We start from the raw sequence: 144,179 nt of genomic DNA on the forward strand, positions 1-144,179 counted from the left end.
TTGTGTATATATATATTAAACGAGTTATAAGCGTGATCAAATTCCTAAATAAGTTAGTTGTTTGTTGCTCAAGTTTTCGCTGGAATGTTACAAGTTGTAAACTTGCTCAAACTCAAATTCTTAAATTTCATATTTTATTCAAAACACTCATCCGTTGATGTTATTATTATTATTATTAATTATACCATTTACAGTTTAAAATAATATTTATATTAAAATTATGGTTATTCGTTTGTTATCTAATACAAAAGTTTGGGTTATTATATGTAATCTTTCTGTCCTTTTCTTCTTAATAAGAAAGAGTCGAACAAAGTTGTTCAACGATCGGTGTGTTTTGGTTCTTGATATTTGCTTGCCAATTTAACAAGTGGTATCAGAGCCTTGTCGATCAAGACTCGGTTCTCGTAGTACTCCCATCTTGTTCGCAGATTGATCCCGGTCTAAGGCAAAAGATTTCCGATCGTAGAAAGTAACCGAACGAGATGGCAGAGATGCAATTAATTGGTGGAGTAAAGAAACTGAACAACCAGAATTATAATGTCTGGCCTAAGTGCATGATGTCCTATATGCATGGACAAGACCTTTGGGAAGTCACAAACGGGACAGACGTAAACGAGCCAAGAATCGACACCAACGGTGCCATTCACAAGTGGCGGGTTAAGGTAGGTCGGGCTATGTTCCTTCTCAAAACAACGATCGAGGAGGAACTGCTCGATCATATCCGGGACCTAGCGACCCCCAAACAAGCTTGGGATACACTCGCGTCATTATTCTCCAAAAGAAACGACACGAAGCTCCAGTTGCTAGAAAACGAGCTTTTATCGATAAGTCAAAAAGAACTCGGTATACCGCAATACTTTCACAAAGTGAAAACATTGTGCAGAGAGATAGGAGAACTAGATCCGCAGGCCCGAATCGGTGATGCCAGAATGAAGCGAATAATCATTCACGGGCTAAGGCCGGAATTTCAAAGTTTTGTGGCGGCTGTACAAGGGTGGCCAGCCCCGCCATCGTTAACCGAACTCAAGAACCTTCTTGCTGGTCAAGAAGCTTTGTCTAAACAGTTAAGTACTGTCACAATCAAAGCCGATGAAGAAAAGGCTCTATATGCCGGGAAATCCAAGAAGGGGCGATACAACAAAGGCGGTTTTAAAACCCAGGGGAAATATTGGAAGAAACAAGATTACAAGAAGAACCGAGATAACCGGGATGTCCGAGATAACCCAAGAGGCGAGGCAGCGAGTGGTAAGAAGTGTAAGTTTAACAAATGGTTCCCTTTTGAATGTCATAATTGCGGTCGTACAGGTCACATGGCGAAGGATTGTCGCCAACCCAAAGAAGAAGGGAATGTAGCCGAGGCAAGGGAAGATGAAACGTGGGATGTTGAGGCCCAGATCGCCGAAGTTCGGGAAGAGTACGCCCTTTCGGCAACAACCGAATCAAAACGTGGTGATTTCGGGGAGTGGGTTGTGGACTCCGGTTGTTCGAACCATATGACCGGAGAAAAAGAGCAACTTCTACAACCAACTAAATATAAGGGAAGTCGTGTGGTTGTAATTGCCGATGACTCGAAACACCAAATTTCACATGTAGGGACTGTGAAGTTTCCCACCAGAAACAATCAAAGGGAGTTTATCATGGAAGACGTGTTTCATGTACCCGGTATGAAAAATAATTTGTTCTCTGTACCGCAGGTCACAGCTACCGGAAAGTATGTGTTGTTCGGCCCAAATGATGTTCAAATATTCGATAAGTTTGAAACAAAATCGACACAGGTAATTCGAGGAAAACGAACAGATACGGTGTATGTATTGTCGGCTGAAGCGGCGTATGTGGAACGAACTAACAAAACCCAGAACGCCGATTTGTGGCATAATCGGCTAGGTCATGTGGGTTATGATAAACTCGATATTATGATGAAGAAACAACTTGCAATCAATCTACCACAACTGGAAGTAAATAAAGAAATCGTTTGCGCCGGATGCCAATATGGGAAGGCTAAAGAACAACCATTTGAAGATTCTAAATTTAAGTCTAACGAACCGTTGGAGTTAATACATTCAGATGTTTTTGGTCCTGTAAAACAACCCTCAAATACAGGTTTGCGGTTTATGATAACCTTTATTGATGATTATTCACGTTTTGTTTGGGTTGATTTTATGAAGGAGAAAAGCCAAGCATTCGAAAAATTTAAAATTTTCAAAACGAATGCTGAGATGATTACCGGGCGAAGCGTGAAGTGTCTTAGGTCAGATAACGGAGGAGAGTATCTAGCTCACGAGTTTGCACAGTTCTTGAAAGAACACAAAAAGACAACTTACATGTTCTAATACACCTCAACAAAACGGTGTATCAGAACGAAAGAACCGAGACTTAGCTGAAACGTGTCGAAGTATTATGCATGATAAAAACGTACCCGTTAGGTTCTGGGCGGAAGGGATGAATACAGCTTCGTATTTAATTAACCAACTACCCCAACAAAACCAAGAATTTGTGTCTCCATACGAGAAGCTTTTCAATGTGAAACCGAATGTTGGTCACCTAAAGGTGTTCGGATGTGTTTGTTACGTGTTTATACCGAACCAACTCCGAACCAAGATGGAAAAGAAAGCAATACGTTGCATCTTTCTAGGGTATGACCAAGAGAAAAAGGGTTGGCGGTGTTATGACCCGACAACCGGGAAGTGCCATGTATCGAGACACGTGGTGTTCGATGAGAATTCTTCTTGGTGGTCGAATGAAAAGGAAAGTTTACCTGACTCAAAACAACTCCTTGAAGATCTCGAGACTACAAAAGTGCAGTTGGGTTTTGATGAGGAAAAGGAACTAGAAACTGAGGTTGAACCACAAACGAACACAAATCAAACGCCGTGGCAGACCGGAATTCACCAACCGGAACCGAATAATAATGTTGAACAAAGAAGATCTACACGAGATAGAAGGCCGAATCCAAAGTATGCTGCAAACGTTGCAATTGTTGAAGACAATAACTTAGAACCAGACACGTATGAGGAAGCAAGTCAAGATGAAAACTGGGTTCGAGCTATGGAAGACGAGATGAAAGCCTTATACCAAAACGAAACCTGGGAACTTGTCCCAAAACCGAATGAAGTGAGGGCTGTTACAAATAAGTGGGTATTTAAGCTTAAGAGAAAAGCGGATGGGACTGTTTATCGGTTCAAAGCGAGGCTAGTCGCTCGCGGTTTCTCGCAACAAGTCGGAATCGACTATGATGATACCTTTAGCCCGGTAGCAAAGTTAAGCACAGTGCGAGTAATTCTTGCCATAGCAGCATGTAAATCTTGGAACCTATGGCAAATGGATGTTAGTAACGCCTTCTTGTACGGTGATTTGGACCATGTGATTCACATGGAGCAACCAAGAGGGTTCGAGAGCAAAGAACATCCAAACTACGTGTGTAAACTAAAGAAGGCTCTATACGGGTTAAAGCAGTCGCCAAGGGCGTGGTTCGGAAAAATAAGCGAGTTTCTTGTTCATAATGGTTTTGAGATGACATCTGCTGATGCGAGTCTATTTGTTAAGCCAACTGGAACCAAAGTCGTTGTCGTCCTCGTGTATATCGACGATTTAATTATAACCGGAGATGATGAAGATATAATAAATCAGTTGAAAAGAAATTTGTGTACTCAATTTAATATGAAAAATCTTGGTAAACTAAGCCACTTTCTTGGTTTGGAAATTGAGTACAAGACAAATGAATTTGTTCTTAGCCAAAACCGTTATTGCTATGACTTGCTAGTCAAGTTTGGAATGATTGATTGCAAACCATCAAGTACTCCCCTGGATACCAATATTAAATTGTGTGCAGACAAGGGCAGTGAACTAAAAGATGCTACCATGTACCGAAAAATAGTCGGAAGCTTGATTTATCTTACCTTGACAAGGCCGGATCTAGCTTTTGCAGTTGGTGTTTTAAGTCGGTATATGCAGAATCCTAGAAAGCTACACATAGAAGCCGCACGACGAGTTTTGAGGTATGTAAAAACAACTATAAATTATGGTATTAGTTTTAAGAAACACTCGAAGCTAGAACTTGTTGGGTATTGTGACGCGGATTACGCTGGGGATCTAGATACAAGGAGATCAACAACCGGCTATGTGTTTACGCTGGGTGGAAGTGCTATAGTTTGGTGCAGTAAACGGCAACCGACGGTGTCATTATCGACTACTGAAGCGGAGTATCGAGCAGCCGCAATGGCTACTCAAGAATTGGTGTGTCTAAGATTATCAATGAAGAATCTTAACCAAGAGTTGGAGAATGATGAAGTAATTTTATTATGTGATAACATGTCTTCCATTAAACTGGCTGAGAATCCAACCTTTCACGCGAGAACAAAACACATCGAGGTTCATTACCACTTTGTGAGAGAGAAAGTGTTGCAAAAAGAAGTGAACATGAAGTATGTTAATACTCAAGATCAAGTAGCGGACATGTTTACTAAAAGTTTACCGGGACCAAAGTTAATCGAGTTCTGCAGGAAAGTAAAAATGGAAGTTGATGTTGAGAGGGAGTGATAAAAATTACAACATCAAAGGGCGGTTCGGTTGATCTCGAAGGGGTGGTTTGGAGGAGATCTAATACTCAAGGGTTAAGTTTGTTTAATTAGTTTTATTTTATTGTTTAAAATAAAGATAATGTTTAATTTGAAATTTGAGTCGGTAGATGTGTTTGAAAAGGATTAGGACGTGGGGTATTATATAAACCCATTTAGTTGTTTCTTTGTTTTATATATGTAATCTTTCTGTCCTTTTCTTCTTAATAAGAAAGAGTCGAACAAAGTTGTTCAACGATCGGTGTGTTTTGGTTCTTGATATTTGCTTGCCAATTTAACACTTGCATCTTCCCCTTTCCTTAAAAAGATTGTTATCAGTCCCAGGTGGTCGGACATTCCCATTGCATAGGATGAAAAGTTGAGGTTTGCTAAGAAGTTGTTGAAGTTCCATCGAGCTTCCCCCATAGCTGAAATCGATCTATCTTAATTTTAGTTGTTTAAACTTGTCTCAAATTTCCTGCATATTCGTATGAATTAAAGTTACTTTGAGCCTGGGTGCCGCCGAACTCTCCATAGACTGGTTTTAGTATTATGAAGTTTCATATGAATTAAGGTTTGTTGCCCAGATTATGAACGCTAATTGAGAATCAAAGAGAAATAAGATGAATAAATTGCAAGATCAAATTGAATAATGTTGTGTCTGATGTTTTACACATCGATACACATATATAGAGATATACAAGTTATAGGGATATACAAGTTTAACCCTTCTACTTTATACATAAAACACTTAAACTATAAGTATTTACTATTTACGCTAATGACCCGCTAAGTATGGATGATCGGGGATTAGTCCTTCAATCACCCCCTTAATCACGATCGTATTTGTTGCAGATCTTGAACACCGAGCAACTTCCTCATTGTGATGAACTTGTCTCTTCCTAGTGCTTTTGTCAGGATGTCTGCCTTTTGTAGTTCTCCACTAATGTGTTCCACATTGATATGATTGTTCTCCACACATTCCCTTATGAAGTGATAACGAGTATCAATGTGCTTGCTTCTTCCATGAAATACTGGATACTTCATTAGAGCAATAGCTGATTTATTGTCCACTAGTAATGTGATCTTTTCTTCTTTCCATCCAATCATTGCAGCGAGTAATCTCTTTAGCCATAATGCTTGGCATGTTGCTGCAGTTGCTGCCATGAATTCAGATTCACAGGATGATAGGGCAACAGTTTGTTGTTTCTGAGTGCACCAAGTTATTGGAGAGTTTCCAAAATAGAAGACTATTCCCGTGGTGCCTTTTCCTTCATCCGTATTTACTCCATAACTGCTATCACTATAGCCCGTTATTTTACAACCACAAACATTATAGTATGTTATACCAAGGTTTTGTGTTCCTTTGATATAACGTAGCACTTTCTTAATAGCCTTTTGGTGATGTTCTTTAGGTTCTTGCATGTACCTACTAAGTAAACCAACAGAATAACAGAGATCTGGCCTTATATGCAACAAGTATCTCAAACAACCGATTAAGCTTCTGTATTCTGTTGCATTGACTGAATTTCCCCCTTCAGTTTTTGTTAACTTAGTTCCTGGGTCCATTAGTATCTGGTGTCATTGCTATCCAACATTCTTGCATCTTTGAGAATTTTTGTTATATAACCGGATTGTTTAATAGAGATTTCACCCCCTGTTTGGGTGACTTCTATACCAAGATAGTAAGCCAATAACCCTAGATCACTTATTTCAAATTTCTCTTCCATTTGAGATTTGAAGTGATCAATTTCTTTCCTTGGATATCCAGTCACTATTAGATCATCAACATAGACTCCGATTAGTAAAGTTGAAGTCTCATTTCTTTTAGTGTAGACTGCTTGTTCCAAAGAGCACTTTTGAAATCCAAGGGATTTTAAGGTATGATCTAACTTTACATTCCATGCACGTGGAGCTTGTCTTAGTCCATATAGTGCCTTTGAAAGTTTATAAACCTTCCCTTCGTTTTCTGGTTTCACAAAACCTTCTGGTTGCAAAACATATACTTCTTCTTTGAGTTCGCCATGCAGGAAAGCAGATTTTACATCCAAATGATGTACTTCCCAATCATTATAGGCTGCCAAAGCCAAAATCAGACGAACTGTCTCTATACGTGCTACGGGAGCAAAGACTTCATCAAAGTCTATCCCATGTGTTGCACATAACCTTTTGCAACTAAACGTGCCTTGTGTTTGATGATCTTTCCACTTGCATCTCGTTTAGTCTTAAACACCCATTTCAGGCCAATTGCCTTTTGATTGTTAGGTAAAGCGGTCAACTTCCACGTTTTGTTTTTGTTGATTGAATCTATTTCCACTTTCATAGCTTCAATCCACTTTTCATCTTCCGATGCTTCTTTATAATTTCTAGGTTCATCTTCGGTCAATAGTAACTCATTCGTCTCAACCTCTGGTGCTCTTTCTTATATTTCTGTTAAAGTATGAAAGCCTCGTACAGGTGTGTGATCAAATGAGTTAGATGAACTTGCTGAAGCTGATGTATATTCAATGGATCCTTGTGAATTTTGAATCATGGGCGTATGGTGATGGAGTGTAAAGTGAATTTGGCGATAGAGGGTCTTCATCCTCATTTTCATTGCCATTTGTGTTATCAAATTCACTATTTTCAACTTGAGTTTCATTCACAACCGGTGGATTAGTAACTTGAATATCTTCAATAGTGAAGTTTGTCCACTCAGGTTCCTCATGGTTGAAATCTTCAAAGTATTTACTCCAATCCCATGTTTCATTTTCCATGAATTTGACATCGCGACTGATGCAAACTTTCTTTGAAACAGGATCAAATAATCTATACGCCTTTGATCCTGGTTCGCTGCCTAAGTACACCATTTTTGTACTTCTATCATCTAATTTCTTTAGATGTGGCAAGGCAACTTTTGCATAAGCTATGCAACCAAAGATTCTAAGATGATCAAGCTTTGGTTTTCTTCCTTTCAAAGCTTCATATGGGGTGCAGTTTATTAGTGCCTTGGTGGGCACCCGATTCAAAACATAAATCGCATGTCTAACTGCTTCTCCCCAAAAGTTCCGAGGCATATTTGATGCTTTCAACATACTCCTAGTAGTCGACATTATAGTTCTATTTCGTCGTTCGACTACTCCGTTTTGTTGTGGGGAGTATGGTGCTGTAAGTTGCCTAGAGATGCCATTATTTTTGCAATATTGTGAGAATTCATTTGATGTGAATTCTCCACCTCTATCAGTTCTAAACATTTTTAACTTGGTTCCAACCTCGTTTTCAACCATCAATTTAAACTCTTTGAAAATCTCAAAGGCTTGATCCTTAGAGTTAAGAAAGTAGGCCCACATGTATCTAGTACAATCATCTACTAGAAGAAACATGTATTTCTTTCCTGCATGAGTTAATGGTGATATAGGACCACATAGATCTCAATATATTAGGTCCAATGGTTCCAAAGACTTGAACTTGGACTGTTTTGGAAATGGAGTTCTACTATGTTTACCTATTAAACATGCATCACAATTTGACTCTCATGATTTATACGAGGAATTCCCTGAACCAAATGTTTCTGGGTCATGGTTTTGATTGCGTCAAAATTTAAGTGACCCAACCGAGCATGCCATAACCATGCTTGGTCTTCTAAGTTTGCCAACAAGCAAACGGGTGTACCAATATTCAACTTGATGTGGTATAATCTGTTAGTTGAACGTATAACCTTCATTAGGAGTTTTTTATTTTGATCATATACCATCAATAGGTTATCCTCCATTACCACTTTGCACCCAGTTTCTGTTAATTGTCCCAAACTTAGGATATTACTTTTGAGACTTGGAATGTAGTAAACTTGCGAGATAATCTTTTGATCCCCATTCTTACATTCCAACAAGATGGAGCCTTTACCTTTAATATGTACCCGTGAATCATCTCCAAAACGGACATTTTCGCTAGCAGTTTCATCTAGATCGGTGAAATGTGTTCGTGTACTGGTCATATGGTTACTTGCACCATTATCTAAGTACCACATGCTCTCATGGGTAGTTATGACCTTTTCAGATTCAGTTTCTTTTTTGTTTAGGAAAACTTCTTGATGGATCTCATTATTATCAGTAATTGCCATCAAGAGGGTTGGCTCATTATCTTCTTGCACTAGATTTGACTGATCTTGTGCATTTTCATTTTTAGGGCAATAATTTGAATAATGCTTTGTAACATTTTACATTGCTTGTATCCTTCATAGCCTTTTCTTCTTTGCTATGATTGGATTTCCAAGAGGATTTTTCCTTTCTTCCAGATTGTCTAGACTTACCACCACGCCATTTATTGTGTGATGGTTCAAACTTCTTTTGTCCATGGTTACCAAACCGTTTTTCACGACTAAATTTGTTGTCGTGATTTGTGAACAGAAGTTTATCATTGCTATCGGTATGACTTCCCTTTTTAGACTTGATTCTTTCTTCAAAAGTCTTAAGTCTGCCGATGGTCTCATCTAGTGAGATCGTGTCTAGATCATTATTTTGTTCTAAGGATGCAACCATATGGATAAACCTTTCGGGCACGGAATTTAGTAACTTTCGTACCAACGTAGGCTGATCAAATGTTGATCCTAGACTGGTTGCCTTAGTAACAATATTGTTTAACTTGGCAGTGAACGAATCAATAGATTCTTCTTCTTTCATATGCAACATATCAAACTCAGACTTGAGTGTTTGCATTCGTGCCTTTTGCACTATGTCTATACCAACATGTCTAGTTTTTAATGCCTCCCATACCTCTTTTGCACTTTTGCAATTAGCAACTTGCAATATGAGATCTTCGGGTAAGGCTTGAAACAAGTATGCAATCGCAGTTTTGTCTTTCTTGACATCTGGTTGCGTATCTACACTTGGTTCAATCATTCCCCATAATCCGTTTGCCTCAAGTATAGTCTTGATACGGATAGCCCAAATTATATAATTTGTGGACTTCAAAGTGGGACATTGGAAATGATTTAACGAACCACTTTCCTTTTGCATAACAATTATTTCTTTACTGCCACTATTTTCACCCATGTTCTTAATGGGGACCAGTAAACAATCTTAACAAACTTGAATGAGAATTTGTTAAGTAATGACAATTTTAACAAGGAATTAAACTAATTCCAAACAGTGACTTATTCTAATGGGATTCCAATAAGATTAGGACTTGAAAAAAATCATAGGAAATTCTTAATCCGGATTGAACAACTAATCTTTAGACAAAATATCAAAATTTAGTAACAATAGACTGTTAATATGATTGGAATTAAAATTTCTTTTAATTCACGTTTGGAATCAAAACCCAATAAAGTAAATGATAAAAAAAATGATTTCAGAACAATTGCAATTTGTATTCTGAAATTTTATGATCAATAAATAAAACACAAAAGGCCAACGATCAATATCCGAATTAATATGCTACTTAATCTGAAATTTACGATCAATATAATACACAAAAACAGATTTAATTACAACCTGGACTTTTTGTGCAGACCTTGAAGCGAGATTCTGATTAAACAAGAGTTCGTTCTTGTTCAGTAATCTGCTAGTATCAATTGCGTCTTCGAAAACACGAAAACGATTTGTGCGATCAGTTGACACAAAAGAACAACCAACGTTCTTTCTTGATCGGATAAGCAAACAAAACCGAGATCAAACGTGAACGATCTTCGTGAGACTTGATAACCCTATACAACACCTTCGACTCGTGTCTGGGTTTCAAACGCGAAGAACACTTGATCACAATATGTGATTGTATGTCACAGAAATTGATTTGACTGTTTGTGTAGATTCGAATGATCGAGCAAATAATTGATTCTTGAGAGCGAGAGAGCCTGATGCTCTGATACCAATTTGTTGCCCAGATTATGAACGCTAATTGAGAATCAAAGAGAAATAAGATGAATAAATTGCAAGATCAAATTGAATAATGTTGTGTCTGATGTTTTACACATCGATACATATATATAGAGATATACAAGTTATAAGGATATACAAGTTTAATCCTTCTACTTTATACATAAAACCCTTCTACTTTATACATAAAACACTTAAACTATAAGTATTTACTATTTACGCTAGTGACCCGCTAAGTATGGATGATCGGGATTAGTCCTTCAAGGTTTCAGTGTTTTTTATAAGTAATTGCAAATCCGTAGAAATCTGTTTGTATTAATATATTTCTTGTTAGAATAATGGAGAGCTGATTCACTGGACACATGCATTCAGGTTTGTACCAGATGATGTTATCAGCAGCATGTCAAATAATGTGATTGCTGATATTCTAGATCGATTGCCATTATATGTTTTGTATTTTAAATTTAAACGTGAAGATTAATATAAACGAATAATAAAGATAAATAAATGAATAGATAAACATGAAAGGGCTAAATTAGTATTTAAGCCATATTCTAAATACCATCTGGTCTAAATATCCAAATGTAGTTAGGTTGGTGTTAAATGTTAATAAAAAGAATTAATCATCATAACCACTCATATATAAACAAACTCTCTCTAAACATCATTTGTTTATGATTTATGCCATAACCGAAGAACTAGATCAATTATTAGTCTGATTATATTTAGCAAGAATATATTTTGTATTTATGGGAAAGTTTCTTATAGTTTACCGTGTATATATTCTATTTGTTAATGATATCCGTGTGCCCGTCTTAACCAAATTGAACCACTGCAAACCGAACCGACCAAACCATAACTCTGATTACAGCCCTTATGTTACATTCCTTATGAATGTGCTTGTGAATTCCTGAAATTATTTTTTTAACGGAACATACGTATTAATTATGTACAGATCTTGTTGTAAATATGTTAAGAGTTTTGATGTAAAAAAATCTTTTCAAATCCGATCATAAATGAGTTGATTAGGAGTTGCCCGAATTTGCAGACTCTTGACATCACAGCAAGTTACTGGGTATGCATCATACTGCTCGTTTTATATAATCTAATATATTTGCATTTGAAGTGTGATGTTTGAATATTTGAAAGGTTCAGATAGTGAAGTATGTTTGTTAAAGTATTTACCGGCGTGTTCCCCTTTCCTTAAAAAGATTGTTATTTATCCCTACGGTCCGATTACGCCAGATGAAAAGTTGAAATTTGCTATGAAGTTGCTGAAGCTCCATCGAGCCTTTGATGTTGATGTCGATCTATATTAGTTTCAGAGCCTTTGAACTTGTCTTTTTTTATTTTCCGTATGAATTTATGGCCTCGATGTGTAAGGAGAAATGAACATGTGCTTGTTAGTCTAGTATGAATTAACGCGATGTTTGGTATCTTATTTTGGAATGAATCACAATGGATATGAGATTGATTTGAAAGGTTTCAGTCAGGCGAACGGGTGGGCTGCACTCTGGGCTATTTCTTCTTTTTATTTTCCTTTCTATAACAACGGAAAATAATACACATTTTGTTTTGTTTTTCATTTTGTAAATTCCCAACTAACTTATGGCGCCCCATATGTAACAAACCAGAAGCGTTTTTGACACGCTGATAGAACGTATGTTCCTAGAAATGCAAAACTTATAAACCCTGACCCGTTAACCCTTCTGGTCTTTTTGTTCTCTCAATTACAAGATTATTGACCAACAAGAAGAATTAACCTGTAACACACCCGTATATACGAGTTAAGTTGTTACTTTTTAGTTAACAAAATAAAGAACGGTATTCATTTTTTTCGAAGGATCTAATTTGATTATTACTGGCAAGGCTTAAAACTAAACTAAAATTATAATAGTAATTGTTAAGACTAAAAATATATCTATTGTTAAGATATATTGTTAAGTTTATTGTTAAGTTTGATTTAGGTTTTTTTAACGAATTAACTAATAAAGTCTAGCTATCCGTTAAACTAAAAATATATCTTTCGTCAAAAATTTTATTATATTTTAAAAGATATGTAACTAGGTTAAGTTATTGACATACATAACAAATTTATTGTTTAGTTTTAGTTGGTGTTTATTCACTATTCAGTTTATACTAATAAGTTATATAACACTTTTTATAATTTAGGCTTTTTACGTATATAAAATACATCAAATTTGTTTTAGTCGCTGGTTATTTAATAGTGTTCGTCCATCTATGTTAAGTTATATATGTTCATTTCTGTTCGTAAATCACTCGTTTATACTATTAACGAATGGGGATAGACGAAAACGGACACTTTGTTTCCCTAATGAACGAACACAAACTAAAAAACACATGCCTTGTTCGTGTTTGTTTACAAGCCTAATTACGACCACCCGATTGACAAGTTCTAGTTCCGCCACTGTTGAGGGGCACAAGTTTAGATTATGAAATGTACTTATAGATTGAATATTATTTATACATAAGAATTAAAAACAAGGTTATTCCAATATTACTTAGGGGTTGTTTGTATTAATTAAATGGGCCACTTTCAACCCATTACACACATAATTTCCTTTTTTTTTCACTATTATTTGTCCCATTGCACTGGCATATATGTTTTATTATTCTTCATTTAATAATAAACGTATAAAAAGTATGTGGAGTGAAGTTAACGTCCTTTTTCTTCGCCAGAGATAAAGATGTGTGTTCAAATTAATTCCACCTGAGTAATAATCGAAGACATCTTCTGCGTTGTTTCTTTCAAGGTTAGAACAAGAGTTGCTTCTTGTGAAATTTATTTCAAGGTAAATTAAGCATTCTAGGGTTTGTAATAATATTGTTACTGCAAAATTTCATTTACGGATTTAAATAAGTTGTTTGCTTAGTTATCTGTTGATTCACAGTAGCAATCTAAACAAATCAAGCCATGTTTGTTAACTTTTCACGATCAACATTTTTTGCATACCTAAACCCTAATTTTGTGCAAATATGGAATCTAAGTATTTTTCTTTCTGAATTGAGTTTTAAGTTTACTTTTGTAACATATCCTTTAAAAAATAGAATCTGGCTAATTGTTCATTCTATTTGTGATATGATGATTAGTATGTGTCGTTTTCTTAGAATAATGGAGCCGACTCAACCAAGACATAATACGTTCCAGTTTGCACCAGGAGATTTTATTAGCCGCATGCCAGATAACGTGGGTAACAAGTATTCTTGATCGATTGCCATTACAAGAAGCAGTGAGGACTGATGTCTTATCAAAAGCATGGAGGTTTAAGTGGAATATGCTTACGCAACTCGTATTCGATGAGGACTTCTTCGAATATTTAACACAAACAGAAGATCAAAATAATCAAGTGAGGGTTTTAGTTAGTAGGCTTCTTCATCTTACAGGGCCTATTACAAAGTGTGTCATCGAAGTATATGCCGGATTGGATGTTGACGATGAAGATATCAGTCATTGGATTATATTGTTGTCAAGAAAAGGAGTTAAGGAACTCACTCTTAAGAGTAGAGATTATTGTTTCAATCTTCCACCTAATTTTCATGGTTTTCCAAACCTGTTGAGCTTAGAGTTGTACGTGAGTGGAAAAAACAATGAACTTGGGGAGTTTATCACTCGGTGTCCCTTACTTGAGAATTTGAAGTTATCTTCTTCTTCAAACAAAGTAAAAGTAGTTGAGATTGCAAAACTTGAAAATCTCAAAAGACTATCTTTATATTTGTGTAATGTTGACACTATGAAGGATTTTCATAGTTCCAGTACAATCTTTGAGCTTCTTGGTTCTCTTCCGAAACTTGAAGAGTTTGAGTTGAATTTTATAAATTCCATGGTAATTAATATTGCTAACTTGTTTGTGTCTTTGAAGTTTACTTTTCGTACAGAAACATAAGACTCGTATATTTCTAAGTATGTGTAATGGCTTTTCTTGTAGTTGGAGAATGATGATGCGCAACAGAGGTTCTCTGCCTCTTTTCCCAGCCTCAAGGTTCTTAAATTATCAGATATACTTTTAAACTATGATGTGCAGTTATCATGTGCTGTTGAATTGATTAGGAGCTGCCCGAATCTGCGGACTCTTGAAATCAAAGCAAGAAACGCGGTATGTAGACACCATATTGCTTGTTTTATAACATAAAATATACGTGTATATAGCTTAAGATTTGAATATATACTAGTGATTCTTGCAGCCTTTTCTCCCGTCCCCACCGGTAGAATACAGCACGACAGAGCAGCTGCAGCTTCGAAGTGTGATGTATGAATATGTGGGATTTTTAGAGAATGATGTGTGTTTGTTAAAGTATGTACTTGCATCTTCCCCTTTCCTTAAAAAGATTGTTATCAGTCCCAGGTGGTCGGACATTCCCATTGCATCGGATGAAAAGTTGAGGTTTGCTAAGAAGTTGTTGAAGTTCCATCGAGCTTCCCCCATAGCTGAAATCGATCTATCTTAATTTTAGTTGTTTAAACTTGTCTCAAATTTCCTGCATATTCGTATGAATTAAAGTTACTTTGAGCCTGGGTGCCGCCGAACTCTCCATAGACTGGTTTTAGTATTATGAAGTTTCATATGAATTAAGGTTTGTTGCCCAGATTATGAACGCTAATTGAGAATCAAAGAGAAATAAGATGAATAAATTGCAAGATCAAATTGAATAATGTTGTGTCTGATGTTTTACACATCGATACACATATATAGAGATATACAAGTTATAGGGATATACAAGTTTAACCCTTCTACTTTATACATAAAACACTTAAACTATAAGTATTTACTATTTACGCTAATGACCCGCTAAGTATGGATGATCGGGGATTAGTCCTTCAATCACCCCCTTAATCACGATCGTATTTGTTGCAGATCTTGAACACCGAGCAACTTCCTCATTGTGATGAACTTGTCTCTTCCTAGTGCTTTTGTCAGGATGTCTGCCTTTTGTAGTTCTCCACTAATGTGTTCCACATTGATATGATTGTTCTCCACACATTCCCTTATGAAGTGATAACGAGTATCAATGTGCTTGCTTCTTCCATGAAATACTGGATACTTCATTAGAGCAATAGCTGATTTATTGTCCACTAGTAATGTGATCTTTTCTTCTTTCCATCCAATCATTGCAGCGAGTAATCTCTTTAGCCATAATGCTTGGCATGTTGCTGCAGTTGCTGCCATGAATTCAGATTCACAGGATGATAGGGCAACAGTTTGTTGTTTCTGAGTGCACCAAGTTATTGGAGAGTTTCCAAAATAGAAGACTATTCCCGTGGTGCCTTTTCCTTCATCCGTATTTACTCCATAACTGCTATCACTATAGCCCGTTATTTTACAACCACAAACATTATAGTATGTTATACCAAGGTTTTGTGTTCCTTTGATATAACGTAGCACTTTCTTAATAGCCTTTTGGTGATGTTCTTTAGGTTCTTGCATGTACCTACTAAGTAAACCAACAGAATAACAGAGATCTGGCCTTATATGCAACAAGTATCTCAAACAACCGATTAAGCTTCTGTATTCTGTTGCATTGACTGAATTTCCCCCTTCAGTTTTTGTTAACTTAGTTCCTGGGTCCATTAGTATCTGGTGTCATTGCTATCCAACATTCTTGCATCTTTGAGAATTTTTGTTATATAACCGGATTGTTTAATAGAGATTTCACCCCCTGTTTGGGTGACTTCTATACCAAGATAGTAAGCCAATAACCCTAGATCACTTATTTCAAATTTCTCTTCCATTTGAGATTTGAAGTGATCAATTTCTTTCCTTGGATATCCAGTCACTATTAGATCATCAACATAGACTCCGATTAGTAAAGTTGAAGTCTCATTTCTTTTAGTGTAGACTGCTTGTTCCAAAGAGCACTTTTGAAATCCAAGGGATTTTAAGGTATGATCTAACTTTACATTCCATGCACGTGGAGCTTGTCTTAGTCCATATAGTGCCTTTGAAAGTTTATAAACCTTCCCTTCGTTTTCTGGTTTCACAAAACCTTCTGGTTGCAAAACATATACTTCTTCTTTGAGTTCGCCATGCAGGAAAGCAGATTTTACATCCAAATGATGTACTTCCCAATCATTATAGGCTGCCAAAGCCAAAATCAGACGAACTGTCTCTATACGTGCTACGGGAGCAAAGACTTCATCAAAGTCTATCCCATGTTGTTGCACATAACCTTTTGCAACTAAACGTGCCTTGTGTTTGATGATCTTTCCACTTGCATCTCGTTTAGTCTTAAACACCCATTTCAGGCCAATTGCCTTTTGATTGTTAGGTAAAGCGGTCAACTTCCACGTTTTGTTTTTGTTGATTGAATCTATTTCCACTTTCATAGCTTCAATCCACTTTTCATCTTCCGATGCTTCTTTATAATTTCTAGGTTCATCTTCGGTCAATAGTAACTCATTCGTCTCAACCTCTGGTGCTCTTTCTTATATTTCTGTTAAAGTATGAAAGCCTCGTACAGGTGTGTGATCAAATGAGTTAGATGAACTTGCTGAAGCTGATGTATATTCAATGGATCCTTGTGAATTTTGAATCATGGGCGTATGGTGATGGAGTGTAAAGTGAATTTGGCGATAGAGGGTCTTCATCCTCATTTTCATTGCCATTTGTGTTATCAAATTCACTATTTTCAACTTGAGTTTCATTCACAACCGGTGGATTAGTAACTTGAATATCTTCAATAGTGAAGTTTGTCCACTCAGGTTCCTCATGGTTGAAATCTTCAAAGTATTTACTCCAATCCCATGTTTCATTTTCCATGAATTTGACATCGCGACTGATGCAAACTTTCTTTGAAACAGGATCAAATAATCTATACGCCTTTGATCCTGGTTCGCTGCCTAAGTACACCATTTTTGTACTTCTATCATCTAATTTCTTTAGATGTGGCAAGGCAACTTTTGCATAAGCTATGCAACCAAAGATTCTAAGATGATCAAGCTTTGGTTTTCTTCCTTTCAAAGCTTCATATGGGGTGCAGTTTATTAGTGCCTTGGTGGGCACCCGATTCAAAACATAAATCGCATGTCTAACTGCTTCTCCCCAAAAGTTCCGAGGCATATTTGATGCTTTCAACATACTCCTAGTAGTCGACATTATAGTTCTATTTCGTCGTTCGACTACTCCGTTTTGTTGTGGGGAGTATGGTGCTGTAAGTTGCCTAGAGATGCCATTATTTTTGCAATATTGTGAGAATTCATTTGATGTGAATTCTCCACCTCTATCAGTTCTAAACATTTTTAACTTGGTTCCAACCTCGTTTTCAACCATCAATTTAAACTCTTTGAAAATCTCAAAGGCTTGATCCTTAGAGTTAAGAAAGTAGGCCCACATGTATCTAGTACAATCATCTACTAGAAGAAACATGTATTTCTTTCCTGCATGAGTTAATGGTGATATAGGACCACATAGATCTCAATATATTAGGTCCAATGGTTCCAAAGACTTGAACTTGGACTGTTTTGGAAATGGAGTTCTACTATGTTTACCTATTAAACATGCATCACAATTTGACTCTCATGATTTATACGAGGAATTCCCTGAACCAAATGTTTCTGGGTCATGGTTTTGATTGCGTCAAAATTTAAGTGACCCAACCGAGCATGCCATAACCATGCTTGGTCTTCTAAGTTTGCCAACAAGCAAACGGGTGTACCAATATTCAACTTGATGTGGTATAATCTGTTAGTTGAACGTATAACCTTCATTAGGAGTTTTTTATTTTGATCATATACCATCAATAGGTTATCCTCCATTACCACTTTGCACCCAGTTTCTGTTAATTGTCCCAAACTTAGGATATTACTTTTGAGACTTGGAATGTAGTAAACTTGCGAGATAATCTTTTGATCCCCATTCTTACATTCCAACAAGATGGAGCCTTTACCTTTAATATGTACCCGTGAATCATCTCCAAAACGGACATTTCCGCTAGCAGTTTCATCTAGATCGGTGAAATGTGTTCGTGTACTGGTCATATGGTTACTTGCACCATTATCTAAGTACCACATGCTCTCATGGGTAGTTATGACCTTTTCAGATTCAGTTTCTTTTTTGTTTAGGAAAACTTCTTGATGGATCTCATTATTATCAGTAATTGCCATCAAGAGGGTTGGCTCATTATCTTCTTGCACTAGATTTGACTGATCTTGTGCATTTTCATTTTTAGGGCAATAATTTGAATAATGCTTTGTAACATTTTACATTGCTTGTATCCTTCATAGCCTTTTCTTCTTTGCTATGATTGGATTTCCAAGAGGATTTTTCCTTTCTTCCAGATTGTCTAGACTTACCACCACGCCATTTATTGTGTGATGGTTCAAACTTCTTTTGTCCATGGTTACCAAACCGTTTTTCACGACTAAATTTGTTGTCGTGATTTGTGAACAGAAGTTTATCATTGCTATCGGTATGACTTCCCTTTTTAGACTTGATTCTTTCTTCAAAAGTCTTAAGTCTGCCGATGGTCTCATCTAGTGAGATCGTGTCTAGATCATTATTTTGTTCTAAGGATGCAACCATATGGATAAACCTTTCGGGCACGGAATTTAGTAACTTTCGTACCAACGTAGGCTGATCAAATGTTGATCCTAGACTGGTTGCCTTAGTAACAATATTGTTTAACTTGGCAGTGAACGAATCAATAGATTCTTCTTCTTTCATATGCAACATATCAAACTCAGACTTGAGTGTTTGCATTCGTGCCTTTTGCACTATGTCTATACCAACATGTCTAGTTTTTAATGCCTCCCATACCTCTTTTGCACTTTTGCAATTAGCAACTTGCAATATGAGATCTTCGGGTAAGGCTTGAAACAAGTATGCAATCGCAGTTTTGTCTTTCTTGACATCTGGTTGCGTATCTACACTTGGTTCAATCATTCCCCATAATCCGTTTGCCTCAAGTATAGTCTTGATACGGATAGCCCAAATTATATAATTTGTGGACTTCAAAGTGGGACATTGGAAATGATTTAACGAACCACTTTCCTTTTGCATAACAATTATTTCTTTACTGCCACTATTTTCACCCATGTTCTTAATGGGGACCAGTAAACAATCTTAACAAACTTGAATGAGAATTTGTTAAGTAATGACAATTTTAACAAGGAATTAAACTAATTCCAAACAGTGACTTATTCTAATGGGATTCCAATAAGATTAGGACTTGAAAAAAATCATAGGAAATTCTTAATCCGGATTGAACAACTAATCTTTAGACAAAATATCAAAATTTAGTAACAATAGACTGTTAATATGATTGGAATTAAAATTTCTTTTAATTCACGTTTGGAATCAAAACCCAATAAAGTCAATGATAAAAAAAATGATTTCAGAACAATTGCAATTTGTATTCTGAAATTTTATGATCAATAAATAAAACACAAAAGGCCAACGATCAATATCCGAATTAATATGCTACTTAATCTGAAATTTACGATCAATATAATACACAAAAACAGATTTAATTACAACCTGGACTTTTTGTGCAGACCTTGAAGCGAGATTCTGATTAAACAAGAGTTCGTTCTTGTTCAGTAATCTGCTAGTATCAATTGCGTCTTCGAAAACACGAAAACGATTTGTGCGATCAGTTGACACAAAAGAACAACCAACGTTCTTTCTTGATCGGATAAGCAAACAAAACCGAGATCAAACGTGAACGATCTTCGTGAGACTTGATAACCCTATACAACACCTTCGACTCGTGTCTGGGTTTCAAACGCGAAGAACACTTGATCACAATATGTGATTGTATGTCACAGAAATTGATTTGACTGTTTGTGTAGATTCGAATGATCGAGCAAATAATTGATTCTTGAGAGCGAGAGAGCCTGATGCTCTGATACCAATTTGTTGCCCAGATTATGAACGCTAATTGAGAATCAAAGAGAAATAAGATGAATAAATTGCAAGATCAAATTGAATAATGTTGTGTCTGATGTTTTACACATCGATACATATATATAGAGATATACAAGTTATAAGGATATACAAGTTTAATCCTTCTACTTTATACATAAAACCCTTCTACTTTATACATAAAACACTTAAACTATAAGTATTTACTATTTACGCTAGTGACCCGCTAAGTATGGATGATCGGGATTAGTCCTTCAAGGTTTCAGTGTTTTTTATAAGTAATTGCAAATCCGTAGAAATCTGTTTGTATTAATATATTTCTTGTTAGAATAATGGAGAGCTGATTCACTGGACACATGCATTCAGGTTTGTACCAGATGATGTTATCAGCAGCATGTCAAATAATGTGATTGCTGATATTCTAGATCGATTGCCATTATATGTTTTGTATTTTAAATTTAAACGTGAAGATTAATATAAACGAATAATAAAGATAAATAAATGAATAGATAAACATGAAAGGGCTAAATTAGTATTTAAGCCATATTCTAAATACCATCTGGTCTAAATATCCAAATGTAGTTAGGTTGGTGTTAAATGTTAATAAAAAGAATTAATCATCATAACCACTCATATATAAACAAACTCTCTCTAAACATCATTTGTTTATGATTTATGCCATAACCGAAGAACTAGATCAATTATTAGTCTGATTATATTTAGCAAGAATATATTTTGTATTTATGGGAAAGTTTCTTATAGTTTACCGTGTATATATTCTATTTGTTAATGATATCCGTGTGCCCGTCTTAACCAAATTGAACCACTGCAAACCGAACCGACCAAACCATAACTCTGATTACAGCCCTTATGTTACATTCCTTATGAATGTGCTTGTGAATTCCTGAAATTATTTTTTTAACGGAACATACGTATTAATTATGTACAGATCTTGTTGTAAATATGTTAAGAGTTTTGATGTAAAAAAATCTTTTCAAATCCGATCATAAATGAGTTGATTAGGAGTTGCCCGAATTTGCAGACTCTTGACATCACAGCAAGTTACTGGGTATGCATCATACTGCTCGTTTTATATAATCTAATATATTTGCATTTGAAGTGTGATGTTTGAATATTTGAAAGGTTCAGATAGTGAAGTATGTTTGTTAAAGTATTTACCGGCGTGTTCCCCTTTCCTTAAAAAGATTGTTATTTATCCCTACGGTCCGATTACGCCAGATGAAAAGTTGAAATTTGCTATGAAGTTGCTGAAGCTCCATCGAGCCTTTGATGTTGATGTCGATCTATATTAGTTTCAGAGCCTTTGAACTTGTCTTTTTTTATTTTCCGTATGAATTTATGGCCTCGATGTGTAAGGAGAAATGAACATGTGCTTGTTAGTCTAGTATGAATTAACGCGATGTTTGGTATGTTATTTTGGAATGAATCACAATGGATATGAGATTGATTTGAAAGGTTTCAGTCAGGCGAACGGGTGGGCTGCACTCTGGGCTATTTCTTCTTTTTATTTTCCTTTCTATAACAACGGAAAATAATACACATTTTGTTTTGTTTTTCATTTTGTAAATTCCCAACTAACTTATGGCGCCCCATATGTAACAAACCAGAAGCGTTTTTGACACGCTGATAGAACGTATGTTCCTAGAAATGCAAAACTTATAAACCCTGACCCGTTAACCCTTCTGGTCTTTTTGTTCTCTCAATTACAAGATTATTGACCAACAAGAAGAATTAACCTGTAACACACCCGTATATACGAGTTAAGTTGTTACTTTTTAGTTAACAAAATAAAGAACGGTATTCATTTTTTTCGAAGGATCTAATTTGATTATTACTGGCAAGGCTTAAAACTAAACTAAAATTATAATAGTAATTGTTAAGACTAAAAATATATCTATTGTTAAGATATATTGTTAAGTTTATTGTTAAGTTTGATTTAGGTTTTTTTAACGAATTAACTAATAAAGTCTAGCTATCCGTTAAACTAAAAATATATCTTTCGTCAAAAATTTTATTATATTTTAAAAGATATGTAACTAGGTTAAGTTATTGACATACATAACAAATTTATTGTTTAGTTTTAGTTGGTGTTTATTCACTATTCAGTTTATACTAATAAGTTATATAACACTTTTTATAATTTAGGCTTTTTACGTATATAAAATACATCAAATTTGTTTTAGTCGCTGGTTATTTAATAGTGTTCGTCCATCTATGTTAAGTTATATATGTTCATTTCTGTTCGTAAATCACTCGTTTATACTATTAACGAATGGGGATAGACGAAAACGGACACTTTGTTTCCCTAATGAACGAACACAAACTAAAAAACACATGCCTTGTTCGTGTTTGTTTACAAGCCTAATTACGACCACCCGATTGACAAGTTCTAGTTCCGCCACTATTGAGGGGCACAAGTTTAGATTAGGAAATGTACTTATAGATTGAATATTATTTATACATAAGAATTAAAAACAAGGTTATTCCAATATTACTTAGGGGTTGTTTGTATTAATTAAATGGGCCACTTTCAACCCATTACACACATAATTTCCTTTTTTTTTCACTATTATTTGTCCCATTGCACTGGCATATATGTTTTATTATTCTTCATTTAATAATAAACGTATAAAAAGTATGTGGAGTGAAGTTAACGTCCTTTTTCTTCGCCAGAGATAAAGATGTGTGTTCAAATTAATTCCACCTGAGTAATAATCGAAGACATCTTCTGCGTTGTTTCTTTCAAGGTTAGAACAAGAGTTGCTTCTTGTGAAATTTATTTCAAGGTAAATTAAGCATTCTAGGGTTTGTAATAATATTGTTACTGCAAAATTTCATTTACGGATTTAAATAAGTTGTTTGCTTAGTTATCTGTTGATTCACAGTAGCAATCTAAACAAATCAAGCCATGTTTGTTAACTTTTCACGATCAACATTTTTTGCATACCTAAACCCTAATTTTGTGCAAATATGGAATCTAAGTATTTTTCTTTCTGAATTGAGTTTTAAGTTTACTTTTGTAACATATCCTTTAAAAAATAGAATCTGGCTAATTGTTCATTCTATTTGTGATATGATGATTAGTATGTGTCGTTTTCTTAGAATAATGGAGCCGACTCAACCAAGACATAATACGTTCCAGTTTGCACCAGGAGATTTTATTAGCCGCATGCCAGATAACGTGGTAACAAGTATTCTTGATCGATTGCCATTACAAGAAGCAGTGAGGACTGATGTCTTATCAAAAGCATGGAGGTTTAAGTGGAATATGCTTACGCAACTCATATTCGATGAGGACTTCTTCGAATATTTAACACAAACAGAAGATCAAAATAATCAAGTGAGGGTTTTAGTTAGTAGGCTTCTTCATCTTACAGGGCCTATTACAAAGTGTGTCATCGAAGTATATGCCGGATTGGATGTTGACGATGAAGATATCAGTCATTGGATTATATTGTTGTCAAGAAAAGGAGTTAAGGAACTCACTCTTAAGAGTAGAGATTATTGTTTCAATCTTCCACCTAATTTTCATGGTTTTCCAAACCTGTTGAGCTTAGAGTTGTACGTGAGTGGAAAAAACAATGAACTTGGGGAGTTTATCACTCGGTGTCCCTTACTTGAGAATTTGAAGTTATCTTCTTCTTCAAACAAAGTAAAAGTAGTTGAGATTGCAAAACTTGAAAATCTCAAAAGACTATCTTTATATTTGTGTAATGTTGACACTATGAAGGATTTTCATAGTTCCAGTACAATCTTTGAGCTTCTTGGTTCTCTTCCGAAACTTGAAGAGTTTGAGTTGAATTTTATAAATTCCATGGTAATTAATATTGCTAACTTGTTTGTGTCTTTGAAGTTTACTTTTCGTACAGAAACATAAGACTCGTATATTTCTAAGTATGTGTAATGGCTTTTCTTGTAGTTGGAGAATGATGATGCGCAACAGAGGTTCTCTGCCTCTTTTCCCAGCCTCAAGGTTCTTAAATTATCAGATATACTTTTAAACTATGATGTGCAGTTATCATGTGCTGTTGAATTGATTAGGAGCTGCCCGAATCTGCGGACTCTTGAAATCAAAGCAAGAAACGCGGTATGTAGACACCATATTGCTTGTTTTATAACATAAAATATACGTGTATATAGCTTAAGATTTGAATATATACTAGTGATTCTTGCAGCCTTTTCTCCCGTCCCCACCGGTAGAATACAGCACGACAGAGCAGCTGCAGCTTCGAAGTGTGATGTATGAATATGTGGGATTTTTAGAGAATGATGTGTGTTTGTTAAAGTATGTACTTGCATCTTCCCCTTTCCTTAAAAAGATTGTTATCAGTCCCAGGTGGTCGGACATTCCCATTGCATCGGATGAAAAGTTGAGGTTTGCTAAGAAGTTGTTGAAGTTCCATCGAGCTTCCCCCATAGCTGAAATCGATCTATCTTAATTTTAGTTGTTTAAACTTGTCTCAAATTTCCTGCATATTCGTATGAATTAAAGTTACTTTGAGCCTGGGTGCCGCCGAACTCTCCATAGACTGGTTTTAGTATTATGAAGTTTCATATGAATTAAGGTTTGTTGCCCAGATTATGAACGCTAATTGAGAATCAAAGAGAAATAAGATGAATAAATTGCAAGATCAAATTGAATAATGTTGTGTCTGATGTTTTACACATCGATACACATATATAGAGATATACAAGTTATAGGGATATACAAGTTTAACCCTTCTACTTTATACATAAAACACTTAAACTATAAGTATTTACTATTTACGCTAATGACCCGCTAAGTATGGATGATCGGGGATTAGTCCTTCAATCACCCCCTTAATCACGATCGTATTTGTTGCAGATCTTGAACACCGAGCAACTTCCTCATTGTGATGAACTTGTCTCTTCCTAGTGCTTTTGTCAGGATGTCTGCCTTTTGTAGTTCTCCACTAATGTGTTCCACATTGATATGATTGTTTTCCACACATTCCCTTATGAAGTGATAACGAGTATCAATGTGCTTGCTTCTTCCATGAAATACTGGATACTTCATTAGAGCAATAGCTGATTTATTGTCCACTAGTAATGTGATCTTTTCTTCTTTCCATCCAATCATTGCAGCGAGTAATCTCTTTAGCCATAATGCTTGGCATGTTGCTGCAGTTGCTGCCATGAATTCAGATTCACAGGATGATAGGGCAACAGTTTGTTGTTTCTGAGTGCACCAAGTTATTGGAGAGTTTCCAAAATAGAAGACTATTCCCGTGGTGCCTTTTCCTTCATCCGTATTTACTCCATAACTGCTATCACTATAGCCCGTTATTTTACAACCACAAACATTATAGTATGTTATACCAAGGTTTTGTGTTCCTTTGATATAACGTAGCACTTTCTTAATAGCCTTTTGGTGATGTTCTTTAGGTTCTTGCATGTACCTACTAAGTAAACCAACAGAATAACAGAGATCTGGCCTTATATGCAACAAGTATCTCAAACAACCGATTAAGCTTCTGTATTCTGTTGCATTGACTGAATTTCCCCCTTCAGTTTTTGTTAACTTAGTTCCTGGGTCCATTAGTATCTGGTGTCATTGCTATCCAACATTCTTGCATCTTTGAGAATTTTTGTTATATAACCGGATTGTTTAATAGAGATTTCACCCCCTGTTTGGGTGACTTCTATACCAAGATAGTAAGCCAATAACCCTAGATCACTTATTTCAAATTTCTCTTCCATTTGAGATTTGAAGTGATCAATTTCTTTCCTTGGATATCCAGTCACTATTAGATCATCAACATAGACTCCGATTAGTAAAGTTGAAGTCTCATTTCTTTTAGTGTAGACTGCTTGTTCCAAAGAGCACTTTTGAAATCCAAGGGATTTTAAGGTATGATCTAACTTTACATTCCATGCACGTGGAGCTTGTCTTAGTCCATATAGTGCCTTTGAAAGTTTATATACCTTCCCTTCGTTTTCTGGTTTCACAAAACCTTCTGGTTGCAAAACATATACTTCTTCTTTGAGTTCGCCATGCAGGAAAGCAGATTTTACATCCAAATGATGTACTTCCCAATCATTATAGGCTGCCAAAGCCAAAATCAAACAAACTGTCTCTATACGTGCTACGGGAGCAAAGACTTCATCAAAGTCTATCCCATGTTGTTGCACATAACCTTTTGCAACTAAACGTGCCTTGTGTTTGATGATCTTTCCACTTGCATCTCGTTTAGTCTTAAACACCCATTTCAGGCCAATTGCCTTTTGATTGTTAGGTAAAGCGGTCAACTTCCACGTTTTGTTTTTGTTGATTGAATCTATTTCCACTTTCATAGCTTCAATCCACTTTTCATCTTCCGATGCTTCTTTATAATTTCTAGGTTCATCTTCGGTCAATATTAACTCATTCGTCTCAACCTCTGGTGCTCTTTCTTATATTTCTGTTAAAGTATGAAAGCCTCGTACAGGTGTGTGATCAAATGAGTTAGATGAACTTGCTGAAGCTGATGTATATTCAATGGATCCTTGTGAATTTTGAATCATGGGCGTATGGTGATGGAGTGTAAAGTGAATTTGGCGATAGAGGGTCTTCATCCTCATTTTCATTGCCATTTGTGTTATCAAATTCACTATTTTCAACTTGAGTTTCATTCACAACCGGTGGATTAGTAACTTGAATATCTTCAATAGTGAAGTTTGTCCACTCAGGTTCCTCATGGTTGAAATCTTCAAAGTATTTACTCCAATCCCATGTTTCATTTTCCATGAATTTGACATCGCGACTGATGCAAACTTTCTTTGAAACAGGATCAAATAATCTATACGCCTTTGATCCTGGTTCGCTGCCTAAGTACACCATTTTTGTACTTCTATCATCTAATTTCTTTAGATGTGGCAAGGCAACTTTTGCATAAGCTATGCAACCAAAGATTCTAAGATGATCAAGCTTTGGTTTTCTTCCTTTCAAAGCTTCATATGGGGTGCAGTTTATTAGTGCCTTGGTGGGCACCCGATTCAAAACATAAATCGCATGTCTAACTGCTTCTCCCCAAAAGTTCCGAGGCATATTTGATGCTTTCAACATACTCCTAGTAGTCGACATTATAGTTCTATTTCGTCGTTCGACTACTCCGTTTTGTTGTGGGGAGTATGGTGCTGTAAGTTGCCTAGAGATGCCATTATTTTTGCAATATTGTGAGAATTCATTTGATGTGAATTCTCCACCTCTATCAGTTCTAAACATTTTTAACTTGGTTCCAACCTCGTTTTCAACCATCAATTTAAACTCTTTGAAAATCTCAAAGGCTTGATCCTTAGAGTTAAGAAAGTAGGCCCACATGTATCTAGTACAATCATCTACTAGAAGAAACATGTATTTCTTTCCTGCATGAGTTAATGGTGATATAGGACCACATAGATCTCAATATATTAGGTCCAATGGTTCCAAAGACTTGAACTTGGACTGTTTTGGAAATGGAGTTCTACTATGTTTACCTATTAAACATGCATCACAATTTGACTCTCATGATTTATACGAGGAATTCCCTGAACCAAATGTTTCTGGGTCATGGTTTTGATTGCGTCAAAATTTAAGTGACCCAACCGAGCATGCCATAACCATGCTTGGTCTTCTAAGTTTGCCAACAAGCAAACGGGTGTACCAATATTCAACTTGATGTGGTATAATCTGTTAGTTGAACGTATAACCTTCATTAGGAGTTTTTTATTTTGATCATATACCATCAATAGGTTATCCTCCATTACCACTTTGCACCCAGTTTCTGTTAATTGTCCCAAACTTAGGATATTACTTTTGAGACTTGGAATGTAGTAAACTTGCGAGATAATCTTTTGATCCCCATTCTTACATTCCAACAAGATGGAGCCTTTACCTTTAATATGTACCCGTGAATCATCTCCAAAACGGACATTTCCGCTAGCAGTTTCATCTAGATCGGTGAAATGTGTTCGTGTACTGGTCATATGGTTACTTGCACCATTATCTAAGTACCACATGCTCTCATGGGTAGTTATGACCTTTTCAGATTCAGTTTCTTTTTTGTTTAGGAAAACTTCTTGATGGATCTCATTATTATCAGTAATTGCCATCAAGAGGGTTGGCTCATTATCTTCTTGCACTAGATTTGCTGATCTTGTGCATTTTCATTTTTAGGGCAATAATTTGAATAATGCTTTGTAACATTTTACATTGCTTGTATCCTTCATAGCCTTTTCTTCTTTGCTATGATTGGATTTCCAAGAGGATTTTTCCTTTCTTCCAGATTGTCTAGACTTACCACCACGCCATTTATTGTGTGATGGTTCAAACTTCTTTTGTCCATGGTTACCAAACCGTTTTTCACGACTAAATTTGTTGTCGTGATTTGTGAACAGAAGTTTATCATTGCTATCGGTATGACTTCCCTTTTTAGACTTGATTCTTTCTTCAAAAGTCTTAAGTCTGCCGATGGTCTCATCTAGTGAGATCGTGTCTAGATCATTATTTTGTTCTAAGGATGCAACCATATGGATAAACCTTTCGGGCACGGAATTTAGTAACTTTCGTACCAACGTAGGCTGATCAAATGTTGATCCTAGACTGGTTGCCTTAGTAACAATATTGTTTAACTTGGCAGTGAACGAATCAATAGATTCTTCTTCTTTCATATGCAACATATCAAACTCAGACTTGAGTGTTTGCATTCGTGCCTTTTGCACTATGTCTATACCAACATGTCTAGTTTTTAATGCCTCCCATACCTCTTTTGCACTTTTGCAATTAGCAACTTGCAATATGAGATCTTCGGGTAAGGCTTGAAACAAGTATGCAATCGCAGTTTTGTCTTTCTTGACATCTGGTTGCGTATCTACACTTGGTTCAATCATTCCCCATAATCCGTTTGCCTCAAGTATAGTCTTGATACGGATAGCCCAAATTATATAATTTGTGGACTTCAAAGTGGGACATTGGAAATGATTTAACGAACCACTTTCCTTTTGCATAACAATTATTTCTTTACTGCCACTATTTTCACCCATGTTCTTAATGGGGACCAGTAAACAATCTTAACAAACTTGAATGAGAATTTGTTAAGTAATGACAATTTTAACAAGGAATTAAACTAATTCCAAACAGTGACTTATTCTAATGGGATTCCAATAAGATTAGGACTTGAAAAAAATCATAGGAAATTCTTAATCCGGATTGAACAACTAATCTTTAGACAAAATATCAAAATTTAGTAACAATAGACTGTTAATATGATTGGAATTAAAATTTCTTTTAATTCACGTTTGGAATCAAAACCCAATAAAGTCAATGATAAAAAAAATGATTTCAGAACAATTGCAATTTGTATTCTGAAATTTTATGATCAATAAATAAAACACAAAAGGCCAACGATCAATATCCGAATTAATATGCTACTTAATCTGAAATTTACGATCAATATAATACACAAAAACAGATTTAATTACAACCTGGACTTTTTGTGCAGACCTTGAAGCGAGATTCTGATTAAACAAGAGTTCGTTCTTGTTCAGTAATCTGCTAGTATCAATTGCGTCTTCGAAAACACGAAAACGATTTGTGCGATCAGTTGACACAAAAGAACAACCAACGTTCTTTCTTGATCGGATAAGCAAACAAAACCGAGATCAAACGTGAACGATCTTCGTGAGACTTGATAACCCTATACAACACCTTCGACTCGTGTCTGGGTTTCAAACGCGAAGAACACTTGATCACAATATGTGATTGTATGTCACAGAAATTGATTTGACTGTTTGTGTAGATTCGAATGATCGAGCAAATAATTGATTCTTGAGAGCGAGAGAGCCTGATGCTCTGATACCAATTTGTTGCCCAGATTATGAACGCTAATTGAGAATCAAAGAGAAATAAGATGAATAAATTGCAAGATCAAATTGAATAATGTTGTGTCTGATGTTTTACACATCGATACATATATATAGAGATATACAAGTTATAAGGATATACAAGTTTAATCCTTCTACTTTATACATAAAACCCTTCTACTTTATACATAAAACACTTAAACTATAAGTATTTACTATTTACGCTAGTGACCCGCTAAGTATGGATGATCGGGATTAGTCCTTCAAGGTTTCAGTGTTTTTTATAAGTAATTGCAAATCCGTAGAAATCTGTTTGTATTAATATATTTCTTGTTAGAATAATGGAGAGCTGATTCACTGGACACATGCATTCAGGTTTGTACCAGATGATGTTATCAGCAGCATGTCAAATAATGTGATTGCTGATATTCTAGATCGATTGCCATTATATGTTTTGTATTTTAAATTTAAACGTGAAGATTAATATAAACGAATAATAAAGATAAATAAATGAATAGATAAACATGAAAGGGCTAAATTAGTATTTAAGCCATATTCTAAATACCATCTGGTCTAAATATCCAAATGTAGTTAGGTTGGTGTTAAATGTTAATAAAAAGAATTAATCATCATAACCACTCATATATAAACAAACTCTCTCTAAACATCATTTGTTTATGATTTATGCCATAACCGAAGAACTAGATCAATTATTAGTCTGATTATATTTAGCAAGAATATATTTTGTATTTATGGGAAAGTTTCTTATAGTTTACCGTGTATATATTCTATTTGTTAATGATATCCGTGTGCCCGTCTTAACCAAATTGAACCACTGCAAACCGAACCGACCAAACCATAACTCTGATTACAGCCCTTATGTTACATTCCTTATGAATGTGCTTGTGAATTCCTGAAATTATTTTTTTAACGGAACATACGTATTAATTATGTACAGATCTTGTTGTAAATATGTTAAGAGTTTTGATGTAAAAAAATCTTTTCAAATCCGATCATAAATGAGTTGATTAGGAGTTGCCCGAATTTGCAGACTCTTGACATCACAGCAAGTTACTGGGTATGCATCATACTGCTCGTTTTATATAATCTAATATATTTGCATTTGAAGTGTGATGTTTGAATATTTGAAAGGTTCAGATAGTGAAGTATGTTTGTTAAAGTATTTACCGGCGTGTTCCCCTTTCCTTAAAAAGATTGTTATTTATCCCTACGGTCCGATTACGCCAGATGAAAAGTTGAAATTTGCTATGAAGTTGCTGAAGCTCCATCGAGCCTTTGATGTTGATGTCGATCTATATTAGTTTCAGAGCCTTTGAACTTGTCTTTTTTTATTTTCCGTATGAATTTATGGCCTCGATGTGTAAGGAGAAATGAACATGTGCTTGTTAGTCTAGTATGAATTAACGCGATGTTTGGTATCTTATTTTGGAATGAATCACAATGGATATGAGATTGATTTGAAAGGTTTCAGTCAGGCGAACGGGTGGGCTGCACTCTGGGCTATTTCTTCTTTTTATTTTCCTTTCTATAACAACGGAAAATAATACACATTTTGTTTTGTTTTTCATTTTGTAAATTCCCAACTAACTTATGGCGCCCCATATGTAACAAACCAGAAGCGTTTTTGACACGCTGATAGAACGTATGTTCCTAGAAATGCAAAACTTATAAACCCTGACCCGTTAACCCTTCTGGTCTTTTTGTTCTCTCAATTACAAGATTATTGACCAACAAGAAGAATTAACCTGTAACACACCCGTATATACGAGTTAAGTTGTTACTTTTTAGTTAACAAAATAAAGAACGGTATTCATTTTTTTCGAAGGATCTAATTTGATTATTACTGGCAAGGCTTAAAACTAAACTAAAATTATAATAGTAATTGTTAAGACTAAAAATATATCTATTGTTAAGATATATTGTTAAGTTTATTGTTAAGTTTGATTTAGGTTTTTTTAACGAATTAACTAATAAAGTCTAGCTATCCGTTAAACTAAAAATATATCTTTCGTCAAAAATTTTATTATATTTTAAAAGATATGTAACTAGGTTAAGTTATTGACATACATAACAAATTTATTGTTTAGTTTTAGTTGGTGTTTATTCACTATTCAGTTTATACTAATAAGTTATATAACACTTTTTATAATTTAGGCTTTTTACGTATATAAAATACATCAAATTTGTTTTAGTCGCTGGTTATTTAATAGTGTTCGTCCATCTATGTTAAGTTATATATGTTCATTTCTGTTCGTAAATCACTCGTTTATACTATTAACGAATGGGGATAGACGAAAACGGACACTTTGTTTCCCTAATGAACGAACACAAACTAAAAAACACATGCCTTGTTCGTGTTTGTTTACAAGCCTAATTACGACCACCCGATTGACAAGTTCTAGTTCCGCCACTGTTGAGGGGCACAAGTTTAGATTATGAAATGTACTTATAGATTGAATATTATTTATACATAAGAATTAAAAACAAGGTTATTCCAATATTACTTAGGGGTTGTTTGTATTAATTAAATGGGCCACTTTCAACCCATTACACACATAATTTCCTTTTTTTTTCACTATTATTTGTCCCATTGCACTGGCATATATGTTTTATTATTCTTCATTTAATAATAAACGTATAAAAAGTATGTGGAGTGAAGTTAACGTCCTTTTTCTTCGCCAGAGATAAAGATGTGTGTTCAAATTAATTCCACCTGAGTAATAATCGAAGACATCTTCTGCGTTGTTTCTTTCAAGGTTAGAACAAGAGTTGCTTCTTGTGAAATTTATTTCAAGGTAAATTAAGCATTCTAGGGTTTGTAATAATATTGTTACTGCAAAATTTCATTTACGGATTTAAATAAGTTGTTTGCTTAGTTATCTGTTGATTCACAGTAGCAATCTAAACAAATCAAGCCATGTTTGTTAACTTTTCACGATCAACATTTTTTGCATACCTAAACCCTAATTTTGTGCAAATATGGAATCTAAGTATTTTTCTTTCTGAATTGAGTTTTAAGTTTACTTTTGTAACATATCCTTTAAAAAATAGAATCTGGCTAATTGTTCATTCTATTTGTGATATGATGATTAGTATGTGTCGTTTTCTTAGAATAATGGAGCCGACTCAACCAAGACATAATACGTTCCAGTTTGCACCAGGAGATTTTATTAGCCGCATGCCAGATAACGTGGTAACAAGTATTCTTGATCGATTGCCATTACAAGAAGCAGTGAGGACTGATGTCTTATCAAAAGCATGGAGGTTTAAGTGGAATATGCTTACGCAACTCGTATTCGATGAGGACTTCTTCGAATATTTAACACAAACAGAAGATCAAAATAATCAAGTGAGGGTTTTAGTTAGTAGGCTTCTTCATCTTACAGGGCCTATTACAAAGTGTGTCATCGAAGTATATGCCGGATTGGATGTTGACGATGAAGATATCAGTCATTGGATTATATTGTTGTCAAGAAAAGGAGTTAAGGAACTCACTCTTAAGAGTAGAGATTATTGTTTCAATCTTCCACCTAATTTTCATGGTTTTCCAAACCTGTTGAGCTTAGAGTTGTACGTGAGTGGAAAAAACAATGAACTTGGGGAGTTTATCACTCGGTGTCCCTTACTTGAGAATTTGAAGTTATCTTCTTCTTCAAACAAAGTAAAAGTAGTTGAGATTGCAAAACTTGAAAATCTCAAAAGACTATCTTTATATTTGTGTAATGTTGACACTATGAAGGATTTTCATAGTTCCAGTACAATCTTTGAGCTTCTTGGTTCTCTTCCGAAACTTGAAGAGTTTGAGTTGAATTTTATAAATTCCATGGTAATTAATATTGCTAACTTGTTTGTGTCTTTGAAGTTTACTTTTCGTACAGAAACATAAGACTCGTATATTTCTAAGTATGTGTAATGGCTTTTCTTGTAGTTGGAGAATGATGATGCGCAACAGAGGTTCTCTGCCTCTTTTCCCAGCCTCAAGGTTCTTAAATTATCAGATATACTTTTAAACTATGATGTGCAGTTATCATGTGCTGTTGAATTGATTAGGAGCTGCCCGAATCTGCGGACTCTTGAAATCAAAGCAAGAAACGCGGTATGTAGACACCATATTGCTTGTTTTATAACATAAAATATACGTGTATATAGCTTAAGATTTGAATATATACTAGTGATTCTTGCAGCCTTTTCTCCCGTCCCCACCGGTAGAATACAGCACGACAGAGCAGCTGCAGCTTCGAAGTGTGATGTATGAATATGTGGGATTTTTAGAGAATGATGTGTGTTTGTTAAAGTATGTACTTGCATCTTCCCCTTTCCTTAAAAAGATTGTTATCAGTCCCAGGTGGTCGGACATTCCCATTGCATCGGATGAAAAGTTGAGGTTTGCTAAGAAGTTGTTGAAGTTCCATCGAGCTTCCCCCATAGCTGAAATCGATCTATCTTAATTTTAGTTGTTTAAACTTGTCTCAAATTTCCTGCATATTCGTATGAATTAAAGTTACTTTGAGCCTGGGTGCCGCCGAACTCTCCATAGACTGGTTTTAGTATTATGAAGTTTCATATGAATTAAGGTTTGTTGCCCAGATTATGAACGCTAATTGAGAATCAAAGAGAAATAAGATGAATAAATTGCAAGATCAAATTGAATAATGTTGTGTCTGATGTTTTACACATCGATACACATATATAGAGATATACAAGTTATAGGGATATACAAGTTTAACCCTTCTACTTTATACATAAAACACTTAAACTATAAGTATTTACTATTTACGCTAATGACCCGCTAAGTATGGATGATCGGGGATTAGTCCTTCAATCACCCCCTTAATCACGATCGTATTTGTTGCAGATCTTGAACACCGAGCAACTTCCTCATTGTGATGAACTTGTCTCTTCCTAGTGCTTTTGTCAGGATGTCTGCCTTTTGTAGTTCTCCACTAATGTGTTCCACATTGATATGATTGTTCTCCACACATTCCCTTATGAAGTGATAACGAGTATCAATGTGCTTGCTTCTTCCATGAAATACTGGATACTTCATTAGAGCAATAGCTGATTTATTGTCCACTAGTAATGTGATCTTTTCTTCTTTCCATCCAATCATTGCAGCGAGTAATCTCTTTAGCCATAATGCTTGGCATGTTGCTGCAGTTGCTGCCATGAATTCAGATTCACAGGATGATAGGGCAACAGTTTGTTGTTTCTGAGTGCACCAAGTTATTGGAGAGTTTCCAAAATAGAAGACTATTCCCGTGGTGCCTTTTCCTTCATCCGTATTTACTCCATAACTGCTATCACTATAGCCCGTTATTTTACAACCACAAACATTATAGTATGTTATACCAAGGTTTTGTGTTCCTTTGATATAACGTAGCACTTTCTTAATAGCCTTTTGGTGATGTTCTTTAGGTTCTTGCATGTACCTACTAAGTAAACCAACAGAATAACAGAGATCTGGCCTTATATGCAACAAGTATCTCAAACAACCGATTAAGCTTCTGTATTCTGTTGCATTGACTGAATTTCCCCCTTCAGTTTTTGTTAACTTAGTTCCTGGGTCCATTAGTATCTGGTGTCATTGCTATCCAACATTCTTGCATCTTTGAGAATTTTTGTTATATAACCGGATTGTTTAATAGAGATTTCACCCCCTGTTTGGGTGACTTCTATACCAAGATAGTAAGCCAATAACCCTAGATCACTTATTTCAAATTTCTCTTCCATTTGAGATTTGAAGTGATCAATTTCTTTCCTTGGATATCCAGTCACTATTAGATCATCAACATAGACTCCGATTAGTAAAGTTGAAGTCTCATTTCTTTTAGTGTAGACTGCTTGTTCCAAAGAGCACTTTTGAAATCCAAGGGATTTTAAGGTATGATCTAACTTTACATTCCATGCACGTGGAGCTTGTCTTAGTCCATATAGTGCCTATGAAAGTTTATAAACCTTCCCTTCGTTTTCTGGTTTCACAAAACCTTCTGGTTGCAAAACATATACTTCTTCTTTGAGTTCGCCATGCAGGAAAGCAGATTTTACATCCAAATGATGTACTTCCCAATCATTATAGGCTGCCAAAGCCAAAATCAGACGAACTGTCTCTATACGTGCTACGGGAGCAAAGACTTCATCAAAGTCTATCCCATGTTGTTGCACATAACCTTTTGCAACTAAACGTGCCTTGTGTTTGATGATCTTTCCACTTGCATCTCGTTTAGTCTTAAACACCCATTTCAGGCCAATTGCCTTTTGATTGTTAGGTAAAGCGGTCAACTTCCACGTTTTGTTTTTGTTGATTGAATCTATTTCCACTTTCATAGCTTCAATCCACTTTTCATCTTCCGATGCTTCTTTATAATTTCTAGGTTCATCTTCGGTCAATAGTAACTCATTCGTCTCAACCTCTGGTGCTCTTTCTTATATTTCTGTTAAAGTATGAAAGCCTCGTACAGGTGTGTGATCAAATGAGTTAGATGAACTTGCTGAAGCTGATGTATATTCAATGGATCCTTGTGAATTTTGAATCATGGGCGTATGGTGATGGAGTGTAAAGTGAATTTGGCGATAGAGGGTCTTCATCCTCATTTTCATTGCCATTTGTGTTATCAAATTCACTATTTTCAACTTGAGTTTCATTCACAACCGGTGGATTAGTAACTTGAATATCTTCAATAGTGAAGTTTGTCCACTCAGGTTCCTCATGGTTGAAATCTTCAAAGTATTTACTCCAATCCCATGTTTCATTTTCCATGAATTTGACATCGCGACTGATGCAAACTTTCTTTGAAACAGGATCAAATAATCTATACGCCTTTGATCCTGGTTCGCTGCCTAAGTACACCATTTTTGTACTTCTATCATCTAATTTCTTTAGATGTGGCAAGGCAACTTTTGCATAAGCTATGCAACCAAAGATTCTAAGATGATCAAGCTTTGGTTTTCTTCCTTTCAAAGCTTCATATGGGGTGCAGTTTATTAGTGCCTTGGTGGGCACCCGATTCAAAACATAAATCGCATGTCTAACTGCTTCTCCCCAAAAGTTCCGAGGCATATTTGATGCTTTCAACATACTCCTAGTAGTCGACATTATAGTTCTATTTCGTCGTTCGACTACTCCGTTTTGTTGTGGGGGGTATGGTGCTGTAAGTTGCCTAGAGATGCCATTATTTTTGCAATATTGTGAGAATTCATTTGATGTGAATTCTCCACCTCTATCAGTTCTAAACATTTTTAACTTGGTTCCAACCTCGTTTTCAACCATCAATTTAAACTCTTTGAAAATCTCAAAGGCTTGATCCTTAGAGTTAAGAAAGTAGGCCCACATGTATCTAGTACAATCATCTACTAGAAGAAACATGTATTTCTTTCCTGCATGAGTTAATGGTGATATAGGACCACATAGATCTCAATATATTAGGTCCAATGGTTCCAAAGACTTGAACTTGGACTGTTTTGGAAATGGAGTTCTACTATGTTTACCTATTAAACATGCATCACAATTTGACTCTCATGATTTATACGAGGAATTCCCTGAACCAAATGTTTCTGGGTCATGGTTTTGATTGCGTCAAAATTTAAGTGACCCAACCGAGCATGCCATAACCATGCTTGGTCTTCTAAGTTTGCCAACAAGCAAACGGGTGTACCAATATTCAACTTGATGTGGTATAATCTGTTAGTTGAACGTATAACCTTCATTAGGAGTTTTTTATTTTGATCATATACCATCAATAGGTTATCCTCCATTACCACTTTGCACCCAGTTTCTGTTAATTGTCCCAAACTTAGGATATTACTTTTGAGACTTGGAATGTAGTAAACTTGCGAGATAATCTTTTGATCCCCATTCTTACATTCCAACAAGATGGAGCCTTTACCTTTAATATGTACCCGTGAATCATCTCCAAAACGGACATTTCCGCTAGCAGTTTCATCTACATCGGTGAAATGTGTTCGTGTACTGGTCATATGGTTACTTGCACCATTATCTAAGTACCACATGCTCTCATGGGTAGTTATGACCTTTTCAGATTCAGTTTCTTTTTTGTTTAGGAAAACTTCTTGATGGATCTCATTATTATCAGTAATTGCCATCAAGAGGGTTGGCTCATTATCTTCTTGCACTAGATTTGACTGATCTTGTGCATTTTCATTTTTAGGGCAATAATTTGAATAATGCTTTGTAACATTTTACATTGCTTGTATCCTTCATAGCCTTTTCTTCTTTGCTATGATTGGATTTCCAAGAGGATTTTTCCTTTCTTCCAGATTGTCTAGACTTACCACCACGCCATTTATTGTGTGATGGTTCAAACTTCTTTTGTCCATGGTTACCAAACCGTTTTTCACGACTAAATTTGTTGTCGTGATTTGTGAACAGAAGTTTATCATTGCTATCGGTATGACTTCCCTTTTTAGACTTGATTCTTTCTTCAAAAGTCTTAAGTCTGCCGATGGTCTCATCTAGTGAGATCGTGTCTAGATCATTATTTTGTTCTAAGGATGCAACCATATGGATAAACCTTTCGGGCACGGAATTTAGTAACTTTCGTACCAACGTAGGCTGATCAAATGTTGATCCTAGACTGGTTGCCTTAGTAACAATATTGTTTAACTTGGCAGTGAACGAATCAATAGATTCTTCTTCTTTCATATGCAACATATCAAACTCAGACTTGAGTGTTTGCATTCGTGCCTTTTGCACTATGTCTATACCAACATGTCTAGTTTTTAATGCCTCCCATACCTCTTTTGCACTTTTGCAATTAGCAACTTGCAATATGAGATCTTCGGGTAAGGCTTGAAACAAGTATGCAATCGCAGTTTTGTCTTTCTTGACATCTGGTTGCGTATCTACACTTGGTTCAATCATTCCCCATAATCCGTTTGCCTCAAGTATAGTCTTGATACGGATAGCCCAAATTATATAATTTGTGGACTTCAAAGTGGGACATTGGAAATGATTTAACGAACCACTTTCCTTTTGCATAACAATTATTTCTTTACTGCCACTATTTTCACCCATGTTCTTAATGGGGACCAGTAAACAATCTTAACAAACTTGAATGAGAATTTGTTAAGTAATGACAATTTTAACAAGGAATTAAACTAATTCCAAACAGTGACTTATTCTAATGGGATTCCAATAAGATTAGGACTTGAAAAAAATCATAGGAAATTCTTAATCCGGATTGAACAACTAATCTTTAGACAAAATATCAAAATTTAGTAACAATAGACTGTTAATATGATTGGAATTAAAATTTCTTTTAATTCACGTTTGGAATCAAAACCCAATAAAGTCAATGATAAAAAAAATGATTTCAGAACAATTGCAATTTGTATTCTGAAATTTTATGATCAATAAATAAAACACAAAAGGCCAACGATCAATATCCGAATTAATATGCTACTTAATCTGAAATTTACGATCAATATAATACACAAAAACAGATTTAATTACAACCTGGACTTTTTGTGCAGACCTTGAAGCGAGATTCTGATTAAACAAGAGTTCGTTCTTGTTCAGTAATCTGCTAGTATCAATTGCGTCTTCGAAAACACGAAAACGATTTGTGCGATCAGTTGACACAAAAGAACAACCAACGTTCTTTCTTGATCGGATAAGCAAACAAAACCGAGATCAAACGTGAACGATCTTCGTGAGACTTGATAACCCTATACAACACCTTCGACTCGTGTCTGGGTTTCAAACGCGAAGAACACTTGATCACAATATGTGATTGTATGTCACAGAAATTGATTTGACTGTTTGTGTAGATTCGAATGATCGAGCAAATAATTGATTCTTGAGAGCGAGAGAGCCTGATGCTCTGATACCAATTTGTTGCCCAGATTATGAACGCTAATTGAGAATCAAAGAGAAATAAGATGAATAAATTGCAAGATCAAATTGAATAATGTTGTGTCTGATGTTTTACACATCGATACATATATATAGAGATATACAAGTTATAAGGATATACAAGTTTAATCCTTCTACTTTATACATAAAACCCTTCTACTTTATACATAAAACACTTAAACTATAAGTATTTACTATTTACGCTAGTGACCCGCTAAGTATGGATGATCGGGATTAGTCCTTCAAGGTTTCAGTGTTTTTTATAAGTAATTGCAAATCCGTAGAAATCTGTTTGTATTAATATATTTCTTGTTAGAATAATGGAGAGCTGATTCACTGGACACATGCATTCAGGTTTGTACCAGATGATGTTATCAGCAGCATGTCAAATAATGTGATTGCTGATATTCTAGATCGATTGCCATTATATGTTTTGTATTTTAAATTTAAACGTGAAGATTAATATAAACGAATAATAAAGATAAATAAATGAATAGATAAACATGAAAGGGCTAAATTAGTATTTAAGCCATATTCTAAATACCATCTGGTCTAAATATCCAAATGTAGTTAGGTTGGTGTTAAATGTTAATAAAAAGAATTAATCATCATAACCACTCATATATAAACAAACTCTCTCTAAACATCATTTGTTTATGATTTATGCCATAACCGAAGAACTAGATCAATTATTAGTCTGATTATATTTAGCAAGAATATATTTTGTATTTATGGGAAAGTTTCTTATAGTTTACCGTGTATATATTCTATTTGTTAATGATATCCGTGTGCCCGTCTTAACCAAATTGAACCACTGCAAACCGAACCGACCAAACCATAACTCTGATTACAGCCCTTATGTTACATTCCTTATGAATGTGCTTGTGAATTCCTGAAATTATTTTTTTAACGGAACATACGTATTAATTATGTACAGATCTTGTTGTAAATATGTTAAGAGTTTTGATGTAAAAAAATCTTTTCAAATCCGATCATAAATGAGTTGATTAGGAGTTGCCCGAATTTGCAGACTCTTGACATCACAGCAAGTTACTGGGTATGCATCATACTGCTCGTTTTATATAATCTAATATATTTGCATTTGAAGTGTGATGTTTGAATATTTGAAAGGTTCAGATAGTGAAGTATGTTTGTTAAAGTATTTACCGGCGTGTTCCCCTTTCCTTAAAAAGATTGTTATTTATCCCTACGGTCCGATTACGCCAGATGAAAAGTTGAAATTTGCTATGAAGTTGCTGAAGCTCCATCGAGCCTTTGATGTTGATGTCGATCTATATTAGTTTCAGAGCCTTTGAACTTGTCTTTTTTTATTTTCCGTATGAATTTATGGCCTCGATGTGTAAGGAGAAATGAACATGTGCTTGTTAGTCTAGTATGAATTAACGCGATGTTTGGTATCTTATTTTGGAATGAATCACAATGGATATGAGATTGATTTGAAAGGTTTCAGTCAGGCGAACGGGTGGGCTGCACTCTGGGCTATTTCTTCTTTTTATTTTCCTTTCTATAACAACGGAAAATAATACACATTTTGTTTTGTTTTTCATTTTGTAAATTCCCAACTAACTTATGGCGCCCCATATGTAACAAACCAGAAGCGTTTTTGACACGCTGATAGAACGTATGTTCCTAGAAATGCAAAACTTATAAACCCTGACCCGTTAACCCTTCTGGTCTTTTTGTTCTCTCAATTACAAGATTATTGACCAACAAGAAGAATTAACCTGTAACACACCCGTATATACGAGTTAAGTTGTTACTTTTTAGTTAACAAAATAAAGAACGGTATTCATTTTTTTCGAAGGATCTAATTTGATTATTACTGGCAAGGCTTAAAACTAAACTAAAATTATAATAGTAATTGTTAAGACTAAAAATATATTTATTGTTAAGATATATTGTTAAGTTTATTGTTAAGTTTGATTTAGGTTTTTTTAACGAATTAACTAATAAAGTCTAGCTATCCGTTAAACTAAAAATATATCTTTCGTCAAAAATTTTATTATATTTTAAAAGATATGTAACTAGGTTAAGTTATTGACATACATAACAAATTTATTGTTTAGTTTTAGTTGTGTTTATTCACTATTCAGTTTATACTAATAAGTTATATAACACTTTTTATAATTTAGGCTTTTTACGTATATAAAATACATCAAATTTGTTTTAGTCGCTGGTTATTTAATAGTGTTCGTCCACCTATGTTAAGTTATATATGTTCATTTCTGTTCGTAAATCACTCGTTTATACTATTAACGAATGGGGATAGACGAAAACGGACACTTTGTTTCCCTAATGAACGAACACAAACTAAAAAACACATGTCTTGTTCGTGTTTGTTTACAAGCCTAATTACGACCACCCGATTGACAAGTTCTAGTTCCGCCACTGTTGAGGGGCACAAGTTTAGATTATGAAATGTACTTATAGATTGAATATTATTTATACATAAGAATTAAAAACAAGGTTATTCCAATATTACTTAGGGGTTGTTTGTATTAATTAAATGGGCCACTTTCAACCCATTACACACATAATTTCCTTTTTTTTTCACTATTATTTGTCCCATTGCACTGGCATATATGTTTTATTATTCTTCATTTAATAATAAACGTATAAAAAGTATGTGGAGTGAAGTTAACGTCCTTTTTCTTCGCCAGAGATAAAGATGTGTGTTCAAATTAATTCCACCTGAGTAATAATCGAAGACATCTTCTGCGTTGTTTCTTTCAAGGTTAGAACAAGAGTTGCTTCTTGTGAAATTTATTTCAAGGTAAATTAAGCATTCTAGGGTTTGTAATAATATTGTTACTGCAAAATTTCATTTACGGATTTAAATAAGTTGTTTGCTTAGTTATCTGTTGATTCACAGTAGCAATCTAAACAAATCAAGCCATGTTTGTTAACTTTTCACGATCAACATTTTTTGCATACCTAAACCCTAATTTTGTGCAAATATGGAATCTAAGTATTTTTCTTTCTGAATTGAGTTTTAAGTTTACTTTTGTAACATATCCTTTAAAAAATAGAATCTGGCTAATTGTTCATTCTATTTGTGATATGATGATTAGTATGTGTCGTTTTCTTAGAATAATGGAGCCGACTCAACCAAGACATAATACGTTCCAGTTTGCACCAGGAGATTTTATTAGCCGCATGCCAGATAACGTGGTAACAAGTATTCTTGATCGATTGCCATTACAAGAAGCAGTGAGGACTGATGTCTTATCAAAAGCATGGAGGTTTAAGTGGAATATGCTTACGCAACTCGTATTCGATGAGGACTTCTTCGAATATTTAACACAAACAGAAGATCAAAATAATCAAGTGAGGGTTTTAGTTAGTAGGCTTCTTCATCTTACAGGGCCTATTACAAAGTGTGTCATCGAAGTATATGCCGGATTGGATGTTGACGATGAAGATATCAGTCATTGGATTATATTGTTGTCAAGAAAAGGAGTTAAGGAACTCACTCTTAAGAGTAGAGATTATTGTTTCAATCTTCCACCTAATTTTCATGGTTTTCCAAACCTGTTGAGCTTAGAGTTGTACGTGAGTGGAAAAAACAATGAACTTGGGGAGTTTATCACTCGGTGTCCCTTACTTGAGAATTTGAAGTTATCTTCTTCTTCAAACAAAGTAAAAGTAGTTGAGATTGCAAAACTTGAAAATCTCAAAAGACTATCTTTATATTTGTGTAATGTTGACACTATGAAGGATTTTCATAGTTCCAGTACAATCTTTGAGCTTCTTGGTTCTCTTCCGAAACTTGAAGAGTTTGAGTTGAATTTTATAAATTCCATGGTAATTAATATTGCTAACTTGTTTGTGTCTTTGAAGTTTACTTTTCGTACAGAAACATAAGACTCGTATATTTCTAAGTATGTGTAATGGCTTTTCTTGTAGTTGGAGAATGATGATGCGCAACAGAGGTTCTCTGCCTCTTTTCCCAGCCTCAAGGTTCTTAAATTATCAGATATACTTTTAAACTATGATGTGCAGTTATCATGTGCTGTTGAATTGATTAGGAGCTGCCCGAATCTGCGGACTCTTGAAATCAAAGCAAGAAACGCGGTATGTAGACACCATATTGCTTGTTTTATAACATAAAATATACGTGTATATAGCTTAAGATTTGAATATATACTAGTGATTCTTGCAGCCTTTTCTCCCGTCCCCACCGGTAGAATACAGCACGACAGAGCAGCTGCAGCTTCGAAGTGTGATGTATGAATATGTGGGATTTTTAGAGAATGATGTGTGTTTGTTAAAGTATGTACTTGCATCTTCCCCTTTCCTTAAAAAGATTGTTATCAGTCCCAGGTGGTCGGACATTCCCATTGCATCGGATGAAAAGTTGAGGTTTGCTAAGAAGTTGTTGAAGTTCCATCGAGCTTCCCCCATAGCTGAAATCGATCTATCTTAATTTTAGTTGTTTAAACTTGTCTCAAATTTCCTGCATATTCGTATGAATTAAAGTTACTTTGAGCCTGGGTGCCGCCGAACTCTCCATAGACTGGTTTTAGTATTATGAAGTTTCATATGAATTAAGGTTTGTTGCCCAGATTATGAACGCTAATTGAGAATCAAAGAGAAATAAGATGAATAAATTGCAAGATCAAATTGAATAATGTTGTGTCTGATGTTTTACACATCGATACACATATATAGAGATATACAAGTTATAGGGATATACAAGTTTAACCCTTCTACTTTATACATAAAACACTTAAACTATAAGTATTTACTATTTACGCTAATGACCCGCTAAGTATGGATGATCGGGGATTAGTCCTTCAATCACCCCCTTAATCACGATCGTATTTGTTGCAGATCTTGAACACCGAGCAACTTCCTCATTGTGATGAACTTGTCTCTTCCTAGTGCTTTTGTCAGGATGTCTGCCTTTTGTAGTTCTCCACTAATGTGTTCCACATTGATATGATTGTTCTCCACACATTCCCTTATGAAGTGATAACGAGTATCAATGTGCTTGCTTCTTCCATGAAATACTGGATACTTCATTAGAGCAATAGCTGATTTATTGTCCACTAGTAATGTGATCTTTTCTTCTTTCCATCCAATCATTGCAGCGAGTAATCTCTTTAGCCATAATGCTTGGCATGTTGCTGCAGTTGCTGCCATGAATTCAGATTCACAGGATGATAGGGCAACAGTTTGTTGTTTCTGAGTGCACCAAGTTATTGGAGAGTTTCCAAAATAGAAGACTATTCCCGTGGTGCCTTTTCCTTCATCCGTATTTACTCCATAACTGCTATCACTATAGCCCGTTATTTTACAACCACAAACATTATAGTATGTTATACCAAGGTTTTGTGTTCCTTTGATATAACGTAGCACTTTCTTAATAGCCTTTTGGTGATGTTCTTTAGGTTCTTGCATGTACCTACTAAGTAAACCAACAGAATAACAGAGATCTGGCCTTATATGCAACAAGTATCTCAAACAACCGATTAAGCTTCTGTATTCTGTTGCATTGACTGAATTTCCCCCTTCAGTTTTTGTTAACTTAGTTCCTGGGTCCATTAGTATCTGGTGTCATTGCTATCCAACATTCTTGCATCTTTGAGAATTTTTGTTATATAACCGGATTGTTTAATAGAGATTTCACCCCCTGTTTGGGTGACTTCTATACCAAGATAGTAAGCCAATAACCCTAGATCACTTATTTCAAATTTCTCTTCCATTTGAGATTTGAAGTGATCAATTTCTTTCCTTGGATATCCAGTCACTATTAGATCATCAACATAGACTCCGATTAGTAAAGTTGAAGTCTCATTTCTTTTAGTGTAGACTGCTTGTTCCAAAGAGCACTTTTGAAATCCAAGGGATTTTAAGGTATGATCTAACTTTACATTCCATGCACGTGGAGCTTGTCTTAGTCCATATAGTGCCTATGAAAGTTTATAAACCTTCCCTTCGTTTTCTGGTTTCACAAAACCTTCTGGTTGCAAAACATATACTTCTTCTTTGAGTTCGCCATGCAGGAAAGCAGATTTTACATCCAAATGATGTACTTCCCAATCATTATAGGCTGCCAAAGCCAAAATCAGACGAACTGTCTCTATACGTGCTACGGGAGCAAAGACTTCATCAAAGTCTATCCCATGTTGTTGCACATAACCTTTTGCAACTAAACGTGCCTTGTGTTTGATGATCTTTCCACTTGCATCTCGTTTAGTCTTAAACACCCATTTCAGGCCAATTGCCTTTTGATTGTTAGGTAAAGCGGTCAACTTCCACGTTTTGTTTTTGTTGATTGAATCTATTTCCACTTTCATAGCTTCAATCCACTTTTCATCTTCCGATGCTTCTTTATAATTTCTAGGTTCATCTTCGGTCAATAGTAACTCATTCGTCTCAACCTCTGGTGCTCTTTCTTATATTTCTGTTAAAGTATGAAAGCCTCGTACAGGTGTGTGATCAAATGAGTTAGATGAACTTGCTGAAGCTGATGTATATTCAATGGATCCTTGTGAATTTTGAATCATGGGCGTATGGTGATGGAGTGTAAAGTGAATTTGGCGATAGAGGGTCTTCATCCTCATTTTCATTGCCATTTGTGTTATCAAATTCACTATTTTCAACTTGAGTTTCATTCACAACCGGTGGATTAGTAACTTGAATATCTTCAATAGTGAAGTTTGTCCACTCAGGTTCCTCATGGTTGAAATCTTCAAAGTATTTACTCCAATCCCATGTTTCATTTTCCATGAATTTGACATCGCGACTGATGCAAACTTTCTTTGAAACAGGATCAAATAATCTATACGCCTTTGATCCTGGTTCGCTGCCTAAGTACACCATTTTTGTACTTCTATCATCTAATTTCTTTAGATGTGGCAAGGCAACTTTTGCATAAGCTATGCAACCAAAGATTCTAAGATGATCAAGCTTTGGTTTTCTTCCTTTCAAAGCTTCATATGGGGTGCAGTTTATTAGTGCCTTGGTGGGCACCCGATTCAAAACATAAATCGCATGTCTAACTGCTTCTCCCCAAAAGTTCCGAGGCATATTTGATGCTTTCAACATACTCCTAGTAGTCGACATTATAGTTCTATTTCGTCGTTCGACTACTCCGTTTTGTTGTGGGGGGTATGGTGCTGTAAGTTGCCTAGAGATGCCATTATTTTTGCAATATTGTGAGAATTCATTTGATGTGAATTCTCCACCTCTATCAGTTCTAAACATTTTTAACTTGGTTCCAACCTCGTTTTCAACCATCAATTTAAACTCTTTGAAAATCTCAAAGGCTTGATCCTTAGAGTTAAGAAAGTAGGCCCACATGTATCTAGTACAATCATCTACTAGAAGAAACATGTATTTCTTTCCTGCATGAGTTAATGGTGATATAGGACCACATAGATCTCAATATATTAGGTCCAATGGTTCCAAAGACTTGAACTTGGACTGTTTTGGAAATGGAGTTCTACTATGTTTACCTATTAAACATGCATCACAATTTGACTCTCATGATTTATACGAGGAATTCCCTGAACCAAATGTTTCTGGGTCATGGTTTTGATTGCGTCAAAATTTAAGTGACCCAACCGAGCATGCCATAACCATGCTTGGTCTTCTAAGTTTGCCAACAAGCAAACGGGTGTACCAATATTCAACTTGATGTGGTATAATCTGTTAGTTGAACGTATAACCTTCATTAGGAGTTTTTTATTTTGATCATATACCATCAATAGGTTATCCTCCATTACCACTTTGCACCCAGTTTCTGTTAATTGTCCCAAACTTAGGATATTACTTTTGAGACTTGGAATGTAGTAAACTTGCGAGATAATCTTTTGATCCCCATTCTTACATTCCAACAAGATGGAGCCTTTACCTTTAATATGTACCCGTGAATCATCTCCAAAACGGACATTTCCGCTAGCAGTTTCATCTAGATCGGTGAAATGTGTTCGTGTACTGGTCATATGGTTACTTGCACCATTATCTAAGTACCACATGCTCTCATGGGTAGTTATGACCTTTTCAGATTCAGTTTCTTTTTTGTTTAGGAAAACTTCTTGATGGATCTCATTATTATCAGTAATTGCCATCAAGAGGGTTGGCTCATTATCTTCTTGCACTAGATTTGACTGATCTTGTGCATTTTCATTTTTAGGGCAATAATTTGAATAATGCTTTGTAACATTTTACATTGCTTGTATCCTTCATAGCCTTTTCTTCTTTGCTATGATTGGATTTCCAAGAGGATTTTTCCTTTCTTCCAGATTGTCTAGACTTACCACCACGCCATTTATTGTGTGATGGTTCAAACTTCTTTTGTCCATGGTTACCAAACCGTTTTTCACGACTAAATTTGTTGTCGTGATTTGTGAACAGAAGTTTATCATTGCTATCGGTATGACTTCCCTTTTTAGACTTGATTCTTTCTTCAAAAGTCTTAAGTCTGCCGATGGTCTCATCTAGTGAGATCGTGTCTAGATCATTATTTTGTTCTAAGGATGCAACCATATGGATAAACCTTTCGGGCACGGAATTTAGTAACTTTCGTACCAACGTAGGCTGATCAAATGTTGATCCTAGACTGGTTGCCTTAGTAACAATATTGTTTAACTTGGCAGTGAACGAATCAATAGATTCTTCTTCTTTCATATGCAACATATCAAACTCAGACTTGAGTGTTTGCATTCGTGCCTTTTGCACTATGTCTATACCAACATGTCTAGTTTTTAATGCCTCCCATACCTCTTTTGCACTTTTGCAATTAGCAACTTGCAATATGAGATCTTCGGGTAAGGCTTGAAACAAGTATGCAATCGCAGTTTTGTCTTTCTTGACATCTGGTTGCGTATCTACACTTGGTTCAATCATTCCCCATAATCCGTTTGCCTCAAGTATAGTCTTGATACGGATAGCCCAAATTATATAATTTGTGGACTTCAAAGTGGGACATTGGAAATGATTTAACGAACCACTTTCCTTTTGCATAACAATTATTTCTTTACTGCCACTATTTTCACCCATGTTCTTAATGGGGACCAGTAAACAATCTTAACAAACTTGAATGAGAATTTGTTAAGTAATGACAATTTTAACAAGGAATTAAACTAATTCCAAACAGTGACTTATTCTAATGGGATTCCAATAAGATTAGGACTTGAAAAAAATCATAGGAAATTCTTAATCCGGATTGAACAACTAATCTTTAGACAAAATATCAAAATTTAGTAACAATAGACTGTTAATATGATTGGAATTAAAATTTCTTTTAATTCACGTTTGGAATCAAAACCCAATAAAGTCAATGATAAAAAAAATGATTTCAGAACAATTGCAATTTGTATTCTGAAATTTTATGATCAATAAATAAAACACAAAAGGCCAACGATCAATATCCGAATTAATATGCTACTTAATCTGAAATTTACGATCAATATAATACACAAAAACAGATTTAATTACAACCTGGACTTTTTGTGCAGACCTTGAAGCGAGATTCTGATTAAACAAGAGTTCGTTCTTGTTCAGTAATCTGCTAGTATCAATTGCGTCTTCGAAAACACGAAAACGATTTGTGCGATCAGTTGACACAAAAGAACAACCAACGTTCTTTCTTGATCGGATAAGCAAACAAAACCGAGATCAAACGTGAACGATCTTCGTGAGACTTGATAACCCTATACAACACCTTCGACTCGTGTCTGGGTTTCAAACGCGAAGAACACTTGATCACAATATGTGATTGTATGTCACAGAAATTGATTTGACTGTTTGTGTAGATTCGAATGATCGAGCAAATAATTGATTCTTGAGAGCGAGAGAGCCTGATGCTCTGATACCAATTTGTTGCCCAGATTATGAACGCTAATTGAGAATCAAAGAGAAATAAGATGAATAAATTGCAAGATCAAATTGAATAATGTTGTGTCTGATGTTTTACACATCGATACATATATATAGAGATATACAAGTTATAAGGATATACAAGTTTAATCCTTCTACTTTATACATAAAACCCTTCTACTTTATACATAAAACACTTAAACTATAAGTATTTACTATTTACGCTAGTGACCCGCTAAGTATGGATGATCGGGATTAGTCCTTCAAGGTTTCAGTGTTTTTTATAAGTAATTGCAAATCCGTAGAAATCTGTTTGTATTAATATATTTCTTGTTAGAATAATGGAGAGCTGATTCACTGGACACATGCATTCAGGTTTGTACCAGATGATGTTATCAGCAGCATGTCAAATAATGTGATTGCTGATATTCTAGATCGATTGCCATTATATGTTTTGTATTTTAAATTTAAACGTGAAGATTAATATAAACGAATAATAAAGATAAATAAATGAATAGATAAACATGAAAGGGCTAAATTAGTATTTAAGCCATATTCTAAATACCATCTGGTCTAAATATCCAAATGTAGTTAGGTTGGTGTTAAATGTTAATAAAAAGAATTAATCATCATAACCACTCATATATAAACAAACTCTCTCTAAACATCATTTGTTTATGATTTATGCCATAACCGAAGAACTAGATCAATTATTAGTCTGATTATATTTAGCAAGAATATATTTTGTATTTATGGGGAAGTTTCTTATAGTTTACCGTGTATATATTCTATTTGTTAATGATATCCGTGTGCCCGTCTTAACCAAATTGAACCACTGCAAACCGAACCGACCAAACCATAACTCTGATTACAGCCCTTATGTTACATTCCTTATGAATGTGCTTGTGAATTCCTGAAATTATTTTTTTAACGGAACATACGTATTAATTATGTACAGATCTTGTTGTAAATATGTTAAGAGTTTTGATGTAAAAAAATCTTTTCAAATCCGATCATAAATGAGTTGATTAGGAGTTGCCCGAATTTGCAGACTCTTGACATCACAGCAAGTTACTGGGTATGCATCATACTGCTCGTTTTATATAATCTAATATATTTGCATTTGAAGTGTGATGTTTGAATATTTGAAAGGTTCAGATAGTGAAGTATGTTTGTTAAAGTATTTACCGGCGTGTTCCCCTTTCCTTAAAAAGATTGTTATTTATCCCTACGGTCCGATTACGCCAGATGAAAAGTTGAAATTTGCTATGAAGTTGCTGAAGCTCCATCGAGCCTTTGATGTTGATGTCGATCTATATTAGTTTCAGAGCCTTTGAACTTGTCTTTTTTTATTTTCCGTATGAATTTATGGCCTCGATGTGTAAGGAGAAATGAACATGTGCTTGTTAGTCTAGTATGAATTAACGCGATGTTTGGTATCTTATTTTGGAATGAATCACAATGGATATGAGATTGATTTGAAAGGTTTCAGTCAGGCGAACGGGTGGGCTGCACTCTGGGCTATTTCTTCTTTTTATTTTCCTTTCTATAACAACGGAAAATAATACACATTTTGTTTTGTTTTTCATTTTGTAAATTCCCAACTAACTTATGGCGCCCCATATGTAACAAACCAGAAGCGTTTTTGACACGCTGATAGAACGTATGTTCCTAGAAATGCAAAACTTATAAACCCTGACCCGTTAACCCTTCTGGTCTTTTTGTTCTCTCAATTACAAGATTATTGACCAACAAGAAGAATTAACCTGTAACACACCCGTATATACGAGTTAAGTTGTTACTTTTTAGTTAACAAAATAAAGAACGGTATTCATTTTTTTCGAAGGATCTAATTTGATTATTACTGGCAAGGCTTAAAACTAAACTAAAATTATAATAGTAATTGTTAAGACTAAAAATATATCTATTGTTAAGATATATTGTTAAGTTTATTGTTAAGTTTGATTTAGGTTTTTTTAACGAATTAACTAATAAAGTCTAGCTATCCGTTAAACTAAAAATATATCTTTCGTCAAAAATTTTATTATATTTTAAAAGATATGTAACTAGGTTAAGTTATTGACATACATAACAAATTTATTGTTTAGTTTTAGTTGGTGTTTATTCACTATTCAGTTTATACTAATAAGTTATATAACACTTTTTATAATTTAGGCTTTTTACGTATATAAAATACATCAAATTTGTTTTAGTCGCTGGTTATTTAATAGTGTTCGTCCATCTATGTTAAGTTATATATGTTCATTTCTGTTCGTAAATCACTCGTTTATACTATTAACGAATGGGGATAGACGAAAACGGACACTTTGTTTCCCTAATGAACGAACACAAACTAAAAAACACATGCCTTGTTCGTGTTTGTTTACAAGCCTAATTACGACCACCCGATTGACAAGTTCTAGTTCCGCCACTGTTGAGGGGCACAAGTTTAGATTATGAAATGTACTTATAGATTGAATATTATTTATACATAAGAATTAAAAACAAGGTTATTCCAATATTACTTAGGGGTTGTTTGTATTAATTAAATGGGCCACTTTCAACCCATTACACACATAATTTCCTTTTTTTTTCACTATTATTTGTCCCATTGCACTGGCATATATGTTTTATTATTCTTCATTTAATAATAAACGTATAAAAAGTATGTGGAGTGAAGTTAACGTCCTTTTTCTTCGCCAGAGATAAAGATGTGTGTTCAAATTAATTCCACCTGAGTAATAATCGAAGACATCTTCTGCGTTGTTTCTTTCAAGGTTAGAACAAGAGTTGCTTCTTGTGAAATTTATTTCAAGGTAAATTAAGCATTCTAGGGTTTGTAATAATATTGTTACTGCAAAATTTCATTTACGGATTTAAATAAGTTGTTTGCTTAGTTATCTGTTGATTCACAGTAGCAATCTAAACAAATCAAGCCATGTTTGTTAACTTTTCACGATCAACATTTTTTGCATACCTAAACCCTAATTTTGTGCAAATATGGAATCTAAGTATTTTTCTTTCTGAATTGAGTTTTAAGTTTACTTTTGTAACATATCCTTTAAAAAATAGAATCTGGCTAATTGTTCATTCTATTTGTGATATGATGATTAGTATGTGTCGTTTTCTTAGAATAATGGAGCCGACTCAACCAAGACATAATACGTTCCAGTTTGCACCAGGAGATTTTATTAGCCGCATGCCAGATAACGTGGTAACAAGTATTCTTGATCGATTGCCATTACAAGAAGCAGTGAGGACTGATGTCTTATCAAAAGCATGGAGGTTTAAGTGGAATATGCTTACGCAACTCGTATTCGATGAGGACTTCTTCGAATATTTAACACAAACAGAAGATCAAAATAATCAAGTGAGGGTTTTAGTTAGTAGGCTTCTTCATCTTACAGGGCCTATTACAAAGTGTGTCATCGAAGTATATGCCGGATTGGATGTTGACGATGAAGATATCAGTCATTGGATTATATTGTTGTCAAGAAAAGGAGTTAAGGAACTCACTCTTAAGAGTAGAGATTATTGTTTCAATCTTCCACCTAATTTTCATGGTTTTCCAAACCTGTTGAGCTTAGAGTTGTACGTGAGTGGAAAAAACAATGAACTTGGGGAGTTTATCACTCTGTGTCCCTTACTTGAGAATTTGAAGTTATCTTCTTCTTCAAACAAAGTAAAAGTAGTTGAGATTGCAAAACTTGAAAATCTCAAAAGACTATCTTTATATTTGTGTAATGTTGACACTATGAAGGATTTTCATAGTTCCAGTACAATCTTTGAGCTTCTTGGTTCTCTTCCGAAACTTGAAGAGTTTGAGTTGAATTTTATAAATTCCATGGTAATTAATATTGCTAACTTGTTTGTGTCTTTGAAGTTTACTTTTCGTACAGAAACATAAGACTCGTATATTTCTAAGTATGTGTAATGGCTTTTCTTGTAGTTGGAGAATGATGATGCGCAACAGAGGTTCTCTGCCTCTTTTCCCAGCCTCAAGGTTCTTAAATTATCAGATATACTTTTAAACTATGATGTGCAGTTATCATGTGCTGTTGAATTGATTAGGAGCTGCCCGAATCTGCGGACTCTTGAAATCAAAGCAAGAAACGCGGTATGTAGACACCATATTGCTTGTTTTATAACATAAAATATACGTGTATATAGCTTAAGATTTGAATATATACTAGTGATTCTTGCAGCCTTTTCTCCCGTCCCCACCGGTAGAATACAGCACGACAGAGCAGCTGCAGCTTCGAAGTGTGATGTATGAATATGTGGGATTTTTAGAGAATGATGTGTGTTTGTTAAAGTATGTACTTGCATCTTCCCCTTTCCTTAAAAAGATTGTTATCAGTCCCAGGTGGTCGGACATTCCCATTGCATCGGATGAAAAGTTGAGGTTTGCTAAGAAGTTGTTGAAGTTCCATCGAGCGTCCCCCATAGCTGAAATCGATCTATCTTAATTTTAGTTGTTTAAACTTGTCTCAAATTTCCTGCATATTCGTATGAATTAAAGTTACTTTGAGCCTGGGTGCCGCCGAACTCTCCATAGACTGGTTTTAGTATTATGAAGTTTCATATGAATTAAGGTTTGTTGCCCAGATTATGAACGCTAATTGAGAATCAAAGAGAAATAAGATGAATAAATTGCAAGATCAAATTGAATAATGTTGTGTCTGATGTTTTACACATCGATACACATATATAGAGATATACAAGTTATAGGGATATACAAGTTTAACCCTTCTACTTTATACATAAAACACTTAAACTATAAGTATTTACTATTTACGCTAATGACCCGCTAAGTATGGATGATCGGGGATTAGTCCTTCAATCACCCCCTTAATCACGATCGTATTTGTTGCAGATCTTGAACACCGAGCAACTTCCTCATTGTGATGAACTTGTCTCTTCCTAGTGCTTTTGTCAGGATGTCTGCCTTTTGTAGTTCTCCACTAATGTGTTCCACATTGATATGATTGTTTTCCACACATTCCCTTATGAAGTGATAACGAGTATCAATGTGCTTGCTTCTTCCATGAAATACTGGATACTTCATTAGAGCAATAGCTGATTTATTGTCCACTAGTAATGTGATCTTTTCTTCTTTCCATCCAATCATTGCAGCGAGTAATCTCTTTAGCCATAATGCTTGGCATGTTGCTGCAGTTGCTGCCATGAATTCAGATTCACAGGATGATAGGGCAACAGTTTGTTGTTTCTGAGTGCACCAAGTTATTGGAGAGTTTCCAAAATAGAAGACTATTCCCGTGGTGCCTTTTCCTTCATCCGTATTTACTCCATAACTGCTATCACTATAGCCCGTTATTTTACAACCACAAACATTATAGTATGTTATACCAAGGTTTTGTGTTCCTTTGATATAACGTAGCACTTTCTTAATAGCCTTTTGGTGATGTTCTTTAGGTTCTTGCATGTACCTACTAAGTAAACCAACAGAATAACAGAGATCTGGCCTTATATGCAACAAGTATCTCAAACAACCGATTAAGCTTCTGTATTCTGTTGCATTGACTGAATTTCCCCCTTCAGTTTTTGTTAACTTAGTTCCTGGGTCCATTAGTATCTGGTGTCATTGCTATCCAACATTCTTGCATCTTTGAGAATTTTTGTTATATAACCGGATTGTTTAATAGAGATTTCACCCCCTGTTTGGGTGACTTCTATACCAAGATAGTAAGCCAATAACCCTAGATCACTTATTTCAAATTTCTCTTCCATTTGAGATTTGAAGTGATCAATTTCTTTCCTTGGATATCCAGTCACTATTAGATCATCAACATAGACTCCGATTAGTAAAGTTGAAGTCTCATTTCTTTTAGTGTAGACTGCTTGTTCCAAAGAGCACTTTTGAAATCCAAGGGATTTTAAGGTATGATCTAACTTTACATTCCATGCACGTGGAGCTTGTCTTAGTCCATATAGTGCCTTTGAAAGTTTATAAACCTTCCCTTCGTTTTCTGGTTTCACAAAACCTTCTGGTTGCAAAACATATACTTCTTCTTTGAGTTCGCCATGCAGGAAAGCAGATTTTACATCCAAATGATGTACTTCCCAATCATTATAGGCTGCCAAAGCCAAAATCAGACGAACTGTCTCTATACGTGCTACGGGAGCAAAGACTTCATCAAAGTCTATCCCATGTTGTTGCACATAACCTTTTGCAACTAAACGTGCCTTGTGTTTGATGATCTTTCCACTTGCATCTCGTTTAGTCTTAAACACCCATTTCAGGCCAATTGCCTTTTGATTGTTAGGTAAAGCGGTCAACTTCCACGTTTTGTTTTTGTTGATTGAATCTATTTCCACTTTCATAGCTTCAATCCACTTTTCATCTTCCGATGCTTCTTTATAATTTCTAGGTTCATCTTCGGTCAATAGTAACTCATTCGTCTCAACCTCTGGTGCTCTTTCTTATATTTCTGTTAAAGTATGAAAGCCTCGTACAGGTGTGTGATCAAATGAGTTAGATGAACTTGCTGAAGCTGATGTATATTCAATGGATCCTTGTGAATTTTGAATCATGGGCGTATGGTGATGGAGTGTAAAGTGAATTTGGCGATAGAGGGTCTTCATCCTCATTTTCATTGCCATTTGTGTTATCAAATTCACTATTTTCAACTTGAGTTTCATTCACAACCGGTGGATTAGTAACTTGAATATCTTCAATAGTGAAGTTTGTCCACTCAGGTTCCTCATGGTTGAAATCTTCAAAGTATTTACTCCAATCCCATGTTTCATTTTCCATGAATTTGACATCGCGACTGATGCAAACTTTCTTTGAAACAGGATCAAATAATCTATACGCCTTTGATCCTGGTTCGCTGCCTAAGTACACCATTTTTGTACTTCTATCATCTAATTTCTTTAGATGTGGCAAGGCAACTTTTGCATAAGCTATGCAACCAAAGATTCTAAGATGATCAAGCTTTGGTTTTCTTCCTTTCAAAGCTTCATATGGGGTGCAGTTTATTAGTGCCTTGGTGGGCACCCGATTCAAAACATAAATCGCATGTCTAACTGCTTCTCCCCAAAAGTTCCGAGGCATATTTGATGCTTTCAACATACTCCTAGTAGTCGACATTATAGTTCTATTTCGTCGTTCGACTACTCCGTTTTGTTGTGGGGGGGTATGGTGCTGTAAGTTGCCTAGAGATGCCATTATTTTTGCAATATTGTGAGAATTCATTTGATGTGAATTCTCCACCTCTATCAGTTCTAAACATTTTTAACTTGGTTCCAACCTCGTTTTCAACCATCAATTTAAACTCTTTGAAAATCTCAAAGGCTTGATCCTTAGAGTTAAGAAAGTAGGCCCACATGTATCTAGTACAATCATCTACTAGAAGAAACATGTATTTCTTTCCTGCATGAGTTAATGGTGATATAGGACCACATAGATCTCAATATATTAGGTCCAATGGTTCCAAAGACTTGAACTTGGACTGTTTTGGAAATGGAGTTCTACTATGTTTACCTATTAAACATGCATCACAATTTGACTCTCATGATTTATACGAGGAATTCCCTTAACCAAATGTTTCTGGGTCATGGTTTTGATTGCGTCAAAATTTAAGTGACCCAACCGAGCATGCCATAACCATGCTTGGTCTTCTAAGTTTGCCAACAAGCAAACGGGTGTACCAATATTCAACTTGATGTGGTATAATCTGTTAGTTGAACGTATAACCTTCATTAGGAGTTTTTTATTTTGATCATATACCATCAATAGGTTATCCTCCATTACCACTTTGCACCCAGTTTCTGTTAATTGTCCCAAACTTAGGATATTACTTTTGAGACTTGGAATGTAGTAAACTTGCGAGATAATCTTTTGATCCCCATTCTTACATTCCAACAAGATGGAGCCTTTACCTTTAATATGTACCCGTGAATCATCTCCAAAACGGACATTTCCGCTAGCAGTTTCATCTAGATCGGTGAAATGTGTTCGTGTACTGGTCATATGGTTACTTGCACCATTATCTAAGTACCACATGCTCTCATGGGTAGTTATGACCTTTTCAGATTCAGTTTCTTTTTTGTTTAGGAAAACTTCTTGATGGATCTCATTATTATCAGTAATTGCCATCAAGAGGGTTGGCTCATTATCTTCTTGCACTAGATTTGACTGATCTTGTGCATTTTCATTTTTAGGGCAATAATTTGAATAATGCTTTGTAACATTTTACATTGCTTGTATCCTTCATAGCCTTTTCTTCTTTGCTATGATTTGATTTCCAAGAGGATTTTTCCTTTCTTCCAGATTGTCTAGACTTACCACCACGCCATTTATTGTGTGATGGTTCAAACTTCTTTTGTCCATGGTTACCAAACCGTTTTTCACGACTAAATTTGTTGTCGTGATTTGTGAACAGAAGTTTATCATTGCTATCGGTATGACTTCCCTTTTTAGACTTGATTCTTTCTTCAAAAGTCTTAAGTCTGCCGATGGTCTCATCTAGTGAGATCGTGTCTAGATCATTATTTTGTTCTAAGGATGCAACCATATGGATAAACCTTTCGGGCACGGAATTTAGTAACTTTCGTACCAACGTAGGCTGATCAAATGTTGATCCTAGACTGGTTGCCTTAGTAACAATATTGTTTAACTTGGCAGTGAACGAATCAATAGATTCTTCTTCTTTCATATGCAACATATCAAACTCAGACTTGAGTGTTTGCATTCGTGCCTTTTGCACTATGTCTATACCAACATGTCTAGTTTTTAATGCCTCCCATACCTCTTTTGCACTTTTGCAATTAGCAACTTGCAATATGAGATCTTCGGGTAAGGCTTGAAACAAGTATGCAATCGCAGTTTTGTCTTTCTTGACATCTGGTTGCGTATCTACACTTGGTTCAATCATTCCCCATAATCCGTTTGCCTCAAGTATAGTCTTGATACGGATAGCCCAAATTATATAATTTGTGGACTTCAAAGTGGGACATTGGAAATGATTTAACGAACCACTTTCCTTTTGCATAACAATTATTTCTTTACTGCCACTATTTTCACCCATGTTCTTAATGGGGACCAGTAAACAATCTTAACAAACTTGAATGAGAATTTGTTAAGTAATGACAATTTTAACAAGGAATTAAACTAATTCCAAACAGTGACTTATTCTAATGGGATTCCAATAAGATTAGGACTTGAAAAAAATCATAGGAAATTCTTAATCCGGATTGAACAACTAATCTTTAGACAAAATATCAAAATTTAGTAACAATAGACTGTTAATATGATTGGAATTAAAATTTCTTTTAATTCACGTTTGGAATCAAAACCCAATAAAGTCAATGATAAAAAAAATGATTTCAGAACAATTGCAATTTGTATTCTGAAATTTTATGATCAATAAATAAAACACAAAAGGCCAACGATCAATATCCGAATTAATATGCTACTTAATCTGAAATTTACGATCAATATAATACACAAAAACAGATTTAATTACAACCTGGACTTTTTGTGCAGACCTTGAAGCGAGATTCTGATTAAACAAGAGTTCGTTCTTGTTCAGTAATCTGCTAGTATCAATTGCGTCTTCGAAAACACGAAAACGATTTGTGCGATCAGTTGACACAAAAGAACAACCAACGTTCTTTCTTGATCGGATAAGCAAACAAAACCGAGATCAAACGTGAACGATCTTCGTGAGACTTGATAACCCTATACAACACCTTCGACTCGTGTCTGGGTTTCAAACGCGAAGAACACTTGATCACAATATGTGATTGTATGTCACAGAAATTGATTTGACTGTTTGTGTAGATTCGAATGATCGAGCAAATAATTGATTCTTGAGAGCGAGAGAGCCTGATGCTCTGATACCAATTTGTTGCCCAGATTATGAACGCTAATTGAGAATCAAAGAGAAATAAGATGAATAAATTGCAAGATCAAATTGAATAATGTTGTGTCTGATGTTTTACACATCGATACATATATATAGAGATATACAAGTTATAAGGATATACAAGTTTAATCCTTCTACTTTATACATAAAACCCTTCTACTTTATACATAAAACACTTAAACTATAAGTATTTACTATTTACGCTAGTGACCCGCTAAGTATGGATGATCGGGATTAGTCCTTCAAGGTTTCAGTGTTTTTTATAAGTAATTGCAAATCCGTAGAAATCTGTTTGTATTAATATATTTCTTGTTAGAATAATGGAGAGCTGATTCACTGGACACATGCATTCAGGTTTGTACCAGATGATGTTATCAGCAGCATGTCAAATAATGTGATTGCTGATATTCTAGATCGATTGCCATTATATGTTTTGTATTTTAAATTTAAACGTGAAGATTAATATAAACGAATAATAAAGATAAATAAATGAATAGATAAACATGAAAGGGCTAAATTAGTATTTAAGCCATATTCTAAATACCATCTGGTCTAAATATCCAAATGTAGTTAGGTTGGTGTTAAATGTTAATAAAAAGAATTAATCATCATAACCACTCATATATAAACAAACTCTCTCTAAACATCATTTGTTTATGATTTATGCCATAACCGAAGAACTAGATCAATTATTAGTCTGATTATATTTAGCAAGAATATATTTTGTATTTATGGGGAAGTTTCTTATAGTTTACCGTGTATATATTCTATTTGTTAATGATATCCGTGTGCCCGTCTTAACCAAATTGAACCACTGCAAACCGAACCGACCAAACCATAACTCTGATTACAGCCCTTATGTTACATTCCTTATGAATGTGCTTGTGAATTCCTGAAATTATTTTTTTAACGGAACATACGTATTAATTATGTACAGATCTTGTTGTAAATATGTTAAGAGTTTTGATGTAAAAAAATCTTTTCAAATCCGATCATAAATGAGTTGATTAGGAGTTGCCCGAATTTGCAGACTCTTGACATCACAGCAAGTTACTGGGTATGCATCATACTGCTCGTTTTATATAATCTAATATATTTGCATTTGAAGTGTGATGTTTGAATATTTGAAAGGTTCAGATAGTGAAGTATGTTTGTTAAAGTATTTACCGGCGTGTTCCCCTTTCCTTAAAAAGATTGTTATTTATCCCTACGGTCCGATTACGCCAGATGAAAAGTTGAAATTTGCTATGAAGTTGCTGAAGCTCCATCGAGCCTTTGATGTTGATGTCGATCTATATTAGTTTCAGAGCCTTTGAACTTGTCTTTTTTTATTTTCCGTATGAATTTATGGCCTCGATGTGTAAGGAGAAATGAACATGTGCTTGTTAGTCTAGTATGAATTAACGCGATGTTTGGTATCTTATTTTGGAATGAATCACAATGGATATGAGATTGATTTGAAAGGTTTCAGTCAGGCGAACGGGTGGGCTGCACTCTGGGCTATTTCTTCTTTTTATTTTCCTTTCTATAACAACGGAAAATAATACACATTTTGTTTTGTTTTTCATTTTGTAAATTCCCAACTAACTTATGGCGCCCCATATGTAACAAACCAGAAGCGTTTTTGACACGCTGATAGAACGTATGTTCCTAGAAATGCAAAACTTATAAACCCTGACCCGTTAACCCTTCTGGTCTTTTTGTTCTCTCAATTACAAGATTATTGACCAACAAGAAGAATTAACCTGTAACACACCCGTATATACGAGTTAAGTTGTTACTTTTTAGTTAACAAAATAAAGAACGGTATTCATTTTTTTCGAAGGATCTAATTTGATTATTACTGGCAAGGCTTAAAACTAAACTAAAATTATAATAGTAATTGTTAAGACTAAAAATATATCTATTGTTAAGATATATTGTTAAGTTTATTGTTAAGTTTGATTTAGGTTTTTTTAACGAATTAACTAATAAAGTCTAGCTATCCGTTAAACTAAAAATATATCTTTCGTCAAAAATTTTATTATATTTTAAAAGATATGTAACTAGGTTAAGTTATTGACATACATAACAAATTTATTGTTTAGTTTTAGTTGGTGTTTATTCACTATTCAGTTTATACTAATAAGTTATATAACACTTTTTATAATTTAGGCTTTTTACGTATATAAAATACATCAAATTTGTTTTAGTCGCTGGTTATTTAATAGTGTTCGTCCATCTATGTTAAGTTATATATGTTCATTTCTGTTCGTAAATCACTCGTTTATACTATTAACGAATGGGGATAGACGAAAACGGACACTTTGTTTCCCTAATGAACGAACACAAACTAAAAAACACATGCCTTGTTCGTGTTTGTTTACAAGCCTAATTACGACCCACCCGATTGACAAGTTCTAGTTCCGCCACTGTTGAGGGGCACAAGTTTAGATTATGAAATGTACTTATAGATTGAATATTATTTATACATAAGAATTAAAAACAAGGTTATTCCAATATTACTTAGGGGTTGTTTGTATTAATTAAATGGGCCACTTTCAACCCATTACACACATAATTTCCTTTTTTTTTCACTATTATTTGTCCCATTGCACTGGCATATATGTTTTATTATTCTTCATTTAATAATAAACGTATAAAAAGTATGTGGAGTGAAGTTAACGTCCTTTTTCTTCGCCAGAGATAAAGATGTGTGTTCAAATTAATTCCACCTGAGTAATAATCGAAGACATCTTCTGCGTTGTTTCTTTCAAGGTTAGAACAAGAGTTGCTTCTTGTGAAATTTATTTCAAGGTAAATTAAGCATTCTAGGGTTTGTAATAATATTGTTACTGCAAAATTTCATTTACGGATTTAAATAAGTTGTTTGCTTAGTTATCTGTTGATTCACAGTAGCAATCTAAACAAATCAAGCCATGTTTGTTAACTTTTCACGATCAACATTTTTTGCATACCTAAACCCTAATTTTGTGCAAATATGGAATCTAAGTATTTTTCTTTCTGAATTGAGTTTTAAGTTTACTTTTGTAACATATCCTTTAAAAAATAGAATCTGGCTAATTGTTCATTCTATTTGTGATATGATGATTAGTATGTGTCGTTTTCTTAGAATAATGGAGCCGACTCAACCAAGACATAATACGTTCCAGTTTGCACCAGGAGATTTTATTAGCCGCATGCCAGATAACGTGGTAACAAGTATTCTTGATCGATTGCCATTACAAGAAGCAGTGAGGACTGATGTCTTATCAAAAGCATGGAGGTTTAAGTGGAATATGCTTACGCAACTCGTATTCGATGAGGACTTCTTCGAATATTTAACACAAACAGAAGATCAAAATAATCAAGTGAGGGTTTTAGTTAGTAGGCTTCTTCATCTTACAGGGCCTATTACAAAGTGTGTCATCGAAGTATATGCCGGATTGGATGTTGACGATGAAGATATCAGTCATTGGATTATATTGTTGTCAAGAAAAGGAGTTAAGGAACTCACTCTTAAGAGTAGAGATTATTGTTTCAATCTTCCACCTAATTTTCATGGTTTTCCAAACCTGTTGAGCTTAGAGTTGTACGTGAGTGGAAAAAACAATGAACTTGGGGAGTTTATCACTCTGTGTCCCTTACTTGAGAATTTGAAGTTATCTTCTTCTTCAAACAAAGTAAAAGTAGTTGAGATTGCAAAACTTGAAAATCTCAAAAGACTATCTTTATATTTGTGTAATGTTGACACTATGAAGGATTTTCATAGTTCCAGTACAATCTTTGAGCTTCTTGGTTCTCTTCCGAAACTTGAAGAGTTTGAGTTGAATTTTATAAATTCCATGGTAATTAATATTGCTAACTTGTTTGTGTCTTTGAAGTTTACTTTTCGTACAGAAACATAAGACTCGTATATTTCTAAGTATGTGTAATGGCTTTTCTTGTAGTTGGAGAATGATGATGCGCAACAGAGGTTCTCTGCCTCTTTTCCCAGCCTCAAGGTTCTTAAATTATCAGATATACTTTTAAACTATGATGTGCAGTTATCATGTGCTGTTGAATTGATTAGGAGCTGCCCGAATCTGCGGACTCTTGAAATCAAAGCAAGAAACGCGGTATGTAGACACCATATTGCTTGTTTTATAACATAAAATATACGTGTATATAGCTTAAGATTTGAATATATACTAGTGATTCTTGCAGCCTTTTCTCCCGTCCCCACCGGTAGAATACAGCACGACAGAGCAGCTGCAGCTTCGAAGTGTGATGTATGAATATGTGGGATTTTTAGAGAATGATGTGTGTTTGTTAAAGTATGTACTTGCATCTTCCCCTTTCCTTAAAAAGATTGTTATCAGTCCCAGGTGGTCGGACATTCCCATTGCATCGGATGAAAAGTTGAGGTTTGCTAAGAAGTTGTTGAAGTTCCATCGAGCGTCCCCCATAGCTGAAATCGATCTATCTTAATTTTAGTTGTTTAAACTTGTCTCAAATTTCCTGCATATTCGTATGAATTAAAGTTACTTTGAGCCTGGGTGCCGCCGAACTCTCCATAGACTGGTTTTAGTATTATGAAGTTTCATATGAATTAAGGTTTGTTGCCCAGATTATGAACGCTAATTGAGAATCAAAGAGAAATAAGATGAATAAATTGCAAGATCAAATTGAATAATGTTGTGTCTGATGTTTTACACATCGATACACATATATAGAGATATACAAGTTATAGGGATATACAAGTTTAACCCTTCTACTTTATACATAAAACACTTAAACTATAAGTATTTACTATTTACGCTAATGACCCGCTAAGTATGGATGATCGGGGATTAGTCCTTCAATCACCCCCTTAATCACGATCGTATTTGTTGCAGATCTTGAACACCGAGCAACTTCCTCATTGTGATGAACTTGTCTCTTCCTAGTGCTTTTGTCAGGATGTCTGCCTTTTGTAGTTCTCCACTAATGTGTTCCACATTGATATGATTGTTTTCCACACATTCCCTTATGAAGTGATAACGAGTATCAATGTGCTTGCTTCTTCCATGAAATACTGGATACTTCATTAGAGCAATAGCTGATTTATTGTCCACTAGTAATGTGATCTTTTCTTCTTTCCATCCAATCATTGCAGCGAGTAATCTCTTTAGCCATAATGCTTGGCATGTTGCTGCAGTTGCTGCCATGAATTCAGATTCACAGGATGATAGGGCAACAGTTTGTTGTTTCTGAGTGCACCAAGTTATTGGAGAGTTTCCAAAATAGAAGACTATTCCCGTGGTGCCTTTTCCTTCATCCGTATTTACTCCATAACTGCTATCACTATAGCCCGTTATTTTACAACCACAAACATTATAGTATGTTATACCAAGGTTTTGTGTTCCTTTGATATAACGTAGCACTTTCTTAATAGCCTTTTGGTGATGTTCTTTAGGTTCTTGCATGTACCTACTAAGTAAACCAACAGAATAACAGAGATCTGGCCTTATATGCAACAAGTATCTCAAACAACCGATTAAGCTTCTGTATTCTGTTGCATTGACTGAATTTCCCCCTTCAGTTTTTGTTAACTTAGTTCCTGGGTCCATTAGTATCTGGTGTCATTGCTATCCAACATTCTTGCATCTTTGAGAATTTTTGTTATATAACCGGATTGTTTAATAGAGATTTCACCCCCTGTTTGGGTGACTTCTATACCAAGATAGTAAGCCAATAACCCTAGATCACTTATTTCAAATTTCTCTTCCATTTGAGATTTGAAGTGATCAATTTCTTTCCTTGGATATCCAGTCACTATTAGATCATCAACATAGACTCCGATTAGTAAAGTTGAAGTCTCATTTCTTTTAGTGTAGACTGCTTGTTCCAAAGAGCACTTTTGAAATCCAAGGGATTTTAAGGTATGATCTAACTTTACATTCCATGCACGTGGAGCTTGTCTTAGTCCATATAGTGCCTTTGAAAGTTTATAAACCTTCCCTTCGTTTTCTGGTTTCACAAAACCTTCTGGTTGCAAAACATATACTTCTTCTTTGAGTTCGCCATGCAGGAAAGCAGATTTTACATCCAAATGATGTACTTCCCAATCATTATAGGCTGCCAAAGCCAAAATCAGACGAACTGTCTCTATACGTGCTACGGGAGCAAAGACTTCATCAAAGTCTATCCCATGTTGTTGCACATAACCTTTTGCAACTAAACGTGCCTTGTGTTTGATGATCTTTCCACTTGCATCTCGTTTAGTCTTAAACACCCATTTCAGGCCAATTGCCTTTTGATTGTTAGGTAAAGCGGTCAACTTCCACGTTTTGTTTTTGTTGATTGAATCTATTTCCACTTTCATAGCTTCAATCCACTTTTCATCTTCCGATGCTTCTTTATAATTTCTAGGTTCATCTTCGGTCAATAGTAACTCATTCGTCTCAACCTCTGGTGCTCTTTCTTATATTTCTGTTAAAGTATGAAAGCCTCGTACAGGTGTGTGATCAAATGAGTTAGATGAACTTGCTGAAGCTGATGTATATTCAATGGATCCTTGTGAATTTTGAATCATGGGCGTATGGTGATGGAGTGTAAAGTGAATTTGGCGATAGAGGGTCTTCATCCTCATTTTCATTGCCATTTGTGTTATCAAATTCACTATTTTCAACTTGAGTTTCATTCACAACCGGTGGATTAGTAACTTGAATATCTTCAATAGTGAAGTTTGTCCACTCAGGTTCCTCATGGTTGAAATCTTCAAAGTATTTACTCCAATCCCATGTTTCATTTTCCATGAATTTGACATCGCGACTGATGCAAACTTTCTTTGAAACAGGATCAAATAATCTATACGCCTTTGATCCTGGTTCGCTGCCTAAGTACACCATTTTTGTACTTCTATCATCTAATTTCTTTAGATGTGGCAAGGCAACTTTTGCATAAGCTATGCAACCAAAGATTCTAAGATGATCAAGCTTTGGTTTTCTTCCTTTCAAAGCTTCATATGGGGTGCAGTTTATTAGTGCCTTGGTGGGCACCCGATTCAAAAACATAAATCGCATGTCTAACTGCTTCTCCCCAAAAGTTTCCGAGGCATATTTGATGCTTTCAACATACTCCTAGTAGTCGACATTATAGTTCTATTTCGTCGTTCGACTACTCCGTTTTGTTGTGGGGGGTATGGTGCTGTAAGTTGCCTAGAGATGCCATTATTTTTGCAATATTGTGAGAATTCATTTGATGTGAATTCTCCACCTCTATCAGTTCTAAACATTTTTAACTTGGTTCCAACCTCGTTTTCAACCATCAATTTAAACTCTTTGAAAATCTCAAAGGCTTGATCCTTAGAGTTAAGAAAGTAGGCCCACATGTATCTAGTACAATCATCTACTAGAAGAAACATGTATTTCTTTCCTGCATGAGTTAATGGTGATATAGGACCACATAGATCTCAATATATTAGGTCCAATGGTTCCAAAGACTTGAACTTGGACTGTTTTGGAAATGGAGTTCTACTATGTTTACCTATTAAACATGCATCACAATTTGACTCTCATGATTTATACGAGGAATTCCCTGAACCAAATGTTTCTGGGTCATGGTTTTGATTGCGTCAAAATTTAAGTGACCCAACCGAGCATGCCATAACCATGCTTGGTCTTCTAAGTTTGCCAACAAGCAAACGGGTGTACCAATATTCAACTTGATGTGGTATAATCTGTTAGTTGAACGTATAACCTTCATTAGGAGTTTTTTATTTTGATCATATACCATCAATAGGTTATCCTCCATTACCACTTTGCACCCAGTTTCTGTTAATTGTCCCAAACTTAGGATATTACTTTTGAGACTTGGAATGTAGTAAACTTGCGAGATAATCTTTTGATCCCCATTCTTACATTCCAACAAGATGGAGCCTTTACCTTTAATATGTACCCGTGAATCATCTCCAAAACGGACATTTCCGCTAGCAGTTTCATCTAGATCGGTGAAATGTGTTCGTGTACTGGTCATATGGTTACTTGCACCATTATCTAAGTACCACATGCTCTCATGAGTAGTTATGACCTTTTCAGATTCAGTTTCTTTTTTGTTTAGGAAAACTTCTTGATGGATCTCATTATTATCAGTAATTGCCATCAAGAGGGTTGGCTCATTATCTTCTTGCACTAGATTTGCTGATCTTGTGCATTTTCATTTTTAGGGCAATAATTTGAATAATGCTTTGTAACATTTTACATTGCTTGTATCCTTCATAGCCTTTTCTTCTTTGCTATGATTGGATTTCCAAGAGGATTTTTCCTTTCTTCCAGATTGTCTAGACTTACCACCACGCCATTTATTGTGTGATGGTTCAAACTTCTTTTGTCCATGGTTACCAAACCGTTTTTCACGACTAAATTTGTTGTCGTGATTTGTGAACAGAAGTTTATCATTGCTATCGGTATGACTTCCCTTTTTAGACTTGATTCTTTCTTCAAAAGTCTTAAGTCTGCCGATGGTCTCATCTAGTGAGATCGTGTCTAGATCATTATTTTGTTCTAAGGATGCAACCATATGGATAAACCTTTCGGGCACGGAATTTAGTAACTTTCGTACCAACGTAGGCTGATCAAATGTTGATCCTAGACTGGTTGCCTTAGTAACAATATTGTTTAACTTGGCAGTGAACGAATCAATAGATTCTTCTTCTTTCATATGCAACATATCAAACTCAGACTTGAGTGTTTGCATTCGTGCCTTTTGCACTATGTCTATACCAACATGTCTAGTTTTTAATGCCTCCCATACCTCTTTTGCACTTTTGCAATTAGCAACTTGCAATATGAGATCTTCGGGTAAGGCTTGAAACAAGTATGCAATCGCAGTTTTGTCTTTCTTGACATCTGGTTGCGTATCTACACTTGGTTCAATCATTCCCCATAATCCGTTTGCCTCAAGTATAGTCTTGATACGGATAGCCCAAATTATATAATTTGTGGACTTCAAAGTGGGACATTGGAAATGATTTAACGAACCACTTTCCTTTTGCATAACAATTATTTCTTTACTGCCACTATTTTCACCCATGTTCTTAATGGGGACCAGTAAACAATCTTAACAAACTTGAATGAGAATTTGTTAAGTAATGACAATTTTAACAAGGAATTAAACTAATTCCAAACAGTGACTTATTCTAATGGGATTCCAATAAGATTAGGACTTGAAAAAAATCATAGGAAATTCTTAATCCGGATTGAACAACTAATCTTTAGACAAAATATCAAAATTTAGTAACAATAGACTGTTAATATGATTGGAATTAAAATTTCTTTTAATTCACGTTTGGAATCAAAACCCAATAAAGTCAATGATAAAAAAAATGATTTCAGAACAATTGCAATTTGTATTCTGAAATTTTATGATCAATAAATAAAACACAAAAGGCCAACGATCAATATCCGAATTAATATGCTACTTAATCTGAAATTTACGATCAATATAATACACAAAAACAGATTTAATTACAACCTGGACTTTTTGTGCAGACCTTGAAGCGAGATTCTGATTAAACAAGAGTTCGTTCTTGTTCAGTAATCTGCTAGTATCAATTGCGTCTTCGAAAACACGAAAACGATTTGTGCGATCAGTTGACACAAAAGAACAACCAACGTTCTTTCTTGATCGGATAAGCAAACAAAACCGAGATCAAACGTGAACGATCTTCGTGAGACTTGATAACCCTATACAACACCTTCGACTCGTGTCTGGGTTTCAAACGCGAAGAACACTTGATCACAATATGTGATTGTATGTCACAGAAATTGATTTGACTGTTTGTGTAGATTCGAATGATCGAGCAAATAATTGATTCTTGAGAGCGAGAGAGCCTGATGCTCTGATACCAATTTGTTGCCCAGATTATGAACGCTAATTGAGAATCAAAGAGAAATAAGATGAATAAATTGCAAGATCAAATTGAATAATGTTGTGTCTGATGTTTTACACATCGATACATATATATAGAGATATACAAGTTATAAGGATATACAAGTTTAATCCTTCTACTTTATACATAAAACCCTTCTACTTTATACATAAAACACTTAAACTATAAGTATTTACTATTTACGCTAGTGACCCGCTAAGTATGGATGATCGGGATTAGTCCTTCAAGGTTTCAGTGTTTTTTATAAGTAATTGCAAATCCGTAGAAATCTGTTTGTATTAATATATTTCTTGTTAGAATAATGGAGAGCTGATTCACTGGACACATGCATTCAGGTTTGTACCAGATGATGTTATCAGCAGCATGTCAAATAATGTGATTGCTGATATTCTAGATCGATTGCCATTATATGTTTTGTATTTTAAATTTAAACGTGAAGATTAATATAAACGAATAATAAAGATAAATAAATGAATAGATAAACATGAAAGGGCTAAATTAGTATTTAAGCCATATTCTAAATACCATCTGGTCTAAATATCCAAATGTAGTTAGGTTGGTGTTAAATGTTAATAAAAAGAATTAATCATCATAACCACTCATATATAAACAAACTCTCTCTAAACATCATTTGTTTATGATTTATGCCATAACCGAAGAACTAGATCAATTATTAGTCTGATTATATTTAGCAAGAATATATTTTGTATTTATGGGAAAGTTTCTTATAGTTTACCGTGTATATATTCTATTTGTTAATGATATCCGTGTGCCCGTCTTAACCAAATTGAACCACTGCAAACCGAACCGACCAAACCATAACTCTGATTACAGCCCTTATGTTACATTCCTTATGAATGTGCTTGTGAATTCCTGAAATTATTTTTTTAACGGAACATACGTATTAATTATGTACAGATCTTGTTGTAAATATGTTAAGAGTTTTGATGTAAAAAAATCTTTTCAAATCCGATCATAAATGAGTTGATTAGGAGTTGCCCGAATTTGCAGACTCTTGACATCACAGCAAGTTACTGGGTATGCATCATACTGCTCGTTTTATATAATCTAATATATTTGCATTTGAAGTGTGATGTTTGAATATTTGAAAGGTTCAGATAGTGAAGTATGTTTGTTAAAGTATTTACCGGCGTGTTCCCCTTTCCTTAAAAAGATTGTTATTTATCCCTACGGTCCGATTACGCCAGATGAAAAGTTGAAATTTGCTATGAAGTTGCTGAAGCTCCATCGAGCCTTTGATGTTGATGTCGATCTATATTAGTTTCAGAGCCTTTGAACTTGTCTTTTTTTATTTTCCGTATGAATTTATGGCCTCGATGTGTAAGGAGAAATGAACATGTGCTTGTTAGTCTAGTATGAATTAACGCGATGTTTGGTATCTTATTTTGGAATGAATCACAATGGATATGAGATTGATTTGAAAGGTTTCAGTCAGGCGAACGGGTGGGCTGCACTCTGGGCTATTTCTTCTTTTTATTTTCCTTTCTATAACAACGGAAAATAATACACATTTTGTTTTGTTTTTCATTTTGTAAATTCCCAACTAACTTATGGCGCCCCATATGTAACAAACCAGAAGCGTTTTTGACACGCTGATAGAACGTATGTTCCTAGAAATGCAAAACTTATAAACCCTGACCCGTTAACCCTTCTGGTCTTTTTGTTCTCTCAATTACAAGATTATTGACCAACAAGAAGAATTAACCTGTAACACACCCGTATATACGAGTTAAGTTGTTACTTTTTAGTTAACAAAATAAAGAACGGTATTCATTTTTTTCGAAGGATCTAATTTGATTATTACTGGCAAGGCTTAAAACTAAACTAAAATTATAATAGTAATTGTTAAGACTAAAAATATATTTATTGTTAAGATATATTGTTAAGTTTATTGTTAAGTTTGATTTAGGTTTTTTTAACGAATTAACTAATAAAGTCTAGCTATCCGTTAAACTAAAAATATATCTTTCGTCAAAAATTTTATTATATTTTAAAAGATATGTAACTAGGTTAAGTTATTGACATACATAACAAATTTATTGTTTAGTTTTAGTTGTGTTTATTCACTATTCAGTTTATACTAATAAGTTATATAACACTTTTTATAATTTAGGCTTTTTACGTATATAAAATACATCAAATTTGTTTTAGTCGCTGGTTATTTAATAGTGTTCGTCCACCTATGTTAAGTTATATATGTTCATTTCTGTTCGTAAATCACTCGTTTATACTATTAACGAATGGGGATAGACGAAAACGGACACTTTGTTTCCCTAATGAACGAACACAAACTAAAAAACACATGTCTTGTTCGTGTTTGTTTACAAGCCTAATTACGACCACCCGATTGACAAGTTCTAGTTCCGCCACTGTTGAGGGGCACAAGTTTAGATTATGAAATGTACTTATAGATTGAATATTATTTATACATAAGAATTAAAAACAAGGTTATTCCAATATTACTTAGGGGTTGTTTGTATTAATTAAATGGGCCACTTTCAACCCATTACACACATAATTTCCTTTTTTTTTCACTATTATTTGTCCCATTGCACTGGCATATATGTTTTATTATTCTTCATTTAATAATAAACGTATAAAAAGTATGTGGAGTGAAGTTAACGTCCTTTTTCTTCGCCAGAGATAAAGATGTGTGTTCAAATTAATTCCACCTGAGTAATAATCGAAGACATCTTCTGCGTTGTTTCTTTCAAGGTTAGAACAAGAGTTGCTTCTTGTGAAATTTATTTCAAGGTAAATTAAGCATTCTAGGGTTTGTAATAATATTGTTACTGCAAAATTTCATTTACGGATTTAAATAAGTTGTTTGCTTAGTTATCTGTTGATTCACAGTAGCAATCTAAACAAATCAAGCCATGTTTGTTAACTTTTCACGATCAACATTTTTTGCATACCTAAACCCTAATTTTGTGCAAATATGGAATCTAAGTATTTTTCTTTCTGAATTGAGTTTTAAGTTTACTTTTGTAACATATCCTTTAAAAAATAGAATCTGGCTAATTGTTCATTCTATTTGTGATATGATGATTAGTATGTGTCGTTTTCTTAGAATAATGGAGCCGACTCAACCAAGACATAATACGTTCCAGTTTGCACCAGGAGATTTTATTAGCCGCATGCCAGATAACGTGGTAACAAGTATTCTTGATCGATTGCCATTACAAGAAGCAGTGAGGACTGATGTCTTATCAAAAGCATGGAGGTTTAAGTGGAATATGCTTACGCAACTCGTATTCGATGAGGACTTCTTCGAATATTTAACACAAACAGAAGATCAAAATAATCAAGTGAGGGTTTTAGTTAGTAGGCTTCTTCATCTTACAGGGCCTATTACAAAGTGTGTCATCGAAGTATATGCCGGATTGGATGTTGACGATGAAGATATCAGTCATTGGATTATATTGTTGTCAAGAAAAGGAGTTAAGGAACTCACTCTTAAGAGTAGAGATTATTGTTTCAATCTTCCACCTAATTTTCATGGTTTTCCAAACCTGTTGAGCTTAGAGTTGTACGTGAGTGGAAAAAACAATGAACTTGGGGAGTTTATCACTCGGTGTCCCTTACTTGAGAATTTGAAGTTATCTTCTTCTTCAAACAAAGTAAAAGTAGTTGAGATTGCAAAACTTGAAAATCTCAAAAGACTATCTTTATATTTGTGTAATGTTGACACTATGAAGGATTTTCATAGTTCCAGTACAATCTTTGAGCTTCTTGGTTCTCTTCCGAAACTTGAAGAGTTTGAGTTGAATTTTATAAATTCCATGGTAATTAATATTGCTAACTTGTTTGTGTCTTTGAAGTTTACTTTTCGTACAGAAACATAAGACTCGTATATTTCTAAGTATGTGTAATGGCTTTTCTTGTAGTTGGAGAATGATGATGCGCAACAGAGGTTCTCTGCCTCTTTTCCCAGCCTCAAGGTTCTTAAATTATCAGATATACTTTTAAACTATGATGTGCAGTTATCATGTGCTGTTGAATTGATTAGGAGCTGCCCGAATCTGCGGACTCTTGAAATCAAAGCAAGAAACGCGGTATGTAGACACCATATTGCTTGTTTTATAACATAAAATATACGTGTATATAGCTTAAGATTTGAATATATACTAGTGATTCTTGCAGCCTTTTCTCCCGTCCCCACCGGTAGAATACAGCACGACAGAGCAGCTGCAGCTTCGAAGTGTGATGTATGAATATGTGGGATTTTTAGAGAATGATGTGTGTTTGTTAAAGTATGTACTTGCATCTTCCCCTTTCCTTAAAAAGATTGTTATCAGTCCCAGGTGGTCGGACATTCCCATTGCATCGGATGAAAAGTTGAGGTTTGCTAAGAAGTTGTTGAAGTTCCATCGAGCTTCCCCCATAGCTGAAATCGATCTATCTTAATTTTAGTTGTTTAAACTTGTCTCAAATTTCCTGCATATTCGTATGAATTAAAGTTACTTTGAGCCTGGGTGCCGCCGAACTCTCCATAGACTGGTTTTAGTATTATGAAGTTTCATATGAATTAAGGTTTGTTGCCCAGATTATGAACGCTAATTGAGAATCAAAGAGAAATAAGATGAATAAATTGCAAGATCAAATTGAATAATGTTGTGTCTGATGTTTTACACATCGATACACATATATAGAGATATACAAGTTATAGGGATATACAAGTTTAACCCTTCTACTTTATACATAAAACACTTAAACTATAAGTATTTACTATTTACGCTAATGACCCGCTAAGTATGGATGATCGGGGATTAGTCCTTCAATCACCCCCTTAATCACGATCGTATTTGTTGCAGATCTTGAACACCGAGCAACTTCCTCATTGTGATGAACTTGTCTCTTCCTAGTGCTTTTGTCAGGATGTCTGCCTTTTGTAGTTCTCCACTAATGTGTTCCACATTGATATGATTGTTCTCCACACATTCCCTTATGAAGTGATAACGAGTATCAATGTGCTTGCTTCTTCCATGAAATACTGGATACTTCATTAGAGCAATAGCTGATTTATTGTCCACTAGTAATGTGATCTTTTCTTCTTTCCATCCAATCATTGCAGCGAGTAATCTCTTTAGCCATAATGCTTGGCATGTTGCTGCAGTTGCTGCCATGAATTCAGATTCACAGGATGATAGGGCAACAGTTTGTTGTTTCTGAGTGCACCAAGTTATTGGAGAGTTTCCAAAATAGAAGACTATTCCCGTGGTGCCTTTTCCTTCATCCGTATTTACTCCATAACTGCTATCACTATAGCCCGTTATTTTACAACCACAAACATTATAGTATGTTATACCAAGGTTTTGTGTTCCTTTGATATAACGTAGCACTTTCTTAATAGCCTTTTGGTGATGTTCTTTAGGTTCTTGCATGTACCTACTAAGTAAACCAACAGAATAACAGAGATCTGGCCTTATATGCAACAAGTATCTCAAACAACCGATTAAGCTTCTGTATTCTGTTGCATTGACTGAATTTCCCCCTTCAGTTTTTGTTAACTTAGTTCCTGGGTCCATTAGTATCTGGTGTCATTGCTATCCAACATTCTTGCATCTTTGAGAATTTTTGTTATATAACCGGATTGTTTAATAGAGATTTCACCCCCTGTTTGGGTGACTTCTATACCAAGATAGTAAGCCAATAACCCTAGATCACTTATTTCAAATTTCTCTTCCATTTGAGATTTGAAGTGATCAATTTCTTTCCTTGGATATCCAGTCACTATTAGATCATCAACATAGACTCCGATTAGTAAAGTTGAAGTCTCATTTCTTTTAGTGTAGACTGCTTGTTCCAAAGAGCACTTTTGAAATCCAAGGGATTTTAAGGTATGATCTAACTTTACATTCCATGCACGTGGAGCTTGTCTTAGTCCATATAGTGCCTTTGAAAGTTTATATACCTTCCCTTCGTTTTCTGGTTTCACAAAACCTTCTGGTTGCAAAACATATACTTCTTCTTTGAGTTCGCCATGCAGGAAAGCAGATTTTACATCCAAATGATGTACTTCCCAATCATTATAGGCTGCCAAAGCCAAAATCAGACGAACTGTCTCTATACGTGCTACGGGAGCAAAGACTTCATCAAAGTCTATCCCATGTTGTTGCACATAACCTTTTGCAACTAAACGTGCCTTGTGTTTGATGATCTTTCCACTTGCATCTCGTTTAGTCTTAAACACCCATTTCAGGCCAATTGCCTTTTGATTGTTAGGTAAAGCGGTCAACTTCCACGTTTTGTTTTTGTTGATTGAATCTATTTCCACTTTCATAGCTTCAATCCACTTTTCATCTTCCGATGCTTCTTTATAATTTCTAGGTTCATCTTCGGTCAATAGTAACTCATTCGTCTCAACCTCTGGTGCTCTTTCTTATATTTCTGTTAAAGTATGAAAGCCTCGTACAGGTGTGTGATCAAATGAGTTAGATGAACTTGCTGAAGCTGATGTATATTCAATGGATCCTTGTGAATTTTGAATCATGGGCGTATGGTGATGGAGTGTAAAGTGAATTTGGCGATAGAGGGTCTTCATCCTCATTTTCATTGCCATTTGTGTTATCAAATTCACTATTTTCAACTTGAGTTTCATTCACAACCGGTGGATTAGTAACTTGAATATCTTCAATAGTGAAGTTTGTCCACTCAGGTTCCTCATGGTTGAAATCTTCTAAGTATTTACTCCAATCCCATGTTTCATTTTCCATGAATTTGACATCGCGACTGATGCAAACTTTCTTTGAAACAGGATCAAATAATCTATACGCCTTTGATCCTGGTTCGCTGCCTAAGTACACCATTTTTGTACTTCTATCATCTAATTTCTTTAGATGTGGCAAGGCAACTTTTGCATAAGCTATGCAACCAAAGATTCTAAGATGATCAAGCTTTGGTTTTCTTCCTTTCAAAGCTTCATATGGGGTGCAGTTTATTAGTGCCTTGGTGGGCACCCGATTCAAAACATAAATCGCATGTCTAACTGCTTCTCCCCAAAAGTTCCGAGGCATATTTGATGCTTTCAACATACTCCTAGTAGTCGACATTATAGTTCTATTTCGTCGTTCGACTACTCCGTTTTGTTGTGGGGGGTATGGTGCTGTAAGTTGCCTAGAGATGCCATTATTTTTGCAATATTGTGAGAATTCATTTGATGTGAATTCTCCACCTCTATCAGTTCTAAACATTTTTAACTTGGTTCCAACCTCGTTTTCAACCATCAATTTAAACTCTTTGAAAATCTCAAAGGCTTGATCCTTAGAGTTAAGAAAGTAGGCCCACATGTATCTAGTACAATCATCTACTAGAAGAAACATGTATTTCTTTCCTGCATGAGTTAATGGTGATATAGGACCACATAGATCTCAATATATTAGGTCCAATGGTTCCAAAGACTTGAACTTGGACTGTTTTGGAAATGGAGTTCTACTATGTTTACCTATTAAACATGCATCACAATTTGACTCTCATGATTTATACGAGGAATTCCCTGAACCAAATGTTTCTGGGTCATGGTTTTGATTGCGTCAAAATTTAAGTGACCCAACCGAGCATGCCATAACCATGCTTGGTCTTCTAAGTTTGCCAACAAGCAAACGGGTGTACCAATATTCAACTTGATGTGGTATAATCTGTTAGTTGAACGTATAACCTTCATTAGGAGTTTTTTATTTTGATCATATACCATCAATAGGTTATCCTCCATTACCACTTTGCACCCAGTTTCTGTTAATTGTCCCAAACTTAGGATATTACTTTTGAGACTTGGAATGTAGTAAACTTGCGAGATAATCTTTTGATCCCCATTCTTACATTCCAACAAGATGGAGCCTTTACCTTTAATATGTACCCGTGAATCATCTCCAAAACGGACATTTCCGCTAGCAGTTTCATCTAGATCGGTGAAATGTGTTCGTGTACTGGTCATATGGTTACTTGCACCATTATCTAAGTACCACATGCTCTCATGGGTAGTTATGACCTTTTCAGATTCAGTTTCTTTTTTGTTTAGGAAAACTTCTTGATGGATCTCATTATTATCAGTAATTGCCATCAAGAGGGTTGGCTCATTATCTTCTTGCACTAGATTTGACTGATCTTGTGCATTTTCATTTTTAGGGCAATAATTTGAATAATGCTTTGTAACATTTTACATTGCTTGTATCCTTCATAGCCTTTTCTTCTTTGCTATGATTGGATTTCCAAGAGGATTTTTCCTTTCTTCCAGATTGTCTAGACTTACCACCACGCCATTTATTGTGTGATGGTTCAAACTTCTTTTGTCCATGGTTACCAAACCGTTTTTCACGACTAAATTTGTTGTCGTGATTTGTGAACAGAAGTTTATCATTGCTATCGGTATGACTTCCCTTTTTAGACTTGATTCTTTCTTCAAAAGTCTTAAGTCTGCCGATGGTCTCATCTAGTGAGATCGTGTCTAGATCATTATTTTGTTCTAAGGATGCAACCATATGGATAAACCTTTCGGGCACGGAATTTAGTAACTTTCGTACCAACGTAGGCTGATCAAATGTTGATCCTAGACTGGTTGCCTTAGTAACAATATTGTTTAACTTGGCAGTGAACGAATCAATAGATTCTTCTTCTTTCATATGCAACATATCAAACTCAGACTTGAGTGTTTGCATTCGTGCCTTTTGCACTATGTCTATACCAACATGTCTAGTTTTTAATGCCTCCCATACCTCTTTTGCACTTTTGCAATTAGCAACTTGCAATATGAGATCTTCGGGTAAGGCTTGAAACAAGTATGCAATCGCAGTTTTGTCTTTCTTGACATCTGGTTGCGTATCTACACTTGGTTCAATCATTCCCCATAATCCGTTTGCCTCAAGTATAGTCTTGATACGGATAGCCCAAATTATATAATTTGTGGACTTCAAAGTGGGACATTGGAAATGATTTAACGAACCACTTTCCTTTTGCATAACAATTATTTCTTTACTGCCACTATTTTCACCCATGTTCTTAATGGGGACCAGTAAACAATCTTAACAAACTTGAATGAGAATTTGTTAAGTAATGACAATTTTAACAAGGAATTAAACTAATTCCAAACAGTGACTTATTCTAATGGGATTCCAATAAGATTAGGACTTGAAAAAAATCATAGGAAATTCTTAATCCGGATTGAACAACTAATCTTTAGACAAAATATCAAAATTTAGTAACAATAGACTGTTAATATGATTGGAATTAAAATTTCTTTTAATTCACGTTTGGAATCAAAACCCAATAAAGTCAATGATAAAAAAAATGATTTCAGAACAATTGCAATTTGTATTCTGAAATTTTATGATCAATAAATAAAACACAAAAGGCCAACGATCAATATCCGAATTAATATGCTACTTAATCTGAAATTTACGATCAATATAATACACAAAAACAGATTTAATTACAACCTGGACTTTTTGTGCAGACCTTGAAGCGAGATTCTGATTAAACAAGAGTTCGTTCTTGTTCAGTAATCTGCTAGTATCAATTGCGTCTTCGAAAACACGAAAACGATTTGTGCGATCAGTTGACACAAAAGAACAACCAACGTTCTTTCTTGATCGGATAAGCAAACAAAACCGAGATCAAACGTGAACGATCTTCGTGAGACTTGATAACCCTATACAACACCTTCGACTCGTGTCTGGGTTTCAAACGCGAAGAACACTTGATCACAATATGTGATTGTATGTCACAGAAATTGATTTGACTGTTTGTGTAGATTCGAATGATCGAGCAAATAATTGATTCTTGAGAGCGAGAGAGCCTGATGCTCTGATACCAATTTGTTGCCCAGATTATGAACGCTAATTGAGAATCAAAGAGAAATAAGATGAATAAATTGCAAGATCAAATTGAATAATGTTGTGTCTGATGTTTTACACATCGATACATATATATAGAGATATACAAGTTATAAGGATATACAAGTTTAATCCTTCTACTTTATACATAAAACCCTTCTACTTTATACATAAAACACTTAAACTATAAGTATTTACTATTTACGCTAGTGACCCGCTAAGTATGGATGATCTGGATTAGTCCTTCAAGGTTTCAGTGTTTTTTATAAGTAATTGCAAATCCGTAGAAATCTGTTTGTATTAATATATTTCTTGTTAGAATAATGGAGAGCTGATTCACTGGACACATGCATTCAGGTTTGTACCAGATGATGTTATCAGCAGCATGTCAAATAATGTGATTGCTGATATTCTAGATCGATTGCCATTATATGTTTTGTATTTTAAATTTAAACGTGAAGATTAATATAAACGAATAATAAAGATAAATAAATGAATAGATAAACATGAAAGGGCTAAATTAGTATTTAAGCCATATTCTAAATACCATCTGGTCTAAATATCCAAATGTAGTTAGGTTGGTGTTAAATGTTAATAAAAAGAATTAATCATCATAACCACTCATATATAAACAAACTCTCTCTAAACATCATTTGTTTATGATTTATGCCATAACCGAAGAACTAGATCAATTATTAGTCTGATTATATTTAGCAAGAATATATTTTGTATTTATGGGGAAGTTTCTTATAGTTTACCGTGTATATATTCTATTTGTTAATGATATCCGTGTGCCCGTCTTAACCAAATTGAACCACTGCAAACCGAACCGACCAAACCATAACTCTGATTACAGCCCTTATGTTACATTCCTTATGAATGTGCTTGTGAATTCCTGAAATTATTTTTTTAACGGAACATACGTATTAATTATGTACAGATCTTGTTGTAAATATGTTAAGAGTTTTGATGTAAAAAAATCTTTTCAAATCCGATCATAAATGAGTTGATTAGGAGTTGCCCGAATTTGCAGACTCTTGACATCACAGCAAGTTACTGGGTATGCATCATACTGCTCGTTTTATATAATCTTATATATTTGCATTTGAAGTGTGATGTTTGAATATTTGAAAGGTTCCGATAGTGAAGTATGTTTGTTAAAGTATTTACCGGCGTGTTCCCCTTTCCTTAAAAAGATTGTTATTTATCCCTACGGTCCGATTACGCCAGATGAAAAGTTGAAATTTGCTATGAAGTTGCTGAAGCTCCATCGAGCCTTTGATGTTGATGTCGATCTATATTAGTTTCAGAGCCTTTGAACTTGTCTTTTTTTATTTTCCGTATGAATTTATGGCCTCGATGTGTAAGGAGAAATGAACATGTGCTTGTTAGTCTAGTATGAATTAACGCGATGTTTGGTATCTTATTTTGGAATGAATCACAATGGATATGAGATTGATTTGAAAGGTTTCAGTCAGGCGAACGGGTGGGCTGCACTCTGGGCTATTTCTTCTTTTTATTTTCCTTTCTATAACAACGGAAAATAATACACATTTTGTTTTGTTTTTCATTTTGTAAATTCCCAACTAACTTATGGCGCCCCATATGTAACAAACCAGAAGCGTTTTTGACACGCTGATAGAACGTATGTTCCTAGAAATGCAAAACTTATAAACCCTGACCCGTTAACCCTTCTGGTCTTTTTGTTCTCTCAATTACAAGATTATTGACCAACAAGAAGAATTAACCTGTAACACACCCGTATATACGAGTTAAGTTGTTACTTTTTAGTTAACAAAATAAAGAACGGTATTCATTTTTTTTGAAGGATCTAATTTGATTATTACTGGCAAGGCTTAAAACTAAACTAAAATTATAATAGTAATTGTTAAGACTAAAAATATATCTATTGTTAAGATATATTGTTAAGTTTATTGTTAAGTTTGATTTAGGTTTTTTTTAACGAATTAACTAATAAAGTCTAGCTATCCGTTAAACTAAAAATATATCTTTCGTCAAAAATTTTATTATATTTTAAAAGATATGTAACTAGTTAAGTTATTGACATACATAACAAATTTATTGTTTATTCAACTACAAAACGGCCAAGATAGAGGCGAAGAAGGCAGTGGCGGAAGCAAAGAAGGCGGCCTTTAAACGGATGTATGAAAGTCTAGAAACAAAAGAGGGGGAACATGCTATGTTTAAGATTGCCAAAGCCAGGGAGCGTAGAAGGCAAGATCTAGGACCGTTGAAGTTCATAAAGGATACAGATGGGCATGTACTGGTCAAAGAGCAGGACATCAAGCTAAGATGGCAAACCTACTTCCACAATCTTTTTAACAATGGGACAGCTTTCCAAGAAGAACATGACAACACAAACTTTCAACGACAACAATCGAATAACTGCTACTACCGTCGGATCACACGAGAAGAGGTGAAGGATGCACTTAGGAGGATGGGAAGGTCTAAGGCGGTTGGCCAGACAACATACCCATCGAGGTGTGGAAGTGTCTGGGGGAGGAAGGAGTCATGTGGTTAACTACTCTGTTCAATAGTATTCTCAAATCAGGTAAGATGCCAGACCAGTGGAGGAGCAGCGTTGTAGTTCCTATCTATAAGAACAAAGGAGACGCCCAATGTTGTGGTAACTACCGAGGAATCAAACTACTAAGTCATACTATGAAGCTATGGGAAAGAGTGATTGAGGGTAGACTTAGACGAGAAACTCAGGTTACGGTCAACCAATTTGGCTTCATGCCGGGGCGTTCCACCACAGAGGCAATACACCTTATAAGAAGATTAATGGAAAAGTATAGGGAGAAGAAGCGTGATCTACATATGGTGTTTATTGACCTAGAAAAGGCCTACGACAGTGTGCCACGACAGGTGCTCTGGGAGTGCTTGGAGGGTAGAAGAGTGCCCAGGAAATACATAGAGATAATTATGGATATGTATACCAGGAGTGAAACAAGTGTCCGTGCGCCAGTGGGGGATACTGATTTCTTTCCTGTAGAGGTAGGTCTTCACCAGGGGTCAGCGTTGAGCCCGTTTCTTTTTGCAGTAGTCTTGGATGAGTTGTCAAAGTCGATTCAGGAGACTCTCCCGTGGTGCATGATGTTCGCAGACGATATTGTGTTACTTGCTGAGAAAAAACAAGATCTAAACATGAGGCTTGAGGAGTGGCGAACAACCTTAGAGACAAAAGGTTTAAAGATTAGCCGATCTAAGACGGAGTACCTCCACTGTGATTTTGGTGGGATAAACGACAATGAAGACACACAGATCACAATTGAAGGGCAGGTGGTCCCGCAGGTAACGAAGTTCAAGTATTTAGGATCTTTTGTACAGAGCGATGGGGAATTAGACAGTGATGTGACCCACCGAGTTCAGGTAGGATGGTGTAGATGGAAAGCAGCCACAGGTATATTGTGCGACAAGAGTTTCCCGACTAAACTAAAGGGAAAATTCTATAGTGTGGCAGTTAGACCTGCAATGCTATATGGAACAGATTGTTGGGCCATCAAAAAGGCACAAGTGCGGAAGATGGAGGTAGCAGAAATGAGAATGCTACGTTGGATGTGTGGGCACACAAGGCTAGACCGAATAAGAAACGTTGTGTTTCGCGAGAGATTAGGGGTGGCGAACATAGCAGACAAGATAAGAGAGTGGAGATTGAGATGGTTTGGACATGTAAAGAGAAAACAGACGACGAATCCTGTTAGATCCGTAGAAAACATTACTATAGAGGGGAGGAGGGGTAGAGGACGACCGAAATTGACTTGGGATGAGAGGATTAGGCATGATTTGATAGACCTAAACCTCTCCGAGGACATGGTTGAGGATAGGAATTCGTGGAGAAGTAGAATTAAAGTTAAGGATTTTTAGAGAGAATTGAATACCTTAGGGCTTAGACTTAACTTATTTAGTCCACATACCATAATGGTATTTCCCTTGCATATATTATTATTATTATTATTATTATTATTATTATTATTATTATTATTATTATTATTATTATTATTAGCTTTTATATAGCTGTTAAACTGTGATCTTATTATTAATATTATATAATAATATTAATATTAATATTATTATAATTAGTACTAGTTTTTATATAACTGTTAAAATTTGATTTCCTTTATTTTGCTTTATTTTCCTTTATTTTGCTTCATACGCATGTTCTTAGAGCCGAGGGTCTCTCTGGAAGCAACCTCTTTATTCCTTTGGATAGAGGTACGGTGTGCCTACATCCCACCCTCCCCAGACCCTACTTATAGCTTTGCTGTCGGTGGGATTTTACTGGGCATGATTGATTGATTGATTGATTATTCACTATTTAGTTTATACTAATAAGTTATATAACACTTTTTATAATTTAGGCTTTTTACGTATATAAAATACATCAAATTTGTTTTAGTCGCTGGTTATTTAATAGTGTTCGTCCATCTATGTTAAGTTATATATGTTCATTTCTGTTCGTAAATCACTCGTTTATACTATTAACGAATGGGGATAGACGAAAACGGACACTTTGTTTCCCTAATGAACGAACACAAACTAAAAAACACATGCCTTGTTCGTGTTTGTTTACAAGCCTAATTACGACCACCCGATTGACAAGTTCTAGTTCCGCCACTGTTGAGGGGCACAAGTTTAGATTATGAAATGTACTTATAGATTGAATATTATTTATACATAAGAATTAAAAACAAGGTTATTCCAATATTACTTAGGGGTTGTTTGTATTAATTAAATGGGCCACTTTCAACCCATTACACACATAATTTCCTTTTTTTTTCACTATTATTTGTCCCATTGCACTGGCATATATGTTTTATTATTCTTCATTTAATAATAAACGTATAAAAAGTATGTGGAGTGAAGTTAACGTCCTTTTTCTTCGCCAGAGATAAAGATGTGTGTTCAAATTAATTCCACCTGAGTAATAATCGAAGACATCTTCTGCGTTGTTTCTTTCAAGGTTAGAACAAGAGTTGCTTCTTGTGAAATTTATTTCAAGGTAAATTAAGCATTCTAGGGTTTGTAATAATATTGTTACTGCAAAATTTCATTTACGGATTTAAATAAGTTGTTTGCTTAGTTATCTGTTGATTCACAGTAGCAATCTAAACAAATCAAGCCATGTTTGTTAACTTTTCACGATCAACATTTTTTGCATACCTAAACCCTAATTTTGTGCAAATATGGAATCTAAGTATTTTTCTTTCTGAATTGAGTTTTAAGTTTACTTTTGTAACATATCCTTTAAAAAATAGAATCTGGCTAATTGTTCATTCTATTTGTGATATGATGATTAGTATGTGTCGTTTTCTTAGAATAATGGAGCCGACTCAACCAAGACATAATACGTTCCAGTTTGCACCAGGAGATTTTATTAGCCGCATGCCAGATAACGTGGTAACAAGTATTCTTGATCGATTGCCATTACAAGAAGCAGTGAGGACTGATGTCTTATCAAAAGCATGGAGGTTTAAGTGGAATATGCTTACGCAACTCGTATTCGATGAGGACTTCTTCGAATATTTAACACAAACAGAAGATCAAAATAATCAAGTGAGGGTTTTAGTTAGTAGGCTTCTTCATCTTACAGGGCCTATTACAAAGTGTGTCATCGAAGTATATGCCGGATTGGATGTTGACGATGAAGATATCAGTCATTGGATTATATTGTTGTCAAGAAAAGGAGTTAAGGAACTCACTCTTAAGAGTAGAGATTATTGTTTCAATCTTCCACCTAATTTTCATGGTTTTCCAAACCTGTTGAGCTTAGAGTTGTACGTGAGTGGAAAAAACAATGAACTTGGGGAGTTTATCACTCGGTGTCCCTTACTTGAGAATTTGAAGTTATCTTCTTCTTCAAACAAAGTAAAAGTAGTTGAGATTGCAAAACTTGAAAATCTCAAAAGACTATCTTTATATTTGTGTAATGTTGACACTATGAAGGATTTTCATAGTTCCAGTACAATCTTTGAGCTTCTTGGTTCTCTTCCGAAACTTGAAGAGTTTGAGTTGAATTTTATAAATTCCATGGTAATTAATATTGCTAACTTGTTTGTGTCTTTGAAGTTTACTTTTCGTACAGAAACATAAGACTCGTATATTTCTAAGTATGTGTAATGGCTTTTCTTGTAGTTGGAGAATGATGATGCGCAACAGAGGTTCTCTGCCTCTTTTCCCAGCCTCAAGGTTCTTAAATTATCAGATATACTTTTAAACTATGATGTGCAGTTATCATGTGCTGTTGAATTGATTAGGAGCTGCCCGAATCTGCGGACTCTTGAAATCAAAGCAAGAAACGCGGTATGTAGACACCATATTGCTTGTTTTATAACATAAAATATACGTGTATATAGCTTAAGATTTGAATATATACTAGTGATTCTTGCAGCCTTTTCTCCCGTCCCCACCGGTAGAATACAGCACGACAGAGCAGCTGCAGCTTCGAAGTGTGATGTATGAATATGTGGGATTTTTAGAGAATGATGTGTGTTTGTTAAAGTATGTACTTGCATCTTCCCCTTTCCTTAAAAAGATTGTTATCAGTCCCAGGTGGTCGGACATTCCCATTGCATCGGATGAAAAGTTGAGGTTTGCTAAGAAGTTGTTGAAGTTCCATCGAGCTTCCCCCATAGCTGAAATCGATCTATCTTAATTTTAGTTGTTTAAACTTGTCTCAAATTTCCTGCATATTCGTATGAATTAAAGTTACTTTGAGCCTGGGTGCCGCCGAACTCTCCATAGACTGGTTTTAGTATTATGAAGTTTCATATGAATTAAGGTTTGTTGCCCAGATTATGAACGCTAATTGAGAATCAAAGAGAAATAAGATGAATAAATTGCAAGATCAAATTGAATAATGTTGTGTCTGATGTTTTACACATCGATACACATATATAGAGATATACAAGTTATAGGGATATACAAGTTTAACCCTTCTACTTTATACATAAAACACTTAAACTATAAGTATTTACTATTTACGCTAATGACCCGCTAAGTATGGATGATCGGGGATTAGTCCTTCAATCACCCCCTTAATCACGATCGTATTTGTTGCAGATCTTGAACACCGAGCAACTTCCTCATTGTGATGAACTTGTCTCTTCCTAGTGCTTTTGTCAGGATGTCTGCCTTTTGTAGTTCTCCACTAATGTGTTCCACATTGATATGATTGTTCTCCACACATTCCCTTATGAAGTGATAACGAGTATCAATGTGCTTGCTTCTTCCATGAAATACTGGATACTTCATTAGAGCAATAGCTGATTTATTGTCCACTAGTAATGTGATCTTTTCTTCTTTCCATCCAATCATTGCAGCGAGTAATCTCTTTAGCCATAATGCTTGGCATGTTGCTGCAGTTGCTGCCATGAATTCAGATTCACAGGATGATAGGGCAACAGTTTGTTGTTTCTGAGTGCACCAAGTTATTGGAGAGTTTCCAAAATAGAAGACTATTCCCGTGGTGCCTTTTCCTTCATCCGTATTTACTCCATAACTGCTATCACTATAGCCCGTTATTTTACAACCACAAACATTATAGTATGTTATACCAAGGTTTTGTGTTCCTTTGATATAACGTAGCACTTTCTTAATAGCCTTTTGGTGATGTTCTTTAGGTTCTTGCATGTACCTACTAAGTAAACCAACAGAATAACAGAGATCTGGCCTTATATGCAACAAGTATCTCAAACAACCGATTAAGCTTCTGTATTCTGTTGCATTGACTGAATTTCCCCCTTCAGTTTTTGTTAACTTAGTTCCTGGGTCCATTAGTATCTGGTGTCATTGCTATCCAACATTCTTGCATCTTTGAGAATTTTTGTTATATAACCGGATTGTTTAATAGAGATTTCACCCCCTGTTTGGGTGACTTCTATACCAAGATAGTAAGCCAATAACCCTAGATCACTTATTTCAAATTTCTCTTCCATTTGAGATTTGAAGTGATCAATTTCTTTCCTTGGATATCCAGTCACTATTAGATCATCAACATAGACTCCGATTAGTAAAGTTGAAGTCTCATTTCTTTTAGTGTAGACTGCTTGTTCCAAAGAGCACTTTTGAAATCCAAGGGATTTTAAGGTATGATCTAACTTTACATTCCATGCACGTGGAGCTTGTCTTAGTCCATATAGTGCCTTTGAAAGTTTATATACCTTCCCTTCGTTTTCTGGTTTCACAAAACCTTCTGGTTGCAAAACATATACTTCTTCTTTGAGTTCGCCATGCAGGAAAGCAGATTTTACATCCAAATGATGTACTTCCCAATCATTATAGGCTGCCAAAGCCAAAATCAGACGAACTGTCTCTATACGTGCTACGGGAGCAAAGACTTCATCAAAGTCTATCCCATGTTGTTGCACATAACCTTTTGCAACTAAACGTGCCTTGTGTTTGATGATCTTTCCACTTGCATCTCGTTTAGTCTTAAACACCCATTTCAGGCCAATTGCCTTTTGATTGTTAGGTAAAGCGGTCAACTTCCACGTTTTGTTTTTGTTGATTGAATCTATTTCCACTTTCATAGCTTCAATCCACTTTTCATCTTCCGATGCTTCTTTATAATTTCTAGGTTCATCTTCGGTCAATAGTAACTCATTCGTCTCAACCTCTGGTGCTCTTTCTTATATTTCTGTTAAAGTATGAAAGCCTCGTACAGGTGTGTGATCAAATGAGTTAGATGAACTTGCTGAAGCTGATGTATATTCAATGGATCCTTGTGAATTTTGAATCATGGGCGTATGGTGATGGAGTGTAAAGTGAATTTGGCGATAGAGGGTCTTCATCCTCATTTTCATTGCCATTTGTGTTATCAAATTCACTATTTTCAACTTGAGTTTCATTCACAACCGGTGGATTAGTAACTTGAATATCTTCAATAGTGAAGTTTGTCCACTCAGGTTCCTCATGGTTGAAATCTTCTAAGTATTTACTCCAATCCCATGTTTCATTTTCCATGAATTTGACATCGCGACTGATGCAAACTTTCTTTGAAACAGGATCAAATAATCTATACGCCTTTGATCCTGGTTCGCTGCCTAAGTACACCATTTTTGTACTTCTATCATCTAATTTCTTTAGATGTGGCAAGGCAACTTTTGCATAAGCTATGCAACCAAAGATTCTAAGATGATCAAGCTTTGGTTTTCTTCCTTTCAAAGCTTCATATGGGGTGCAGTTTATTAGTGCCTTGGTGGGCACCCGATTCAAAACATAAATCGCATGTCTAACTGCTTCTCCCCAAAAGTTCCGAGGCATATTTGATGCTTTCAACATACTCCTAGTAGTCGACATTATAGTTCTATTTCGTCGTTCGACTACTCCGTTTTGTTGTGGGGGGTATGGTGCTGTAAGTTGCCTAGAGATGCCATTATTTTTGCAATATTGTGAGAATTCATTTGATGTGAATTCTCCACCTCTATCAGTTCTAAACATTTTTAACTTGGTTCCAACCTCGTTTTCAACCATCAATTTAAACTCTTTGAAAATCTCAAAGGCTTGATCCTTAGAGTTAAGAAAGTAGGCCCACATGTATCTAGTACAATCATCTACTAGAAGAAACATGTATTTCTTTCCTGCATGAGTTAATGGTGATATAGGACCACATAGATCTCAATATATTAGGTCCAATGGTTCCAAAGACTTGAACTTGGACTGTTTTGGAAATGGAGTTCTACTATGTTTACCTATTAAACATGCATCACAATTTGACTCTCATGATTTATACGAGGAATTCCCTGAACCAAATGTTTCTGGGTCATGGTTTTGATTGCGTCAAAATTTAAGTGACCCAACCGAGCATGCCATAACCATGCTTGGTCTTCTAAGTTTGCCAACAAGCAAACGGGTGTACCAATATTCAACTTGATGTGGTATAATCTGTTAGTTGAACGTATAACCTTCATTAGGAGTTTTTTATTTTGATCATATACCATCAATAGGTTATCCTCCATTACCACTTTGCACCCAGTTTCTGTTAATTGTCCCAAACTTAGGATATTACTTTTGAGACTTGGAATGTAGTAAACTTGCGAGATAATCTTTTGATCCCCATTCTTACATTCCAACAAGATGGAGCCTTTACCTTTAATATGTACCCGTGAATCATCTCCAAAACGGACATTTCCGCTAGCAGTTTCATCTAGATCGGTGAAATGTGTTCGTGTACTGGTCATATGGTTACTTGCACCATTATCTAAGTACCACATGCTCTCATGGGTAGTTATGACCTTTTCAGATTCAGTTTCTTTTTTGTTTAGGAAAACTTCTTGATGGATCTCATTATTATCAGTAATTGCCATCAAGAGGGTTGGCTCATTATCTTCTTGCACTAGATTTGACTGATCTTGTGCATTTTCATTTTTAGGGCAATAATTTGAATAATGCTTTGTAACATTTTACATTGCTTGTATCCTTCATAGCCTTTTCTTCTTTGCTATGATTGGATTTCCAAGAGGATTTTTCCTTTCTTCCAGATTGTCTAGACTTACCACCACGCCATTTATTGTGTGATGGTTCAAACTTCTTTTGTCCATGGTTACCAAACCGTTTTTCACGACTAAATTTGTTGTCGTGATTTGTGAACAGAAGTTTATCATTGCTATCGGTATGACTTCCCTTTTTAGACTTGATTCTTTCTTCAAAAGTCTTAAGTCTGCCGATGGTCTCATCTAGTGAGATCGTGTCTAGATCATTATTTTGTTCTAAGGATGCAACCATATGGATAAACCTTTCGGGCACGGAATTTAGTAACTTTCGTACCAACGTAGGCTGATCAAATGTTGATCCTAGACTGGTTGCCTTAGTAACAATATTGTTTAACTTGGCAGTGAACGAATCAATAGATTCTTCTTCTTTCATATGCAACATATCAAACTCAGACTTGAGTGTTTGCATTCGTGCCTTTTGCACTATGTCTATACCAACATGTCTAGTTTTTAATGCCTCCCATACCTCTTTTGCACTTTTGCAATTAGCAACTTGCAATATGAGATCTTCGGGTAAGGCTTGAAACAAGTATGCAATCGCAGTTTTGTCTTTCTTGACATCTGGTTGCGTATCTACACTTGGTTCAATCATTCCCCATAATCCGTTTGCCTCAAGTATAGTCTTGATACGGATAGCCCAAATTATATAATTTGTGGACTTCAAAGTGGGACATTGGAAATGATTTAACGAACCACTTTCCTTTTGCATAACAATTATTTCTTTACTGCCACTATTTTCACCCATGTTCTTAATGGGGACCAGTAAACAATCTTAACAAACTTGAATGAGAATTTGTTAAGTAATGACAATTTTAACAAGGAATTAAACTAATTCCAAACAGTGACTTATTCTAATGGGATTCCAATAAGATTAGGACTTGAAAAAAATCATAGGAAATTCTTAATCCGGATTGAACAACTAATCTTTAGACAAAATATCAAAATTTAGTAACAATAGACTGTTAATATGATTGGAATTAAAATTTCTTTTAATTCACGTTTGGAATCAAAACCCAATAAAGTCAATGATAAAAAAAATGATTTCAGAACAATTGCAATTTGTATTCTGAAATTTTATGATCAATAAATAAAACACAAAAGGCCAACGATCAATATCCGAATTAATATGCTACTTAATCTGAAATTTACGATCAATATAATACACAAAAACAGATTTAATTACAACCTGGACTTTTTGTGCAGACCTTGAAGCGAGATTCTGATTAAACAAGAGTTCGTTCTTGTTCAGTAATCTGCTAGTATCAATTGCGTCTTCGAAAACACGAAAACGATTTGTGCGATCAGTTGACACAAAAGAACAACCAACGTTCTTTCTTGATCGGATAAGCAAACAAAACCGAGATCAAACGTGAACGATCTTCGTGAGACTTGATAACCCTATACAACACCTTCGACTCGTGTCTGGGTTTCAAACGCGAAGAACACTTGATCACAATATGTGATTGTATGTCACAGAAATTGATTTGACTGTTTGTGTAGATTCGAATGATCGAGCAAATAATTGATTCTTGAGAGCGAGAGAGCCTGATGCTCTGATACCAATTTGTTGCCCAGATTATGAACGCTAATTGAGAATCAAAGAGAAATAAGATGAATAAATTGCAAGATCAAATTGAATAATGTTGTGTCTGATGTTTTACACATCGATACATATATATAGAGATATACAAGTTATAAGGATATACAAGTTTAATCCTTCTACTTTATACATAAAACCCTTCTACTTTATACATAAAACACTTAAACTATAAGTATTTACTATTTACGCTAGTGACCCGCTAAGTATGGATGATCTGGATTAGTCCTTCAAGGTTTCAGTGTTTTTTATAAGTAATTGCAAATCCGTAGAAATCTGTTTGTATTAATATATTTCTTGTTAGAATAATGGAGAGCTGATTCACTGGACACATGCATTCAGGTTTGTACCAGATGATGTTATCAGCAGCATGTCAAATAATGTGATTGCTGATATTCTAGATCGATTGCCATTATATGTTTTGTATTTTAAATTTAAACGTGAAGATTAATATAAACGAATAATAAAGATAAATAAATGAATAGATAAACATGAAAGGGCTAAATTAGTATTTAAGCCATATTCTAAATACCATCTGGTCTAAATATCCAAATGTAGTTAGGTTGGTGTTAAATGTTAATAAAAAGAATTAATCATCATAACCACTCATATATAAACAAACTCTCTCTAAACATCATTTGTTTATGATTTATGCCATAACCGAAGAACTAGATCAATTATTAGTCTGATTATATTTAGCAAGAATATATTTTGTATTTATGGGGAAGTTTCTTATAGTTTACCGTGTATATATTCTATTTGTTAATGATATCCGTGTGCCCGTCTTAACCAAATTGAACCACTGCAAACCGAACCGACCAAACCATAACTCTGATTACAGCCCTTATGTTACATTCCTTATGAATGTGCTTGTGAATTCCTGAAATTATTTTTTTAACGGAACATACGTATTAATTATGTACAGATCTTGTTGTAAATATGTTAAGAGTTTTGATGTAAAAAAATCTTTTCAAATCCGATCATAAATGAGTTGATTAGGAGTTGCCCGAATTTGCAGACTCTTGACATCACAGCAAGTTACTGGGTATGCATCATACTGCTCGTTTTATATAATCTTATATATTTGCATTTGAAGTGTGATGTTTGAATATTTGAAAGGTTCCGATAGTGAAGTATGTTTGTTAAAGTATTTACCGGCGTGTTCCCCTTTCCTTAAAAAGATTGTTATTTATCCCTACGGTCCGATTACGCCAGATGAAAAGTTGAAATTTGCTATGAAGTTGCTGAAGCTCCATCGAGCCTTTGATGTTGATGTCGATCTATATTAGTTTCAGAGCCTTTGAACTTGTCTTTTTTTATTTTCCGTATGAATTTATGGCCTCGATGTGTAAGGAGAAATGAACATGTGCTTGTTAGTCTAGTATGAATTAACGCGATGTTTGGTATCTTATTTTGGAATGAATCACAATGGATATGAGATTGATTTGAAAGGTTTCAGTCAGGCGAACGGGTGGGCTGCACTCTGGGCTATTTCTTCTTTTTATTTTCCTTTCTATAACAACGGAAAATAATACACATTTTGTTTTGTTTTTCATTTTGTAAATTCCCAACTAACTTATGGCGCCCCATATGTAACAAACCAGAAGCGTTTTTGACACGCTGATAGAACGTATGTTCCTAGAAATGCAAAACTTATAAACCCTGACCCGTTAACCCTTCTGGTCTTTTTGTTCTCTCAATTACAAGATTATTGACCAACAAGAAGAATTAACCTGTAACACACCCGTATATACGAGTTAAGTTGTTACTTTTTAGTTAACAAAATAAAGAACGGTATTCATTTTTTTTGAAGGATCTAATTTGATTATTACTGGCAAGGCTTAAAACTAAACTAAAATTATAATAGTAATTGTTAAGACTAAAAATATATCTATTGTTAAGATATATTGTTAAGTTTATTGTTAAGTTTGATTTAGGTTTTTTTTAACGAATTAACTAATAAAGTCTAGCTATCCGTTAAACTAAAAATATATCTTTCGTCAAAAATTTTATTATATTTTAAAAGATATGTAACTAGTTAAGTTATTGACATACATAACAAATTTATTGTTTATTCAACTACAAAACGGCCAAGATAGAGGCGAAGAAGGCAGTGGCGGAAGCAAAGAAGGCGGCCTTTAAACGGATGTATGAAAGTCTAGAAACAAAAGAGGGGGAACATGCTATGTTTAAGATTGCCAAAGCCAGGGAGCGTAGAAGGCAAGATCTAGGACCGTTGAAGTTCATAAAGGATACAGATGGGCATGTACTGGTCAAAGAGCAGGACATCAAGCTAAGATGGCAAACCTACTTCCACAATCTTTTTAACAATGGGACAGCTTTCCAAGAAGAACATGACAACACAAACTTTCAACGACAACAATCGAATAACTGCTACTACCGTCGGATCACACGAGAAGAGGTGAAGGATGCACTTAGGAGGATGGGAAGGTCTAAGGCGGTTGGCCAGACAACATACCCATCGAGGTGTGGAAGTGTCTGGGGGAGGAAGGAGTCATGTGGTTAACTACTCTGTTCAATAGTATTCTCAAATCAGGTAAGATGCCAGACCAGTGGAGGAGCAGCGTTGTAGTTCCTATCTATAAGAACAAAGGAGACGCCCAATGTTGTGGTAACTACCGAGGAATCAAACTACTAAGTCATACTATGAAGCTATGGGAAAGAGTGATTGAGGGTAGACTTAGACGAGAAACTCAGGTTACGGTCAACCAATTTGGCTTCATGCCGGGGCGTTCCACCACAGAGGCAATACACCTTATAAGAAGATTAATGGAAAAGTATAGGGAGAAGAAGCGTGATCTACATATGGTGTTTATTGACCTAGAAAAGGCCTACGACAGTGTGCCACGACAGGTGCTCTGGGAGTGCTTGGAGGGTAGAAGAGTGCCCAGGAAATACATAGAGATAATTATGGATATGTATACCAGGAGTGAAACAAGTGTCCGTGCGCCAGTGGGGGATACTGATTTCTTTCCTGTAGAGGTAGGTCTTCACCAGGGGTCAGCGTTGAGCCCGTTTCTTTTTGCAGTAGTCTTGGATGAGTTGTCAAAGTCGATTCAGGAGACTCTCCCGTGGTGCATGATGTTCGCAGACGATATTGTGTTACTTGCTGAGAAAAAACAAGATCTAAACATGAGGCTTGAGGAGTGGCGAACAACCTTAGAGACAAAAGGTTTAAAGATTAGCCGATCTAAGACGGAGTACCTCCACTGTGATTTTGGTGGGATAAACGACAATGAAGACACACAGATCACAATTGAAGGGCAGGTGGTCCCGCAGGTAACGAAGTTCAAGTATTTAGGATCTTTTGTACAGAGCGATGGGGAATTAGACAGTGATGTGACCCACCGAGTTCAGGTAGGATGGTGTAGATGGAAAGCAGCCACAGGTATATTGTGCGACAAGAGTTTCCCGACTAAACTAAAGGGAAAATTCTATAGTGTGGCAGTTAGACCTGCAATGCTATATGGAACAGATTGTTGGGCCATCAAAAAGGCACAAGTGCGGAAGATGGAGGTAGCAGAAATGAGAATGCTACGTTGGATGTGTGGGCACACAAGGCTAGACCGAATAAGAAACGTTGTGTTTCGCGAGAGATTAGGGGTGGCGAACATAGCAGACAAGATAAGAGAGTGGAGATTGAGATGGTTTGGACATGTAAAGAGAAAACAGACGACGAATCCTGTTAGATCCGTAGAAAACATTACTATAGAGGGGAGGAGGGGTAGAGGACGACCGAAATTGACTTGGGATGAGAGGATTAGGCATGATTTGATAGACCTAAACCTCTCCGAGGACATGGTTGAGGATAGGAATTCGTGGAGAAGTAGAATTAAAGTTAAGGATTTTTAGAGAGAATTGAATACCTTAGGGCTTAGACTTAACTTATTTAGTCCACATACCATAATGGTATTTCCCTTGCATATATTATTATTATTATTATTATTATTATTATTATTATTATTATTATTATTATTATTATTATTATTAGCTTTTATATAGCTGTTAAACTGTGATCTTATTATTAATATTATATAATAATATTAATATTAATATTATTATAATTAGTACTAGTTTTTATATAACTGTTAAAATTTGATTTCCTTTATTTTGCTTTATTTTCCTTTATTTTGCTTCATACGCATGTTCTTAGAGCCGAGGGTCTCTCTGGAAGCAACCTCTTTATTCCTTTGGATAGAGGTACGGTGTGCCTACATCCCACCCTCCCCAGACCCTACTTATAGCTTTGCTGTCGGTGGGATTTTACTGGGCATGATTGATTGATTGATTGATTATTCACTATTTAGTTTATACTAATAAGTTATATAACACTTTTTATAATTTAGGCTTTTTACGTATATAAAATACATCAAATTTGTTTTAGTCGCTGGTTATTTAATAGTGTTCGTCCATCTATGTTAAGTTATATATGTTCATTTCTGTTCGTAAATCACTCGTTTATACTATTAACGAATGGGGATAGACGAAAACGGACACTTTGTTTCCCTAATGAACGAACACAAACTAAAAAACACATGCCTTGTTCGTGTTTGTTTACAAGCCTAATTACGACCACCCGATTGACAAGTTCTAGTTCCGCCACTGTTGAGGGGCACAAGTTTAGATTATGAAATGTACTTATAGATTGAATATTATTTATACATAAGAATTAAAAACAAGGTTATTCCAATATTACTTAGGGGTTGTTTGTATTAATTAAATGGGCCACTTTCAACCCATTACACACATAATTTCCTTTTTTTTTCACTATTATTTGTCCCATTGCACTGGCATATATGTTTTATTATTCTTCATTTAATAATAAACGTATAAAAAGTATGTGGAGTGAAGTTAACGTCCTTTTTCTTCGCCAGAGATAAAGATGTGTGTTCAAATTAATTCCACCTGAGTAATAATCGAAGACATCTTCTGCGTTGTTTCTTTCAAGGTTAGAACAAGAGTTGCTTCTTGTGAAATTTATTTCAAGGTAAATTAAGCATTCTAGGGTTTGTAATAATATTGTTACTGCAAAATTTCATTTACGGATTTAAATAAGTTGTTTGCTTAGTTATCTGTTGATTCACAGTAGCAATCTAAACAAATCAAGCCATGTTTGTTAACTTTTCACGATCAACATTTTTTGCATACCTAAACCCTAATTTTGTGCAAATATGGAATCTAAGTATTTTTCTTTCTGAATTGAGTTTTAAGTTTACTTTTGTAACATATCCTTTAAAAAATAGAATCTGGCTAATTGTTCATTCTATTTGTGATATGATGATTAGTATGTGTTGTTTTCTTAGAATAATGGAGCCGACTCAACCAAGACATAATACGTTCCAGTTTGCACCAGGAGATTTTATTAGCCGCATGCCAGATAACGTGGTAACAAGTATTCTTGATCGATTGCCATTACAAGAAGCAGTGAGGACTGATGTCTTATCAAAAGCATGGAGGTTTAAGTGGAATATGCTTACGCAACTCGTATTCGATGAGGACTTCTTCGAATATTTAACACAAACAGAAGATCAAAATAATCAAGTGAGGGTTTTAGTTAGTAGGCTTCTTCATCTTACAGGGCCTATTACAAAGTGTGTCATCGAAGTATATGCCGGATTGGATGTTGACGATGAAGATATCAGTCATTGGATTATATTGTTGTCAAGAAAAGGAGTTAAGGAACTCACTCTTAAGAGTAGAGATTATTGTTTCAATCTTCCACCTAATTTTCATGGTTTTCCAAACCTGTTGAGCTTAGAGTTGTACGTAAGTGGAAAAAACAATGAACTTGGGGAGTTTATCACTCGGTGTCCCTTACTTGAGAATTTGAAGTTATCTTCTTCTTCAAACAAAGTAAAAGTAGTTGAGATTGCAAAACTTGAAAATCTCAAAAGACTATCTTTATATTTGTGTAATGTTGACACTATGAAGGATTTTCATAGTTCCAGTACAATCTTTGAGCTTCTTGGTTCTCTTCCGAAACTTGAAGAGTTTGAGTTGAATTTTATAAATTCCATGGTAATTAATATTGCTAACTTGTTTGTGTCTTTGAAGTTTACTTTTCGTACAGAAACATAAGACTCGTATATTTCTAAGTATGTGTAATGGCTTTTCTTGTAGTTGGAGAATGATGATGCGCAACAGAGGTTCTCTGCCTCTTTTCCCAGCCTAAAGGTTCTTAAATTATCAGATATACTTTTAAACTATGATGTGCAGTTATCATGTGCTGTTGAATTGATTAGGAGCTGCCCGAATCTGCGGACTCTTGAAATCAAAGCAAGAAACGCGGTATGTAGACACCATATTGCTTGTTTTATAACATAAAATATACGTGTATATAGCTTAAGATTTGAATATATACTAGTGATTCTTGCAGCCTTTTCTCCCGTCCCCACCGGTAGATTACAGCACGACAGAGCAGCTGCAGCTTCGAAGTGTGATGTATGAATATGTGGGATTTTTAGAGAATGATGTGTGTTTGTTAAAGTATGTACTTGCATCTTCCCCTTTCCTTAAAAAGATTGTTATCAGTCCCAGGTGGTCGGACATTCCCATTGCATCGGATGAAAAGTTAAGGTTTGCTAAGAAATTGTTGAAGTTCCATCGAGCTTCCCCCGTAGCTGAAATTGATCTATCTTAATTTTAGTTGTTTAAACTTGTCTAGTATTATGAAGTTTCATATGAATTAAGGTTTCAGTGTTTTTTATAAGTTGCAAATCCGTAGAAATCTGTTTGTATTAATATATTTCTTCTTGTTAGAATAATGGAACTGATTCACTGGACACATGCATCCAGGTTTGCACCAGATGATGTTATCAGCAGCATGTCATATAATGTCATTGCTAATATTCTAGATCGATTGCCATTACATGTTTTTTATTTTAAATTTAAACGTGAAGATTAATATAAACGGAAAATAAAGATAAATAAATGACTAGATAAACATGAAAGGGCTAAAATAGTATTTAAGCCATATTCTAAATACCGGTTTTTATTGTTCGATTTGTTTCTGATTTATGCCATACCCGAATAACTATCCCAGTTATTAGACTGATTATATTTAGCAAGAATATATTTTGTATTTATGGGAAAGTTTCTTATAGTTTACTGTGTATATATTCTATTTGTTAATAATATCTGTGAGCCCGTCTTAATCAGATTGAACAACTGAAAACCGAACGACCAAACCATAACTTGGATTGCATTCCTTATGTTATATGTTTAGTTAGAGATTTTGCTACCAGAAATTATAAGGAAAGCACAAATTACGCGATGAGAAAACTAGGCCCGGTTATAAGTAACTATGTGCCAGTCATTCAACCAATCAAACCCACCGCCAGAAAAGCGTGTGTGATCTTTAAGCTGGAAAGCAGAAGGTGAAAGTATTTTTGTTAATTTTTTTTCAACTTTCAAGGCTAGAATATGCATGTTTTACATTATCATAGCCTCTGTTAATTTTTGTTAGCTATGGAGGGTGACAGTATATTTGCTTAGGTTTATGAAACTTTACATTCATATGGAATATATTCTAATCGCTAAAACCAATAATTAAAGCCTTCTAGAGCATTTTTACACTTCAGGTATTTCCATTGTAAATATGTTTTGCGTTTATGATTATTATCTTTCTTGTTTTAAAATAATGGAAGTGATTCAGGGGACACATAAAAGCACCGCGGTAGATTTCATTAGCCGTATGCCTGATAGTGTTGTAACTAATATTCGAAAAAAAATTTAAAATGGTGTGTATGGACAAAAAAAAGAGGAGAATGGGAAAGTCAAAAAAAAAGGGGAAATGGTTGAGCCGCTATTGGGAATAGCGGCTTAGGAGTAAATTTATTTTGCTTTTCTGACTTAGAGAGAGGGAGCCGCTTTTGGCAATGGAGGCTTAGGAAGAAAAGAGGGAGCCGCCATTGCCAATCGCGGCTTAGGAACAAACCAACTTAACCCCGTTTAACCTCCGTTAGTTATAGTATTGGGTATAAAAAAAACCCACCAAAACCCTATCACACACCCTAACACACATTATAATTTTATAACTTTAAAAAAACCCACCAAACAACCTAATACACATTTACATATCTCCATTTATATTTTATAAAAACTATACCTATTTACATATGTTAATTTATATATTTTATAAAACTAATTTGTTTAAATGATAATTTATTAGTGTAGGATTCATTATTTATAACCGTAATTTAATTTTTATAACTCTAATATTAATTTGTATAAATATTGCACGTTATGGTTTAAATAAGTATAAATATGTTAAATTATTTTAATGTAATGTAAGATTATTTGACATCTAACAAAAAAAAGATAATGAAATAAAAAACTATAATACTATCAAGAACACGAGATACAAGACCTAACATTCCTCAAAATATTAAACTGGTTAACATAATACACATACAAAGTAACACAAGATACAAGACCTAACAGCACTAATTTGGTCGGTTTGGGCAACTGTAGATCATGTGACCCGGTTGTTTACAGCCAGAGCACAGACGCCCTGTCCTTTCCTGTGCATAGGTGTTATCCATCTCGTTACGCATCCTCCTCGCACGACGTCTTCCTCTTAGTATGGTTATCTTATTTGCGTCCCCATAAAGTGTCCATCCGGCGTCGTTCCAATCTTCTTTATGACTCACCAGATGATAGCTGTTGTTGTATTGCGCACGGTATGTGTCTGTGTGAAACCTGCTATTCACAATACTTTTTGGATCTTCTTGTAGATAGTGGCAAACTGCAATTGCATGGATACAAGGGACCCGGTAAATTTGCCACTTACCACAAGTGTGCCACTTACCACAAGTGCAGGTTTTCTTCTTGAATTTGACCGTATAAGGACTATCGCCGGTTTCATCGGAGGTCTGTAGGCATGTTTTCACCATGAACACTTGCTCAGGTACTGAATAAGGGAATACTCTATGTTCTCGAGCCCTTATTTCACGACCATGGAACAATGTCCACTTGCGGTCCGGAAATTGGGTTGAGCAATTATACGCCTGTTGGTAGTTTATGACGTATTGGTGAACCTCTCTTGTAAAGGTATGCTCAACCAATGCCCTTATCGGGAGCATCCAGGCACCACGCAACACATTGTTCATGCTTTCGGAGATGTTCGTGGTGAGGTTACCCCATCGGAGATTTTTCTTGTCATGCAGGAGTGTCCACTTACTTCTATCAATGTCTTTCAGGTATTTCCACGCCATTTTATTTGTTCTCTTTAGGTTGTACATTAGGTGATCGTACTTTCTTTGTTGTGTCGCGCTTCCGATCTCCCAACACATCTTCTTCAAGCTCACACCCTTGAAATACGTGGCGAAATTGCTCTTTACATGCCTAAGACAAAATCGATGGTAGGCATTTGGTTCCTGCCAGGCTTCCAAGTTTTCCATGGCGTTCTTGATTCCTGCATGCCTATCTGAAATTACACACAACCTTCGGGATCTGGGGTCTTCAACGTTCTCCGCAAACATTTAAAGAAACCACCTCCAGCTGTTGTTTGTTTCTTCATCAACCACGGCGTAGGCAAGCGGCAAGATCATGTTATTTGCATTTTTCGTAACCGCCATCAATATTTTTCCTTTGTAAGTGCCCCTTAGATGGGTTGCATCTATGCAGATTACAGACATGCAATAACTAAAGGCCACGATACTTGGACGGAATGCCAAAAAAAGATAGTTGAATATTGGTTTTCCCGCAGGACTCCCTGGATGGTGTAACCACTGGACAACGGTACCCGGGTTTGCTTGTTGTAGTGCCAATAAGTAGCTTGGTAATTCATGGAAGTTTTCTTCCCAGCTACCGTGTATGTTTTCGACGGCCTTTTTTCTCGCCGCCCAAGCCTTACCGTAAGTGATATCAACATTCAGTTTCTCTTTGATGAGAGACTGAATTTGTTTCACTTTAATCGATAGATCTGCTTGAACTTGCTCTTGAACGTGGGCTGCAACAACATTTGATCTTAGGGACCGGTTGTTGTTGCGAGAAACAGTTGTGAAACATGAATGGGCAGGAGTCCATGTTGTTATTTTGAAAAACATTGAATTTACCAGCTTTCTGGCTGTGCATGTCCAAAGACATGGTTGAGAGCTTTGGGACTGGTTGTTTGTATCCTTGATACTTTTACATTTCGCTGGCCAGACTTTTGGTCTTGTTTCAGCCATATACAACTCTCTGTTGTGGCTGATATTCCACATTCTGACAGCGTAATCAACTTGTTTCTTAGAAGTGAAATACATATTTAAACGTATTTATGGATTGTCTTTGTCCCATACACCATCTCATCTTCCCATCATTATACAGGGGAGTATAGTCTTCATCCCATCCTGTACCAACAACATTAAGTTCAGGAAATTGAGTTAGTCCCTGACTTTGTTGTTGAGGAAAATGAGGGATTCCATCATCTTCTTCCTCTGATTCATACTCAGAAAGAGAGGCTTCACTCTCTTCAGTTTCTTCCATTTCTTCGTCCTCTTCACTGCCTTCGTCTTCTTGGTAGACGTGTGAGGAACCAACATGTAGCAAATTCATGGAACCACCTTGCTGCAAGGTGGGAACTACCGGCGTCCATGTGACATGAATATTACAGGTATACGGATGGACATGCGAAGCTAGTTGGTATATTAAGTCCATACCGTTTTCTCCATTAACACATGTTGTATATGAACAACCATTGAATTCATATAAGAGAGTTAACTGCGGACAAGAAGAATCTCTGTCAATTTGAACCCATTGACATATGTTATCAACGAACTCTGTATAACTCATACGATTCATAACTAAAAACGTTGTGCTACGAGTTCCCGGAGCACCTACAACAACCCCTTGTGTGTATGAAACTTCACCCCTATAATATAATTGTACCACAAACCGATAATGTGGTTGAAAAGAAGAATCCATGTTGATTTAGTGTAAGGGTTCTGTGGAATTTTGAGTGATGTATGTATGAAGCTAGGTAGATGTCAAAAAGGGTTTCAATTATGTATGAGGGGTAAATGTTACTACTGCTCTATATACAGTGACATGTTTGTATTTTAGTTCTAGACATGTGAACCTTTAAAACTATGATTAGAAAAGGCTGGTGACAACCCCCTAATTCATTCATGTCAGTGTATGGTTGTGAAATGAATTAAAGCTGATGTATGGTCTCAATCAACAGCAAAGATAGTACTGTATTAAACTAAATTGGCCTGACTCTACCTTTAAATCTGTGACTCTACCCAAATCCACGGCCGACTCCACAGTTTGAAGACCGTTCTGGACAGCTGTAATAAGGTCTACCTGGACTGGTAAAATGGTCTGAGATCTTGATTTCCATCTCTTTCCCGCAGTTGCAAATCACCATTTTTACTAGAAAAAAGATTGAGATGCGTATAAAATTATGAAATTTGTTTGAAATCAGGGTATAAAATGAGAGGTGTGGGGTGTTATTTATATACAAGTTGGATGAGGAGGAACCGCTTATTCTAGTAGCGGCTTAGGAGATGTTTAAAGTTGATGCGTTGTCTCAATCAACAGTAAACCTATTTTGGCCTTACTCTACCAGTACTGCATTATTACTACAGGCTTTAATCAATGAGTTACATTTAAAGCTGATGTCAGTGTATGGTTTTGAGATGAATGAAAGCTGATGTATGGTCATTCATGTCAGTGTATGGTTTTAAAATAAATTAAAGCTGTGACATGCATAATTACATTATTGATACGTTGTTTCAATCAACATTAAACATATTTTGGCCTTTCTCTCTTACCCACCACCCGTGATTCTGTGACATTTAACAGCATGTGATGTATCACGGGTTTTCTTTATCCAGTATTTAAAGACAATACTTCATCTCTTATCAAACATAATTTGCATCGACACACTAAGTTTCTTCCTAATGGCGCACCGAAGGGACCAAGAAGATAATGAGAAATTTTACTCCTCTCAACCAGTGACCAAATCAGCACGATGGACTGATGATGTTTGGAGGCGTTTGAGGAACCCTCATACAGTTATTTCGGGTTCCTCTTCATCCGTTCCCGAAAACCCTCTTTACAAAATAAAGAGGCAACTTTGAACCCAGAGGGTAAAAATTGGTCTAAAGATGCAGTTGAGTTTTATACTAACGGAGATGCCCCTTTTTGTTATACGAAGTTTTTACCCACGAAACAACTAGATCAAAGTTTCTGGGGTAGTTTGTTAGGGTACGAGTCCAATGGAAGCCTTTCTGAGATGGTAAATTTCTAAACTCACATATGCTTGTACATATGATCTCCTAATTGTGTAACTTATATGATTTTTAATTATATTTACAACACATTGAAGCGTGGACCGCAAGATTAATGATCCATCGATACACAAAATTAAGAACTGCACCAGAGTCAGCACAACGTTAGACCGTGTTACCCCGTGTTTTTATGATAAAATGAAAAAAGAAGACTCTATAATTGCCTTAGAGCTGGCCGGAACTAAATGGCCATATCCAAAACTTTGGGAGGTTGACAAAGTGTATATTCCTTTTTCGTTTAAGGATGGTAATTGGTTACTCGTTCGCATAGATATGCGGACGATGGAAATTACCCAATACTGGACTGATAAAAGGTGGAGAAGTGAAAGACTTCAAAGTGCTAAAATGGAGATGTTATCAGTGTTTTTTCCATGGTTTCTTGATCGTATACGATACTGGCGAAACTCGGATATTATATACGATAAAAAAGAAATGTTCATGGGTTTAAGTGAAGTTGACGTGCCTCAAGACAAGGGTAACACTGCTAATTCAGGGGTTCTGGTTTGTATGATGATGGAAATGCTGGTTAAAAAGAAGCCCTTAGTGATTGAAAATGACGTTGAAGAGTCATGTTTTAACTACCGGCATCATATGGCTGACGTGTTATATAAATGGTGCGTGGAACCCGATAATGTTTAGTTGTTAGTCTTGTTTAATTTAAGTGTCCCAAAACTCTTTGTAGGTTGTGACGTTTAACTGTGTTATGTGTGAGTGTTTGGTTTGTATTATGATGTTTAAGTGTAGTTTATGTTTCTGGTTTGTATTATGATGTTTAAGTGTAGTTTATGTAATGTTATGATGTTTAAGTGTTTGGGTAATAGTAAAAATATATTTTATGTTTATGTTATTATATATATATATATTATATATATATAAAGAATATTATGTTATTATATATATATTACATATAATTTATATATATATAAGAAAATTATGTTATTATATATATATATATATATGTGTGAGTGTGTATAATATAGTTTTTATATATAAATAATTTATATATTATTTATATAAATTATGTATATATAATAATTAATATAATGCGTATATATATATATATAATATAGTTTATATAATAAATAAAAATATAATGCATGTCTAGGAGATTTAAAAAGCTTATTCCTAAACCGCCATTGAGAATCGCGGCTCCCCCTCACATGGTTTTTGTTCAAAACCCTAATGCATGTGTCAGCCTTTTTTTGTCCTAAGCCTCTTTTGGGAATCGTGGCTCCCCTTTACTTTTTTTTTTCAAAATTCCGAAACCATAATAGATCTGCAATATATTTATCTCACTCAACTTTTATCCCTATCTCTTTATTATACCCTAATAGTCCAAAACATGTGATGAGAAGACAATATATGCATGCACCCAAATTATTAAAGCAAGGCACAGGCATGCATGCATGTCATGTGATTAAAGCTTCCAAATTATTAAAGCAAGGTACAGGCATGAAGACAATACATGTGATTAAAGTAAGAAAGCAAAGGACATGCATTATGGAAACGATTCAGCATTTTCTTCAGCATGGCATGTGAAAGCAAATTACATCCCTATATATTTTCTCATATATTGTCCATGTGAATTCTCATCCAACACCACCATAATTCTCATCAATCTCTCACACCACAAAATTCTAAATTCTCCTACAACCATCAAACACCACAAATACTTCATACACCTTACAACCATCAAACACCACCAGAAAATGAATTACAACCTACATCTCAACCCGGGTCCAATGGATAGTAGTGTGTTGTACCTGGGTGACGAACACAGAGCCAGAAAATTGTTTTTGAATCCACAAGCGGGGGATGTCAATACCATTGATTTTAAACGGGGTGATGGTACTCTTTGGGCGTATATTAACGAAGAGAGAATATCTATATCGGGTAGAGTTGGAAATTTCATCAGTATGCTTGGTTTTGGCGGCTTGGTATCATGGGAAAGGGTCGAAAAATTGATAGACCTTTGGTAGAAGCACTAGTCGAGAGGTGGCGGCCCGAAACTAACACGTTTCACCTGCCATTTGGTGAGGCCACAGTAACGTTGGAAGATGTTAACGTTCTATGGGGTTTACCCATTGAGGGCTTGGCAATAGCACCGGTTGAGGAGTCGTATAGCCCCGCTGATCGCGTGCATATGTGCCAAACTTACTTAGGTTTTACTCCGGATGAAGATGATTTGAAAAATCACACGCTAAAAATCGGCAAAATACAAGAGTTTTTGTTAGAGAATCCAATACATGAACATTCAACAGACTTGTTATGTATGCAGCATGCGCGTTGTATCTGCCTAATACTAGCAGATACGAATAACTCGTATGCGTCGTTACATGTGTTAAATCATTTGTGTGACTTTAATACTTGTGGGCAAATGAGTTGGGTTCAGCCGCGCTAGCTTTTTTGTATAGAGAACTGACTAAGGGAACCAAGCCAGAAACTAGGGCTCTAGGCGGCCCAATGTCACTCCTACAAATATAGGCATGGACCCGGATTCGGCCAATGGCACCCACAATTATCAATGAGCAAATAGATTGGGAAAAAGCATATGGTGCAAGGTAATTAAATACGTACTATTGTAATACTAAGATAAATATTAATATTCTAATAGTCGTTAATGTCTTCCTGAAGGTGGACGTATAATAAAATTAGTAGAAGAGAGACGCCTTCAAATGTTATAAAGGCCTACCGTACAACGTTACAGAGTCTACAAGAGTCCGATGTATGTTTTCTTTAACATAATGGTTTTATTAATTAAATTTTAAATACTAAGTATTAACATATTTGTATTCTTACAGTTTAATTGGATGCCTTATCGGGGCGTGATCCATAGACTCCCGGGAATGTGCACATCAGGCCAACACAGTTGGAGATCACAATGTTATTTAATCTATTATAACGTGGTGGAATATCATCCGGTGGAAAGGGTGAAGAGGCAGTTTGGATTGCTTCAAGAGATCCCTCCCTCATTCCCTATTACCCGTGCCGTGGTTACAAAACTACGTAAAACGGAAAGAAAAGGGAGAACTGGAACGGACTGGTCTGTTTACCATGCAAGATATGTCGACGACTGGAACAGTAGACACGAACATGTGTTGGAAGGTTTGGACACCAACCTGCCTACAATAGTCAACAATTACAGTGACTGGTTCCATCAGCATACGGTCCTTTATGTAACGGACCCGAGGCACGTACGCAGTGATCTCCATACTGGATTCCATGATCACGGTGGACATGCAAGATACTTGGTTAGTATGATTATTAATCTTGAATTAAAATTAATAATTAAGTAACGCGTGTAGATTCTAATTGGTTTCATTTTGTAGGCGGATGGTATAAGCTTCATTGGTCAAGAAGCAACGCGTATGCAAAACATGGGTCCTGACCATTACTACGCAAATTTGGGAGGGTCCAACAAATGGCTTCACAACTGGTCGGATCAATTAGTCAATTTGGTCAGCCTAGTTACATACAGACCAATGAACCGGATGTGGGACCGGATAACACTATCCCCCAGCATGCTCCCCGTGGTCGGGGTCGTCGTGGTTGGCAAAGAACCCGGCCTTCAACAAACTATGGTGGAGGTGGGGGCGGAACCCCAACAATTTACAGGGCCGAACTATAGGGATGGTACCTCTACTATTAGAGGTGCAACACCCTACCATGGGGAGGGTACCTCACAAGTTGGAGGGGAAGCAATAGATTGGGATTCTGGTTATAGACCTTCATTTTAGAATGCTGGAGAGGCATCATCAAGCAATCCATTTGGTACCAATCGAGTTTTAACTACAACCTAGAAAACAGTTGGGCTGGATTTTTTGGACAAACTCCTTATACCAATATGATTGCTCCGATGTACTCCGACCAGCCGGGGAACTTCAAGAATTTTGATAATACCGGTCTTGATGTTCCACAACCGCGATACCAACATTTAACTCCGGTTCCAATGAGCTTGGACCTGCACACGAGTCAACCAGAAAGCTCCGGACAACCAGATGATGATGAAGCCGAAGATCCACCACCAAGACGAGGACGACCACAAAGACATCCTAGACCTGTTGGTTGTGGCACCGGCGGCTGTCTGATCCGCCATCCGCATAGGCATTAGATTCTTACTTGTATTGTAAATTTTAAATTAGCTAATGTAATAAATCTTATTTTAACAAATAATATTGTTTTAATAAATAGTATTATTAAAAAAATATCATTCATATATATTTTAAATATACTAGAGTTATAAAAATTAAACAAATGGAGAAATGTAAATTATAATGGAGATATGTAAACAAATTAGTTTTATAAAATATATAAATTAACATATGTAAATAGGTATAGTTTTTGTTGGTGCATTCTGTGACCGTCGCTATGCAATTCTGACCAGCGGATCGTCACAGGCGAAGTTAGCACAACTTCGCCTAGGCGAAGTTATAACAACTTCGCCAACGGCGAAGTTGTAACAACTTCTGCCTTAGGCGAAGTTATCACAACTTCGCCCTAGGCGAAGTTATGAACAACTTCGCCTACTGAAGCCCAAGCCCGTGAAGATTGTCTATATATACATGTGTCGTGTTAGGTTATGAAGAGTGAATCCAGTAATTCAGAGAGTGTGTGTTACAGTTTGAGTGTCAAGAGAGAGCAAGAGAGTGAGAGTCGTGTGAGACGACCCGAGGTAGAGCTCACCTCGGGTCAGTCGTGTTTCTGTTTATGTTACGGTATGTAACGTGTTTTATTATTATATGAATCTGCAGATTTGATTATCCATTCTTGTATTTGTTTGTGTATTTGATCGTGTACGTGTTTGTGTTCTTCGTCTATACACCATATACGAGTCTAGGAGGATTCCGCACTCCTAGACCTCGTGCGGATCTCGTATCGATCAGCACCGGGACTAACAAGTGGTATCAGAGCCTTAGGCTCTTACGCTATGGTTCGAGATCTGCGTTTTGGTGTTTCTGGCACGTTTCTGTGCGTTTCTGGCCGAACAGTTCTTCAGGCGAAGTTATTGTTCATCAGGCGAAGTTGCCGTCACTGTTCGTAGGGTTTCAGCGAAGATATAAGGTCTGGCGAAGTTATGAATAGGCGAAGTTGACTTTAGGCGAAGTTGACTTCTCGGCGAAGTTATTGCCAGGCGAAGTTATGAACAGGCGAAGTTATGGCCAGGCGAAGTTATGGCCAGGTGAAGTTAAAAAAAAAAAAAAAAAAAAAAAAAAAAAAAAAAAATTGTTTGGAGTTTTCGTCTGTATGGCCGGGTGTACACGATTATTGTGAGACCAAAGATGTTGTTCCGTCAACGAGTGATCTTGTTATCTCTTGGTCTTACGTGTGAACAAATACGTGTCAACTCTGGATTTGGAGTTGAGGTTGTGAATGGGATATTGTTTGAAACTGGATATTGACACATATTCGGGTGTTTGTGGGCAATGAAATTGTTGTTGTTCGTGGTTGACCAACCGAAGAAAGTCAAATTGAACTGAAGGTTTTCGTCATTACTGGATTGCGGTCAGAGCATATTATTTATGTTATCTTCAAGGCGTTCGAGAATTGGATCCTGAAACGTGATGCTTATTTATACGAGTGAAGATTCTGGAACAAGTTGGATTTAACCGGGAATTAAAGTCTCTATGTTCTTGATTGTTATCCCTGGTGATTGAAGATGCTTCGGATTAATTAATGGTCATGTGTTAGATTCTGTCAAGGTGGTTTTGTGATGAAATTGATCACCTGATGTTGAGTAGTTGAAGATTAAACCTTATCGTATGCCGACGAGTTGGTGAAGTTGTGGAGGAAGCCCAACTTCATGTGTTGGTGAAGTCAGATGGACTCACGTGATTGGTTGAGATGATCTATTGGCACGAGGATGCATGCATTTCAAAGACCTCAATCGTTATAGTCGGAGAAGCTTACACTGAAGGGGAGATCTGATATGGAAGACGCTGGGTGATTGGTAGATTTATGAAGCTACAGGACAGTTTCAGACACGGCTGGTTGACTGCAAACAGAAGATCATCAGTTAAGAGGGAGTCTGTTAGTGCATGTTTTGTAACAGATGATCTTTCGTGTTTGTTAGAATTGAGAGCAACGGTTAAAGGGGAGACTGTTGGTGCATTCTGTGACCGTCGCTATGCAATTCTGACCAGCGGATCGTCACAGGCGAAGTTAGCACAACTTCGCCTTACAACTTCTGCCTTAGGCGAAGTTATCACAACTTCGCCCTAGGCGAAGTTATGAACAACTTCGCCTACTGAAGCCCAAGCCCGTGAAGATTGTCTATATATACATGTGTCGTGTTAGGTTATGAAGAGTGAATCCAGTAATTCAGAGAGTGTGTGTTACAGTTTGAGTGTCAAGAGAGAGCAAGAGAGTGAGAGTCGTGTGAGACGACCCGAGGTAGAGCTCACCTCGGGTCAGTCGTGTTTCTGTTTATGTTACGGTATGTAACGTGTTTTATTATTATATGAATCTGCAGATTTGATTATCCATTCTTGTATTTGTTTGTGTATTTGATCGTGTACGTGTTTGTGTTATTTGTCTGTACACCATAAACGAGTCTAGGAGGATTCCGCACTCCTAGACCTCGTGCGGATCTCGTATCGATCGCCGACACCCGGGGGGACTAACAGTTTTTATAAAATATAAATGGAGATATGTAAATGTGTATTAGTTTGTTTGGTGGGTTTTTTTAAAGTTATAAAATTATAATGTGTGTTAGGGTGTGTGATAGGGTTTTGGTGGGTTTTTTTTATACCCAATACAATAACTAACGGAGGTTAAACGGGTTAGGTTGGTTTGTTCCTAAGCCGCGATTGGCAATGGCGGCTCCCTCTTTTCTTCCTAAGCCTCCATTGCCAAAAGCGGCTCCCTCTCTCTAAGTCAGAAAAGCAAAATAAATTTACTCCTAAGCCGCTATTCCCAATAGCGGCTCAACCATTTCCCTTTTTTTTTTACTTTCCCATTTTCCTCTTTTTTTTTCCATACACACCATTTTAAAATTTTTTTCCTAATATTCTGCATTGGTTGCCATTACAAGATGCAGTCAGGACCGGTATATTGTCTAGAAATTGGAGGTATAATTGGACTATGCTTAGCCAACTCGTACTTGACAAGAACTTTAAGTATTTATCAAAGACATAAAGCAATAAAAGAAGATTATTGGAGGATTATTAGTAGGCATCTTCTTCATATTATAAGTTACATAACATAGATGATAAGGAGGTATTAAATGATGAAGAGGCCTACTAAGAGTTCATAGTTCCAGTAATATGGAGCTTAGAGTTGTATATAGCGTACTATGTGAAATCATGAATTTTGGGGAGTTTTTTTTACCGGGAGTTCTGTACTTGAGATTTTGAACTTGGGTTTACCTTTGCTGTCGGTAGAATAAAATTAGATGATGAAGAAACACTAACCGGACCCCTGACAGATTACTGGTAACCTGGGGGTTGGATAGCTGTTTCCCACGAGGGGTTAGACCCTTGGAAGATGGTTCTTCTGATAACCTGCAAAACAGACACCGTGAGCTCGTCACTGAGAAGGGGGGGGGGTTCCTCCTTGTGACCACCCTCCGGCGTGAGAATCAGACTAGATTGCTCTTTAAATATAAAAGTATATTAAGAGATTGCTAGAGCAGATATCAGGTATATTATGATGATAATGTGATAATGTAATGTTGAGATGATCATACCATTTGGGTTATTTATAGCCGAAGGTAGGTTTCCAAGGAGGTATGGCCGGCTGCAACAGTGTTCCTGTTCATCAACAGTAGCCTACGCACGTGCCCTGCTGGTAGTTGGTGGGTAGGCAGCGGCTGATAGTGACCAGGCCTGCTGTATACTATTCCCTTTCCACCAACTGCCGGCTACGCACGTGGTATGACAGTAGTTGGTGAGTAGGCAGCGGCTAATAGTGATACAGTACAGGAGCATGTTGCTCGCCATACTGTATCAGTGAGCTGTCGTATCTCTGATCAGATCTTTCGCCCATACCTCGTCAGGTACAGTAAAAGATCCTTCAGTATACAGACTGGCTTATTTGGGCGGGAGTATTCCCCCTCCCGCCTCTGTGCGGGATTGCTCCCGGCTTTGCTCATTCCTTCAGGTGACACTGAACGAGAGCTAAGTACCTTGTGCGTGTAGCCATGCTGCGCGGGTGGCCTTCCCTCATGGCTTGTATCCGAGGCTGCGGGAACAGGCGGAGTCCTTCACCATGGGAGGCATTTCCTGCGGGAACAGCTTGCGTACTGCGCGTAAGGACGTCACGTCTCTGAGCATGGTTGGTCCTGCGGATCCAGTTGGTCTCTGCGCAGACGTCTCTGTTTAAGGTGAGTCTTGCGGGTCCAACTGGGCTTTGCTGGGACCTACCTCTTCAAGTCCCCCCAGTCCAATGTTCTTCTCATGCGTGTTTAATAAAGTGAGGTGAACTTTTGGACTTAAGCAAGGGGTTTTGAAAAGGGGTTTTTTTAGGTTTTCCATAGGGATTCCTCCCGCGGAAGTCCTTGTCACTTGCAGAAATGCCCGAGTTTCCTGCTTGGTCTTTGGGTATGATGCGGGTAGGTCTGTAACCTCCTCGCAAGTCAGGAGCGTTGAGTCCCACTTGTGTGGTCTTTCCATGAGGTTTTGGTAGTTTTGAACATAGTGATCAATTATGTTAAAACCATCAATTCCACCCTGGAACTTCCAACAACGTAGTTCTCGACGTTCCCGCTATGCGGGGATGTTATTTCCGTTTCCGCAAGCATTGCCCAGAAGATCCTTCTTGGTTTCAATTCCCAGCGGAGCGCTAGGTATGTGAAGGGTTTTGCCTTAACACTGTACCTGCGCTCGTCTTACGGTTACTTTACTTCCAAGGTATTCCTGGCGTCAATTCCCTGCGGGTGCTAGGTATGTGAAGGGTTTTGCCTTTACACTGTACCCGCACCCGTCTTATAGTTACTTGGTTGCCGAGGAATACTTGGCTTCAATTCCCTGCAGGTGCTAGGTATGTGAAGGGTTTTGCCTTTACACTGTACCCGCATCCGTCTTACGGTTACTTGTTTGCCAAGGTTTTCTTGGCTTCAATTCCCTGCGGGTGCTAGGTATGTGAAGGGTTTCGGCTTAGCACTGTACCCGCATCCGTCTTACGGTTACTTGTCTGCCAAGGTTTTCTTGGCTTCAATTCCCTGCGGGTGCTAGGTATGTGAAGGGTTTTGCCTTTACACTGTACCCGCATCCGTCTTACGGTTACTTGTTTGCCAAGGTTTTCTTGGCTTCAATTCCCTGCGGGTGCTAGGTATGTGAAGGGTTTTGCCTTTACACTGTACCCGCATCCGTCTTACGGTTACTTGTTTGCCAAGGTTTTCTTGGCTTCAATTCCCTGCGGGTGCTAGGTATGTGAAGGGTTTTGCCTTTACACTGTACCCGCATCCGTCTTACGGTTACTTGTTTGCCAAGGGGTAAGGGGTATTTTCCCGCTTATTTTTTAATATTTTCGAATTTTGAATTTTGAAATTCGAAGAGTTGGTGAAAAGATAAGAACAGTCCAAACCTCTGAAATGTCGTGCGACGGTTTCTTCTGACTGTGTCAGGACGTGCAGGAAGTTATGGTGACGTGACAGAACATGGTCATTCCAGTCGCTTTTTCAGGCGCGTGGGCGTGATTTTTCGGGCGCGTGGCCGCGAAATTACTGGCACACGTCCTTTCTACAGCTGTTGCCAGCTTGCTTTTTGCCACGTGTCATAGTTTCATTGCATCGTTGATTTCTCTCTCCTCCGCATTAAATTCACCGCATTAATTGCGATTAGTATATAAAGGGGGAGAGGCCTCTTTGTAATCCATACTTTCACCTCTCTTCTTCTTCTTAGTGATTTCCGGCAAATACTCCCCTTTTTCAGGCAAGCATTTTCCCGAAATCACTCTTCTTTCAAAAATGTCTTCTCATGATGCTGAAGCTGTAGCCGACGATAGGAGTACTGCTGGCGAGTGCCAGTGTGCTCTACCTGTCGATCAGTACCAGTATATCGTCAGGAAGTTCATGCTCGAGTCTCTCGAGCCTGAGTTTCCTGAATCCCACCAGACTGTGTACGATGCCCCCAGTGGCAAGATCGGGGTATATGCTGCATTCTTTGTTTATGGGAACCTTAGGTTCCCATTGACAAAGTTTGTGTACCGTGTCCTGGAGAGGCACGGGGTGCACCTGACCGAGGTGCATCCGATGGCGATTGCCAAGGTCCGGCACTTCGAGTGGGTGTGTCGGATTCTGGGTATTGAGCCCTACGTGGACCGCCTGATGACCTTCTATACTTGGAGGTGCGTCCAGGGGTGGTACACCCTGACAACCCGTATTAAGGGTTTGAAGATCTGCGTGACCGAGCGCAGTCTCCGATCGTGGAAGCGGGAGTTCTTCTACATCTCTGCCCGCGCCATCCCCATTGCTATGAAGTTCAAGAAGGGTCAAGCGCTTCCGAGCCTTCACGCTTCCAGCTACCAGGAGGCGGAATGGTTCGCGAAGATATCCCGGGTCCAATCTCCGGTTTACCGGTTTGCGGAGTCCGGGATGGTGCTGCTGGGGATGAGCCGGGTATGGAAGGATGCGTCCCGGTTTCCCATCCTTCTTGAATACGGTTTGAACTCTATTCCTTATGGTATGTCTTGTCTTTCTTGCTGATATTAGTTAATTTTCTAACTGTTTCTTTTTCTTTCAGAGGGGAATAATTTGGTGTCGCTCCTGTTCCCGCGGGAAGCTGACAGTCCCGTGCGGGTGGGCACTCGTGCTCTGGACGACAATGAGTTGCCCATCCTGGAGCAAACGGCGGATAGGTTTGTGGAGGTCTATCCGCCGGGCCAAGAGATCCTGAGCCACCGGCGGCCAGGTAAGGAGATATTCTATCCTGAACCCCTCAATGCTGTACCCGTTGCTGGAAATCCTTACATCCTGTCTTCTTCTGAGGAATCCGCAGATGGTCCTCCCCTTGTGCGGAAGAAGAAGGCTGCTGTCGGCGTGAAGGGGAAGGAGAAGGCCTCCACAGCTGATCCAGTGGTTCTATCTGACTCGGAGTCAGATAGTGAAGAGGTGGCGGGGAAGCCCGGTGGTGAGAAGACCACTGCTCCGGAGGCTACGACCGTTACCTCCGGAGAACCAACGAAGACGACGGTGACCGGTACCAAGAGGCCGGCTCCATCGGGTTCCTCCCCGCCCGTCCGTACGTTCAGGGTCAAGAAAACCCGTAAGTACAATCATAGTTTGTCTTTGTAGATTTATTACTTCATAAATTTATCTAACACTTTCTTCTTTGTGCAGGCGTGGATGTTGACGCATTCCGGGGTGAACCGCAGGGGAGTATCTCCCCGCCAATGACGGTAGGCTCGGTCAGCCTTCCTGAGGCGTCGACCCAGGCGCCTGCGCCTGCATCCGCTGGTCCAGTTGCTCATTCCTTTGAGCCAACTGTTCCGGCAGAGATGACGTCACCGCCGGCTGTGAGTGCGATTTTTACAGCATCCTTCACAGAGCCGGCGTTTACTGCTGCTGCTTACAAGGCGGCGACCACGGCGGCGACCACGGCGGCTGCCACCATGCCCGCGCCACCGGCACCGATGGCCGGACCATCAGGTACGCGCAGGGCTTCCCGCCGATCTTTGCCACCTTCCCGTCTGCCTGACCTGTTGGATGGATTTCCTTTAGGTTCAGGTGATGGGTTTGGCGGCTATCGGCCTGTCATTGACCCTACAGGTGCGTAGGGTTCCTTTCTTTTTCCCTTATGTTTTTTATCATCTTTTCCTTACTGCTTTTGTTTCTTTTGCAGTGTCGGATTCCAATGAAGTGTATGTTCCGCGATGGAACATACGCCGAGGAACAACCCTTCGTACCCCTGTGGAGTGCGTGGACTGGGCTCGCCACGCTGCTCCTCATGGTGCGTTGGGGGAAGCCATGGCTAGCTACCAGGAGGGTAGGCTAACCAATGAGCTTCGGGTTCTCCAAGCCCGGATGCAGCCGCGCGTCGAGCTGCTTTGTCGTGAAAACGACAAGTTGAAAGCAGCTCGCGCCAAGGACGTATCTGAGGCGCGTGCTCTTCGGGAGGAGAACCAACAGCTGGCGGCAGCTGCCGCCGACAAGGAGAAGGCCTTCAAGGCCCTCGAGGTTGAAGTTCAGGCGCGACTCGAGGCCCGCTCCAAGGCTGCCCAAGCTGTGAATGAACAGCTTCGGCTGGCCAGGGAGGCTGCGCGAAACACAACCGAGAGGGCTGCCAAGGCTGAAGCCGTTGCTGAGCCTTTGCGTGTGGAGAATGAGGAGCTCAAGGCCAAATTAGAGGCTCTCCAACGCGCTCATGATGCCTTGGCAATGGAAGATGCCAAGAAACTCCAGGAAATCTTGGACCAAAGAGGGGTGCTTGACCACACCGAGCGGAAGCTTAAGGGCGTCGAAGAGGCTGCCGCAAAGGAAGTTTCACTTGCCAACCTTAACAAGAGCGAAGCCGAACGCGCCCATAACGAAGCTCAAGCTGCCCTCCAATGGCTTCTTCGAGAAGCGTTGTCTCAGGTATGTTTAGCTTTATCTTCTCGCTTTTCTTTTGTAAGAAAAGGTTCTAATACTTGTATTTTTTTCTTTGTAGGTTGTGCGTCGGGTCTTTTCAGAGACCTCTTACGATGATGCTATGACCGCAGCCCTCAACGCTTCTCATGAGGATGGGGAAAAGGCCGGCTTCCTGCTTGGTCTAGGGTTTGTTGAGAAAGGCGTCCCGCCTTCCAACTTCCCTTTGTTCGATGCGGATACCGAAGCCATTTATGACCAAGCATTGAACCAATACGCCGCCTTCCCGCATCCAGTAGTGGAAAAGGTGGACGAAGTAGCTGCTGCTGATGATGGGTTAGCTGTCCTCAAAGCGTTCCTCGAACCACCCCGTTCTTCTGACGGAGCGGGTCCAAGTGGAAGCGGCCCTGAAGCTTGATCCTGAAGATCCCTTCCCATTGCTAAGATAGACTTGTATAGTTTTATTCTTTTAGGCGGGTAGTTACCCGGCCATTCTTGTAATATATTCTTGAAATATTAATCTTTTTGCGTATAAGATTGTTATTTCCTTCTTTGGGTTCCTTGCTTTATAAACTTATGACTTGCATACTTAGTTTAAATTAGCAATTTTCCGAAGTGTTTAGAATAAGAACCTTTGAACGTGGTTGATGATGGGTTAAAGTTTCGCTTCCTCCTTCGTGATTGTGCGGGTATAACCGTCACTTGCACTTGGTAGGATGGCTAAACTTTAACCTTCATCTGACCTGCGTGTAGGTCTTCCTTTTCGAAATTTCTAAGGCATTAAGATAAGTTAACCTTTGAACGTGGTTGATAATGGATGAAAGTTTTCGCTTCCTCTTTCGTGATTGTGCGGGTAGAACCGTCACTTGCACTTAGTAGGATGGCTTTAACTTTAAACCTCTATCTGACCTGCGTGTAGGTTTTCCTCACCTTTTGAGGATAAGTTAACCTTTGAACGTGGTTGATAACAGGAAGTTTTGCTTCCTCTTTCGTGATTGTGCGGGTAGAACCGTCACTTGCACTTAGCAGGATGGCAAAACTTTACCCATATCTGACCTGCGTGTAGGTTTTCCTCACCTTTTGAGGATAAGTTAACCTTTGAACGTGGTTGATAACAGGAAGTTTTGCTTCCTCTTTCGTGATTGTGCGGGTAGAACCGTCACTTGCACTTAGCAGGATGGCAAAACTTTACCCATATCAGACCTGCGTGTAGGTTTTCCTTATCCTTTTTAATTTTGTTTTGAACCGTTCGACGCGCGGTTGTCGATAGGTTAGTGTTCAGTTTCCTTTCATGATTCATGCGGATAGACCGGCACTTTCATTTAATGGGATAATTGAACTCTTCCCCTTCAACTGACCTGCGTGAAGGTTTGTCAAGTTATTGGGTTCGTGCGGGTAGGACCGCCTTCCCACGCAACGACTTCACGTAATGTGAACGCCATTACCAGTGTTGCATAGCTTAACCGTTCGACGCGCGGTTGTTAGGTTATTATTCAGTTTCCTTTAATGATTCATGCGGATAGACCGGCACTTTCATTTTTGGGTGCTGAACTTTTTCCCAAACTGACCCACGTGAAGGTTTGTCACGTTATTGGGTTCGTGCGGGTAGGACCGCCTTCCCATGCAATGACTTCACGTAATTATGCGGTGAAAACCGGCATATTAGTGTTCAGAAAAGTAATGTAAAATCATCAGCTTCGATGTTCTTAAAGAGAATCATTTCCATTAGAAGTGGCTCTTGGCCTTTTCTTTACAAATTGGAATTGATTTACATGCAAACTGTGTAAATGAGCTCCCTTCCATGTTGTTGGGATGGGAGTGCCATCGAGCCGATACGCACCTGGTTCGGGATCTCGTTCTTTACGCAGCATGTAGTCTCGATATTGAAGCTGGAATTGATTTGTGATTTCCCCAGCTGGGGTTCTACACGCACCTACCTGCTCAGCCTTTATTGCGCCACGAGGTGCGCGAGCGTCCCATCTCTGACAAATGCTTCGACCATGTCTTTTACGTCTGTGCATTCTTCAGTGTTGTGGCCTTTAGTCTTGTGAAAGTCACAGTATTTGCTCCGATCAGCATCGTGACGATGTCGGATTATTGGAGGCTTTGGCCACGGGAGCTGTTCAGTGGCGAATATCTCAGTGACGCTTTTGGTGAGTGGCGTCCATCTGGAGTTCCGGTGCGACTGTACATTATCCCTTCCGCCCACTCGATGTTGCAAGCCGGATGAGGTGTCAAAGTTTACCCTTGACTGCCAAATGCCTAGCTTTCGCTTTTTATTTAGTCTGGCGGTGAGGACGTTGTCTTCTCTCGTCTTCTGAGTGTAGAGGTTTGTGCTCTGTGGGAGATCTCTACCCAGTTGCTTCTCTGTTTCCGCATAGCGTTTTGCTGCTGTCATGATGCCATCCCATGTGGATGGCATGCCATCTTTACCCGTTAGGGTGCGGATGAGCTCTGGGTCATGTGCGCCCTGGATGAAGGCAGCGCGAACAAGATCTTCGCTGATATTGCCCAAACTTAGCTTCTTTGAGTTGAAGCGAGTGATGAAGTTTGGCAGAGATTCATCTTCCTCTCGTATGCATTTGAGGATTGTCCATTGCTCCTCGGTATACTTTCTTTGCTGGCTGAAGTGTTGGCTAAACTTCTGCTGGAAGTCTGCCCAGTCGTAGATGTGGTTGACCGGTAGGCGATCAAACCAAGCTCTAGCAGCCCCCACCAGCGTCATTTGGAACATGTAACACCACGTGGGTTCCGTCCAATTGCTGACGGTTGCCCCCGCTATGAACCTGTTCAAATGATCGTCTGGATCAGATATACCGTCATATGTGCCTATGTTGGGCATTTGTTTGGCACTCTTTGGGGCGATTGCTTCAGCAATGTCCCTTGCAAATTTGGACGTTCCTGCATTTGCAACGTTTGGTCTGAACGTTTTAGAGAAGTCTCGTGGACTTCCACCTGTGCTTTTTGGTTTGAAGGCTTGTCCAAAATGCCTTTTCGGTTGGGATTCCGTTTCCTTACGCTTCCCTTTTGCCCTATGGCGAGGGTTCGCGTCGGAGTCGGATTCCTCCGAGTCATCCTCCCAGTATTCGAATTCGTCGGCCTGTTGCACGGAACGCAAGCGTTCGTTCAACTCAGCCTGGAATTCCTTTTGTCGTGCCTCCGCCCATGCCTTAACTTCATCGAGAGTCTGGCGGGGGAGTCTTCGTTTCTCAAACTGGATATCAGTGGATCCCAGTAGTTGATCATTTACTGCACTTGCCCCAGCTTTGGTAAGTGGGGTAGTGTTCGTAAGATTTACTTCACTTGCCCCGGCTTCGGTAGCCGGGGTAGTGTTTGTAAAAACTGTGTTGCCGGTATTCCCCCCAGTAGCTGGGATTGTGGTTACCGGAATTTCTCTAACCATCTTTGTAAAAGTTTGAAAAAACTGGAGAAAATTGTAGTTCTAGCTTTATGCACGGATGGCACCAATGAAGAAACACTAACCGGACCCCTGACAGATTACTGGTAACCTGGGGGTTGGATAGCTGTTTCCCACGAGGGGTTAGACCCTTGGAAGATGGTTCTTCTGATAACCTGCAAAACAGACACCGTGAGCTCGTCACTGAGAAGGGGGGGTTCCTCCTTGTGACCACCCTCCGGCGTGAGAATCAGACTAGATTGCTCTTTAAATATAAAAGTATATTAAGAGATTGCTAGAGCAGATATCAGGTATATTATGATGATAATGTGATAATGTAATGTTGAGATGATCATACCATTTGGGGTATTTATAGCCGAAGGTAGGTTTCCAAGGAGGTATGGCCGGCTGCAACAGTGTTCCTGTTCATCAACAGTAGCCTACGCACGTGCCCTGCTGGTAGTTGGTGGGTAGGCAGCGGCTGATAGTGACCAGGCCTGCTGTATACTATTCCCTTTCCACCAACTGCCGGCTACGCACGTGGTATGACAGTAGTTGGTGAGTAGGCAGCGGCTAATAGTGATACAGTACAGGAGCATGTTGCTCGCCATACTGTATCAGTGAGCTGTCGTATCTCTGATCAGATCTTTCGCCCATACCTCGTCAGGTACAGTAAAAGATCCTTCAGTATACAGACTGGCTTATTTGGGCGGGAGTATTCCCCCTCCCGCCTCTGTGCGGGATTGCTCCCGGCTTTGCTCATTCCTTCAGGTGACACTGAACGAGAGCTAAGTACCTTGTGCGTGTAGCCATGCTGCGCGGGTGGCCTTCCCTCATGGCTTGTATCCGAGGCTGCGGGAACAGGCGGAGTCCTTCACCATGGGAGGCATTTCCTGCGGGAACAGCTTGCGTACTGCGCGTAAGGACGTCACGTCTCTGAGCATGGTTGGTCCTGCGGATCCAGTTGGTCTCTGCGCAGACGTCTCTGTTTAAGGTGAGTCTTGCGGGTCCAACTGGGCTTTGCTGGGACCTACCTCTTCAGATGAGATTGCAATACTTGCAAATCTTAAAACATTATCCTTGCACATGTTTAACCTTCAGTATACGATGAGCACAAGTTCCTATAGTATCTTTGAGTTTGTGGGTTCTCTTCCAAAATTTCAAGAGTTATCTAGTGATGGGCACCAAATTTGGTTTGTTTGCTGAAACCGAACCTAATAGTGATGGAGCCGTGTGATGATGATGGCAGCGATGATGGTGGCGGTATTGGTGGTGGACGCGGAGCTGGAAAACGAATTACTTCACATGACACACCTAGAGATAAACCTCCAGCTGCTGATCCCGCACAGAAAATAAGAGACGCGGATGTTGCATTGGAGGAAGAGATTTCCTCACTTTTTAATGTTGATACACTTGCAGGTACACAGTCTCAAGTTCCAAGAAAATAAAGATGATGATGACAATGGAATAATTTACTCTCTGAACCTGGACACACCAGTTCGTGATGATGAAGATGCTGGTGCCTGTGACCCGTGGTGGCTCTTCCTGCAAATGTTGTTGTCAAATCATCTCAAGCCCCGAGACAGATCGAGAAGGAACAAATAATACTGCATCAGCAATCGCGGCAGCCTTCGAGACCGACTTTATCCATACCTTGATGACTCTCCAATTGCTTACTGCAAATGGCACAACAGTAGCCTGACTTGGGCTATCAGACGTGCCAATGGAGACCTGACCTATATGAATTGCATTGATATGCATACTCTGTCTAAGCTTGACATAAGAATTGTGGGTCAATTACACAACAGCGAAGGAATTGAAGGAATGGTTCAACCGGTTTCGAGCAAGGAATGGAAGAACGACTACCGTAACTTCATACTCAACAAGAGTAAGTCATATCGGCATCCAACGAAGGTCGATCCAGTCACCAGGAAGAAGCGGAAAATGTGAAGATACAAGACACACAAGGACGAGCGAGCTATATATCATGGTGAGCCATTCTTGCCAAATCTGTTCTCACACTTTTATCTGCTACGAGTTTGATAACAGCACAGGGGAAGCAGTAATTCAATGCAAAGATATGCACTTCCTCCGTTTCTTTGATGAGCACGAATTGGTCGCCCTCAGCAAAGAAGATCTATTGAAGCTGTACAACTCTCCAACTCTCCACCGGGGACAACACCGATCAGATAGTTGAGAATTTCAACAAGTTTGTTCATTATCTTAGTCAACTATTCAATTACGATTCACCCTTCGAATATGAGACCGACTGAAGACGAAAGCTAAGGAAATAACACCAAAAGACTAGAGGGAGATTGTAGGGCCTCGTTTTGTATATTAGTCTTCCGTATTATTTCTTTTGTTATCACGATGTAATTTATTAGCTTTCGTTTTGTCTATATATGCTTTGTCATCATTATCAAAAATGATCGTAGCAAAATTTTATAATAGGTGATAAAAGGTGGTGCTAAAAGGAGGTCTCCTCTCGGCTTTTCATGCCTCAAGGATCTTAAATTATCAAATGTAAATTTATGCAGTGTTATGCAATCATGCGTTTTTGAAATAATTAGAGTCTTACCAAATTTGCAGACCCTTGAAATCATATTATGTAATCAGGTATGTATCATACTGTTATCGTCTTATAATATCTGATATAGCTTTCCATTTGAATGCTAGCGATTCCTGCAGTTTCCTCTCTCGTCCTCAGCAATCTGTTCTCTCGAGATAGATGACAATACAACGGGGCCGTTGCAGCTTCGAAGTGCAGTGTTTGTATATTTAACAGGTTTAGATAACGAAGTATGTTTCATAAAGAATTTACTTGCGTGTTCCCCTTTCCTAAAAAAGATTGTTATCCGTCCCCACAAGTCTCTAGCGCGTAGTGAACTGTTGAAGTTTGCTACTAAGTTGTTGAAGCTCCAACAAGCCTACCCCTTACTTGATATAAATCTATACTAATTGTAGTTGGTTTAAACTTATCATTTATTTGCTGGGCATTTGTACGAATTTATTGCCTCTTTGTGTAAATATGCTTTAAAAGGATGTTTATTTGTAGTTTTATAGTTTTTTGTGAGTTTCTTTAAAAGATGATCCAAATAACCTTCTGAAACACCAACAATTTCCTTACAGACTTATAGTGCTGTTCATGGCCCTCGGGCCCGAGTGGAGAACCCCTAAAATTTGATCCGTGACCTTGGGTGGGGTCTTTGATTAGGCCGGTATTCGGTCGGTTGGGTAAACAATTTGGAGCGATACCAAAAGTTATTGGGCTGCATTGCTGCAATTAGAGCTATGTGAATAGTTCACAAAAAAATTGATGAGATATAGGTTCATTGGCAGCGTGTGGGTGGTTTGATCACCGTCTAAGTGTAGATAAGTGGCGGTGAATGGTGGGCATAGGATAAGTTGTGTCAGCAAAATCACGGAGGAGAGAGCGAGAAGAACGGTGCAGAATTCTTAGAGATGGTAATTATAAGAGAGGTGATCAAGTACAAGTGTGCATTTTAATTAATAAAGTTTAATTACATACGGAACACCGACAACTAGTTAAAAATAAGCACCAACAAATTTTCTAAAGCTAAACATTACCTAAGACGTACCTATTTATTTTTCCTACAAAAGCAACTTTGCCACTAAATTATACATTCCAAATAATCAATTTACATAATTTTAAAAAAGTCACATTTTGATGTGTTTCTAGTTTTTATAACGTCAATGGATCAAGTCTTTTCAAGCATATATGAGTATGTAATGCTATAAAATTTACGCAATCCAGTCAATTAAAAAACTTAACATGGTGGATCTTTGTGATTGTATTCAAGACAATTAGATATCTCTATTTGCGGCTAACACACACGTATTATAATCATACTTCTAAATACCTTAATACCACTAGGCTAATAGGCCCTATTGTTCAACCTAACCCATTGAAGCTCTTGTTAAACGAATATCTAATCAAGTTGTGATTAAACCTGTTTGAACCGTTTCACAGCCTCTAATCGAAAGTTGTTTAAAGTGTATTGAGGTGCTTAAAGCTTTTAACTGTTTAAAGTTGTTTAAAGTGTATTTTATTTACTAATTCAACAATTTAAAAGCACATGCGTATAACTGTTCAAGCCATTACAACTATGCATCTAACCCAATGCAACGATCGATACATATATGTATAACATCTTAAGTTTACTTTGATGTTGTAATTAATTTTGACGTGCATGTGTATGGTGATCCGTGTAACCCCGTTACAATGGTTTTACAGTTTCTTATATTTGATTCGTTGTTGTAATGAGATTTTTTTGTGTGTTTATGACAGCTCAAATGTGGTTTCTTAAGTATACTGGACTGTTCTTGCTTTGATATCAGATTCTTAGGTAAGCACATTTATTTTTTAGTATAGAAGCTTTGAGTTTAAGGAAAATAGTACAAAGCAAGAACTTTTCAAATTTGAAAACTAATACTGTAATGGTAAGGGTCAAAATTGTGGCGACTGCTGCTGTTCCGGTTGGTGCTGCAATTCTAAAAAAACTGTGGTTGTTGCACTATGAAATTGAGTTTTTTCCTTTAAATAATTTGAACTTTAGTCATCTTATGGACTTTTTTCTATTAATAACAATCTGCACTATAAAATTGTGTTTTTCCTTTTATCATAAAGTATCTGCACATATGTGTATAGTTGACTTATGAGGTCAAACATAGTGCAATGGTGCTTTGAAGAAAAAATTATAAAAAGTTAATCTATGTATCTTACATTAGACATGATCTGTTGATACATCTGTTCATAAATTATATGACGCGCTTTCGTAAATTAACATGAAGGATACAAATAATATATCAATATTTACATTCAAAACGAAAGTTGACGTCTTGACTCTTGACAAACTGTGGTTAGACAAATGAAAACAAAAACGTATTCCATGGATGCTAAATACTAAAGAACAAATACTGAAATATATAATGTTTAAATATTACTTAAAGGAAAGGGTACGTGCAATGGGAATTACAAGTTAGCGGGACTTTGGTCAAACTTTTTTTTGACGAGTTTGACTTTTCATAAAAGGTTGACTTTATAGTCAACATTGACCAAAAAGTCAACAGGAACTCAAAGGTCAAAGCCGAATGAGTGATAAGACTAATACCAGAGCTGTAAATACTTTTACAACTAATTGGCCGAGAATGCTACTACTGGGTTTAGCAAGAACCGATCAGGAAACGACCCAACCCGTTGGTTTCTAATCATGTTCCAATGTTTTGAATAATAAACAGTTTTTAAATGTTTCTATAAATATATTATATAGAATTTCTTTATTTACTAAGAGCATTCTCAGCATATTCTCTATATTTATTTGAGAGGGTTTTGTAAATTATATGATATAGTTATGAGTGGTTGTGAGTAGAGGAGAGAGAAATGTTATATGAGAAAGTTAAATTTGGGGTTTCATTGTTCATATCGTATAATATTTTAACATTTTCTAAAAGTGGTTGTGAGTGAAAGAGAGAGAAAAGATAATGATAAAGGTATAAAAAGTATTATTTAATTAAATATTAGAGAGAAATACAATAATTTTTAGTGTAATTATATAATATATATGAATATATGAAAGGGAATGGGCTGGGAATGCTCTAAGTCTCTACTCTTAATAAAGACATACTAAGGTTATTTGTGGTACTGAAATTCAATAACAACGAGTACTGATACTCGTACCGAATAGGCTAAATCGGTACAGGTTTGTAGTACGATACACGTATTTGAGACAAAATGTTCATCCCTACAAGTACTACACAACAAAATTGAATCTGACATTAGTTGGGACAACCGCCACACTTAGTCTCTCCCGCTAGTATGTAAATGTATGTATACAATTTTTTATAAGTTTTTTTTTTAATTTTTCTCTTTTGTGTTGACTTCAAAGTTTAATTATAAACCCTAGCTGTTTGTTTTATGTTATCTTTGAGTTTTAAACAACTTAGAGTTGTAAGTCTAGATATTTTGAAGTTAAAAGTTATGAGTTAATGACATTTTAGACTACTAGAAATTTAAAATGTGTAAACTAACGTTGGAAACTCTACTTAAAGGGTATTATCATAGTTAGGGGTGTTGAAAGTCGGATATCCGAACATTTTGAAATTATGATTACCAATAACCGTCTCATTGTCATCCCTTTCTGATGTAAAACACAATGTGTAAACTAACTTTGGAAACTCGACTTAAAGGGTGTTACTACAGTTAGGGGTTGTTGAAAGTCAGATATCCGGAGTTTCGGATAACCGAACATTTCGAATAGTAGATTTCACTACCGAATCCGTATTCAAAATTTCGGATATTCTAAGTTCAGGTCGGATATCCATTCGGATAGTGAAACGGATATCTGAAACTCTAGAACAGTGGCGGAACCAAGATTTTTTCCCAATGGGCTCACCTTTTTTCGGTTTTCAAATTTCTCAAAACCGACTATTAAAACTTATAGTCCCTTCGGATCATGATATAAAACATTATTCAATACAATATCATAACAAAAGGTGTTTGCGGTGAGTTTTTCATCTTTTGAAAGCCATCTATTACATCTTCGACTGAAACATTGGCAAGAAGGTCTCTTTCGATATAGCAAATGTAAGAATCGTTCATATAATCATCACTCATCCGGTTAGGAATATTTCAATTCAACCATATTAGGAGTATTTTTTTATGAAGATGAGGACTCAAATGTATAACTTTCTTTTATGTAGTTCTTCCATTAGCCCTAATTATCAGGATTTAATAAAATTAAATCACAAATTCTAGAATGGGTATTCATAGAACACAAGATTCTAATCTAATAATCAGTTCTATTCAAGTATAAAAAATACAAAATAAACAATAAGTTTTTAGATTTTTAGGTTTACCTTCAAGGAAAGAATTAGGACTTGTGAAGGTTTCCCGGAGATGAACAGACGATAGGCATCGGTACTCGCCGGATTTATGGTGACAAGGGGATGATGGAAAGATTTTGTGGAAATTCAATGGTAAGATTTTGGGCAAGGGAAGTCGATGAATGAGTAAAGTTGTAAAGGCTTTTTTTCAAGTATAAAACCCTAGTAAAAGTAAAAAGGAAAAAAAAAAAGAAAAAAACGTAGAAGAAAACATAGTAGAGGAGTTTCGAACTCGGGTTCTTTAAGAACGGATGGACGGAGGAAGTTCATGGAACAACGATTTCCACTCGGCCAACACTAAGCTTGTTATTATGTGTTAACCTCTAAAACTCTTATGGGCTTACTAAAATCTTTATATTTCGTCTCTACGAAATTTTCAAAAACCATTGGGTGCCCGTGCACCCAAGGGCTCCATAGTAGGTCCGCCGCTAAATTGTTTCAAAAATTAAGTTACAAGTGCAACATTTCAAACAATCCAACGAAAAACTAAACACAAATTGTCGGAGTTGATGCCAAAAAGGGCTGGATTCGGAGTTGATGCAAAAGGAGTTGGTGTGTGGAAGGCGGAGGGTTAGAGTGTGGACGCGACCGCCGGCCGTGGAGACAACGGTGGAGGGCTGGATTCGATGATGGACGACTGATCGGTCATGGTCTCTTGAGTAGGGGTGTTCAAGAAATCAGAAATCCGAATAAATCTGAAATCCGAACCGAACCCAAATAAACCGATCCGAATTCTTATTCGGATATTCGGATCGGATCAATCCGAATATCCGAATAAGTAATTCGGATTCGGATATGGAATTATAAAATATTCGGATTGTTCGGATTATTCGGATATCCGATTAATCCGAATAAAAAACATGTTTGTATTGGTATTCTCCGGTTTGGTATATATTTTAGACTATTATTTGAATTTTAAACTTTAAATTTATGTTAAGAGTAATTCGTATTTTTCGGTTTGTATGTTTATTATGGTTCTAAACTATTAAATGTTAGGAACAAAAAAATAGAAAAAAAATTAGCTTTATTTCGGATTATTCAGATAATTTCGGATGATTCGGATATTATCCGAATCCGATCCGAATTGAATTCGGATAGATTCGGATCGGATAGGAATATTCCTAATTTGGATCGGATCGGATTTCGGATAGGGTCTAAAAATTTTCAAATCCAAATAGCCCAAACCGAATAACCCGAATAATCTATTATCCGATCCGATGAACACCCCTACTCTTGAGACTAGAAAGGGAAAGCTATGCGGATGTGAAAGTGGTAATGGGAAGGAATTAGGGGTTTTTCCTCTTACATGCTAATATATAAAACATATTCAAAAATATTAATTTTAATACTTGGATAGTTCGGATAATCCAAATATCCGAAAAATCCCAAAATTGCTATTTGAATCCAAATTTTCGAATATCCAGGATTCGGATAATTGGAATTCCGGATATTCAAATTTTGGATAGTTCGGATTCGGATTGTCGTATAATTCGTATACGGATTCGGATTCTTTTGAACACCCCTAATCACAATGGTGGTTTCCTTTGTGTTTTTGTCTTGGTTTGAAACATTAATATCAGTATGATGAATGGTTGGTATCTCTTTCTAAAATCTTAGAAAGACTTATTCAGGTATTTGAAATAATTTCAAACGCCAATCATAAAAGGCTGGAATTTAATTGGCCCTTGAGAATCAGTTTAGAATTTAGCTAGCCCAATATGTAAATTAGAGAAGAATGTGACGGGATTAGTTGGACCAGTATTTTTTTATTATTATTTACTTTTTTAGAACGACTTTCTTATATTTAGGTAACCGTACTTTTTAAATTTGGAGAGTCCCGAATCCCCACTCTGGCGAGACTGTGTTGTCTTACCGGGTCCACGTTGACTTCAGAGTTTGGCTTGGGTGTTCCCCGCAAACCATATCGTCGACTGCCACTTGACAGTCGTCGTGCCACCACAAGAGCAGAATTCTCTGACGTTACACATAGTGGGACGAAAACCCGAGTGGGCTCAGGGTTCAAACTGACAACCTTTGCATAAGGCCTAGCTCAAATAACTCATCGTCAATATCCACCCAAAAGTGACACAAGTGGGATTCAAACATGTGTTATCACTAAATAAAAACAAACAACAAAAATAATAATGAATATTAATTAATTAATATATGAAAAGAGACTATAAATAGGGATGGGCGTGAAGTCCTTGAAATAAACATTTTAGTACGCTGGAGGAAGCTGCGGTCACTCACGGCGACAGTTTCCAAGGTTAGAATATGAGTTGCTTATATTAATTATCTGTAGAAATATGTTGATACGGTAATTAATTGTTTGGTTTTATATTGATCGAAAGGTTTTCATCATATGTTACTACTCGATACATGTCCTAAAGTGTTAGGTTTCATAGAAAAAAAAATTGGGGATATGAATAGGGTTGGTCATAATGTTACTTTATGGGTATTGATTATATATAATCATTTGCATATTCATATTTCACACACACTTTATCACCTTTGGTATCTTGGCCATCATTTGCATATAAATTTTAATTGATGAAGTTAGAATTATGGGCTAGGTCGATATTTCAAATTCGGTCGTGCATGTAGACTTGTTACATATATTGACCGAGTGATGAACCATATTCATGTGTTATTATTGTTCTAGTTCTTTATTCATCATGTTCTGTGCAACGTGTTGTGCTTTAGTTTGTTAAGTAGATCTAATTTATCTTTTTTGAATCTGTGAGTTTTTAGAAGTAACCGAAACTCTTTGGTTAAACGGATGCAGTCTTTAACGTGATCCAGCTACACTTTAATGCATGATTGTACAATTGAGGAAATTAGGACGTCTAGGGTTTGTAATAATGCTAGTTCAATTTTTCATTTACTCATTTTAAGGTGTACTAATGACTTGCTTGCTTATATGTTGATTCACAGTAGCATTTTATACAAATCAAGCCCTGTTTGTTAACTTTTCGTCATCAACTTTTTGTTACATATCTAATCCCTAGTTAGTTTCGTGCAAATATGGAATTTTATTTATGTTTATGAAGATTAATATATTTCATTTCTTTAGAATAATGGAATCGATTCACGGGAGACATAAGTTTGAACCAGAAGATTTTATTAGCCGCATGCCAGATAACGTGGTAACAAATATTCTAGATCGATTGCCATTACAAGACGCAGTGAGGACTGATGTCTTATCAAAAACATGGAGGTTTAAGTGGACGATGCTTAGCCAACTCGTATTTGATTATGACTTCTTTGAGTATTTATCAAAAACAAATACTGAAAATAATCAAGTGAGAATTATAATTTATAGGCTTCTTCTTCATCTTGGAGGGGCGATTACAAAGTTTGTCCTATCTAACCACAAAGCAGATGTTGAAGATAAAGATATCCGTCATTGGATTTTGTTGTTGTCCAGAAAACGAATTAAGAACCTCACTCTTGAGATTCATAAAAGAGCACAATATAAGTTACCTGCCAATCTTTTCTCTTGTTTGGAGTTGAAACATTTGACACTTACTCAATGTTGCCTCCATCCTCCTAATTTTCATGGGTTTCCAAATCTATTGAGCTTAGATATATATCTCCATTTTGAAGAAATTAGCAGTGACTCTTGGGAGTTTATTTCCAAGTGTCCGTTACTTGAGTTCTTGAAAGTGGATTGCGATCCTTTTTCAGCCAAACTAAAACTAGCCGAGATTGCAAAACTTCAAAATCTCAAAATACTATATTTATATCTGTGTGATCTTGACACTATGAATAATTTTCATAGTGCCGGTACAACCTTTGAGCTTCTGGGTTCTCTTCCAAAACTTCAAGAGCTTAAGTTGAGTTTTACAGGCTGCAGGGTAATTAATGCTAACTTGTGTCTTTGAAGTTTACTTTACGGAAACAAAAGTCTCATTTTTTTCTAAATCTGATAAATACAAAGCAATAGTATTTGATATAATCTAATAACATCTTTTCTTGTAGTTGACGGAAAGTGATGCTAAATGGAAGTCCTCTACCGCCTTTTCCAGCCTCAAGGCTCTTACATTAGCACACATATGTTTAGACGATGGTATGAATTTATCATGTGCTTTGAATTGATTAGGAGGTGCCCGAATCTGCAGACTCTTAAAATCACATCAGATAACCGGGTATGTATCATACTGCTCGTCTTATAAATTCACAAATAGTTTTGTATTTGAAATTGAATACCGGTTATTCTTTCAGTATGCTTGCCCGCCTCCACCGGTAGACTACAATACAACGGAGCAGTTGCAGCTAAGAAGTGTGAGGTTTAAATATTGGAATGGTTCAGATAATGAAGTATATTTGTTAAAGTATTTACTTGTATGCTCCCCTTTGTTAAAAAAGATTGCTATTTGTCCCTGCTCGCGCAATGATCAGATTACGTCAGATGAAAAGTTGAAGTTCGGTAGTAAGGTGCTGAAGCTGCGTCAAGCTTTCCCTGTAGTTGATATCGATCTATCCTAATTTGTTTTTTTAAACTTTCCTTTTATTTCCTGCATATTTGTATGAATATATGGCCTTGTTGTGCTTTGAATTATCTGGTGAAGACTTGAGTTAACTAAGTGAAACTTGTTTTTTGATTATGGTTTTGAACTTATCGGTAATTAGTTAAGGTTTATCTACACTCTCACATATACATGATCGATGAAGTCTGGCTTTTCATATGCATTTAGTTTATGGGTATTCAGTATGCATAATCATAGGTAGGATAACATCATCATGTTCATATTTAAATTTCACACACACTTTATCAGCTTTGGATGCGTTCGCTTGATGGTCGTTACGCTGATCGATATAGTTAGAATTATGGGCTCGATCAGTATGGAATTTAAGGCTTGCATATCCAGTCGAGTGCGTATGCTTTGGGAACAAGTTTTAACGTCCCAATCCGGGTATTATAAGTAGAAATCTTGTAGTAAATATCTCAGTCTTGAAGTAACAAAATCTTTTCAGATCCGGTCATAAATTTAGCTCGATTACACCGATAGTTTTTTAAATTCGGTCGTGCATGTAGAACCTTGTTACACTGACCAAGTGAAGCATATTCATGTGTTATTATTGTTCTAGTTCTTTGTTCATCATTTTATTAGCAATAATGTGGTGCATTTTGGGTTAATAAGTACTTCCGGTTTATCTTCTATAAAAATATACGAATTTTTTTAAGTAACATAAACTCTTCGGATAAACAGCTGCATGATTGTACAAAAGAATTTAAGAACTATTCATTAAAGTACGTCACTGCCATTTATATCAACTTATGAACTAGATATGGTAAAAGCGGTAATGTTGAAGCTCCAACGAGCCTACCCCGTACTTGACATCAATCTATACTAATTTTAGTTGTTTTAAACTTATCTTTTATTTGTTTAGTATAATGGTATTTGTATGAATTTATGGTCCCTTTGGGTAATATGCTTTAAAAGGATGTTTATTTGTTGGTGCTTTTGTTTTAGGTTTTGTTTTTTGTCGGTTGAATTGTAGTTACTAGGTTATTTGATTTTTCTAAACAGAAAATCACTGTATATAGAGATTATTAACTAATTTGGATTGAAACCGAAAGTTATCAGGTTGCAATCTGTTCTAGTTGACAGTTCACATAAATTGATGGGCTGCAAGATAGTAATACATTCTTGGGTTGTAATAATTCTTAAAACACTTTGGTTTGCTGTAAAAGTCATACTTTGATAGGCTATGATCAGTGGTCTGTATAATGTAAATTGTATTTAACAGCAAATAATATAGCTGCCAAATAATATAAAAATTTGATGGGTCAATACTCAAGTAAAACAAGCTTGGTAATGTAATTTTGACACTAACCAGCCACAAAATATTAATTTGACAGGTTGACAGTCGCATGGTATATTGTTTTCGTTTACAAATTTCCGAGGACTAATGTAACATATATATATATTTGAAGTACCCAAGATGTTAAATGGACGGATTTTACCTAGGTATTCACTTCTGAAGTAGATGAACAAAGGTGAGTGTGAGTTCTAGTGTGTACTTTGTAGGTTAAGTTTTCGTAAACGTAAATTCAGTGGTTTGATGTCTGATGATATGGTTATGGTCACTAATGGATGAAATTTGTATGATTAAAGTAGGAAGAGATTATGTAGATTAGTTTTAAAGACTTCAAAATTTCATAAGTCGTGTTTTGTGTGAGATTGGAATGCATTTTGGTTTAAACAGTCGAGCAAATGAATTTGCTGCACTATATGCATGATCGTGTCATATGGCACGGTTACACCGTGTTTGTGGCAATGTTTGTGGAAATGCCCTTTCGTTATGAAACACGTATGATACTAAGTTTATTTATGTAACAAGTCTTTTTAATAATACAATCCAATTATTTGTAAAAATTATTTTTGTCAGCCAAAGTGATTTAGTCGACCAAAGGGCAATGCCCTAGCGGCGGTAGTGGTGAGAATAAGAGAATTGGATGTATTCCCCACCCAAAATGGCAGGGGTTCGAACGTCAAAACGAGGAGATGGACGTAGTAAAGATTTAGTTGTTAAAAAAATTGATTTAGTAGACTTATTAGAACTTTTGAAAGCTTTAAAGGGCTTCTAGTTAAAGTAATGTAGGATAACTCCGTCAGTGTTACTTCATCTTCGTCACATCCTCGCTGGAAAAACATATTAAGATTTCTAAGACTTTTGAACACGTCGTCACTCGTCATATGATTAAAAAACGCTAGTACGTTGTGGGTTTGTGACTACCGGAAAACAAGGTGAGTCTGAGTCTGGTTGATTTAAAAAAATATTCAAGGGTATCCTCAAAAGATTTTTGAACCTAGGGGCATCCAGTATTTGCTTAATAGTATTCGAATGCATAAAACACATATGAAAAAAAATTACACTAATTTTATACTTCGTCAAGAAAGTTAATAGGTATTCTAAGATACCCTTGCTTTTATGCTAGGTCTGCTAGCTGACTCAAATGAAACATGGAAACTAGAGATACGTGGTGATTGTTTATGTAGGAATCGAATTCGTGAATTGAGTAAATAAACAGAAAATTAACAAACAGTTTTATTACTCATACAATACAATACAAGACAGAATCAAAGAAATAAACCAAATACAATACCAAAAAAAAACGTAAACGGTTTGGCTGAGGATCGTGTTGAACACGGGGCCCTTAAAACAATATTTCGAGTCTCCCAAGAGAACTCGTTGTTTCCCAGGGTACAACAGCCGGAGCAGTAGTACTGCCGGAGTTAACCGTAAACTTGAAAAAGGTTCGAATAAAAGAAACCAGAAATGTAGAAGAAGAAGAAGTTGGAAAAACCTTGCAACAATGCTTGTGTTGTGTGTAAGGTTTGGTATGTGTTGCAACTTAGTTTACCTCTCTATTTATAGAGGAAAAACAAGGCACAAGTTCTCCATCCCACCAATGTGGGATACACCACTATAGTATTTTCTTTCAAATACACACACTTACACATCGATATCTCATTCATCAATGTCTATTAGTGTGCATTTGTTGTGTCATAACAACCTACTAATGCACACGTAACAAATTTTCCAACAATCCCCCACATGAATGGAAATCGATTCTTCGAAGTAAGTTTTAGCAGTTGAGTATTGCCGGATAGGTAGGTGTTACCCTTTGAACCTTCCGTTGTGAAGCATACTTAGCCTCCTAGCGGTTTGTAGTCGTGATGACTTTGAACAGACCCCATTTGTGTAGACGACAATATGCCTTTACACAATACTCTCCCTGGTTTGGTCAACCCCTCATTCTTGTGTCCGTTATGGTCATGGATCATGGTCCTGGTTCTGCGAGAGCTCTAGGAAATTGCGCCTCCCCACAATTCCATTCGAAGCGACCACACTTCTCTCTAACATTGGTGATTCCCATGAATCATTAAAAGCATCATGGTTATTTCACTTAACCTTAATATGCTTAACCTCTCCCAAATGTCACTGGTTTTAGGGTACTTCCCTAGGAGAAAGGACTAGGATTTCAAGACTCCCTTTGGTTTTGGGGTACTCCCCCACAGTGACTGCCTCTAGTCATATGATTAAGTTTGCCTATTGAACTTAGCTCTTGGGATCTCCAGTCTGCTAAGTTAGGTTTCCCTCATACTTCCTTTATCGAGGGATTTAGTCCCATTCCTCTCGACAACTTATAAAATTTATCCATGCTTAAGCCTTTTGTTAACGGGTCTGCAATGTTATCTTCTGACCTCACATGGTCAATCGTGATAACACCCGTTGACAGTAGTTGTCGTATCGTGTTATGTCTACGTCTCATATGCCTTGATTTGCCATTATACATTGAACGTTGAGATCTACCAATTGCAGACTCACTGTCACAATGTATGCAAATTGCCGACAACGGCTTTGGCCATTGTGGAATGTCTTCCACGAATTGACGTAACCATTCTGCCTCTTCCCCAGATTTGTCTAAGGCAATGAATTCAGACTCCATTGTGGATCTAGCAATTACAGTTTGTTTGGATGATTTCCAAGATATTGCTGCCCCACCAAGTAGGAACACGTACCCACTTGTTGATTTGGAATCTTTCATATCCGAAATCCAGTTTGCATCAGTATACCCCTCGATCACAGCTGGATGGTTGGTATAATGCAAACCATAGTCTCTTGTGTATCTTATGTACCTAATTACCCTTATAATAGCTTTCCAATGTTGAACACTTGGATTGCTAGTATATCTACTTAGCCTACTCACCGCGTATGCTAAATCGGGTCTCGTATATGTCATGAGATACATTAGACTTCCAATGATTCTTGAATACTCTAATTGAGCAACCGGCTCAGCTCTATTTTTACATAGAGTAGTGTCAACAGGAGAAAGAGCCACTCGCTTGTCTTCCTTGTTGAATTTTTGAAAAAATCTTGTCGACATAGTGTGCTTGACTCAAAGTAAGACCTTCTTTGGTTTTAATGATTTTTATTCCAAGAATAGTATCAACTAAACCCATGTCTTTCATGTCAAATCGTGCCTTTAACATGTCTTTTGTAGATTGAACCATTTTATCATTACTCCCAATGATAAGCATGTCATCCACATAAAGGCATAAAATAACATAACCTCCATTTGTGTTTTTAACATAAACACATTTATCACACTCATTAATTTTGAAACCATTGCCAATCATGACTTGGTCAAACTTTTGGTGCCATTGTTTTGGAGCTTGCTTCAAGCCATACAAAGACTTGATGAGTTTGCATACTTTGCCCTTTTGACCAGGGGCGGAGAAACCCTCAGGTTGCTCCATGTATGTCTCTTCTTCCAAATCACCATTTAGAAAAGCCGTTTTTACATCCATTTGGTGCACTTCCAAACTTCGTAAAGACGCGATTGCAAGCACCAACCTTATAGAGGTTATACGTGTTACAGGTGAGTAAGTATCAAAATAGTCTAGACCTTCCTTTTGTCTAAAACCTTTGATCACTAGCGTCGCCTTGTATTTATCAATACTTCCATCGGCTTTCATCTTCTTTTTGAATATCCAACGATATCCAAGTGGTTTGCAACCAACTGGAAGATCTACCAATTCCCAAGTATGATTTTGTAAGATCGAATCAATTTCATTCTTGATTGCTTCTTTCCATTGAGGTCCTTCAGGTGAGGTCACCGCTTCATGGTAGGTATTAGGTTCACCTTCAACCATAAAGCTTACAAAGTCAGGACCAAAGGATTTTGCAACCTTTTGTCTTTTGCTTCCTCTTAAATCACCATCCTCAGTCTCGGGCCGTTCATGTGTTCCTTCATGAACCAAGTCGTCATTTTGTGTTGACGAGCTTGTACCTACATCATTCGCCCGTGATGATGAGGCCTCATGTGTGTGTCCTAACTTAGGAAACACGTGCTCAAAATACGAGAGAGTATTGGGGCTCGCCTCCATGAAAGTGTTTACGTGTACATTTTGATTTTTGGATTCATGTACCAAAAACCGATGTGCACTACTATTGTGAGCATATCCAATGAAAATGCAATCAACAGTTTTGGGACCAATCCTAAGAGCTTTAGGAGGTGGTACGGTGACTTTAGCTAGGCACCCCCACACTTTCATGTATTTGCACGAAGGTTCTCTTCCCTTCCATAACTTATTAGGAGTCTCGTCCCTATTCTTGAGAGGTATCTTATTTAAAAGATAGTTTGCCGTTAAAATGGCATCCCCCCACATGTCATGGCTTACCCCAGAACTAACCAACATGGCATTCATCATCTCTTTCAATGTACGGTTCTTTCGTTCCGCCATGCCATTTGATTGTGGAGAATAAGGAGGGGTTAATTCATGTATTATGCCACTTTGTGCGCATAAATCCGCAAATGGTGAAACGTATTCACCTCCTCGATCGCTTCTCACACGTTTAATTTTCTTGTTAAGTTGTAACTCAACTTCATTTTTAAACAAGATAAATTTTTCTATTGCTTCATCTTTACTTTTAAGTAAATATACATAGCAATATTTTGAGCAATCATCAATAAACGTGATGAAATATTTGTTTTCCCCTCTTGTTGGGCACATTTTTAAATCGCACACATCGGTGTGAATTAAATCAAGTATTTCGGTTATTCTTTCAACCGATTTGAAGGATGATCTTGTAAGTTTGGATTCAACACATGTTTCGCATTTCGAGTTTGTATCAATGTGGAATGTTGGTATGCTTTTTAATTTAATTAAACGATGAAGTGAATTAAATTTTACATGTCCTAATCTACCATGCCAAACATTTGAATTTAAAGACTCAATAATATAAGCAGAAGTAGATGCCTTATTCATTTCATTTCCAATCACGGTTACATCAAGTTTAAACATACCATTGAGGGCATAGCCCTTACCAATATACATTCCATGCTTAGTCAAGACAAACTTGTCCGACTCAAACACTAAACGAAAACCAAACTTATTAAGCAACCAACCCGAAACCAAATTCTTACGAATTTCGGGCACATACAAAGTGTTGCTCAAAGTAAGCTCTTTTCCCGAAGTCATCTTCAAGATCACATTCCCTTCACCCTTGATGTCGGCCGTTGCTTGATTCCCCATAAACAACTTAGCATCACTAGCAGCCTCCTTAAAGGTGCTAAAGAGGGTCTTGTCACCACACACATCACGGGTCGCACCCGTATCAATGAACCATCCTTGCGGTTTGTCCCCCACAAGATTTATTTCTTCAATCATTGCCGAGAGCTCGGTGATCATTGCCACCAACGGTTTACCATTTTCATCCACCATATGCGCACGCTCACGCTTAGGCTTCTTGCATTGGTTTGCACGATGGCCATTCTCATTACAATTGTAACAAACACCTTGGAAGTTTGAAGATTGAGGTTTCTTTTTCACAACCTCCTTCTTTGGTCCAAGGTTCACCTTTCCCTTTCCCTTGTTCATTTTACCCTTACCCTTACCCTTATGCCCCCCCCCCCTAGAAGATTGTCCAAGTTCAACCATGTTGGCCTTAGCCATTGGCTCCACACGAGCTGATTTTTAAGCCGTTTTATTGTCTTCCTCAATTCGAAGACGAACAATTAATTCATCAAAAGTCATCTCCTTGCGTTTGTGCTTAAGATAATTCTTAAACTCAACCCAATTAGGAGGAAACTTTTCAATTATGGCTGCAACTTGGAACGTTTCACTAAGTGTCATACCCTCGGCATGAATTTCATGAAGTATAACTTGTAGTTCTTGAACTTGGGTGATCACAGTCTTGGAGTCAACCATTTTAAAGTCCAAAAAACGAGCCACAGCAAATTTCTTTGTTCCCGCGTCTTTGGTTTTATACTTCTTGTCTAAAGACTCCCATAGTTCTTTGGCAGTCTTTATCCCACAATAGACGTTATACAATGGATCTACCAAACTATTGAGCACGTAATTGCGACATAGAAATTCAGAATGTTTCCAAGCGTCCAAAGCACTCACACTTTGGGCATCATCTTGGGCAGTGGGTATGGGGGCTGTTTTCTCCAAGAACTGTGCTAAGTTCAAGGTTGTCAAGTAGAAAAACATTTTCTGCTGCCACCTCTTAAAGTGGACACCCGTGAACTTTTCGGGTTTTTTAGCATGGTTAGCCATTGTGGTTGCTCCCACATTAGAAGTGTGGGGGTTGGTCAAATGGATAGTAGGGGTAGCATTAGAAGTGTTTGGGGTTGGTCATGTCATTCTTGCAACACAGAAAACAGACCTAAGTTAGTAACTTAGAAAAAAAATTCAGAAAATTCTGAAATTTGCGAGATAAATTTATCCCGTGCGAGATAGCTTTATCTCGTGCGAGATAACACTATCTCGTGCGAGATAGCCAAAACAACCCAAAAAAGGAGCCTTTTCTGATTCAGAATGCTAAACCAAGAACGAATCTGTCTAAGTCCAACTTTGAAGATCCAATTCTTGATTCTGAGACCAAAACAGAAAAGAAAAACCTGTTTTTAAAACATATACTATTTGAAACAAAACTGGTTTGGATCAAAATAGAATAGTTTCTGAAAATTTAAACAAGTTTTCACGATAAGCTATCTCGTGCTAGATAGCAAAAAAACAGCCCAAAAAGGAGCTTTTTCTGATTTCAGAATGCTAAACCAAGAACGAATCTGTCTAAGTCCAACTTTGAAGATCCAATTCTTGATTCTGAGACCAAAACAGAAAAGAAAAAACTGTTTTTAAAACATATACTATTTTGAAACAAAACTGGTTTGGATCAAAACAGAATAGTTTCTGAAAATTTAAACAAAGTTTTCACGAAACGGTTTTAAAAATATTGTTTTAAGATTGTAGGAACCGAATTCGTGAATTGAGTAAATAAACAGAAAATTAAAAAACAGTTTTATTATAACTCATACAATACAATACAATACAAAAATCTGAAATACAATACAGAATCAAAGAAATAAACCAAATACAATACCAAAAAAAAACGTAAACGGTTTGGCTGAGGATCGTGTTAAACACGGGGCCCTTAAAACAATATTTCGAGTCTCCTAAGAAAACTCGTTGTTTCCCAGGGTACAACAGCCGGAGCAGTAGTACTGCCGGAGTTAACCGTAAACCTGAAAAAGGTTCGAATAAAAGAAACCAGAAATGTAGAAGAAGAAGAAGAAGTTGGAAAAACCTTGCAACAATGCTTGTGTTGTGTGTAAGGTTTGGTGTGTGTTACAACTTAGTTTACCTCTCTATTTATAGAGGAAAAACAAGGCACAAGTTCTCCATCCCACCAATGTGGGATACACCACTATAGTATTTTCTTTCAAATACACACAATCACACATCGATATCTCATTCATCAATGTCTATTAATGTGCATTTGTTGTGTCATAACAACCTACTAATGCACACGTAACAAATTTTCCAACAGTTTAAAGCAAGGTGATGAAAGTAATAAGTCAATAGGTGGACAATATGGTCTAGCCGACGATGACGTTGCTTGCTAGAGGGTTCAACATGTTTGCTTTCCAGACGCAATGAACTTGTGGGATATGTTAATTCAAAATTTAGAAATCAGGTTCTCAATGTTTTCATATTTAAATAGTAAAGTTGTGAGATTTAACTTGCGCTTTACCGTTTGGGTTCTATTTTAGTGGTCCACTTTCACTAATCATACATGATTTTCGAGATCTCCTGCCATTGTTGTCTTTACTAAGTTTTTTTTCTTTTTTTTCTATAAGGTTGCGTAATTATCGCTTGCTAGCATACCCTTACCCATCCGTCATGTTTCACATTATATATGGTACGTACACATATATCCTTTATATGTTAATCGCTCTGCTACCGAAATGTTACAAAACCAGTATAACATTTTTCACATATTATACAACAATATGACGGTCTATGATACTTGAAAATGTTATGTTGTCCTTACAAAAATATAATTTCTTTTAGTCTTTTACATATATGCATCAACTTACTTTTACTTCTTGTTATATTTTTCCCACAATCTATTGACCCACTTCAAGCTTATTCTAGCTAGGAGTCTAGAACCATCATACACAACCATCCAAAAAGATGGCACCATTAATAAACACTTTTAAAACCTTATCAACTTCACCCAGGGTCGGCCATGGCCTATGGCAGGGTGGTCGACGGCCATAGGCCCGACTACCCGCTAGGCCCGAAATTTTTTTAAAATTTATTTCATGTATTTTTATGAAAAACAGTGTGTATATTTAATGTTTAAAATTAATTATATAACAACTAACTTGGTCTAGTGGCAAATGAGTATGACTTCCAACCCAAAGGTTATGGGTTCAAGTCTCATTTAAGGCATGTTTAAGCCTATTTTTTATACAATAGGTTTTTATACAACCCAAATCATAAATCATAACCAAGGAAGCCAAATTAAAAATTAAATATAAAATTGTTTAAACCCAACAAAATACTCTTTTTAGTTAAGGGAGTTAAGGCCCAAAATATTTTCCACCTTCGGCCCAATTATTTTTTTCAACTCTCAGAGTCGGCCCTGACTTCACCTGCTAGAGGTATCAAGTGCTATGACGTCACCATGTACCCCTACTAGTTCTGTATCTTTGTCCCTGATGATGTAATTCAGGGTCGGGTGATCGACTAACCCGGCCCACACCCAATAGGTCTGAATTTTTTTATTTAATATTAAAATTATGTTGTTTTGAAAAAAAATGTATTCTTAATGTTTAAACCCAATTGTTCAACTTAGGGCGTAAATATTTTTTTCGTGTTCGGCCCAAAAATTTTAACGATTTTTGGAGACGACCATGATGTAATCACTGACGTATTATTTCCGGTGATTGTGTTCAACCATGGTGGCGGCTTTGTTCTTTACGGCCCTGACAACACGAATTACGATGGACTATGCCGTAGGTTTGCATGTTTGATTCCTGCTATTGTTGTTTCGATTGGTTATAGGTTGGCTCTCGAACCCCCTCACAGTCTAAAGATGGGATTAATGTTCCTAAGTTTCTTGACGATGATAAAAAAACGAATACTTTCCAAAAAATGCGGATATGAGAAGTTGTTTTGTAGCCGGAGACAGTTTCGGTGGCAACATCGCCCTTTATGTTTGTGTAATATGACCCAACCCTAAATATATTTTGTTTTATTGCAAATTTTATTATGACCCTACCCTATTTGACCTGACTGGATCGGCTAAACCAAACCAAAAGGCAATTATATACTTGTAAGTACAGAGTATTGGGTAGCTTGTAACAAAGTAGCATACCAAAGTAGGGGTGTGCAAAGAGGTCGTGCTCGCGAGACCTTATGCTGATCCGCTTAGTGGTACTTTTAGGACCTGGGACTAGACCCTATTGTAAATATTGGTATGTCTTACCTGGTTTATGTAAAGAGAATGGTCAGACCCGACACGGACGCGTTTAATGGTATTCTTAGGACAAAAAACGACCCTACTGTATATAACTCGGTTTGTACTCACCCTTAAACCAAGTAGTTAAGACCAAGAGGCCCTTGATAGTTGACAAGAGATGTGGATTAAAGAGCACATAATCACCAATGCGAGAGATAAAGTATTATGTTGCGAACATACCAACATCACATGGCATTGAAATCAAACATACCAATTCTATGACCCAAAATGTGAAGAATTCGGATGTTATGAGACCCATAATCGCATATCACGATATAATGAAGCCCGGACCAAGATGAGTCATTAAGTTCATTACAAACTCCTCTCGGGCTGTTGAAGTTGGTGTGGCCCTTTGACCTGTGGAGCCATGGGTGTATTCTGGGCCTGAGCTGGTGAGTTGTGGTTGGAATCCGTTGGGACGTTGAGAGCTATTGGCTCAATAGTTAAAGGCTTCTGTTGGTCCGTTGTTGAGGTGCACAAAATACATGAACTCAGAATCGGATCTCGGGTTTTACTACCCGACCCTACTTGTAGGGTACAGATAGAAAGTATGCATTTCAGTACCAAAACCCGTACCCGGAACCGAACCCGATTTATATCCGGTAATACCCAAAAACCGGAACCGGTTCCATACCCGGAACTAGGTTTTTTCTATACCTGAAAATACCTGAAAATAACCCCAAAAAAGTGCAACCCTTAAAAAAATCAATCTGTATCGGGAAAATAAGGTTTTTTTCAATACCCGAAAACATTATATTCAAATACCTGGTTTTATACTCGACCCGAACCCAGTGCATAGGGTATGGTTTTTAGAAACGATACCCGGACCTGAACCCGACCCGGGTATTGCCATACCTGATTTTCCTATCCTGATCATACATGAACCCTGATTCCATACCCAGACCATGTATTAGGAAAAAAAAAAACCCCGATTTGTGCACCTCTAGTCTGTTGAAAGGAGCTCCCCAGTAGAAATTGAAACCTGTGGGTAGAGGTGCACAAATCGGGTTTTTCAAATACCCGGGTCCGGGTATGGAACCGGGTTCAGGTACGACCGGGTATTGGAAAATCAGGTAGAGTTCGGGTCCGGGTATTGTCTCTAAAAACCATACCTTATGCATCGGGTTCGGGTCGGGTATAGAACCGGGTATTCTAAAACTGGGTATTTCAATACCCTATTTTTTGGCATTGTTAAAACCCTATTTTCGGGGTTTTTTTGGCTTTTTTCCGGGTATAGATTGGAAATTTTAAAAGGTTGCACTTTTTAGGGCTATTTTTCGGGTATACATCGGGTATTTGAAATACCCGGTTTCGGGTATTGGAAAAAACCGGTTCGGGTTTTTGGGTATTGCCGGGTACAAATCGGGTCCGGTTCGGGTTCGGGTTTTACTACTGAAATGCATACCCTATCCGTACCATACGGGTAGGGTCGGGTACGGGATCGGATATTAAAACCCCGGGTATTAAAAAAGCCGGTTCCGGATTTTTATTTCGGGTTCGATTCCGGGCTCGGGTTTTTGTGTGCACCTCTCCCTGTGGGTCATGACTCATATCCATGTAAAATCGAATGAGGCAGTAGGGATTGGGCCGCTGAAATATGCTCGGTCCAAAAGAGATTGGACCTGAACGTTTATCCGGTTGACCAAACTGCCACGTTGGAGTCTTTGGTTCCAATTTCTTGTTTCTTAATTCCATTTTATCAACACGGTTTTTTAAATAAAATTGTTGGTTCCAATTTATTTTTCAAATTGTCACTTCATTGTTATAACTTGTAAGGGGGATGTTGGCCACGTGCATGAGTGTTGGATCAAAGGTAGAATTATTGCATACTTGTACATACCAGTTAACATGTTCAATGATCCGTTGTAAACTTGTAATAGATTTGGTGTGCTATGATGTTCCAATGTCTTGAGGATGGTTACCAACTAGTGTTTTGAGAAAAAAATTCTCATTGTTAATTTAACGGATACAAAACCAGTGATGCTCTTGATCTATAGTTGTGTGGTGGTTGTTTATGACGGCTTTGGACTACCTCCGAATCAACCATTGTACATGGCAAAAAAAAATTGGACTACCTTCGAATCAACCATTGTGCGTGGCAAAAAAAAAGAAAGAAAGA

General features: G+C 36.7%; 11 protein-coding genes and 7 pseudogenes across 11 annotated transcripts; 9 read left to right on the plus strand and 9 right to left on the minus strand.

Moving 5' to 3' along the window:
• Nucleotides 1-13,701: 13,701 nt before the first annotated feature.
• Nucleotides 13,702-14,872, plus strand: LOC143580779 (F-box/FBD/LRR-repeat protein At1g13570-like). Its single transcript, XM_077063720.1, has 4 exons — nucleotides 13,702-14,250; nucleotides 14,353-14,406; nucleotides 14,449-14,520; nucleotides 14,609-14,872. Exons 1-4 carry the CDS (start codon nucleotides 13,702-13,704, stop codon nucleotides 14,870-14,872), a joined length of 939 nt encoding a protein of 312 aa, XP_076919835.1.
• Nucleotides 14,873-15,258: 386 nt separating this feature from the next.
• LOC143580780 (secreted RxLR effector protein 161 pseudogene) lies at nucleotides 15,259-15,993 on the minus strand (annotated as a pseudogene).
• Nucleotides 15,994-23,410: 7,417 nt separating this feature from the next.
• LOC143580782 (F-box/FBD/LRR-repeat protein At1g13570-like) lies at nucleotides 23,411-24,743 on the plus strand. Its single transcript, XM_077063721.1, has 4 exons — nucleotides 23,411-24,121; nucleotides 24,224-24,277; nucleotides 24,320-24,391; nucleotides 24,480-24,743. Exons 1-4 carry the CDS (start codon nucleotides 23,411-23,413, stop codon nucleotides 24,741-24,743), a joined length of 1,101 nt encoding a protein of 366 aa, XP_076919836.1.
• Nucleotides 24,744-25,129: 386 nt separating this feature from the next.
• Nucleotides 25,130-25,864, minus strand: LOC143580783 (secreted RxLR effector protein 161 pseudogene; annotated as a pseudogene).
• A 7,416-nt stretch (nucleotides 25,865-33,280) lies between these two features.
• LOC143580784 (F-box/FBD/LRR-repeat protein At1g13570-like) lies at nucleotides 33,281-34,613 on the plus strand. The gene is made up of 4 exons (XM_077063723.1): nucleotides 33,281-33,991; nucleotides 34,094-34,147; nucleotides 34,190-34,261; nucleotides 34,350-34,613. The coding sequence occupies exons 1-4, from the start codon at nucleotides 33,281-33,283 to the stop codon at nucleotides 34,611-34,613; spliced, it is 1,101 nt and encodes a 366-aa protein (XP_076919838.1).
• Nucleotides 34,614-34,999: 386 nt separating this feature from the next.
• LOC143580785 (secreted RxLR effector protein 161 pseudogene) lies at nucleotides 35,000-35,734 on the minus strand (annotated as a pseudogene).
• A 7,416-nt stretch (nucleotides 35,735-43,150) lies between these two features.
• Nucleotides 43,151-44,483, plus strand: LOC143580786 (F-box/FBD/LRR-repeat protein At1g13570-like). The gene is made up of 4 exons (XM_077063724.1): nucleotides 43,151-43,861; nucleotides 43,964-44,017; nucleotides 44,060-44,131; nucleotides 44,220-44,483. Exons 1-4 carry the CDS (start codon nucleotides 43,151-43,153, stop codon nucleotides 44,481-44,483), a joined length of 1,101 nt encoding a protein of 366 aa, XP_076919839.1.
• Nucleotides 44,484-44,869: 386 nt separating this feature from the next.
• On the minus strand, nucleotides 44,870-45,604 carry LOC143580787 (secreted RxLR effector protein 161 pseudogene; annotated as a pseudogene).
• A 7,417-nt stretch (nucleotides 45,605-53,021) lies between these two features.
• Nucleotides 53,022-54,354, plus strand: LOC143580788 (F-box/FBD/LRR-repeat protein At1g13570-like). The gene is made up of 4 exons (XM_077063725.1): nucleotides 53,022-53,732; nucleotides 53,835-53,888; nucleotides 53,931-54,002; nucleotides 54,091-54,354. The coding sequence occupies exons 1-4, from the start codon at nucleotides 53,022-53,024 to the stop codon at nucleotides 54,352-54,354; spliced, it is 1,101 nt and encodes a 366-aa protein (XP_076919840.1).
• Nucleotides 54,355-54,740: 386 nt separating this feature from the next.
• LOC143580790 (secreted RxLR effector protein 161 pseudogene) lies at nucleotides 54,741-55,475 on the minus strand (annotated as a pseudogene).
• Nucleotides 55,476-62,894: 7,419 nt separating this feature from the next.
• Nucleotides 62,895-64,227, plus strand: LOC143580791 (F-box/FBD/LRR-repeat protein At1g13570-like). Its single transcript, XM_077063726.1, has 4 exons — nucleotides 62,895-63,605; nucleotides 63,708-63,761; nucleotides 63,804-63,875; nucleotides 63,964-64,227. The coding sequence occupies exons 1-4, from the start codon at nucleotides 62,895-62,897 to the stop codon at nucleotides 64,225-64,227; spliced, it is 1,101 nt and encodes a 366-aa protein (XP_076919841.1).
• A 386-nt stretch (nucleotides 64,228-64,613) lies between these two features.
• Nucleotides 64,614-65,348, minus strand: LOC143580792 (secreted RxLR effector protein 161 pseudogene; annotated as a pseudogene).
• A 7,417-nt stretch (nucleotides 65,349-72,765) lies between these two features.
• LOC143580793 (F-box/FBD/LRR-repeat protein At1g13570-like) lies at nucleotides 72,766-74,098 on the plus strand. Its single transcript, XM_077063728.1, has 4 exons — nucleotides 72,766-73,476; nucleotides 73,579-73,632; nucleotides 73,675-73,746; nucleotides 73,835-74,098. The coding sequence occupies exons 1-4, from the start codon at nucleotides 72,766-72,768 to the stop codon at nucleotides 74,096-74,098; spliced, it is 1,101 nt and encodes a 366-aa protein (XP_076919843.1).
• Nucleotides 74,099-74,484: 386 nt separating this feature from the next.
• LOC143580794 (secreted RxLR effector protein 161 pseudogene) lies at nucleotides 74,485-75,219 on the minus strand (annotated as a pseudogene).
• Nucleotides 75,220-84,861: 9,642 nt separating this feature from the next.
• Nucleotides 84,862-85,907, plus strand: LOC143580795 (F-box/FBD/LRR-repeat protein At1g13570-like). The gene is made up of 4 exons (XM_077063730.1): nucleotides 84,862-85,572; nucleotides 85,675-85,728; nucleotides 85,771-85,842; nucleotides 85,896-85,907. The coding sequence occupies exons 1-4, from the start codon at nucleotides 84,862-84,864 to the stop codon at nucleotides 85,905-85,907; spliced, it is 849 nt and encodes a 282-aa protein (XP_076919845.1).
• Nucleotides 85,908-100,094: 14,187 nt separating this feature from the next.
• Nucleotides 100,095-101,051, minus strand: LOC143580796 (uncharacterized). The gene has a single exon (XM_077063731.1). The coding sequence runs from the start codon at nucleotides 101,049-101,051 to the stop codon at nucleotides 100,095-100,097; it is 957 nt and encodes a 318-aa protein (XP_076919846.1).
• Nucleotides 101,052-129,807: 28,756 nt separating this feature from the next.
• Nucleotides 129,808-131,218, plus strand: LOC143580798 (F-box/FBD/LRR-repeat protein At1g13570-like). Its single transcript, XM_077063732.1, has 4 exons — nucleotides 129,808-130,587; nucleotides 130,712-130,799; nucleotides 130,955-131,019; nucleotides 131,132-131,218. The coding sequence occupies exons 1-4, from the start codon at nucleotides 129,808-129,810 to the stop codon at nucleotides 131,216-131,218; spliced, it is 1,020 nt and encodes a 339-aa protein (XP_076919847.1).
• Nucleotides 131,219-138,222: 7,004 nt separating this feature from the next.
• LOC143580799 (uncharacterized) lies at nucleotides 138,223-138,807 on the minus strand. Its single transcript, XM_077063733.1, has one exon. The coding sequence runs from the start codon at nucleotides 138,805-138,807 to the stop codon at nucleotides 138,223-138,225; it is 585 nt and encodes a 194-aa protein (XP_076919848.1).
• Between the last annotated feature and the right edge of the window lie 5,372 nt (nucleotides 138,808-144,179).

This window comes from Bidens hawaiensis, unplaced genomic scaffold, assembly GCF_021521415.1.
Source record: "Bidens hawaiensis isolate Kalapana, Puna unplaced genomic scaffold, B.hawaiensis_p1.1 tig00030599_1, whole genome shotgun sequence".
Classification (NCBI taxonomy): Eukaryota; Viridiplantae; Streptophyta; class Magnoliopsida; order Asterales; family Asteraceae; genus Bidens; species Bidens hawaiensis.

What these genes read in the sequence shown, in the direction of transcription:
- LOC143580779 (XM_077063720.1), top strand. Translation starts at nt 13,702, where the DNA reads ATGCTTACGCAACTCGTATTCGATGAGGACTTCTTCGAATATTTAACA. An exon ending in TGAATTTTATAAATTCCATG is followed by an intron (nt 14,251 to 14,352) that starts GTAATTAATATT and finishes CTTTTCTTGTAG; the next exon opens with TTGGAGAATGATGATGCGCA. An exon ending in CCTCTTTTCCCAGCCTCAAG is followed by an intron (nt 14,407 to 14,448) that starts GTTCTTAAATTA and finishes TATGATGTGCAG; the next exon opens with TTATCATGTGCTGTTGAATT.
- LOC143580782 (XM_077063721.1), top strand. Translation starts at nt 23,411, where the DNA reads ATGGAGCCGACTCAACCAAGACATAATACGTTCCAGTTTGCACCAGGA. An exon ending in CCTCTTTTCCCAGCCTCAAG is followed by an intron (nt 24,278 to 24,319) that starts GTTCTTAAATTA and finishes TATGATGTGCAG; the next exon opens with TTATCATGTGCTGTTGAATT. An exon ending in AAATCAAAGCAAGAAACGCG is followed by an intron (nt 24,392 to 24,479) that starts GTATGTAGACAC and finishes TGATTCTTGCAG; the next exon opens with CCTTTTCTCCCGTCCCCACC.
- LOC143580784 (XM_077063723.1), top strand. Translation starts at nt 33,281, where the DNA reads ATGGAGCCGACTCAACCAAGACATAATACGTTCCAGTTTGCACCAGGA. An exon ending in TGAATTTTATAAATTCCATG is followed by an intron (nt 33,992 to 34,093) that starts GTAATTAATATT and finishes CTTTTCTTGTAG; the next exon opens with TTGGAGAATGATGATGCGCA. An exon ending in AAATCAAAGCAAGAAACGCG is followed by an intron (nt 34,262 to 34,349) that starts GTATGTAGACAC and finishes TGATTCTTGCAG; the next exon opens with CCTTTTCTCCCGTCCCCACC.
- LOC143580786 (XM_077063724.1), top strand. Translation starts at nt 43,151, where the DNA reads ATGGAGCCGACTCAACCAAGACATAATACGTTCCAGTTTGCACCAGGA. An exon ending in CCTCTTTTCCCAGCCTCAAG is followed by an intron (nt 44,018 to 44,059) that starts GTTCTTAAATTA and finishes TATGATGTGCAG; the next exon opens with TTATCATGTGCTGTTGAATT. An exon ending in AAATCAAAGCAAGAAACGCG is followed by an intron (nt 44,132 to 44,219) that starts GTATGTAGACAC and finishes TGATTCTTGCAG; the next exon opens with CCTTTTCTCCCGTCCCCACC.
- LOC143580788 (XM_077063725.1), top strand. Translation starts at nt 53,022, where the DNA reads ATGGAGCCGACTCAACCAAGACATAATACGTTCCAGTTTGCACCAGGA. An exon ending in CCTCTTTTCCCAGCCTCAAG is followed by an intron (nt 53,889 to 53,930) that starts GTTCTTAAATTA and finishes TATGATGTGCAG; the next exon opens with TTATCATGTGCTGTTGAATT. An exon ending in AAATCAAAGCAAGAAACGCG is followed by an intron (nt 54,003 to 54,090) that starts GTATGTAGACAC and finishes TGATTCTTGCAG; the next exon opens with CCTTTTCTCCCGTCCCCACC.
- LOC143580791 (XM_077063726.1), top strand. Translation starts at nt 62,895, where the DNA reads ATGGAGCCGACTCAACCAAGACATAATACGTTCCAGTTTGCACCAGGA. An exon ending in TGAATTTTATAAATTCCATG is followed by an intron (nt 63,606 to 63,707) that starts GTAATTAATATT and finishes CTTTTCTTGTAG; the next exon opens with TTGGAGAATGATGATGCGCA. An exon ending in CCTCTTTTCCCAGCCTCAAG is followed by an intron (nt 63,762 to 63,803) that starts GTTCTTAAATTA and finishes TATGATGTGCAG; the next exon opens with TTATCATGTGCTGTTGAATT.
- LOC143580793 (XM_077063728.1), top strand. Translation starts at nt 72,766, where the DNA reads ATGGAGCCGACTCAACCAAGACATAATACGTTCCAGTTTGCACCAGGA. An exon ending in CCTCTTTTCCCAGCCTCAAG is followed by an intron (nt 73,633 to 73,674) that starts GTTCTTAAATTA and finishes TATGATGTGCAG; the next exon opens with TTATCATGTGCTGTTGAATT. An exon ending in AAATCAAAGCAAGAAACGCG is followed by an intron (nt 73,747 to 73,834) that starts GTATGTAGACAC and finishes TGATTCTTGCAG; the next exon opens with CCTTTTCTCCCGTCCCCACC.
- LOC143580795 (XM_077063730.1), top strand. Translation starts at nt 84,862, where the DNA reads ATGGAGCCGACTCAACCAAGACATAATACGTTCCAGTTTGCACCAGGA. An exon ending in TGAATTTTATAAATTCCATG is followed by an intron (nt 85,573 to 85,674) that starts GTAATTAATATT and finishes CTTTTCTTGTAG; the next exon opens with TTGGAGAATGATGATGCGCA. An exon ending in CCTCTTTTCCCAGCCTCAAG is followed by an intron (nt 85,729 to 85,770) that starts GTTCTTAAATTA and finishes TATGATGTGCAG; the next exon opens with TTATCATGTGCTGTTGAATT.
- LOC143580796 (XM_077063731.1), bottom strand. Translation starts at nt 101,051, where the DNA reads ATGGAAAACTTGGAAGCCTGGCAGGAACCAAATGCCTACCATCGATTT.
- LOC143580798 (XM_077063732.1), top strand. Translation starts at nt 129,808, where the DNA reads ATGGAATCGATTCACGGGAGACATAAGTTTGAACCAGAAGATTTTATT. An exon ending in ACACATATGTTTAGACGATG is followed by an intron (nt 130,800 to 130,954) that starts GTATGAATTTAT and finishes TTATTCTTTCAG; the next exon opens with TATGCTTGCCCGCCTCCACC. An exon ending in TTGCAGCTAAGAAGTGTGAG is followed by an intron (nt 131,020 to 131,131) that starts GTTTAAATATTG and finishes CGCAATGATCAG; the next exon opens with ATTACGTCAGATGAAAAGTT.
- LOC143580799 (XM_077063733.1), bottom strand. Translation starts at nt 138,807, where the DNA reads ATGGCTAACCATGCTAAAAAACCCGAAAAGTTCACGGGTGTCCACTTT.